Source organism: Manis javanica, chromosome 4 (genome assembly GCF_040802235.1).
Source record: "Manis javanica isolate MJ-LG chromosome 4, MJ_LKY, whole genome shotgun sequence".
Taxonomy (NCBI): domain Eukaryota; kingdom Metazoa; phylum Chordata; class Mammalia; order Pholidota; family Manidae; genus Manis; species Manis javanica.
Genome location: NC_133159.1, coordinates 53833615 through 53977793, shown reverse-complemented (window position 1 = coordinate 53977793; position 144179 = coordinate 53833615). Strand labels below are relative to the sequence as shown.

Sequence of the window (144179 nt, the reverse complement as noted above, 5' to 3'; positions counted from 1 at the left end):
TTTTCTAAGAAGAGTGCCAAATTGTCTTCCAAAGCGGCTGTATCATTTTTGCATTCCCACCAGCAGTGTATGGGAGTTCCTGCTGCTCCACAGCCTCACCAGCATTTGGTATTGGATTTTGGCCATTCTAGGTGTGTAATGGTATCTTGTTTTAATTTGCATTTTCCTGACGATATGTGAACTTTTCAAATGCTTATTTGTCATCTGTATATGTTCTTTGATGAGATGTCCAGTAAGGTATTTGGCCCATTTTTATTTTATCTAGTTGTTTTTTTATTGTTAAGTTTTAAGAATTCTTTGTATACTTTGGATAACAGTCTTTTATCATGTATGTCAGTTACAAATACTTTCTCCCAATCCATGGTCTGTCTTCTCACTCTCTTGATACTGTCTTTTGCAAAACATTTTTTTTTTATTTTAATGAAGTCCAGTTTATCAATGCTTCCTTACGTGGATCATTGTCTTTGGTATTGCACCATGACCAAAATATGTCTTCTTCTGTTATCTTCTAGGAGTTTAATACTTTTGTGTTTTACATTTAGGTCTATGATCCACTTTGAGTTAATTTTTGTAAAGGGTGTAAGGTCTGTGTCTGATTAATTTTTTGCACATTGTTGTCCAATTGTTTCAGCAACATTTCTTAAAGAGACTATCTTTGTTCCATTGTATTGGCTCTGCTCCTTTGTCAAAGATCAGTTGACTGTATTTATAGGGTCTAATTCTGGGCTCTCTATTCTGTTCCAGTGATCACTGTCTTCACTACTCTAGCTTTACAGTAAATATTAAAGTTAGAGAGTATCAGTCCTCCAACTTTGTTCTTCTCCCTCAATATTATGTTGGCTATTCTGGTTTGGTTCAGCTGTTTTACACACAGAATTTAGGTATTAAAAACTGCTCTTTCTTACAAGATAAGGCTTCAGATCAACTGAAAGAGAAAGCAAAGAGAATGAGAGGGTTGAGAGGAGGAGGGTGATAGATTTGATAAGCATATTATGAAGAGCCAATTTGGCCTTAATGCATTAGTTGCCTTCCTTGCCCTCTTAACAGAGACCTAATAATGATTTTCCATTTATTCCCACAAACACTTTCTCAATTTCATGGTTTATAGCTAAGAGATAATGTGAGCACATTTTTCTCTTTGGCATGCACAATTGGGTTAGGGCATCCCTTTTTATTTCTGTCTCCATCCTGAACAGTAACAACCAATACTTATTTCACTGGGCTGGAGACCATCACATTCATTATTAATGAATGTGTCATTTTCTCCTTTGGATATAAGATGGCATGATTGGAGTGTTTCTATTTCCAAAAAGTATCCTTAGAAACCATTTGCCTACAGAAAAATACACTTGAGTTGCAAATTAAAGAGTTTGGATAAGGGTCATTCTGGAGGGTTTAGCTGAACTCTAATACCACGTGCCCTATATTAATTACACATAATTGATATCTGCTACTGTAGGAGGGAAACACAAAAAAAAAAAACAGACCAACTTTCCCTGGTTCAATAAAAAAGGGAATAAGGCAGAATTATTGCCACTAGTAGATGAATTATTGGGAACAGACATTTATTCACAATCTAGAAAATTTAATTGAAATCTCACTCAAAATATATACTTTACTTGTCCTTATAAAAAAAGAAGCTTCTTTTACCCAGTCTTCTTGCCTTAGGTATTTTAGAGATTCTCTGCTGCACAGAACCATAAAATTAACAGGTGATCAGTAATATTCATTGAAAAGAAGATTAGTTTTGTTCTATGCATTAGCCCTAAGCTATATTTTTCTCATATACCCATCTGTATTTAATGTTGGGTAGCTGAACCTTTTTTCTTCTTTTGACATTTACCTCACTTCTGTATCACATAAATCCTCTTCTAATTACTGTCTTCTTTTTAAATGTTCATTATTCATATCTGTTACAGAAAAATTAGATAATACAACTGGGAAAAAGGGGTGAATCACTCAAAATTCTACTACTCTGTGATAACCACTGTTGAAATGTTGGTTCTTCCTGACTGTATATTTTATACATAAATATCTCATTTTTAAAACAAACAATGGACATCGACTCTACATATTCCTGTGCCTGTTTTATTTGAACATTTTCTGTATTGATAAATATCCATTTTTTAAAGAATTCCATAAAATTCTATCATATGTATGCATGACAATTGATTTAGTAAAATCTTTATTATAGCGCATTAATTAAGATGGCTTCACTTTTAAAAGTATCTTTGAAAAAATATCATTTCATGTATTTTTATTCAGTAAGATTGATCTCTAGAGAGAATTACTGGGCTGAAGAGTAACTTTTAAAGCTGTTGATGTATTTTGTCAAATTATTCTGCAAAAAGGCTATAACAGTTACACTTCCATCTGGATTATCTAAAAGTACCTACTTAGCCAACCCTCCATGCCAGTAATTTACGTACTTGTGCTAATTTCCCTCTGAAGAGCATCTTTTTATTACCAAATGCTTGATATGGGTTTTAAAAGACTAAGGAAGGAAAATCAATATCATTTTTGAGAATCCTGACAGGATTATTAGTTGTTCCTCATTTACTGAAACCATGGTGTAGCCCCACCTCAAGTTTCTAATTCATATTAATATAAATCCATACTCTCTAATTATTCTCATAGTTAAATTAAATGTATTAAGATTGTTTGTTTTCAGCAAAACCACTATTAAACCTCAGAATTTATTCAAGATCCTGCAGCCATCAGTCTAAAAAACTTTTAACTAAATCCCCAAGGCTGAATATTGGCATCTTTTCCCAGTGGTTTAATGAAATAAGTAACAGAGAAAATAGGCTTAAATTGAGCTGCCAGTTTAAGAGTTGGGACTTCTGTCACCTTCTGACTGAGATTTGACCCAGCTATTTTTTTTTCCACTTCTAATTGCTTCTATAGAGGTGATTCTTCTCTAATAGTCTTCAAAATATGGATATTACTGGACATTTTTCTTCAAGTGAATCCCTAGCTCCTTGACATAATAAAAGAAACAAAGAAAATTCTGTGGGCTTTTCTGTTCCCAGTTGTGACTTTTAAAAATTAATAGGATGTTAAAATGAGGTCTTTTTTATTTCAGTTTTGACTAATGTGGTATATAGCAGAAATCAAATTGCAGGACAGCCTACAAAAGGGTTGAGAGAGGACATAGAAATGGAAGGGTTTGTAAAGAGATTTCTTTGGAGAGAGCATGGCCTTGTGTCATGCCCCAACCTATTCCACCCAAAATGAGAGCAAGGTTTATCTGAGTCACCTCAAGCTTACTGAGGGGTCATCTGCTGGCTTCTTCGAGAGCTTTACATTGTTCTGTAAAGTTGAAAAACACTAAGGAATATTGCCTTCACCTCATGAGGGAAAGACAGAGTGGCCTGCAGATAATGGTTCACCGCAGTGAGCCCACTCTCCCAGACTGTCAGAGCAAGAGACTAGTGCCTGCTCCTTGCGATCCTGAGATGAGCCAGGCAGGAGAGAAGGCCAGCCCGGAGCCATATTAAGAGGAGTATCCAGGAGGGTGAAGAACTTCTAAGAATCTGCTGGAGAAACAGCAGGAAAATTGGGGCTTGGGTGTGCTATGGTGGGGTTGGGTGGTGATTCAAAGGTAAAAATAAGCATTGCCTGCACCAAGGAATCGGTACTGAGAAGCCACAGAAGCACTCATCACAGTGAGTCCACCTGCAACGCCAAGACCATAAAGCCATCTGGTCAAGGTCAGAAATAGCAGCTAGCTCACTGGGGAGGACATGAACAGACAGCAGCTTCCCTGGAAGCCAGTGACTCACCTACTGGAAGTCTAACCTTCCAATTAATAGATAAAAGAAAATCAACATCTTGAGATGGACATTTTAAACTTATGAATCCTGAAAGACTTGAAACAAAAATAATTGTCTACTGGGGACTGACAGGCAGTTTTATCCAATTCCCTCCCTGAATAAAATATTTAACAACAGCAGACTTACTGATAGCTAACATATACACAGGTCTTCCTATGTGTCAGGTACTATTTTGAATGTTGTGCCAATTTTAACCTCATCACAATCCCAAGAGGCAAGCATTATTTTTATCCCCAATTTACATATGAGGAGTCTGAGGCACCAAGTTTAACTTGTTTGACAAAGTCACACAGCTTGTAAGTAGCAGAGGCAGAATTACATATTTAGCAATCTGATTCCAGAGCCCATCAAACACAAAAGTCCATCCAGAGCACAAATAACTGAAACTCTTATGGAGAGAGGAGAAGGGGAAAAGCCTCTAGAACCTTGAAGAACCTCTAGAACCAGGGATACCCTCCTCCCCAACAGGTAACATGACAATACCACCAATTTCCTGGGGCCTTACCAGCTAGTGATTATTAATCTGGGGGATGGGGGGCGGCAAAGATCATGTTTCCCAAACTGAAGTGTAGACTTTGAGGTAAAGACAATTAATGTCGTGTATGCAGGACCATCATACACATCAGTGGGTGATGATGTGAATTTAAGGGAATTTAAGGGAAGAAAATAATTCTTATTTGAATTACTTTGGATACATACTCAGGAGTGGGATTGCTGGATCATATGATAGTACTGTTTTTAATTTTTCAAGGAACCTCCATATTGTTTTGCATAGCAGCTGTGCCAGCAGTGCACAAAGGTTCTAAATTCTCCACATCCTTGCCAACACTTATATTTTTTTAAATAACAGCCATCCTAACAGGTGTGAGGAGATGCCTCATTGTGTTGGGTTTGCATTTCCCTGCATTTGTGAAGGTACCATCGCATTTTGAGCGATGGTACCTTCTCATGCACTGACGGGCCATTTGTATGCCGCACTGCTGTGTTCATTGCAGCATTATCCATAACAGCCAAGATAAGGAAAAGAAACTAAATGTGTATCCACAGATGAATGGATAAAGAAAATGTGGTGTAAACACAATGGAATATTATTCAACCTTAAAAACAAAGGAAATCCTGTCACGTACAATATCCTGTTGGTAGGGTTGACTGTGTAGGATACTAAGTGCTAAGTGAAATAAGCCAGTCACAGAAGGACAAATGTTGCATGTCACCTGGGGTACCTGTAATAGTCAACTCATGGAAGCAGAGTGGAGTGGTTGTTGCCAGGGGCTAGAGTGTAGGGAAATGGGGAGTTTTTGTTCAGTGGGCACAGTTTCACTTACACAAGATGAGTAAGGTCTAGAGATCTGCTACCCTACATAGTGCCTATAGTTAACAGTAATGAAGTGTGCACTTAAGCATGTATTAAGATGGTAGATCTCATGTTAAGTGTCCTTACTATGAAACATGGGGATGGACACAAGAGGAATACTTTGAAGGAGGTGGATGTGTTTATTCCCTTGATTGTGGTGATGGTGTCACAGGCATAGTTTGTGTTTTAGTGAAATATGCCTCATGTTTCCCATATTTTCTATTACTACCTAGGAGTTAATATTGACTGAGGTAATAAAAGGAGGTCAACAATTACTATCTACTATACCAACAATGTCATGGTAGATTACATTATCTTGTAGAATACTCAATTAAGAGGTAATTGCCTTTATTTCCATTTGGCAACTTTTAATAATAACTTACATCTGTTTAGCACTTCCCCTAGGCTACACACTATTTTAATTTTTAAATTAATTCAATGACTACTGCAATAACTTCATGAATTATTATTTATCCCATTTAACAGATGGGAAAACTGGAGCACTAAGAGGTTAAAATAACTTCCCCAAGATTTTGACACTAAGAAGTGGCAGAGTGGACATTTAACCTAGGCAGTCTGTGGCAAAGCCCATTTAAATGTTTAGCCACTACACTACCTCACAGTGAAGTAAACTAGGATTTTAGGTACAATGGACTGAATGCTCCCCTGCCCCACCAAATTCATTAGTTGAAACCTATTGTCCAAGGTGATGGTATTAGGTGGAAGGGTCTCCAGGAGTTGCTTAGGTCATGAGGTGGAGCCCTCATGAGGAGAATTAGTGCTGATATAAAAGAGATCCTCCAGAGTTCTCCAGCCTCTTCTTCCATGTGAAGTTACAGCAAAAAGACAACTGTTTAGGAATAGGGTTCTCACAAGACACCAAATTTACCTTCACCTTGATCTTGGACTTCCCAGTCACCAGAACTATGAAAAATACATTTCTGTTCTTTATAAGCCACCCAGTTTGTGGCATTTTAGTACAGCAGCCATAATGGAGTAAGAGACAGGTTGTTTAAGTGACAGACCTAAAAATCCTACTGAAAGACAAAGATTAGATTCAAAAATCTGATCTTGTGGACCTGCATGCTTTCTTGCACCCCTCTGTTCCTGATCCAAACTAGGTGTCACCCACCTGACTCCCTCCAAAATGAACATACAGCTTTACCCCTAGCTTTACCTCTATTTGGGACTTCTATTTCATTATCTTCAGCCTTGCAAGAACTCACCTACTGTACATGTATGAGTCAGAAATACTAGTAGAATTTAATTAAAAACCCCTACTGTTCTTAGTTTTAAATACAAGAGCAAGTTTGTTGACTTTCTGGAAAGGAATACCCAGGAGCAAAATTTCAGTTCCAGTTTTAATCAGCACCTACCTAGCCAACTTTCAGAGCTTTAGTTTTGACACCTTCTGCTGATCAGCGGTTATTTCTTCTGATGGCTATTTTAGACTGACTTGGCTGTTGGACTGATGATCCTGCCAGTCTCTCGTCATCATATTATTGGCTCAACTTTTCCTTCAAATATCAGCTTGAATCCACCTCCTTTGTGAGAAGTCTCAGTGATTTCTTCTTTGAAGTGCTATATGGCTTTGTCCATACCTCTTAGCTGGTATCTTGTATAAGCTATCTTGAATCAGAACATCATCTATTATTTTGTACTCAAAGCTTGTCTTATCAAGATTGAGATCAAGGACCTTGTCTTGTTCCTCTTCATATCACATGTAGTCACATACCTTCAATTGTAGAACTAGTTCCGAAAGAATGGAATCCAGAATTAGGTGGAATGGCATCATGGGACCTAGCTACATCGCAGGATCCAAAAGATGGCCAAGACTCTCCCTCACAATGCCCAAAGGGAACAGATGATATTCAAAATATTGAATGGTTAGAATGGACTCCCAACCAATCATAATGAACACCAGCTGCTAAAACTTATCAGTATGTAATGCTGAATATGCTTCCTGCCTAAAGGGACACTAGTTATGGCACACTACTTAAGGAGATGAGCTCTGAATTAGATGAACTGAAACAAATCGTGTTGCTCTTTAGGGAAATTTTCTTTGACTAGTTGTTTCCATCTCTTTATCTTTAAAAATTGTATAGTAATAGCTCTTTCTCCATAGGGTTGTTATGAAGATTAAATACACTAGAATAGCCAGTGCATTTAGAATTATGCCAAGCACATAGATGCTTAGTAACTATTGGTATTACTGTTAATTTCTCAGAGCTACAGGGTCCAGTCTGTACATGTAGCACAATAGGCTGTACCAGGCAGAGGTGAAACTTCCAGTCAGACTGTCTGTAGTGGTCCATTGATTGACCACTGTTGAAGCAAAACCCCTGCCAGCCAGTGAAAGAGGGGCATACCCCGAGGGATAGGAATGAGGCTGGGAGGTCTGATCATAGACGCATCTCACTTTGACATACAGCAGGTGATGGGGTTATAGCAGCTGGGGTTATTTACTCCAGAATCCACCCACTGGTGAGGCTGCTACATGGGGCAAAGTCTTCTAACACAAGCTGAGGACTGGGTAGGTTTCTGATCTACAGGCTCATGGTCATCGGTGTTGATGGCCAAGCAAAGCTGGAAAAACAAGAATCTTCCTGACTTTCCTACAAAGTTTGGGTGCTTTGTACCCATCAAGAAGATAGCATTGATGATGATAATGAAAGAATCATTTATTTACACATCCCATTAAAACATTTTCTTGAGGGCTCAGTATGACTAAGGCACTGTGCTTTATTATAGGAATTCAATAGAGAACAAGCAGGCATGGTCTAGCAGGTCCAGATGAATTCTATATTATATTACAAATTTATCATCCTTAAAAACTTGTATTGACAACCTAGAAAGGTGAATGTTCTGTGCTTGGACAGGGAGTTGCTAGCTTCCACAAATTAGTTTGGCTGGTATCCTAGAAAACAGCATCAGAAATATTTAGGTTATAAATTTTACAATCTGATCCCAAGGTAGCATCTAACATTCTAACACTTCCAAATTCAAATCACAACAGAGGGGTTTTTTTTTAATTAAAATTCAAAAAACTCTTACTCTCTAAGAATGCTCGTAATGTAGGACAGATGTGATGTGAAAAGTATGAATAGAAATATCCATGTTAGCACATTTCATTTTTTCCCTTAGAAAGATAACTACATACTGACTCCTTTCTTTTCTCCAGGGTGAGTGCCATAAGGGCTTAGAGAATAAACATGCTGTGCCCCAGTAGAGAAAAGCTTTGTTCTTCTCTTAGGCTTTTCTCTGTCCTTTTTCTTTGGGTGAGAAATCATGCTTTTTAATAATGTGGTGGAGGAGGGAGGGTATGCTCTGCCTCTCTAGATTCTAGCTTTACAGAATGGAGCCAGAGGGGTCAGAGACAAAGCAGGCGAAGGACTGCAGAGCTCCAGGCCAGCCTTGCCTTCAAGAGCCAGCTCAGCAACCACCATTTCAATTTCATGAAATTGAATTTGCCCAGTGACAGATGTTTTGGAAATACCACATCCACACTGCTGAACACACACAACACACACGTGCTTTTGCTCTTCACCCTTTTAATGATCAGAAGGTGAAATACACAGACGTAAGTGAATTTTTTTTTCTTCCCCTGGGCCTGTAACAAGCTGGTCATCTCTCTCACTTGAAGGAGTAAATGCCATCATTTTCATAGCATCAGGTAGCAAATGGCTTCCCAGGAGGTATGTGTAGCTCAGTTTCAAACACAGCTGGTATTAGGTTCAAGAAGATGAAACTGAGAAAAAGAGTTTTATTTCTAGCTTTAATCAGTTTGCTCTGTGCAGCACCTAGGTCAACAGGCAGCCTGCATTCTGAACTTGCCTTTTCTCCCACTTGAAAGAAAACGGAAGGTGGTAATGAGAAGGAAGGCAGCCCGCAGATGGTCTGTACCTGGCCATTCTGGAACTGTCGCTTCCCTTTATTACCTGCCCAGCACACACAAGGTTTGGTTTTTCTAATCCTACCTCTGTAAGCTTCCCTAGACTTGAGCCCTGGCAACAGATGTGCTAAAAGTTTAAAAATCCATTCTATGCAGCACAGTGACCTGAGTAAAAATCATTGCTCCAGAAATATGATCATAAGGATGGAGAACATGAAAACACTGAAGCTCACAATATCCCAGTGGTTTTCATACATCCAACACGTACTTGAGTATGAAATATCTATTGAATGATTACTGTGGGACAAACAGTGATGGTCTTCACAAACTTAAGTGAAAAAATGGTCATAACCTCTGTCCCATGGAGCTTACATTTGAATGGGCGAGACAGAAAATGAATCAGATGAGTGTAATCTTGCAACATGATCAGTGCTAATAAGAAGTTCAGGTGCTATATGGGGGAATTTTGGAGGAATTTAATCTAGATTTGAGGTCTGGGAGGTCTTTTTCTGAGCAAGGACAATTGACCTGAGATCTAAAGGATGAAGAGGAATTACTGAGGGTGGAGAATGGAGGAAAGAGGAAGTACCTTTCCAGCAGAGAAAGCAACGGGGGCAAATTCCTGTGCAGGGAAGCAACACCTTGAGCACTGAAGGCAGGCCAGAGTGGCCGAACCGCTGAGGGCCACAGGGGGCAGGGTTTACAACAGGGTTTGTATCCCAGTCAGGATTTGAGATTCCATCCTAGGGGCAATGGAAAACCAGCGCAGATTACTTGATGAGGGTTTGCATTTCAGTGTGCTCTCTCTGGTTGCTGCAGTGAGAATACATTAGAGGCAGTCAATAATGGTGGTGGTGGCTTGGGCTAATAATGTCAGTAGAGATGGAAAAAAAGCAAATAGCACCTAGATATATTTAAGAAGTAATTGGTATATTATTTTGGTTATTCACGACTCAAATAAGATCATCATTTTTTACTCATTAATTCATTGAACATTTCTTAAATGCTTGTTATGTGCTAGACCGTGAAAGAATAAGTACAATTAATAAGGATACAGTTCTAATTGGAAAACATTGCCAGGGTCCTTTTAGCAAAGCAGTTAAGAGAGTAGGCTTTGGAGTCAGATGGACTGGTTTGAATTCTGACCATGCTTCTTACCAGCTCTGTCACCTAGGACAAATCAAAGACTCTGAGCCACTTTTATAATTGGGCATAAATTGTACCTACTTCATAGGGTCATCTTGAGGATAAAATAGATGATGCATATCAAATGAATAATAATATAAGTGCATTTAGAAGGCTTTTAGTAAATGGTAGCTATTTTCCTGGTTCATCAAACAATTGTAATATTAAAGATATATCAAAATTGGCTTATTTGCAAATGCAAATGCAAGGATATATGGTTGTAAGGTGAGTACCTGGAGAGTCTTTTCTAGCTAGTGGCACGAATTCATAAGTTAGCCACCACGTTACAAGTTATGCTCTATCTCACACATCCTGTCCTGGATGTGTAAACTGGTACAGAAGACACTTGCAACTTATTTATGTTACATAAATATCTCCTTCTGCATCCTCTATAAACACCATGCTCAAGACTCACCCATGTCTGTTACTGCTGAAAATAATATTATTGCTTGTTCATTCAAAGGTAGCTATAAACCAGTTTACAAACTAAAACCAGTATATTACTTTGACCTGAAAAACCTTGCTATTGTGGTATTCCTATCATAAATAAAACCCTAGAGAAATGATCAGCACTTTTATGTATGATTGCTAGTGACCCTGAGCAAGTCTATCATCTGATTCAGCAATAAGTGGATTTGCACTGATGACCAGCTGGCTCAAGTCAATTCATTCTGTGTTTTGAGCAAGGAATAACTGAAGAAGATAAAGTTACTTTGGAATATCTTCCTCTATCAACCCTGATTTCATTCAGAGTTTTTTGGAGACATTTGTGAATATCAAATGACCTTTAAAATTTCAGGATAAATAATACATTTTTGAAAACTGTTTGAAAATCCTTGGGGCAGTGAGACTGCCTACACTTGTAGGAAGATTCATCAGGTGAAGAATCCATCAGAAATCTAAAGTGAAATAAACATTCCAACTGGTAAAAACCCATGTACAAAATCTTTCGAAGGGAACATTTATTATGCAAATTCCATATTATGTAACTGTTTTCTGTACCCTTATTTTAATGACTGATCTTGGAGTTAGTATGGTTTGAAATGGGACCTAAGAAGCAGACCACACATTTCTTTTTTTAACATCGATCTTACAAAAGATAAGGATTCTACTCACAAAGACACACTTGCAGCCATCACCCAGCTGCGTACACAGTGGCTCTCAGACTGTTCTCAGAGGTGTCTCGGGGCTGCGGTGGGGCTGGGGGAGGTAAGAATTCCCCCAAATGAGTGCAGCTGCCTCCATCCCTGCCTCATCTGTCAGGACAAAATGTCACTTGATGAAAAGAAGTCTGCTGCTTTTTAAAAAAAAGTTTGAAAATCACTCAATTCAGATTTCTGCTGAACAAAGGGCAGTGGGCTGCCAGGTGCGTGGCCTCCAAGCCCCAACATGGCTTCTCTCCTCTGTACAGCCACCCCCTGTTCTACCCCTCGTCCTTCCTCTTCGTTTCTTACCCTGCTCTTACCGCTTTCTCCGCCTCCTCCCCCTTCCTCCCACTTCTCTATCGTAATAAAACAGTCGTTCAGTACTTAATAGCACTGGTGAGTTCTGTTGACGATTTTATATATTCAATAAAAACTTACCTCTGAAGACGTCTAGAGCTGGATTTAGTCCCTGTTTGTCCTCAGCAGCTCAGGGCGCAGAAGACACCGGAGTGCATGGAGGCAAGCCAGCAGCGGCCGCGGGCTGTGGTGGGGGCACGCGCGGGGAGAGGACAGGTCAGTGAGGAAGCCACAGCACGGGTTCCAGAGTCAGACCGCCCGGGTCCGTAACACTCCCACCCAGCTCTTCACTAGCTGTGTGACCTTGGCAAGTTGCTAATCTCAGAGCTGTAGTTACATTTAAAAAAAAAAGAGAGAGGGGAGGAGGGACAACAGGCCCAAAATGGAGTAACTCATGCTAAGCCCATGTCACTGAATTGAGACTTAATACCTAACTTAATTACAGTTTCAGTCTCTCCCGGGAATGGAATCTTAAACCAGTCATTTTGGAATTAACTTTGGAGCACTAGTGAGTTGATTTGCCCATTAGACCCCTGCTTCCTCCAGGAAGATGTCTTTGCCTGAAACAACCCACTCTTTGCCCTTTCTCCTCTGCCTATAAAAGTCTTTAATTTTGCATAGCACCTTTCTGTTTGCTAGATGGGATTCTGCCCAATTCATGAATTGTTGAATAGACCCAGTAAGATCTTTCAAATTGACTCAGTTGAATTTTTTTTAACAGTTACTTTATCTATAAAATGGAGATGGTATTATTCTCTATTTCATTTGACTGTGGGGAAAATTGAGTGAGTTAATACATGCAAAAAGCTTAAAACAGTGCTTATTAACCTGTGGTTAGGGTTTAGTGAGTGCGTGTTTATGTATTTTAAGTGTACAATGTTTTAAATGCAGGGGGGCCTGAGCAAAGTAAAGAACTCTAGGAATCAGTGATTTTAAGCTGAGTTTTTAATAATGAACAGAACATTGTCTTCAAAAGACAAAGAGGGGGAAGTGATATTCAACAAGTAGAACAGCATTCCAAAGATCCTAAAGGGAGAGAAAGCATCACTCACCTGGTACTAGTAATACAGTAACACCTAGTCATAAAACTTACAAACACAAGCAAGGACAAAGAAATATAACTCAAATTTTCCTTTAATTCCGTCATCCAGGAACAATCACTAAACAATTTGCCTGTTTCCTCTCGACCCCGTAAAGCCCAGTTTTTAAAGCAATGAGCTCATAAAAAACAAAATGCCTCAAAGCCTACTTCTTTTTCTAATTAGAAATCCATTATGAATATTTCTGTATGTCATTATTCTTCTACATTTTTAATAGCTACATAGCCTTCCATGTCAAATGTTATAAATAGCATGCTTGTTATATTTTTTAGCATATTTTATTTCCTGTGAGTAAGTTCCTTGAATTGGAATTGTCAAATCAAGGAGTATGCTCATTTTAAGGCTTTTGATATTTATGTATGATCAAGATACCCCTTAGAAATATTGCTGGGTACCATTTTTGGTCATGATAACAAAGGCACTTGCTGGAGGGCATACATCTGGCCAAGAGAAAGAAAATTTTATGGGTGAGGCTGGAGTGCACACACAGTGGGACACAGCAATCAATCCCATGTCCAAAGGAAAAGCTAAGACAAAAGCCAGGACGCAAGGAAAATGGCACAAATGTTTTGCAGCACTCCTGGTCATGTATTTCTCTCAGAAAAAGATGTTCCTTCTTTTTTGGTGAATTAATTTGCATCACCCCCTGTCCATTCCCATCAGTGACTACAGGACCATCAACCTTATTCCTTTTCACTTCTCACTACCACTGAGAGCATGTGATAAAAGTAAATTTCCGTCTTTGCTATAGGGCAGGTCTTGGAGCTGAATCAGTTTGGCTTTTTCAATAAAAAGTACTTTTGCATTACAAGGTAAATATTGAGTGAAGACTACATTGAAAGTTGGGTTGGTGAAGAATCTACTATGGGCCAGCAGTTTGCCTACCTGCATCAGTTAATCCCCCAGCTACTGTCCAGGTCATTATCATAATCACCATTTTTTTAAAAGGTGAAATTGGAACTCTGAGAGGTTAAGTGACTGAAGTGGTCCCACTGTGAGTGAGTGAGTGGCAAAGCAGGGGCTTCACCCACATTCTGCTGGGTTCCAAGACCTTATCCTATTTCCACTGCCTCCAGAAATGGAGATGCCCCAAATGTCAATTCCACAGAAGCTCATTCCAACAGATACTTCAGGCACTTTCAGTCTTTCCCACTGTTCCTTGGGATAACTAGGCAACCTGAACTGATGTGTTAAACACTTGGATTAAAATACAGAGAGCTGAGGGAGAAGAGGTCTCATGCCTTGGAAAAGTCAGGGGACCTAAGCAGGAAGGAATCTGGCATGCATGGGGTGTTCTACAAACACACTGCATTTTTGATTTACAATTTTTTGTTAAGTGAGGCATTAAAAGGTACAGTCTGTTTTCAGAGGCTGCTTTACCCTTTTCTTTCTCCATTATAGCACCAGATAGCCACCTGCTGGGCAGATGAAACCAAAATACCACTGTGAGAGTGGGATGCAGGTCTTTGTTTTAAGGCTCCTGGTTAGATCCTGTGCAGAACTTCAAAACATTCTTAGCCAAGAGAGTTTGTTTGTATTAGAAACCCAGAGCTAAATGGACCTCTGTGAGTGTATGAAGTGGGAGGAGAGGTGGGGGTCAAATTAGGAGGGATGAGAAGGAGATTCGCTTCATGACTCAGTTCCCGTGGGGGTGAGCGGTCTGCTCCAGGTTGACTGATGCCAGTGGCTGGAGTGCTGTGTTGAACTCTGACTTTAAAACTCCATTCTTAGGACCTCATCTTGTGAATCTACTTTCTTGAGAAATAAAAAAGGAGCCTAGAAAAGAGGAGACAAGTAGCCAGGTCTACTCAGAGATTGAAAGTTGGCGAAACTCCAGGATGGAGTAAAATTCTTACTCTGAGCCCTATGTGAGGGGAATTAATGTTTTGATTCCTGGGGGATTCGAATGCAATGTACAGTGGCTCCAGAGAAGAAATGGGGCCCTCAGAGCAGTTGTGTCATAGGGGACAATTTTCTAGTCTTTAAAGGCCCTAAACTCTCTTACTTTTGAAGACCCCACCGTTCAAACATCAAGCACATCAAGATGTACCCACATTCCATGTTACATTTAATGTATAAATAGTATGTTTCAGTTCAGTAGTAGATCAACTGTTTTCTATGGCAGGCACTTAATTAAACATTTCAGTTTTGAAGTTTTCTTTATGTATTTTGAAGCCAGTATGCTTTGTTCCTGAAGCCCAGGGCAACTTACCCAGCTGTAGAGCTCCGGGCTTTAGGGTTGTGCTGGAACATTTGTTGTCTTCTTATAAATTGGAAAAAGGCACCTCCTTGTAAGCAAATAAATTTTTTAAATGTTTGTCTTCCTGGGTTAAATTCAGGGCCTTTCTACTTCCAACTAGGATTAAGGAGGTGGTAGAAGGTAGATGGAGGGGGTTCAGAGCTAAGAAGCTGCCTTCCTAAGGCCGAGGAGGACTGCCATTGGGTCTGAGGTTCTAGTGGGGTGAAGATGAAGGCTTAGGATGGGGGCACCTGGGTGCCTGCTGTGGATAAAACTGCAATATTTCAATATCCAAGAAATGAAAGCAACCGAAGTGTCCATCAGTAGATGAATGGATAAAGATGTGGTACATATACACAATGGAATATTATTCGGCCATAAGAAGAAAACAAATCCTACCATTTGCAGCAACATGGATGGATCTAGAGGATATTATGCTCAGTGAAATAAGCCAGGTGGAGAAAGACAAGTACCAAATGATTTCACTCATATGTGGAGTATAAGAACAAAGAAAAAACTGAAGGAACAAAACAGCAGCAGAATCACAGAACCCAAGAATGAACTAACAGTTACCAAAGGGAAAGGGACTGGGAAGAATGGGTGGAAAGGGAGGGATAAGGGGGAAAACAGGGCATTACAATTAGCACACATAGTGTGGGGGGGAGCACTGGGAAGGCAGTACAAGACAGAGAAGACAAGTAGTGACTCTATAGCATCTTACTACGCTGATGGACAGTGGCTGTAATGGGGTATGTGGTGGGGACTTGATAATGGAGGGAGTCTAGTAACCATAATGTTGCTAATGTAACTGTACATTAATGATACCAAAATTTTTAAAAATTGCAATATTTCCAGAATCTCTTGCCTGGCTTTAGTGCATCTCCATATTAATAGGTAATTACAGGGCACGGGAGGGCTTATCTGGACCGGAGAGGTTGGGTGGAGCTCCTCTTCTTCTGCAGCCAGGTGGAGAAATAGGCAGGATGACAGCTTGTAAGAAATAAATGGGTGTCTCCCACTTTATTTCTCCCTTTGACTGATTTTGGTTTCAAAGGCATTTTGCCCCGAGATTCCCGCCCCCCCCCCCCCCCCCCGAGTCACACTCCCCAGCAGGAATTGCCCCTCTTCATCAGAGGTCAGTCCCACAAAAAGATATTCAGGGCAGCCCAACTTCTCAGTCCAATCCCCACTTCCGAATTAATAGTCTTTAGTCATTGTCTTTTCCAGCTTTGAACAAAAATTAAGGTTGAAATCACTAAGGCTAAACTTTGCACAAGGTATTCACTTGAAAAATCCATGGGTCTGGGGTCAAAGGCAAGTCATTTGTCATCTTCACCATAGGTAGTGAAAGCTTAGAAACTGTAACACCAGGGGATAAAGTGTATTCCCCAGCCAGGTGGCAAAATAAACCTGTGAAGCCAAAATCAGTCAAGGGGACAAAGTAAAGTGGGAGAAACCCGTTTACTGCTTACACGAAGCCTGGCTCTGTTTGTTCTCCGACCGCCTCTCCCGCTTCCCTGTTTCTCTTCCCGGTTTCTCTCCCTGTCCAGGCTGAACTCAGGGCAGAACAGCCTCTCCCCGCCCCTTGCAAACACTTACTGATATGAAGATGGATTAAGGCAAGGTGAGAGATTCTGGATATAGTGCAATTTTACCCACAGGAGCCAATAAAATTCACTAAAAAGACAGGCCAGGGGAGCTAAAGATGAAGACTCTCCCTAATCTAAAAATGACATATAATAGGAAACAGAACTTTAGAATGAATGCAAGTTAGGCAGTGACAGACACTTTCTAGGTATCAAAGAGAGTGTCACAGAGGCTTCAAGTGTAAATACCTTCAGGGGCCAGGCCCTCAAGGTTAATGTTGCAAGTGGCCAGTTGTAAAACAGCTGGATGTGTGGAGCGTGAGGCACACAGAGTGTGTGTGCCCAATGTTCAAATGCAAAAAAGAAAATGAATGAACATTTTCTTTCCCTAAATTTTTCACTGAGCGAATTAGGGAAGAGGGAGGGTGCTGTCTCTTCTGTCCTCTTGTATATATTCAGCAAACATATTTTAGCTTAGTGAAAAGATTTAAGAATTCATATTAGAAAACACAAGTTTTTAGAATGAATTATTTACCCAAAGGTTTAGATTAGAAACTGTACTACAGCTGGAGCAACTGAGAAACTTGTATAGTTACAGAACTGACTTACAAATCAAAGCTCTAGAGATGGAGAGATCTCTGAAATACAAGGATTTGTTGAGCCATTAGAGAGGCTAGCCAGAATAAGGACTGAGCCCTGGGACAGGAAGTTTCTGCTTCCCCAGCAGCAAGGCCAGTAAACAGAAACAACTTGTCTGCCAGACTCAAGAAACAGGGGATACTTCTGAGGGGTCTCAGGGAAAGAAGTTGTTTAAATTCACATTAGCTACAGATAAGGAAGGTAGGCTAACACGAAGTGGGCAAGTCTGGGGATAGGTGGTCAGTCCAGAGGGAAGGCTTGTGGACTGGTCATTGATGATGATCAGACATTGGTCCCGTGCAAGGGGGATGTGGAGATGCCGGGGACCTTCTTGGAGCTTGTTGAAATGACTTCGTCTGGGAACATGGAATTTCTGGTCAGATACGGCCTGCAGCTATTGACTGATCACCTTCCCTTCTCTCTCCCTCATTCTCTGGCCCTTATGTCACTTAGTTTAGGACATTTCAGAATTTTTTCTTATCATGAGTATCCAACACTTTTTTTCATTTGATGAATACCCAAATAGTAAATGAGTAAAGTGGTAGGAAATTTGGAATTGCAACAACTTCAACATGTCATTCAATTAAAGTTATGTTTGCTACTTTTTAAAACTCTTTAGTGTGGAATTTTTCAAGCATTCAAAGAGCAGAGAGAATAGTATAATGGAACCTCAGATGCCTAGCACTCTCAACCAATACCAACATTGTTGCCATTATTATTTCATCAATAACTACCCCCCAACACAAGCACACATTTTTCTTTTGCTCAACTATGTTAAAGCAAATCCTAGATTTTGTATTATTTCACTATAAATATTTCACTATATATGGCTGACAGATGAGGCCTTTTCTTTAACATAACCGCAATACCACTGTAACACCCAATACATTTTTTTCAATTCCTTAACATCCTGTAACTCCCAGCCTATGTTTGATTTTCTCCGATAATCTAAAAATATTTGTTTGATAATTGAAGGTCCACATACTGAACTTTATAAGTAAGTTTCTTAAGTCCCTTTTGATATATAACAATTCTTCCTCTTTCTCTGTGCTCATACTATTTATCTGTTGAAGAAAATGAACCATTTATTTTGTAGAATTGCCCACATTCTGGATTTGGCTAATTGCATCTTTATTGTATCATTTGACATCTTCCTCTACGCTCTGTAATTCTTGGTTACTTGAGGTTAAATCTAGAGCAGAAGTCAGCAAACTGTAGCCTTTGGGCCAGCTGCCTGTTGTGGTAAATAACATTTTTTTGAAACATAGCCATGCTCATTTATTTAAGTATTATCTATGACTGCTACGGTGGCACAATTAAATAGTTATGACAGAGACCATATTGCCTGTAAAGCTCAACATATTTACTATCTGGCCCTTCAAGAAAAATGTTGCCAAATCCTAATCTAGAGGCTTGAACAAATTCAAGGAATTCTCAGAGTTCCAAACGTACTCTTCCACGCTCCACTTCATTGTGTAGCAGTAATACTAACACTTCCAGTAATCAAGGTTCAAGATGTCAACCAGTAGCATGACTCCTTTATTTACGGGTCCTGTGCCTGAGAGGTCCAGAGAGACCCAGTGGCTGTCACAGCTTCCTTTTCAGAAAATGGCGAGGCTGCCCTGGAGGAGGCATTCCCACTCCTTCGGGAAACGGGACCTCTAACACAGCAGAACTTAAGACTGTGAGGTCAGACAGCAGACATACCCCACGTGAGTCACTGGAAATGATAAGGCCAAATCTACTTTCATCTATTGCTTCCTGGATCCATCTAATTCAGCTATCGAGGGCACGGCACTGATTAGCCATTGATTCATTTAGCACATCCTGGGTGATGGCGCCCCAGGTGAATGGTGCTATCCCAAGGCTAGTGTTTTCGTTAAGCCTTCTAAAGCTCATTCTAGTCCTTGGGACACCTGCTTCTTAGTGCTAGAGTAATAGCATGATTAATGAATCATGTGGTTATGTGCCCAGTGCTGCACATTCTTGTTAGTAATTTGGTCCCTTAGTCTGAAGCAATATTATAACAGGTATCATAGGTTATGAATTCCAGCTCTCAGATGCTGGCGCTGACAGACACAGCAGGCAGCACAGCCAAATCCTTACTTGGAGCAACTATTGATTCCTGTAAAGACAAGTTTCTCCCTACTCATTTTAGAGTGTCCAGTGCCAACAGTTCACCAGGTGGATGGCTGGTGAGGGCAAGGGCAGCCCACAGAGCCCCAAGCTCAGAAGGCCCCACATTTGTTTTGATGCTCTGCTGCCTTGGAATTCTTAATAATTTCTGAACATGGGGTCCTAGATTCTCACTTTGCCTGGGCCTTGAAAATTCTGTAGTCATTTCTGTAGCTAGTCCTGGAGAGAAGTCCATGCACTTGGCTCCTAGACTATCACCTCTTTCTGCAAAAAAATGGCCAGAACATTCACGGTTCCATTGCACAAGCACCAACATAGCTGAAGATAGAAGCTAGCTCGGCATCCACAAGGTTGAGTCATTCCATCCTCCTGCAAGCTCCAGGCCTCCTCTGGCCAGAGTTGTCACCTGGACAAGAGCCAGTCATGCTTCTTTGTCAACAGAGAGCCCTCTAGTGTCCAAGCTCACCTTCCTTCCACGGTGATCTCTGCTGCCAGAGGATTTTAGCTGAGGCTATATCAGTTCATCAAGGAGTTTCTAATAACTTTGAAATTCAACAAGAAAGAGGCCAAGTTCATTCCTTTATTTCCCAGGAAGCTCAGCGACTCCTACTGACCTCCTCCCTGAAGCCCACTCAGGTGACTTCTGAGATGCAGCCATTGCCAAGTTTCAAAAATTCCTATAATGCCTTCCCTTGAGACAATGGGTCCAAGCTTGCCTAACAGACTTCTGGAGGACCTTGGGACAGCTGATACTCAGACCACTGAGGGGGGAGAAGTCAGCAGAGGCCTGGATTATCAAGGGATTTGAAAAACATCTGGTGAAAGATTTGGTGTAGCTGGTTCCCTGTTGCTAAAGGGGTTGCCACCCAGCTGCTGCTGGCAACCCAAGAGCATGGATGGGCTGGGGCCAACTGTCTGCGACTCCAGAGAAACACAGACAAGCACAGGAGAACAGGAAGGGAACCCACTTCTCCTTCTTTCACTCTCCAGCCATTTTTATTGCCTCTCATTAGCAAAACCTAACAGAAAAGCAGCTGGCAAAGGAGCCTGAGAAATGCATTTTGCAAAGTCCTGGGCCCAGCATCACAGATCATGTATGAGAAGTGGGCTTGTTGCTGAGATATAACAGAGTTTTTAAAAACCAGCCCACATGGCACATAAGACCCTGGGTCTGTGTCCACAAAACAATATAGCTTGAGCTGTGAAGTCCACCTTTACCATTTACCAGCTGTGCAAACACGAGCAAGTTACATTCACAAACTTCTATTTCCTCTTCTAGAAAATGAGAATTCAATAGTACATGTCTCCTATTGTACTACATATATGATCCTGAAAAATCACATGTTCCACAAAATCACACACTAAAAAGAAAAGGACCAGAGGGAAAAATTAGATTGGGCTGATCTTCAAAAACTGTTAAGCGTTATAACCAGAACACTAATAAAAAAAAATTGATAGCTTGAATTTCAAGAGATAACACAGATGATCCAGGCAGGCTACTCAACATAGTTGAAGGCTGCTTCAGGAGATATTTTAAAAGCAAAAAATAAATGAGTTGGGAATGGCATCATGTAAGAGCTAAGAAGATGCAGACAGAAGAACTCTGAGCAGCAAGGCTGCAGTGAATGTCGACAGGGAGTGACGTGTACAGGCCACGAGCCAGGAGCCTGCACAAGGCTGGGCTCTCTAGAGAGGGCGCCCCTGAGCAGGCTCTCATTTCTAGTTTTCTTAAAATAGAGTAGAAAGGGCCTCAGTCTCAACCATAGTTGAGCTGAGGGCTTTCTCATTTCCTGCTAAAAGTTCTCATTTTTCTCCCACTCTTCCAACTGCCCTTGCCCATGAAAAACTGTGTTTGTACCAACCCAAATTCATTATACTGAAATCATTTCATTTTCCAATCATGTATGAGTCAACTGGTGTTATAGAAACACCCATTGTAGCAGAACAGTCTATACCAATGTCACACAGTTTTGTGGGAGGTGAACAGGGAGGCCCGTGCAGCGCTGAGCAGAATACAGGACACCTAGGAACACACTGAGGTTAGTCCTGTTGTTCTTATGCCCCTGCAGCCTCTACAACTACAACTGCTTTCTCACATGCAACCTAAGCTCAAGCCATTCTAAGCAACCTGTAGTGGAGCCTGCCATGTATTTCACAATTTCACACATGTGCATGGCCGTTGCTGCTACCTAAAATGTGCACTGACCCCCCAGCCCCATCCACATCCCAATCAACTGACTAATTGCCATTCCCTCCTGCCCTTCACCTAAGGAAGCCTTCTCTGGTATTCTTCTGCCTAGACTCCTAGAGAGCTCTGGGCGTCCCTCTCTAGGGTGTATGCTATGCTGTTGGCTGTCTCTCCAATAAGACTGAGAGCTGCTGGTAGGCAAGCACTGTGTCTCACTCATCTCTATAAACCCAGCATCAATTATAGTGCCTGGAAAATAATTGTTACAGTGGCTGCTTACTAGGTTACAAGGAGAGGAGTATTAGACAACAAGCCTGGTATTGGATTATGGAGGGGCTTGGATGCCCATCTTTGGAATTCAGATTTTATCTGGTCAATGCTGACTTTCTTGTGAATGTTACTGATAGGACAGTCACATGGATGAAAGCAGCGTCTCTAAGTCAGATGGGCTGGACCAGGGCCAACTGGGAGTAGGAAACCTCCTAGGAAACTATGGGTGAGCAGAGGCAATGAGATGGAGCAGGGACACTGCAGTGGGAAGGAGAAAAGATAGAGACGTCCTGGAGACAGAATCTTCAGGACTGGACACTTGTTTAGATGGGGAGAAAAGTAGAAAGTAGCTCCCAGCTTTTATGCTTTGGTTTCTGGAAGGACGATGGTCCTGTTTTCAGAAAGCAGAGGAGGAAAACAAAGAGTTTATTGGGTATAGGAAGGAGCTGAATTTGATTTCTCTCAAGTAGTGTTTCATTTGCTAATGGGGATATTTAAGATTGTGAGATCTTAGCTCCTCTCAGCTCTGTTAGTCTATATAGGTCAAGAATTCTAAACTTTGGTATTCACAATCCTCTCTGATGGCAAAAAAAAAAGTCTCTGTCGTCTCTTACCTCTCTCCTTTGACTTAATATAGGCATACTTCAGAGATATGGTGCGTTTGGTTCCAGACCACAGCAATAAAGCAAGTATCACAATAAAGCAAGTCAAATTTATATTTTGGATTCCCAGTGCATATAAAAGCTACATTTACACTGTACTATAATCTATTAAGTGTGCAACGACCACATCTAAAAAAATGTACAAAATACTTTATTGCTAAAAATGCTAATCATCTTCTATGAGCTTTTAGCAAGTTGTAATCACTGATCACAGATCAGCATAACAAATATAACAATGAAAAAGTTGAAAATATTACAACAATTACCAAAATATGACAGAGACACAAAGTGAACAATTGCTGTTGGAAAAATGGTGCCAATAGATTTGCTCGAGAAGGAGTTGCCACAAACCTTCCATTTGTAAAAAAAATGCCATGTCTGCAAAATGCAATAAAGCACAAAGTGCTATGAAAAAAGGTATACCTGTACTCTGCAAATAATGTCTGTTTCTAGCCACTTGCTGTGATCATTTCTTGTAGCAATGAAAAAGAGGTGGCAGTGAGGATGGAACAAATACCATGAGTGGGAGGGCTAGGGACAGAGTGACAGGAGATCATGAGTGAAGCAGGAATGAAAACAGGTGGGGACACAAGGCCAGTACCAGGTATCTGGACTCCAGTGCCATCAGCGTGCCATCCCACCCAAGCCAGCGATGACATCAGAAAAGCTGAACAACTCTGTCCACTGTCTTCAAACTGCAGGTGTGCAGGAGTCGCACTAACAAAATAGTTGCCCTTCTCTATTCTGCTTTCCTCTCTCCTGCCTGGGAGACCTATATCTATCGTGCCCACAACAGAAAGGTCCCAGGTACACAGGTTTCTGATTAAGAAACACTTTATCTTCAAAGTCAAAAAAATAATCACACCAGTAATAAATGCTCACTTAGAGTTAAAGTGCAGTAATGGAAAACAATAATCTCATCACCTTCAGAAACTGTTAATATTCGGCTTCCTGTCAGAAATTTTATATTCTTTGCATATGTGTGAACATATATAGTAACATATTATTTCTTAATAATTTTCCCGGGTTTCAGGTGGAAAATTAATGGACAGTCTTCTAAAGTCGTAATGGATGGTCCCAGCCCTGCTGCACCATTTGGAGTCTGAGTCCTCTGCTGACCTCAACAGTCCACCCAACTGAAGCCCTGCCGTAATCAGGCAAGCTGCCTGCAGACTCTGGAGTGGGGAGCATGACCCCAAATGAGGAAGCTCTCTCCTGCATAAGCCTGTGGACAGATGTTTTTTTAGTCATGGGAGTCCTGGATACCAGCAAGAAAATCTCAAATCCTAGGACTATCGCAGGCTCTAAGTGTATTCCAATAGGAGGACTCCAGGGCCTGGGCACTTCCTGGGGGAGTCTTTGGTTAAGGGAGAGGAAGAAAGAACTCTCATTTAGAAAATGCCCACTGTGCACCAGTCAGATACTGCTGGGCCTCCATATGAACCTCCTTACACCTTCAGGGGACTCAGGGGACAGGCCTCTGCCTGCATCCTTGATAGCCGTAACTCAGACCTTAGGGCAGAGGTCCTTCACAGAACTTTTCAGAGACATCTAAAAATAACAGAGATAAGCCAAGGGTCTTAAAACAAGCTCCTTGAGAACTGTGGGTGACCTTGTCGTCACTATGCAGGACGAGGCAGGCAAAGATAAGAGAGAGCACGGACCAGGTGTGAAATTTCCTTCTGCCTTCCCATAGATGACCAGCAGGTGGCAGCAGCGCACAACACAAATCAGGAGGACTGGTGACAGACTCTGGGAGACAGGAGTTGGAACCAACGTCTTTTTTTTTTTTGATTGCTTGATTTTTTTTTTTTCACTTCATGAAGAGCCTAATGATTTCTACCCCAATTGACCAACCTATGATTATTTCCCAACTCCTTGGATATTTGGAGTCAAGGAATCCTCAGTCTTCATCCACTGCTACTGCAGTCTTCACACTCCAAGTTAGGATATCTTTCCTATGACAAGCATGCTGTTTGACAAGCTGGTTTTGACATATATATGCCTTTAGGTCTGGACTCCTTTCCTTTACTCTGCCTCTTACTAGTTCTGAGTTGTTGCAAAAGTTACTGAGCCCCTATTCTCTCACTGGGGATAATAACCATTATGAGGATTAAAATGAGAACACAGAGTTAAATCACAAGCACGACACTAGCCTCATGGAAATCCTCAGTAACTGCCAGCTATCTTATCCCTCCCAAGACACATAATGGTGAAGTGAATAAAGAGATTACCTTTCACAGGGAGGAGTGTCATTTCAAACAGTATAAAAGAGGTAGAGAGAATAACTCTCAAGACAGAAGTTTCCTCATTATTTTTAAGTCTCATGTGCAATGCAAGCAATGTCAACTCCTCTTTATCCTGAATATCTCACTTAATTTTGTTCAATTATAGTCCATTAAAATTTACCAAAGATCTACTAGGTATCAGGCACTATCATAGACACTGGAGGTGCAAATGTAAGTAAAACATTTGATTTCTTCACATTCTTTTGAAGATTTTGTGTCTATGTTTATGTCTAGTTTTCTTTCTTATAATGTCTTTGTCTGGGTTTGCTATGGGGTACTTTTAGCCTCAAAAAATCAGTTGGAAATTATTTTCTCCTCTTTTCTAATTCTGGAAGACACTGGAGAATTGGTATTATTTCTTCCTTTAAAGCTTTGTAAAATTTACCAGTGGAAACATCTGGCCTACAGTTTTCTTTAGGGGCAGATTTTTAACAACAAATTCAATTTCTTTAATAGATACAGAATTAGGTTAATGAGTTCTTTTTGACTAAGCTTTAGTAGTTTGTGCCTTTCAATGAATTGGTCAAATTTATGCAAGCTGCCCTCTCCAAATTTTGATTGAGTTACATCACTCTGAGCTATTGAGCAGAGAGCACAAGGGGCAGAAAATAACAGAAAAAAACTGACTTTGAAAAGCACCTGGTTTATGATGTGATGAGGAGCCTAATAATGCTGAGATTATGGCTAAGCTTCTGAAAATTCAATATGCATTTATTTTGGGAAAAAATGATGGCTTTACTCTGTTTCAGGTACCATGCCAGGTATCAAGAATGTAGAATTGAACAAATAATTCCATGCCCCTTTGAAGTTTGTAAGTTTGTATTGTAGTGAAATATATGGACAATAAAAATGTAAGTAAAGTATTAACATAACTTTAGTTAGGAAATGGTTTATTTTAAAAAGAAAAAGAATGACTTGAAAAGGCACAACTTTAGCTAGTTTAGGCTTTGACGGTCTCTCTGAGGTGAGGCAATCAGTTTGAGGCCAGTGACCCCAGCAGACAAGAAAAACTTTAAGTTGACAAGTGTAAGTGAGAACCAGCTGTCATGTTGATAGTCTGACTCTACTACATTCTTATCCAGGTTAATTATTTTGACCCTTTGACAAGGATTTTGATGGGTGCTCCTTATTTGGGGGTTTCTTTAGCTTCCTTCTCTTTTAAGGAGGAGCAGGAAATACTAGTGTAGCCCATTTTAACACTTATACATTACTGCCATGTTGAAAGAAATGTAACTTTTTTATTTCTACAGATACACCAGTAAACTTACCTAAAAGATGTCTCTGCTTCTTTGCTGTGGAGAGAAGACCAAAAAAATATTTCTGCCTTTCCTTGTCCATTCTGCTCTTCTCCACACTTCTCTTTGCCTCAGGGGACTAACCCGTATGGGCTGCATCAAGATGGCTCCATGCCCTTTCTTTGGTTGGGCTTGAGGACTTGAAGCTCTGGGAGAAAACTGGTGTCTTGCCAATGGGTTTGAGTCCTGGCAACTTCACTATGGATTCAATGTGACTGAAGAAATGATAGTAGAACATTCTTGGGGTGAAAGGGTCATACCCAACTTTATTTCCATGGGGCAAGTCATCACTAAAATCCCATCCACTCACAGCAAGTCTGCATGCAGCAAGCTAGTCTCTGCCTCTGGGCCTCTCTCCTCGGTGTTGCCACCATTCCAGCCTCTACTCTGCTCTCCTGCAGCCTTGAAGCCATGTCACCGTGTCGCCCAGAGCACTGGGTGGAGCTCTTTATATAGAGTCAATAGCGATGTATTGCCCACACGTGTGTAGTGAGCTAGCCAACCACGGCCATGTGAGAATCCTGGCACAGGAGCCTTCACTTTCTCCACACTCCACCCCTCCAGGATTCTCTCCTCTCAATCTCTGTGCACTCAATCCTCTGCAATGGTCCCTGTGCAAGAAAGCTGGAGCATTGTAACCAAATTCCATAACAACAACATAGGCTACAGTATACAAATAACAAAAATTACAACAAATTATAATACCCCTCAAACCTGAGGAGATCCATTGCATCCTGACTGTATTCAAACCAGTTCTAACAAATTACAATAACCCTCAAGCCTGAGGAGACCCATTGCCACCAAGTGGTCATCCTGGCTATATTCAAACCAGTTCTACTCAAAGGAGTTAACCAAAAGGACCATGGGTGGGCCTTACAATTCCCACCTTCTCCAGCCTCTCCAGCAAAAAGTCTTGCAGACACACAGACCGATCTTGTTGCTTTATCTCTGCCCTCTGCTTCGTCCTCAGCAGCCGGAACCGCCACTCCAGTCCCAATCGCTGCCACAGCTCCAGTCATCCAATTTCCCTCTGCCTGCTCCTGCCTTTTCAAACCAACCCGCATCTGGGTCCTCATGACCTTTAAATTCCTCCTTCGAGAAGCGGACCGTATTTCCTTTCGTGCTTGAGCCTGAGGATAGAAGCAGAGACTGCAGTGCTCCATGACCAGAGGAGGGGCTGCACCTCTCCTGAAAGGACCCGCGGTTGCCGAGTCCTTCTGGCTTTCCACCAGCTCTCAACCAGGTGGGGTCTCAACCAAGGAGGGGCCGATGCCTCCGGCACCGGCAGGGCCTCTGCCGCCACCTGTTCAACCTCAGCTCCTCCATTTCTGGGGCGGATGGCTCCCCTACGTCCTTCACCTGCCCCAGGGCACCCAGCAGCCTGCACCCCCACAGTGCTGCTTCTCGGGCCTCTGTTCCTTCTCGGACCTTTACTATTTCCACAGCACTTCACACTGATGCCATTTCAGTCAGCAACAAATTTTCTTTCTCTTGGGGTGCACCCCAGTCCTCCATGCCTTCACAGTACCACATGTCCACAGGGGACACTCGTCCCCTGTCCATAGGTGCAGCCTGCTGAAACACTTTTCCACGAGGGCAGCCTGTTCTTTTTCCTTGGTCACCAATGAACCCTGCCAACTGTCAACAATTGTCTTGCTAATGGATTTCAGCCCTGGGCAAGTTCACTGTGGATTCAGTGTGACCAAAGAAATGACAGTAGAAGTTTTTGGGGTGAAAGGGTTATACCCAACTTTATTCCCACGGTGGCAGGTCAATCACAAAATCCCGTTCATTCAGAGCAAGTCTGCATGCAGCAAGCCAGTCTCTGCCTCTGGGCCTCTGTCCTCAGCACTGCCACCACTCCAGCCTCTGCTCTGCTCTCCTGCAGCCTTGCAGCCCTGCCACCATGTCACCCAGAGCACTGGGCGGGCTCTTTACATACAGTCAATAGCAACATATTGCCCACACGTGTGCAGTGAGCTAGCCAACCAGGGCCAGGTGAGAATCCTGGCCACAGAACTTTTCATTTTATCCCCAACTGGAAAGACAGAAAGGGCGGGATCTGGAGGTCTCATTCCCTTGGCTGTCTTCCCACGAGGAGCTGAAAGGCCTCCAGCTTTCTTTGCCCCCAAGCAAAGCTTACTGAGCCTCCCACAGTGGCTGACTCTTTCTCTCATTATGTTCTCTGGTGGAAGCTCCATCCCCTCATCTTTCAGGGTCTAGGGATGGTAAGAGTTTAGCTGTTACTTTCCTGACATCTTTTTGAAAACAGAGCACAAAGTCTTAGAGAAATAGGCAAGTTGGACTGGAACTATTATGAGCAACCTGTTCAGCTGTCTCCTATCATGCCCTCCTCAGAGGATGAGAGGGTAGGCCCTCCACTAGGCAAGAAATGTCTTTGTGAAAGGGCTCCTGCATCTTTGAAGAGCTCTGTGCTGACTGTCCTCTGTGCTGAGGCTGGAAATGTCTGTGCAGTATGATGCAATGGAATTGGGTTCTTGACTTCAGTAGGAAAAATAGGAGAGTGGTGCATTGGAGGCCAGGTGATGGGTAGTGGTGTGGTGGAGGCCAGGTGATGGCACTCAGCAATCAGCAATAAGGTAGCACAACTGGCATTGAAAGCCGCAGGTCAGGAGGTTAATCAGAGTGGTTAAAAGTGGCCTTAATCAAAAGAGGAAAGATTAAGCCAGGAAAATAAAGAACAAAAGAATGAAAATTAAAGCATGACAATCTACAACCTGTTCATTTTATCTGGGGGGAACCCTATCTGTATTTTATGCAGTTATCTACTTGGTTTGAAAGTCTTGGGTGGGAGCTGTCACTTTCTAGGAGACCATCAGTTTCTAAAATATCCCTAAGAATCTCTAGCTTGAGATCTGGTAGGTCTAAGAGCACAACTGTAGCTGTCAGGTCTTTAATGGTGGCAGTTCCCTCTGCGATTGTCCTTAGGGGGAAACAGCTGCAGGGGCTTCACTGGCCCTTACTCACCTTAACAGGGCTCACTCCTTAGATAAGAGAACAAATTTGGTGATTCTGACAATTACAAAAAAGTCTGTTCCCACTATATAATCTGGGACAGGGAAAAGAAGCACAAGCTAAATCTGAGGGGCTCAGGCCAAGATTCCATCTATCACTGATCTCTAAAAACTTTAACCTGTAAAGAGGTGTGTTTCTGATCTCTGGGAATCAGGGTAAATTCATAGGCAGCATCTAATAGCCCCTGGAAGATCTAAGTATTTCTCTGTTAATTTGGTAAACAGCTGCAGTTGCTCTCAGGTGAGGGTTTTTGGTTCTGTAAGCTGACTTAGTTCTAGGAATTTGGGGAGAAGCTGTGAATTTCTACTACGGTCCTCGTGTCTTCTCAGCAAACTCCAAATTTTTCTTCCTGTATATGTCAAGCCACCCCTTACTAGGCTGCCCCATCTATTATTTCATTTCTAGAGACTCTGTGAGCAATTATTCCTCACCACAGATTCCTGTAGTTAAAGCAATCTGGCAATTGTGTCCCTCGTTAGCATGTATATGTCCCTGAAGAGGAGAGAATGTTCCGTGGTTGAAGTCTGAGGGTGAGCCCAGTCATGGGCAGGAACATGAGAAAAATATCTGAGGGTTATTAAAGACACCCACTGTCTTGCCAATGGGTTTCAGCCCCTGGGCAAGTTTGCTATGGATTCAATGTGACCAAAGAAAATGACAGCAAAACATTCTTGGGTGAAAGGGTCATACCCAACTTTATTCTCACAGTGGCAGGTCAGTCACTAAGTGGCTGGTCCCATTCACTCAGAGAGAGTCTGCATGCAGCAGGACAGTCTCTGCCTCTGGGCCCCTCTGTCCTCGGCACTGCCACCACTCCAGCCTCTCCTTTGCTCTCTTGCAGCCTTGCAGCCCTGCCACCGTGTCATGCCCAGAACATTGGGTGGAGCTTTTTATATAGAGTCAACAGCCATGTATTGCCCACAGGTGTGCAGTGAGCTAGTCAACCACGGCCAGGTGAGAATCCTGGCAACAGGAACTCTCATTTTATCCACATTCACCATTTGATTTTGTTGATTTTGAGGGAAAGCTTGTGAATTTGTGGTAAGGATTAAGGTTTACATTTTGTGGCTGTATCAGTAAAAAATGTGCAAGATTATCCTATAATATGTAGAGAAATTTCTCCTTGTGAGATAGTCAACATTTTTGTTATTGTTTCATAGAGTCAGTTAACTCACATGCTTACTAATGGATTTGATGAAGAATGTATCTAGCATTTCACTCTATCTTTCTGGATTCCATTTCTTTCTTAACAATATCATTTGGTGGTTCTTTCAGGGAAGGTCCATCAGTGGCCAGCTCTAGGTACACTATTATTTTCTCTTATGCCTTCACACATATTATTCTGCTCTGAGTTTCACTCTTTTGAGAAGTCTAGAGTTTAATTTTTCCTTTGTTGAGTGTCATTTTTTCTCTGGTTTCTTGTAATACCTTTTCTTTGTAGTTTGGAAGATTCATCTTATCTCTGGGTATGGATTTAGTTTTATTCACAATTTGAGCTTGTGATCTGTGTGTGGTAAGATTCATGTTTTTCATTAATTCTGAGCCATTATTTCAGAAAACTCTTTTGAATAGTAACTCCCCCCACCCCCACCATCCTCTTCATTCTCTCTTCCTAGAGTTCCTGTTAGACACATTCACCTTTTCTCTCCACCTCTATATCTTTCATAGATTCTTTTTCTTTCTATGCAGCATTCTGAGGAAATTCACGAGCTTCATCTCCTTCACTAAATTTGTCTTTGAATGTTTTTTTTGCCATTGAATTTTGCATTGCTTTTTAAATTGTAGAGACTGTTGTTGTTTTAATTTCTACAAGCTATGCTTGATTCTTTTTAGAATCTGCATCTTTGATTGGTAGTAATGATTTTCTATGTCACTTTCTTATTTATTTTCCATCTTTAGTTATTAAAAATATGTTAATGTTAAAGTTCTTATGTATCTCATCTGTTTTTAGTTGGGTCTGATGACTTTTTCTCATAGTGTATAGTTCATTCTTTTGATTATGAATTTCTCTTTTGTAGAAGTCATCTGTGGGAATCAAGAGTAGCTCGGCTGAAGGCATGGCCCTGTACAGAGATTGAACAGTTGCTCTGCTATGCACTGAGATTTATCAATGATAGTCCCTTTTAATTTCAATGACACTGTATTTTATTTCTACAAGTTGTATTTGTATCTTTTTCAGATCTGTCTGATCTTTGTTAATATCTTTTTTATCTCACATATTTTGTTCTTTTGTTTCTTCAATTAAGTTATTCTTACCTATTTTAGAGTCTATATCTGATCATTCCAATTTCTTAAATTTTTGAAGGGGATAATTCTGATGTTCTTCTCTCCCCTATTCTTGGAAGGTTGTATCATGTGTTTCATAATTTTGGACTGCAAATTCATGTTTAGCTAATTTTAATCTACATGAATTCTGTGGAGTCTGGATTGAAGATCTGATCCCCTCGAGCAGTTTCAAATTTGCTTTCGGCAAAAGCTTAAGGATATTATATCACAGGACCACATTTATATTAACATTTTAACTTGTTGGTTCTACACCTTGCAAATAGCATAAATTTATTTCCCAAACTTGTGCCAAGAGAGGACTCTGGTGATGAATTCTCAAGGAAGATTTTTTTTCTCATTCAAATCCCTGGACAAAATAGATAAGGTTGCTACATTATTCCTCTTTGCTAAGAACAAAATTTTATCTAATATTTTCATGGAGGATGGAGCCCTTCAACTAACGTGATCTTAGTTCTAAGTCCCTGTCTTATAAAGGCGTAAGTTCTCATTTGCTAAAGATACGGTTTCATTTTTGGTGAGACCATCTAAGCATAGGATTCTTATCATAATTAATTAGCATTTCTAGTTTTTTTAATAAGAAAAACTTTCAACTTATTTGACTCACCATAATGCTGGTAAAGGAGACTTCCTCCTCTGTTACTTAGAATATAACTAATAAATCTCTGAGCTATGGCTCTTTGCACACAACACTTATCACCACCAACAAAAGCAGGGCTCTTTCAAAGGAAGTTCTGGCCTTCTGGACTATTGTTTTGGACAAGTCTGAAAACAAATTTTATTTGGAAAGTCAAAGCTGAAAATAGTAGCCTTTTTGTTTGGGGTATATTCATCTTCCCCATTCCCTGGACTAATAAACTTTAGCCCATGATTTAGTTTTAATAAGAACACATCTGTGGAATTAGGAAATCAGGAAATAACTCAGGAGAGAAAGTACATCAAGTGATATTTCACAATGTATTAGCCACTAAAGCTTATCTTTTCCAGTATCTTCTTTTTAGAATCTATTTCTCTTTCAACATGTTATTATGAAAATTTCAAACACACAAAGTTAAAAGAACAATACCACAAATCTACACCTAGATTCAATAATTGCTTACATTTTCCTATATTTTAAAATGATACGTATGCATAAGGATATATTATATATAGATTGAACCATTTAAAAGTAAGTTGTAGAGATTTGGACACTTCATCTCTAAAACTTCAACATAAATCACCTTAGAAATGAAGACATTTATCTACATAAACTAAGAATGTTGAATAATTCCCAAAGCATTATTATACCTAAGAATGTTGACAATAATTCCCAAATATCATCTTGTCAATTTATAAATGTCCAAAAGTATGTATCATAGTTTTCCCTCAACTTAAACAGAGTTTTAAATAAAGAGAAGCCCCTGTTGCTACTGGATGTCTTTAGTGTGGCAAAGCTTTAGAAGAAGGGGGTGGCTAGTTCATTGTCTGACTTGAAAAAGGACATAGTCTAAATAGGTATTCTGCGGTATATTTTCCAATATTCTGGGAATTTTGGAGCTGCAAGAGTCATTTTAGCAAACTTAATTTTTCAGATCTAATATAAATCTCCCAAACTCAAGAAAATTTTATATGCTGGAATCTCCTACTTTCAATTTTAGTTGGTTCCAACTGCAAATTCTTTCATCTTTGTGAAATTGACATTACTATGCAAAATGAATAGTTATACTTCTAACTTAGGCTTTGAAAAACTACCGGTGATAGTCACTTTAAGACTGAGGGCCTTAGGCACTAAGGCCCTCTTCAATTTCCTAGCCATGATTCCGGAGCACCCACCTATCTAGCTAACACTTGTGGAAGCCACACTGTACAAGTAAGTTCATCTAGAGAGCCAGTGCACATCCTAGCTATATTAAAGAGACAACATAAAACCACAAAAACACCACCTTGTCCTGATTCAAATCAAGCCATTCAAAGCTAAATTTTAGCTTTGGCTAATATTTTGCCATTACTACAAAGCCAATGGCTACATTTTTGGATTTGTACATTCCTTGGCATATGCCACCCAATGGTTAAGATGTTACTCCTTAACTGGATAAGATTTCAAAAGTAATGATCATAGTTTGTTAGTTGCCTTAAAAAGGATTGACTTCATGTCTGTAAGGGATTTAGAAAACAAATTTCCTCATATGTCCTGTTTTAGAATCATTTTCTTCTGGCTTTAGGTGTATCTATTTCTGTTGACATGAAGGGTGATATACAGACCTGAATCTCTTTCCAGGTGCTACTCAACAGGAATCTCTTCCTTCCAGACCTGACTTTTCCCTCTAAAGTTTTTCTCTCTTCCATGCTATATGACCCACAGCCATAACATCTCTATTAACCCCCTTATTCTCCAGCACTCTTGGCCTCCACATTTGGCTGAGCTTGTGAATCCAGCTGTAAATCTCACTGGGAGCAGCTTCTCTGCCCAGTCCTCATGACCAGAATGTGCAGAGCAGATAACCTTGTACCAGACAATGATGGGCACATGTTGCTAAAGTTGCTGAAAGGGACATTTAGGGAATTCAAGGCAATCAATTCGCTACAAGGACTTTAATGGGTCAGTTGCCCTGGAGAAAATAATTAGCATGTCTCACTTCAAGTGCCCTCTACTGCAGATCAAACACTTCCCAGCTCAGAAAGAATAGCCACCTTCTGTGCCCTTCTCATCCACTTCACCAAGATTTCATTTCCTTTCAGCATTTTCCTATTTAAATGGCCTCATTTGTTAGAAAGGAATCATCCCTTCCTCTGATGTTTTGATGACATTAAGAAATGCAAAGGATGAGATAATGATATATGCAGCTGGTATGAAGGCTTTAGAGCACAAGGCACTCAAGGTGACCTTCAACCTTAAGGTCCTTCCCCTGATCCCACCTCAGGGAAGAGGTAACAGGCAATTCCATAGTGATGGACAATGATTTATCAGTGGGCACAGGACAGGGTGGCATGCATGGATTGTATAATAGTAGTGCTAGAAATCATTGAAGCCTATTAAGCTCCCTTCCTCTGTTATCAAGACTGGAATACAGAAAAGAGCTTGAATCTACACGTACTCAGAAACATAGACGACAAGAGGGGCAGCCTGAGTGGGTTTGGGACAAATAATGAAATTAGTGTCCCTTGAGCTGCCTCAGTCTCAGACAGACTTGCATTTCCAGTCCCAATTCCAGTCTAGACTGGAAGCAGTCAGCTAGCTAGGGGGCTGCTTGTGGATCATGGCTGAGAAATGGGAAGAAGCACCAGACTCAGAGCCCAGGCTGTCGGCCCTAAGGTAACTCAGGATGGAACTCTAAGTATTCACATTCATTTTGTGAAATATCATCAGCTGGGCAAAGATTAAAGATTTATCACTCAGTTGGAACCAACTAAAGTAGTAAGTAGGGAAGATTCTGGCATACAAAGATTTATTGAGCTTGGGAGATTTACATGGGTCTGAAATAGTAAGGTTGGTAAAATGACTCTTTTGCAGCTTCATTTTTTCCCAGGATATCAGGAAACATGCCACAGAAGATTTACCTGACTAAGGTTGTTTCCTTAAGATAAACCATTATTTCCTCAAATTGTCATAAATATTCTTTGATATCAAAAGAGTTTATCCCATTCAGAGATATATGCCACCTTAAAGCAATAAGACTGGTTTAAGACTGAAAAAGTATTAACTGAACATATCTATATACATAAGGCAGAAGGTGGGGATTCTGCTTTAAACAGGGGGTAATATTCAATATTCTCAAACAAATAGACATCCCATTGCAAAACACTTAATGTTGGACAAAATGTTAATGAAATCATCAAGGTCAAAAAACTTGGCCAGGGAGTTGAAACTGGAAAGGTAGGAAAATCGAAATTCAGATACTAAATTTAACAAATAAAAATATAGAACAGTCCGTTAAATTTGAATTTCAGGTGAAAAAATACATATTACATGGGACATACTTGTATTAAAAAGTGATCCATTGTTTATCTAAATTCAAATATAACTGGGTGAACCTGTACTTTATCTGACAATCCTATTCCAGGGCCAAATGGTTACTACTCATGTGGTGCTGGGAAACAAGGTTTAGTATTTGCAGACAGTGGGAGATAAACCTGAGAGCTACACACAAAACTAGGATCCTCTTTCTGTCCAAAGGAACCAATATGGAAATTAGTCTGTCTCTCCCACAACTCTGGGTAGAGAAAAAAATATGTAGCCCTAATAAGTCTCCTTATTGAAAACATGGGACTGGAATTCAAATTTGTTGCAGCAGGGTAGGTAAAAAAACTATAAACTTAGAAATTTAAGTTCTGAAAGATTGGGAGTACACCTGATGCCAGGTAGAAGAATATGGAAATCCATTCTGAAGGAAACATCCTTAACTCATATCTCTTAGAGTTTTCAAAAAATTAAGTTCAGCCAAACATGATTCCATAATTTTAAAAATATACAAGTGTAAATAAGCCACTATGAGTTGGAGTTGGTAGAAATAACCATTGATTTAGATGACCCAGGGCTTCAAGCATTGGCACTATCAGCTACCAAATATGATGACTACTAATAACCTTGTTAAAAATAGACATTGAGGTATTTTTTTTAATAAGCATGGAACAAGATATAATACAAATGACTAGAAGATTTGAAAGAGAATCCCTCAAATTAAAAAAAGACATCATTGAAATTTCCACTTCAACAGATATTTGATATGATAAGGCTTGGTTTCTCTTAACACAAAGACCCACCAATAACTCAATGCCTTAAAGGAGACTAAAATTTATTTTCCTCTCATGTAACAGTCTCAGGGTTCTAGGTAAACACTGAATTCTACTTCATATGGCCATTCAGGGATACCTCATGCTGCTCCTCTATTCTCTAGACACTTATTTTCATCTACATTTTGAGAAGTGGGTTGTTGTGGGTTCCGGCTAGCCAGAATGGAAAAGAGAGGATGGAGGAGGCATGGCGAGGCCTTACATTTCCATCCCGGAAGTGGTCTACAGCTTTCCCGCTCACATTATATTGACAAGAATTCAGATCCAAGTGTGGCCCTTGGTGATCCCTCCTCTCACTCGTCCCCAACCCGACCTCAGGCAAACACTGACCTACTTTCTGTAACCACAGATAACTTCACGTTTTCCAGAATTTTAAATAAATAAGTAAAATTATATAGTATATACTCTTTTTCTTTTTTGGTCTTTTTTCACTCAGTAAAATTATGTTGAGATTCATCCATGTGGCTGTGTATGTTACAAAGAGCACTGATGTACAAATCTTTGAATGGACATGTGCTTTCATTTCTCCAGGTGAAATGGTTGGATCACAGGTGAGGCGTATGTATAACATTTTAAGAGTGTTAAAGCGGCACTGGGGTGGTGGGGGAGTTGATAATGTGGGTGAATGTTGAAACCACAATGTTGCTCATGTGAAACCTTCATAAGATAGTATGTCGACAATACCTTAATTTTAAAAAAAAAGAATGTTAAAGCAAAATTGCATGTTAAAAACCCTACTTAAGTGTTGGCAGGCCCCGTGACTTGCTTTTAATCAATAGAATACGGCAGAGGCAAATGGAATTTTTAGAGGGTATTAAGTTTTCTAATCAGTGGATTTCAAATTATTCAAAAGGCAGATTATCCTGGATGGGCCTTCCTGGTCAACAGAGCCCCATGCACTAGAATCCAGGGGTGAGCAGCGCAGAGCAGCAAAATATCCCCACTCCCCTTGTTGCCTGAAGAAACAAGCTGCCATGCATTCCACAGCTGTGAGGAAATAAATTCTGCTAACCACTATCGAAGAGGATCTTGAACCTCAGATGAGACCTGCAACCCAGTTAACACCTTGATTGCAGCTTTGTAAGACCCTGAGTGCAGGATCCGGCTAAGCCATTCAAAGACTGCTGACCTATGGAAACTATAAGATAATACAGCATGTGTTGTTTTAAGCTACTACATTTATGATGACTTATACACAGCAATAAAAAATTAATACAGAGACCCTTAACCAAATAACTAATTCTAAATAAACTGTAAAAATAAATAAAATATATAATCTTAGGGTAGGTTAAAATTTCTTAAATAGGACTCATAAAATGCTAACCATAGAGAAAAAATAATTTACTCTATATTACAATTATGTGTTTCTGCTCATCAAAAGATTTCATTAAGAAGGTAGAAAGGCAAGCCACAGAGTGGTAAAAGATGTTTGCAATTCATATATCTGGCAAGAACTCATACCTAGACTATATAAAGAATTTTTACAAATCAATTGAAAACAAAAACAACCAAGTAGAAAAAATAAGCAAAAGACTTAATAGAGTACTTTTAAAAACTGCTATTTGAACTACCAAAACATGTATGAAAAGATGCTTCATCTCATTTCTCATCAGAGAAATGCAACACAATGGTCTACCTTATCATTACATGTCTACCCAGATGCCTAAAATAAACAATTGCCATAATCTAGTGAGATATGGAAGCCTGGACTAGAACAGCCATAGAAGGTATTGAACACTGGATAGGTTTAGAAGATGCTCAGGAGAAAGAAGAAGTAGGATGTGGGAATATATTGGGTGTGATACATAAGAGACATTGTGGATAAAATGAAGGTTCCTGTGGCCAGGATTCTCAACTGGCCCTGGTTGGCTAGCTCACTGCACACATGTGGACAATATATTGCTATTGATTCTATATAAGAGCTCCGCCCAGTGCGCTGGGCAACACAGTGGCATGGCTGCAGGGCTGCAGGAGAGCAGAGCAGAGGCTGAAGTGGTAGCATCGCCGAGGAGAGAGGCCCAGAGGATGGCTGTGTGGGCAGAGAGGCCCAGAGGCAGAGACTGGGTTGCTGCATGCAGACTCACTCTGAGTGGATGGGATTCTAGTGATTGACCTGCCACCGTGGAAATAAAGTTGGGTATAACCCTTTCACCCTAAGAAAGTTCTACTGTCATTTCTTTGGTCACATTGAATCCATAGTGAATTTGCCCAGGGCTGAAACCCATTGGCAAAACAGACAAGGTAGAGTCTAAGTCCCTGGCCAACTGCTGTATCTTTAATGGCAAAGTTTAAAGACCCTGCATCAGGAAGCTGGACATCTGGCTACCTTGGGGAGTTAAGTGAAGTATGGCACAGTTTCACTAAAAAACATTTACCCATTACAGATTCAAAATTTCCCTGACGACCTTCCCATGAAATTACAGCACCTTGAAATACGAGGATTTGAGACTATACACAAAATATTTACTAAAGAGATTTTCGTAAAGACAGGCCATCAGCATTCATTTCATGTACTCCTATGTCTTGTTTTACATGTATATGTGTAAATATACATATATATCTTTAAAATATACATATGTACTTACATAGAGATAGATATATTTCTCTCCATCACTTGTTCCTGCAGGTTATCAATACAGTCTGTGAAACTGCAAGCAGTTCACCTGTCCATAGGTGGACTCCACCTACATCAAGCTGCTGATAGTTCCCATCAGTTTTATCTGCGGGAAGCTCCTTTCCCAGAGGCTTAACTCTGAATTGTGGCTGCAGCTCATTTACTGCATGGGGCCCTCCTTCAAAGCCTGTTAAGTGCAGCTGCAGGAGAGCTTTTGAAATTAAAATCAGCACCACAGAAGAACGCAGAGTGTGGTGTCGAGAAGAAAAAAATCAACTGGGAGTGAAAAGTGCTCCCTAGGTCAGCACCTGTTTTGTTTTTACTGTTAAGATTTTATTTCTTCTTATGTATAATTTTTAAAACATTTTCATATCTCTCTGTTCTGTTTGAAATTTTTCCTGTGTGTATTTGTTCTATCTACACTGCAAAACTAAAAGGCAAGAAAGAGAACATAGCTGAATGTTGGCTCAAATAGTGTTCAAAACTCAAATTGCTAGAAACCTAAGGAACAAAATAAATGTCCACATCCCTGTGAATGAAGATTCTTTCAGGAACTAAAGAATTAAAGGCAAGACTTCTTGGTGTTTAAAATGAGTAATTTTTCATCACTAGTGGCTACGACAGCAATATATTGATTAGGTACCAGAGAAGGTAACAGTAAAGAGAGGTTCTTGAAATGTTTTCAGATCCCCTCCAAGGCATTATATTTGTAAGATTTTGACCATACAAAGGCTAACAATGGGTAAACATTTTATATTAACTATTTACATAAACTACAAGGATAACTTCTTTATATTTTCAAATCTTCGCTGCAAATAGTAATTATACAATGGCTAAAATAATCCAGAAATAAGTTAAAATTTTATTTGAACTTCCATTTTTAAAATTCTCACATTGCTTATGATTCATAATGTTAAAAAAAAAAGAAAATAGTCACAGTCATAATTTCATTTCTTTATGACTTTAGGGACATTAAGGAGAAATAGGATAATTACATTTTATAGAACAATTAGTGATGCATATCTCAACACTTAGCTTTATAACATTAATTAACATACTAATTGTGACTCAAGAGAAAGTGCTAATGGCATGCCAACTCCTTAATGACAAGTTTCAAAGGTACAATATCTACAGTGTAAGTATTTCGCTACAAAATTAAATATCTTCTAAATTCTTCTCCATTCCAGGATTTTTGAATGAATATTTAAAATATCCTATCAAAAATCCTCACAAAATTTAATTTAATGCTGTGTATGGCTAACAATGGGTACACATCTTAAGCATAATTTAAAAATAGACATCTGCAGCAGCTTTCCAAAATAAATATTGATAAATTTTGTATAAAAATAATTTATTCCATATAAAACCCATGGAAACTATCTCTTGATGCTCAAATACATGTAGCAATATCTTAGTTCTACAGAGCTTTGTATTCTAAGTTGCTCCTCTAACATCCTGATTAGGTGTGTGAGTTCTCCACTGTTTTTAAACTCATTGCTCAAGAGGAATACAACTACTAACTTACCTAGTTTCCTTTATAAATAGTCCTTTATACTTTTTTTGGTAACTATGTTTAAATTTTTTTTTCTCCAATGCAGCTTCTTTTAATAATATTAGAGTGGGCAATTTAAATTTTGTCTTTTAAAATTTGAGAATGTGTTTTCTCAACAACGAATACTTTAGAAGAGTTTGTAACATTAAAATGACCATTGACAGATGAAAGTAGAACACATTTCTTTTAAAACCTACAGGAAATAATTTAGAGAGAGGTCTTTCCATCCATGCCTACACGACATATGGTTTCAGTAAGTCTTGATCCACTTAGCACATGGTCCATGAATCCCAGGGGAGCCCCAGGGCCACAAGCTCTCATAGCCCGATCTGTGTGCTGTACCAGCCAAGGTAGCTGTGGGATCTGGTGTGCATTTGTGAAGTTTACCCTCCCTCAGCTTTTAGTAGTTAAGATGGATATTCCTAAGGGAATATGGTCACATGTTTCATGTTTGGAAAGAGGGAGTTGGTTTCTTGGAAAGGGATGAGAAGAAGTAAAAGAATGTCATGCTTTGGGTCATAAAACCTTATTCTAGTCTCAGGAATACCCATTGGCTCAGGACTTGTCATCTAAGTCCTTTTACTACTTGAGATTAGGTTGAAAAATAAAAGAATGTCTGTTCCTACTCCTCTTGTCAGCAGGCAGGCAGCCCATCTCTGAACGGGAACATGGAGGGCCAACTGGCGACCCCTCCTCTTACTGATTTTTCTTCATCTTTGTTCTTGGGGGTGTTAACCTAGGAAACCCATGATCTCATTAACCCTAACAAATGATTTGTTGTCAAATAATCTGTTTAAACTTGAAATCATAACTCCAATTATTAATTTCTGTTTCTTTTCATGAAGTTCAGAGTTAGGGAGACAGAATAGTAGCTTGTGTTGCAATTTCAGTCCTTTAAATGAAATACTCAACCTTCCACATTTACCCTAAATTTAACAGTCCAAACTCATATTTCAGCTCCTCTTTCCCTTAACATTTTTTTATAGAATCTGTGGGAAGAAATGGAGACTATCTAACCATGCTGATACACAAAGCATTCTAAATTTTTTCCTAAATTTTTATGAAAATCCACTATCTAATGGCAGTTAATTTTCATAAAGACCCAATATTACATAGTAATATATATAGTGAAATAAACTTTCAAAAGGGAAAATCAGAGCCCTGGCACACTGACAATAAATACGATCTAAGTCTGTATATACCAATAGGTCGAGCTGCACTGTTTCAGCCCTCTCCATGAAACAAAAGTCCTTTGAAATTTCAAATTTCTGAAATGTTTTTGTTTGTTTTTGAAAGAGAAGCTGCACCGTGATGCTATCAATGATCTCAGGTTAATGTTCTGTCCCTTAATTCCTTTAACTCAGGCCTGTAGCACACAATGGTCCTGGGACTTCTGAATTCACTATGGCATGTACAAATAGCAGGGTGAAACCTTGGGCCAGTAGGAAAGAAAACGTCAGGTTTTTTTGTCCCTATTGTTCTGGGTCCCAGACCACAGGAGAATGTTGTGCCTTGGTGGACATGCTCAGTGTTTGTTATTATCTACAAAGTGAGGCAAAATGTAATTTTCTCTCTGTTCTAAACTATACCCTCAAATGTCTATATTCTATGAGCAGTATTAAAAATAATGGTTAATTTTACCAAAATGTCTATACATGCAATATTCATTTCTGAATCTGTAAACCACTTAAAAGTTGCTGAAAAATTTTTTTCTCAATTTATTTTTGCAGAGAACTAAGGCTTTCATACCACACTAATTGCTCAGTGAGTTGATACGGTCCTCTGCCTTTCTCCTAAGTCATCAGTTGGATACATGAGATCCTGAGCTATCTCAACAATACTTATGACTTCAGACAGCTTTATTGATTTCTAATTGGCAAATGATCATGAAGTGTGAAAAAATATCAATTGGAGTCTGAGATCTTTGTCATTGTTTACAACTGCTCATTTCTTATGGCCACACTGGAATAGAGATAGGGTGTAGGGCTTTATTTAGGGCTAATAGTAAAATTTGTAGAATCTTTTCTCAGTCTAAGTATGAAGCTGGTGATGTTTAGTAAACCACAGGCTATTTCTGAGGACTAAAATATTTATTTTGAAGACACTGATGATTTTGACATTTTTACTTATTGCCATTGAACATCTATCTCTGCAGATTTCTTAGTTTGTATATGCCATCTTTGAGTTTTCTTGCTATACATAGCAAAGCTGAAATACTCATTAAAGTCTTTAAAGGCAAAGACAACATCTGTGTAATTATCACTTAATTTTCAACGGCCATTATATTTCTACCTAATAAATATTATTTAAGTCAGTTTTTTTATGGATGGCAATATAACTTATAGGTTAAAAAAGTAATCACTAGCATTAAAAAGATCTGAGTTTAAATCTAGATTCTGTTCCCATCATCCACTAACTGTGACACTGAGCAAATTACACAATTACTTAATCTTTAAAAGGGGCATAATAGCAGTACATGTCTCATACAATTATTTTAATAATTGAGTTAAAGAATGGAAAGTACTACTCAGTGGTTGGTTTATATAAAGCATGCTCAGTACGTGAGAAAAAAACAATGTAGATGCAAATTGGAATGGGGAAGACAACAGTTACAGGATGATATAAAGTAATATTTTGTGAAGAAAATGACCATTTTAACATCTTTTGTAGAGAAGAGTTAAGACAGACATTATGTTTTCAAAAGTGCTTGCGTCATCATCAAAATAATGGTTGCAGGTATTGCCATTCGAATAGGTGATTTCAATCTATGGCACGTATCTTAGATTTGATGCATAAAGATAGGCTTACTTCTCAGTCTTCACAAGTATATTCTCTAAACCAGGACTAAATCCTCTATTTACTGCAACTCTTGGTGGGAGTACCTACACAAAGTGAGTGCTCAAGGCAAGTTTGTCAAATTAAAATGTCTTCAAGTCACAGTGTCTAGCAGCACAAAATACAAATACACTACATACTTTAAAAATGTACAAGGATGCCTATTAGGTGTGTGTGTGTAAATTGGTGCAAACTCAAGGTAAAACAACCACACCCTTGAAACATCAGTTATGTATTTCACAAGTATTAGTTTGAAGTCTTTCAGACATAGGTGTAATTCAGAGGATTAGCTCTTTCTATGCAGGTCTAATGTTCACAAAAGATACTTGTTGGGCTTGTTTCTAGAAACAAGCCATCGGAGACCTTCTCAGTGTAGCTTCTTAACAGAATCATCAAAGAGTCAATCTGCATTTCTTGAAGATTTTCTTTTTTTTTTGGTCTAATCACTGGGTGAGGACAGATACTGTTGATTGTGGAACAAATCATTTTCAAATTTGATTCTCACAGTGTTCTTTTCCCTCCCCAATCCACAACTATAGTGGAATATGTTGCACTTCACATGATTCATTATAACATAAACTGAGGTGTTTCTTGAATGAAATCAGACAGTAAGGTCACACAGCTTGTTTTCCATTATCTTCTGAGTCTGAGTACAGCAAGTCTGAAATTGAGGCACATAGGATACAAAAGTCTTCTGACCAGGAGTTCCTAAATTGAAATTATTTTCTACAAGGTGTGAGCAACTGTCCTGGAGGATTCTGACATCAGTGAACAGACAGTGGGGTGGGAAGGGGCACAACACTCCTGACTCATCCGTCAAAAATACACCACTCTCTTTTTTTTTTATTGAGGTGACCCCTAAATAATAAACAGATCTTTTGTCATTATTTTCTTCAGGGAAATTTCCTTCAAGTTTCAAAAATTCACCCAATCCTTCTGAGAATGGAAGGTGTGGTGAAATTATAGTGGGATGCTGATCTGACAATATTACAAATGCTTGGGTTTCTATCTTTTCTATCTCCCATGAGCTAGTAGTAGAGGAAGAATCCCTCCATAGAGAGTTTTTTCGAGAGAAGCATTTGCTGACTGAGCAATTTATAAGCCCTTGTTTCTCATCAATTTCACTTGATTTAGAGTTGCTGAACAGGGTGGCATATTTAACAGAGGACTGTCTCCTGCTTTCCTCCACACAGGTTGTCTCAGCGGGCTCAGCCTCAGAGAAGTTAGCACTGTTACGTTGGTCACTAAAACAAACAGAACCCTTTTCAAGATCTGGACTTGTCAAAAGGAGAGAGACCATAGTTGCTGGCAGCATGTCATCTTTATTTTTCCATGATGTATCAACACTGATATCTTCTAAAATGGTTTCAGGCTCCAAAAGAAGAGGGCCAAATGTCACTGATCCTGTAGGCTTGGTAAAAAGATGCTCAAACGTTTCTGGCTAAAAGAAAAGATACATTTTAATGCTCAGTTGTGTTATTATTATTAAGTTTAGCTTCAATATGACATAATTGCAGAAATGGGAGTATGAAAGGTTAATATTAAAGGGCATAAGTCAACCACAAATGAATCAGTTTTGGACTGAAGCAGGTATATCAAAAATCATAAGGGAAAGGCTGTATAACAGAGCGTTTAAAAAGTGGGATGAGACGATGTAAGTTTGAGTCCCTCTATTTCTATGAACATGGGCAAGTGCATTAACCTCTCTGCCTTTATATTTATTGATCTGTAAAAATGTCTTTAATACTTACATCATGGCACTGTGGCAAGGAATAAATTAGATAGAGTCTGGAAGTTCTTAATTCTCAATAAAGACTCGTTATTGTAATTAGAAAGTGCAATCTTCTGAAGAATTTCTAATACTGCAAATTAGATATCCACAAATTGAAATTTTTAATGTCAAACTGAAATAAAATCCAAGTAGCAAACCCAAAGATAGCTACTCTATGACATACGATATGATATGAAGGCAAAATATTTGTGACTGATTGTTAAGACCTTAACTGGCCTTACATCATACTGAATATCTGTTTAAGACTATCAGAAAATAAGAGCTAAGGATACCTATTTGTTGAAGACAATGAAGGTGAAAGAGATGGCCACAGACTTTTTAATTACTGTTCCTCATAAATAACCTGATATAAAAATACATACGATGGGACATGTGGAATGAAGACCAAGACCCAAAACATATACACATCAAATTTTTTATAAGAATGGTGGTTACATCACAACAAAAAAATCCTGCTAAGCAACAAGCCAAGAATCTGTGTACAAAAAGTTCAACTTACACAATGTAAACACATTGAAAAATAAATGCAAAATAAAGAATACTGTGGACACATCACATTGAAAATGAACACAACTGAAGGAAATGCATTCAATTTGTGTATCATACATATCATTGAACTTTTGAAATTAAAAATTTTTAAACTAATAGAATGAATTCATATTTATTGCCTGAAATAACAATATACCCAACTACTCTTCTTCATGGCAAATATATTCCATACAAAAACACAGTTCATTTGGCACAGTTTTGAATTCTTAAATGAAATATATTGGTGATTATAGTCATAAAAGAATACTACACCAAACACTGAATATAATAATAAAGACTTATATAGATACTAAAATACTGCATAAAGACAAATACCATCTTAATGTAACGTTTTCTGTTATTCTATGAACATAATATATGAAAAGAAAACTGTTCCTTTGCCTACTTTCTTTCTGATAAAATCTGTAATTAGATTTATGATTTCTTTCAAATACTTGTTTGTTCATTGTTTTTCTTAATAGTACTAAAAATGTATTGAATTTCTTAAAATTAAACTTAGAAATTAAAATTACCAAATAAAGGGATTATGTGTATCAATATAAAAACAAAAAATACAAACACCCCACAGCATGCCAACTCACATATGTTCTTCAAATGACATATTTGACATACTTCATGCCCTCTAAAACTTCATAATTGGCAACCAATTATTGATACCAAATAATTTACAAGTCTTCAGATTCATTCAAATAGAACATTTTACTGATAATGAGAAATTACATACTCATAAATTATTGAAGTATATTTTATCAATGGGTCAACAAACCTCTATTAAAAGTATGTTCATTAAAAAAATAATTTCAATCATATATGCATCTACTTTTTTGAGACTTTAGAACAGCCTGGGAATATATTAAATATGTATTTAGCTAGAAGGAATTAAAGAATATCTTTTCATAATTTCACACTTAGATTTTATATTCTAATGATATCTATTAAAAGCAAAAACAGGGAGAAAATGACTCATTTTTTCTGATTTTTAGTGGTTTTTTTTTACATTCAAATAAAACTATGAATGAAACCCAAATGTAGGTGATCCACATAAAGCCTACATTTGACTATTATTTGGGCTCATCAAACAAAGGCTTTGGTTTATTTTGAATGTGAGCAACATAGTACACCTAGTATGCTAAATTCATAGACAGAGCAGGAGGTCTTCTTCTAGGGAGAAAAGTCCTATTCGCACCATGAACTATTTTTAGAGCTCCAAAGAGTCTTCCTTTTTGCATCACTGCCCACTTCCCTGCCTGCCAGAACCTGGATGGTTCCATGTAAATAAATTAACTTTAAGCAAGAATTTCACAAGGAGGCTATTGTATTTTCTGATCCGGTCAGTGTGACCTGGATATGTCAGGTCATCCTGATATGAATTGTAACTTTAATGGCCTGTGACCAGCACAGACTGTGACTTCTAGCTTTCTTCGAACTGAAATGGAAGTTAGGACCTAAGCCATTTTCAAGGCTACTGAAAATGGCAGTTCCCAGATTGACCACAGTTAGATCTACATAAAAGCTATGAGACATTCAAAAGAACACCCAAATGAATCAGTTCATAGGCTGAAGTGTCTATAAAAATATATAAAATTGAAAGTTTTGGACATAAAAATATAAACTCATGCTTTTGCTGAATTCTGTAATTAAAGTCACTGTATTTTCAAAGCTAAGTGTCAGAAGTTGCATTTTTTACCTAGTTTACATTGTCTACCATGTATTTGATGATATCTAATAGATAACCGGTAAGGGCAACAGTCATAATTTTTAATGTTCCATGCCCAGACAAATGATAAGGCAAAAGCCAGATTATCATGAATATCACTTTTTAAACTTTGAATGACCTGAAATATAATCTTACATCGAAACTGAATTGCACTCAGACCTGTATCCTCACGCCAAATTTACTCATCTATTTTAAATTCTTTATTTATGATCCACCATAGTTTAGTTCTCAATAGTTCAACCAAAATTTCTTTTAGATTTTCTCCCCTTCTTCAAAATGTGAAATCTTCTAATACTCTATAGAATGTTTGGGAGTTGGTACACTGGGCTCATCTGCAGTGGTCATGATTAGACTTCAAAGAATGTCCGTTCTCTGTTTAGATAAAATAAAACAGAATAAGAAAGCAAAATAAAAAAAAATCACTCAGAAAGCAACAAATAAAAGATTTCCAAAACATTTTCTGTCAAGCATGGGTTCTGGACTATAAATTCTTGTGTTGTGTTACCATAATACATTTTTTAGGAAAAGGTAAAATGCTGAACTAAGGTAGCCTCTTCACTTTATTAATTCATGTCTTAATATCCACATTTAGGATAGTCTTAATGACCCCAGAAAAGGGAAAACTATAGGGGAATAATAGACTAAATAAAAGGAGAGAACTAGAAAAAATAAAAACTGGCTGGGGGAATATCACAGTAATTAGTAGAGAGCTTTAAACAAGAGGGAGTAAAAAACTAGAGCAGTTAAAACAAATATTAAAAACTTAAGGGTGCTGTCAGTGTGGAGGCTGGAAAGGGGGAAAAAAAACTTAAGAGAAAGAAGATCTGAAATCGCAAACAATAGAAGGATAGAATCATTATCATCATTTCTTAATCTAAAAAAAATCCAAGAAATCATCTGGTCTACATCTCTCCCTTTCTCTAGACAAAGCAATTGAGGTTTAAAGCTACACAGTAATTAGAATAGGGTGAGGATACTTAGATTTTTTTTTCCAGTCCAGTAATCTTTCTATAACATAATGGAAGATAGAAAGATATCCCAAACACAAACAGGCAGGAGAACATGTTCTTTATTTAGTTTTTTCTACTCTCTGTGATAGTTTGAGCCAATTCATTCATTCTCCCTTCTGGTTCCTTATAGTCAAAGGACATATATATAAATATGAAGAACAAGAAAATAAACAACACTGTAGTCATATTTTAGGGTAGTGAAATATACATTTATAAGCCTAGTAATGTACACTCCTAGACAGAACTTCTAACTCAGAACTGCACCAGCTCTTTCATTCTTCTGCAAGGTCCATTCTAGCAATTTCAGGGATGCTCAGCCTCAGATCTGTAAGTATTATGTCCTGGGAGTCTGAGGGATGTTGAACTCCAGGAAGGCCTGGAGGCAGGTGAGGAATCTAGGAACTTTTTTTTGTTTCCACACCCAAACTCAGCTTTTGTTCTCAAAAACAACTAAGGAAATATCTGAGGTGGAATGGAGCAGCCATGGTGGGTGGGGGGTGGTTTGTGTGTGGCATTCGTGTCTATGAGTACATCTACCCTCATTGAGCCAGAGCCTGGGCAACAACCCCTGCCTCTGTGCCCTGGGCTCCCAGTGAGCCTGTCTACTATTTCACTCTTAAACATGAAAGGGGGAAACAAAGGATTCTAGATATCTGGGGAAACTCTGAGATTTAAAAAAAAAAAAAAAAGACCAAGACAAACTAGAGGAAAACAGGACCTGAACAAAAACAGAAAATCCAGGGAATAGAAGAGAATTTTTAAAACAAAAACAAACACTGATCCTCTAATTGGCATTTCCAGTAAGATTTAAGAAAATATTGCATGCCCAAAACCAGAACAAAATACTCTGCAAAAGAATACGCTGGAAACTTACAAATAAAATAGTAAATAAAAATTCAATAGAAGTACTGAAAGAAGAGGGCATAGCAAGGTCTCAACTGTAAAACAAAAAGACAAAGAAACAGAACAAATTAAAGAGATAAGAAATACAGAAGATCTATGCAGAGGGCCCAACATCTAACAAATACAGATTCTAGAAAGAACCAAAGAAACAAGAGAGAGGAAATTATCAAAGAAATAATGTAATTACTTACAGCTGAGAGGAGACATGGAATTGAAAGTGTTTTCAAATGATAAACACGTTAAATGAAAAACAACCACTGTAACATATCACTGAAGTTTTAGAACTTCAAAAATAAGGAGAATATTTTAAAAGTGAGAAAATTCCAAGTAACCAATGAGGAGTAAAAATCAGAATGACATCTGACTTCTCAGAAACAGTATTATGCGCTAGATGATAAGGAAGGAATTGTCTCGAAGTTGTATTTGCAAGGCTTGTTCAACCTAGAAATTGAGACTCCATCCAACTATCAATCAAGGCAAAATAACAAGAATTTCAGGCTTGCAGAGACTCTGCCTTAGCACACAGCATTTCTTAGGAAGTTATTTAAGGATGAAGTTAATAAAAAAAAAGAGGAAGAAAAGGAATCTAGGAAACAGTATCCCTAGAAACCATTAAGGGGATATTCAAAGCAATGGCTTGTAAACACTTTTAGAAAAATCCTAATCCAGATTGAAGTAGGAAGATAGAGGTTTTCATGGACAGAGTAGATTGGAAAAACACCTCCAAGTGAAGAAGCCTACATAAAAGCAGCACACAGAGGTTAAAGAGATTTTAAAGAAGAGATAAGGAGCTCTAGTAAAAACAAAACAACAAAAATAAAGAACAACTAAAAATGAAGCCAACTAAAATTTGGCACAATTTTGATCAACAGGTGGAATGGTTCTAATATCTTTTTTAAAAAACATTAACCTGTGACATCAGCACTGCCAGAAGATGTAATCACAATATATTACTTGTTCTGCAAGGAACGATATTTACATACTCATAGCAAAGTAAATGCAGTTTGTTGATTTGCTTTTTTTTTAAATGACCCATAGACAAATTATAGCACAGAACACGTAATCAACCCTGACTTAAGTAAAAGTGTAAAGTTACAGAGATTGGAAAGTGGAGGGAGAAATAGAAGGAGGGTAAGATGCTAATGTCTTTATTTCGTTAAAAAAGAAAAATGGGGAGAGGATCTCTAAGAATAGTCTATTTGATAGAATAAGAATGGACTTTAAGATTTACTGAGCTTGCAGGGTGATTACTGAAGTATTGAAGAAAGTGGGTAGCATGGGAAGGAGAAGGGGGTGTAAGTATTGTAAGTATATGTACGAGTAAATCCTCATTATAGCCAAAAACCAATAGACAGTGTCTACATTCCACATATCATAGTGACATAAGCACATTATTTTTAGAAATACAAAGGTGACCTGCCAGAAAATTTAAAGCAAACCAGGTTAAAGTAATGGTATTTGGAGAGCAAGACTAAGGGTAAAGAGAGGTGCGGGAGGACATTATACTCTCAATAAATGTTCATGCATACTAATCATGCACACTGGTTATGTGGTAATGTAAAAACTCTTTTTTAAAAATGGGACATATCAGAGCATATACCCCTAGAGAAAAAGAGACCTATACTAACATGCTTTCCACAACATTGTTTGTAATAAATACAAAAAAGTTTTCAAACAACTTAAATATCCATCAGTAGGGGAAAGGACACATGAATTGTGGTACAGAGAATACTACCGAGACCAGGCCAAATGAGAGAACTACATGAATTATATCAACATGGTAATACCTCAAAAAACAGTGCTGAGGAAAAAATTAACTTTTTTGAATGATATGGAAGGTATATTAATAGTAACCAAAAGTATTACTGTTCATTGCAGGTGTAGGAAAGCATGAAAGCACAAGCTAGACAAATATATACTATATTTTTGAAAGTGGGTGCCAGAGGGGGGAAGGGAGGGCCCAACACTGGTTAGGGGAACAGGCAGACAAATTCACCGGTAGTTTCTATTAATTAAAAAATATGAAGCAAATACGAGAACATCTTAAGATACTGTTAGTACATAGCTATTTTTACATTATTCCATTTTATGTTTTTATATTGCCTTAAAAATAATTTTAAATGGTAAAAGGAAGTGGAATATACAAAAGAAAATCAGGGGAAAATTATAAGGGAGAATTATTTTTAATTGCATGAGGTATCAGCCTATTATTAGCAATGTCTGACATACTGTAATTTTAAAGAAATGTTTTGCCTTGACTTTTTTCTTTAGAAGGATCTCAAAATACTGGCTTTTAAAAACATCTTTGATTTGTATGCTTACAGGCTTAGTGTGGATTTAGATTTATTATAAACCAAAGGGAAGGAGAATGATGGCTTAAAAAGTGGAAGGGATTAATTTTAGAAATCAGGTTGGATGTGTAGGAATTATAGGTATAGATTACTTTCATAAAAACCAGTGTTCAAAATAATCTGAATGTGGAGAACAAATTAGGGGAAATACTTTATATAAAAAATTATTGCTTCCTTTCAAAAAACACTGGTAATTGATTTGTTTTTAAAAACAATGAGCTCCCATGGTTTCCTTTGCAATACATTGTGGGGCTTTTTGCTTGTTTATTTGTGTCCTTTCATTTTAGTATTGGATAAACCACATTTTGCTTATCTACTCATCATTTTATGGATATTTGAGTTTTTCCATGTTTTGGCTATAATGAATAATGCTGCTATGAATATTCATGTACAAGTTTCTCAGTGGATATACGATTTCATTTCTATTGCCTATATATCTAGCAATTATTATAAAACTATATACCCAGGCATTGTTGGATCATACGGTAATTCTATGTTTAACTGCTGAACAACTGCCAGACTATTTTCCAAAGGGGCTCTACCATTTTACATTTCCACTGGCAGTGTATGAGTTCCAGTTTCTCCACATTCTCATCGATACTTATTGTCTCTTTGATTATAGCCATCCTAGCTAGTATAAAGTAGTATCTTGCATTTCCCTAATGGCTAATGATGTTGCACATATATACGTTTGTGCTTATTGACCATTTGTATATCTTTGGAGAAATCTCTATTTAGATCCTTTGCCCATTTTTTTATTGTGTTAAACTATACACAAGATAAATTTACTATTTCAACTACTATTAAGTGTAGAATTTAGTGTTGTTAAGTACACCACGTAATATAGTGTTTATATGGAATTGATGGCAAGGGTATCAGCTTGAGTCCAGTGGAACCGGGTTTAAACAATGTTTTACATATACAGGCTGGATGACCAAGACAAACTACTGAGCCTCAGTTGTGTCATCTGAAAATGGAAGGCTATTAGGCCCATGAGAGAATTGAGTAAAATAACATGAATATGAAAGCAAAGAGCAGATAGTAAATTTGCCTTATCCTCTTTGGAAAGATAACATGATTTATATGGTATTATTATTCCCTAAAAAAGTGTATTTGTTTAATTAGGAAATTAAGGCAGAAAGTGAGATATTTTTAAAAGTTATTGAATTTTAGAAGATTAGACTTTTGTCATTAGTAAAATCTTTGATATTATCTTCTTAACTTTTCCAATATCCCTATTACACTCCAAAAACTGATTTATTCTTAATTGTGTTATCTGTGTACCTATTAAGCCTTTAAGCATCTTGAGGTCTAGTTACGCTTAAAGAATATCTTGTAAGATTGTAAAATCAAGTATTCATAGAGGTAAAAAAAAATAAATCAGTCTTACAAATAAGGGTATTACATACACCCTCATACAACCACCATAAGTATCTTAAGAATTCCTCACACTTTGAGTATAAAAACAAAGCAAAACTGAAGGAACAAAACCTCAGCAGACTCACAGACTCCAAGAAGGGACCAGCAGTTACCAAATGGGAAGGGTGGGGGAGGGAGGAAGGGGAGGGAGGGAGAAGGGCATTAAGGGGCATTATAATTAGCACACACAACACAGGTAGGTCACGGGGAAGGCAGTACAGCACGGAGAAGGCAAGTAATGACTCTACAACATCAACGCTCACAGACAGTGACTGCAATGTGGGGGGTGGGGGTAAGACTTGATAATACGGGTTAATGTTGAACCCCTGTGCTGTGAATGTGAAACCATCATAAGATTGTATAACAATGATACTTGAATAATAAAAAAAAGTCTGTCAGATGCTCTTCTTCAGAAAACATACATGAGACAGAAGACTTGTGTGTAAACCACAAATATTCCCTGACTCAGTTTACAACACCAAGAGGTTCCTTTGTGTCAGGCATTTTCAGGAAAGGGGAAAGATCATTTGGTGCAGGTTCAGACTGCATTTTGCTAGGTGAGCCCGGTGGTTTCAGAGCCTAATATGCTGAAGACAGTTTAAGCTTCTCTTAAAGAGAGTAAAATGGTTATTCCCTGCATTAATATATACTTATGTAGTAAAGCCTTTAAAATTTTATTTAGATAGTTATTTAGATTTTCTTGACAAAAAAAAATTCATATTTAAGAAAAATAACCTCGTTACTATTTGCCTTTTAATCTCCCTATTTTCAGTTTGTGAATCTGCTAATGTCCTTGCTGCCATGGGGCTTGGAATCGCAGATGGTGCTGCCCGGGCTCTCCGTCTCCACCCAAAATCTCACTATGAGATTTTGAATGGCTCATCTTCCAGATCTTAGCTCAGCTGTCACTTTCCTGTCTTCACCTCCTCACCCCATTCTGCACGCTAAGCTCAGCGCGCTGCTCCCTCTCTGGGCCTAGAAGAAGGACCTGGAGAAAGGTCTTTATTGTTGTGGAGGGGTTTGTAGAGGTGAAAGGAATTGCAAAGGCTCGTTAAAGGCCCAGCGAGTCACTGAGTACAAACGAAAAGAGACTGTTCTGTATTTTGTAGCTAAAAGGAATCCACTGAAGACTTTTAACAGTGACTAATGATAAAGACACAATTATTGAGGCAGCATAACTTCCATATGACTATTGTTTAAAACATTGTGTAGATATTTTGACATGAAAGCTGAATTCCATTTTCTTAATATGATGGGTGGAAAAAAACAAATTTGCTTCATGGGAAATAATGAGAATTAATATAACATTCATTAAACTAAAGTCTTCTGAGAAATTCTGTTATAGATGTAAGTACAAATAACTTTATTATAGTTGACTGTTTCATAAAGTATTTTGGCTTGAAAGGATTACTGCATAAACGTAAGCTTTTTAATGAGTGCATTTTTTTCAGATTGCAGGTTTGAGTATAGGATTATTTATATAGCTTTTATTGATTCAAATAATTATGGATATAGTCATAGGATTAAAAATATTGATTCCAGCCTTTGACTAAGAAAATTAATTTATACCTAAAAAGTATATCCAAAATATCCTTTCTGTATCAGATTTGACCATAATATTCTAATATTTATTTTTGTTATACACTGTGACACAGAAGAAAGATATGTATATTATTAACTCTCATATGGTAAAATACCTAGTGGTTTCAAATTCCTAAATCTTGCTTTTCTTGAAAATATGTAATAGATTGAACAGACTCATATTAAAATGAATTGAATAAAGAAAGATTTAAACCTTTGAAGTTCTAGAAGGCATAAAGCATCTAAAATGCAATCTCATATATTTCAGGCTAAAAAAAATTGAAAAGGAGACCTTCTGAAAATTAAGTCCTTGGGCCCAGGAACAATTCTTGGGGTTTGGAACATCTTCCCAAAACAGCTTTTTCATTCTACAAAGTACAAACAAGGCATTAGAATTAGAGGAAAACATTCACTTTAAAAGTGCTATTAATGACTGAATGCACAAACTAGAAAATTATGTACCAGACCAGCATTGCCTCAGTAGGTCAGATTCATTTTTCACATGCTATTCCATAAAGATTTCTACTAATGTTCTGTCTAGACCAAAGTTAACAATCACTATGATAATTAAAAATAGCCAGTATTTATTGAAAGCTGTGTGCCAGACACTGTGCTAAACACTCTGCATAGGTTTTTCTCAGAGAATATCAAATATTAAAAATTGCCATCAACAGAGTTTCAGAAACAATTCCACGTGATACGGCTCCATCAGCTCACTTGGCTGCAAGATAAATTCAGATTCTAAAATCACCTCTCCCTCTTTTTTGCTAGAAGGCAAAAGTTTCTGTAGAGATTTGGCATGTGGGAAATAACCTTATTGGTCTGGACCACAAGAAATTCAAGGCCATTTGCCAAACCAGACACACTGGAGCCACACAGGGCTGGTCTTTGCAGAGCACTTACTGATCATAAGTGAACTGACTGCTCCACGTGAATATTTACCCCTAAAAGTCCTCATACACATTGCCCAGCTCTAAAGCCATTTGCCTCCTTCAAGAACACACTACCTAGGATTTCCTGATATAAGTTTGTTATTTCCTGAATGTACATATGTAAAAAAACTAATTTTTTCCATGAGTTTTATGGTGGTCTAGCAAAACTGTATGTGATTTCCTGAAAACAGCCCTTTTCTTTCTATGCCACCTTAATTGTATACTGAATACACATAAAAATAGAATACTATAATGCTTCTGATTTCAGTTTTTAAACAAAGTTTAAATATACTCAAGGGCTTTTTGCCATAAAGATTCTCAACACCAAGTACAATACCTTTGGTGTGATATTAACAACGTTCCAAGCAATAAGATTGAAGAAGAAATAATTATTGGCACAATTACATATAGACCTGCATCATTCTGGTGTTTTTCAATATCATCTGAAAAAGAAATAAAATTCACACAATTCCAAAACTTGAGAAAGTAATAATCTAACTGTAATAAAAATTACAAGACACTTTTTTCTGATTGCATCATAAGTCCATATTACCTTTAAAGACACAAAAGTATGAAAGATGAAAATAAAAATATGGTTATCACATTAATAAAATAATTTTGTTTGAAATTATGTGTATTGTAATTTAGCAAAATATTTTTTCAAAATTAGTTATTTGCCCATTCTCTCCCTCTGATCACCTTTAAGTTATATGAGTCAAAGCACCAATTAAAGTTGTTATGATGAATCTTTGTCTCAGCATCTGCTTCTGGAGAAGCCAACCTAAAACACCTGCTGATCTCTTGTTCACCCCAGGCACACTGGCCTCCTTGCTGTTCTCAAATTACAGAGCATGCTGAACTCTTAGGGGCCTTTGCACTTGCTATCCCTTTGCTGAAATGCTCTTCCTTGGTATTTGCAGGGCTCTACTCAGATACCATTTGCACAGGGAAAAAGACCAATTCTGGCCATCTTAACTAAAGCACCACATTTTAACTCTAGCCTTTTATCTTTTATTTTGCTTCATGGAACTTATTTCTATCTGCTCATATATTACATGTGATTTGTTGATTGTCTGTCATGCCTATTAGAATACTGGAGTTCAAGCTCCATAAGGGCAGAGACTGAGGATCACCAATCAGCCTCTAGAGCTTAGAACAGTGCTTAATATATATTTCTCAAGCAATACGTGAACACATTTTTATAAGTATTTGAATTCTAAAATCAGGCAAAATATTTCTCTATTGAAACTTCATTATATAGGGTTGCTTGGATTGGAAAGCAACTTGAAAAGTAGTAACAAGATCAAAATGTTGAAACTCCAAGTATGGTAAGATGAATCATAAATATAAGAAGCCCCGAACTTACTTCTATAACTATCTCTCTGGTTTTATTTTTTGAGGAAAAAAATGTTCCTTTAGAAAACTGATTAAAATCTGAAGGCTCATAAACATATGCCCCCAGATATATTGTTGGGGCATGTGCATTTATATGAATTATACAGAAAATGTTTTCCAATTATTCTTTATGATGATGTGTTTTATTGTATAGCTGTATATTTCTCCTTATTTTCTTTCCATCAACTCATCCCACTTGAGACTAAAAATTTTTACTTACCAATATAAGAATATGATACATGCTTGATTATTCTCCTTAGTACCACCATGGAACCATATACCCTGACCACAGTCACTGCCTGGCACATTCACATAAGACTCGGAAATCTTCCATAATTCACTCAGAGAATAATCACATGGCAACATAACTGCTAAATAAATGGAAAACCACATATCTGTGTAAAAAAAAAATCAAAAGTAAAAATTTTACCTGGGGTAAGACTATTAATTATCTTCGGTTTCCCCACTCCTTCCGTAAATATTGGATAAAGACTGAACTGATACTTCTCAATGGGGATGAAATGATCTAAGAAGAAAAATATATTAAAGAGTCATTCCTATTTAATTAATGAGTGGAATCTATGTAAAAAAAAATTTTAGGTGAATTTTGTGTATCTCCAAACATAGAAAATTAGTTGCTATTTATGGATTAAAACTGATGAAGGGAATTTTAAAAACAACTTAAGCACTCCAAATTCTCCTAGTAATCACTATATTTTCCAAATAAATTTTTAAAATATTACTCAGAGACAGAAGACTGCAATTTTTCAAAGTCATGTTCCCAGTAATAGCCAATTTGTTCAAGTTCAGGGTATCTGAGTTGTTTCATTTCTCTTTCCAGGACAACATGCTCTACCTCTTCTCCCATCTCCCCAAACCTAGCAATACTCCCTTTTTGTAGGAATTTAGCTACTTAGTTCACCCATTCAAGGCAGTTTTGAGACTAAAGTCTTGTGAAATTCTATGCAATGAAGATGGAGGTGGGGACCAGGAGCCCCCACATATCCACAAATCCATGATGAACACCTCTATAGCAAATGAATATATAATTAATCTATCATTTTTACAAATGTTAACAATATATAAATGTTATTCCACAAAAGATAAATCTCTTTGAAGTCTAAGTTCTACATTACCATGCTTTAAAGAAAAGCACAGCAAGTAACAACCTGGACAACAGTGGTAACGAACTGAACTTAGTGCTCCATCAATAATGTGTTTCTGTTTACCCTGATGCTTAAATTCTAGGGTCTTTCTTTACTGGAATATAGTTGAAATACACTGTTTTTCTTTATTGGAATATAGTTGAAATACAATATTATTTTGGTTTCAGAAGTACAACATAATGATTCAATAATCATATGCATTACTAAATGCTCACCATGGTAACTATAGTTACCCTGTTACCATACAAAAACATTAGAGCATTATTGATTATATTCTCTATGCTGTACTTCCTAGGGTCTTTAAGATGATATTGTATAATAGGACCATGACCATGGAAATACTCAGCTCTTCTATTTAACCTTACGCAGACTTGGAGACGCTGTGCTTTGCACTCACATCATGTACTTTAATCACTTCCTAAGGTAACTGGTCTACCTTTGGGAGAGTATGCTGCTATGTCACCAGGTCCTAGATCCCCAGACTTGCAGCCTGGCACACTCCCACCCATTGCTAGTGGCATTGTAAGTGGTACACTGTTTGGGAAAATAACATGGCAGTAGCTATCAAAAGTAGATATTTAAGATATCATATTAAAAAATAGTTTGAAAAAAGTTAAAGGTGGAAGCAACATTAATGTTCTCAAATAAATGGTTTAAGTAGATTCAGAATAAACTGCAATATCATCATGAAAAATAATTGTGCAAAGAATTGAGGAGAAAATAGAAACATGCTTTGTGATATATCAAAGAAACAAATCAGAAGAAAAGTGGTAGATATGATATGATTACTATTATAAAATATTTAAGTGAAAAAGAATCAAATGAAATATAATTAAATGTATGATGAAGTGATAGAATTATATGTAGTAAGATGGCAGCATCATCTATATTTTTGAAGTGTTCATAACTGGCTATAGTATCTGAATTAATAATCCAGACTGTCATACCAATCCACAAGAGACACTTACTAAGTACAGAAACTTACCATGGATATAATACTTCTTAACAGATGAAGGGATTCTAAGCCATTTAATTTCATTGTCCTCATTAAGAATTTTCCACTCAATTATAAAATACATCAGATTGTAATCACTGGGTGATAGTATCCAGGAAAGAATCACACAACTGCTGTTTAAAGGATAAGTACTGAGTGACTGCACGATATTTACTGAGAGGGAAAAGAAGGAAATTTATTTTTACATTCAAAATAATGAAAGTCTCCTAATACCCTTGAGACACACATAACTGACTGGAGAAAGGCAGAAGAAAGAGAAGGCAGACATTTATGCCAATAAATACACTACATGTCAATTAGTTTTATACCACAGTCATATAAGCAGAAAGATGTGGTAATATATGATATTGAGGAAAAATAAGATTCCATCTAAACTCTAAAAAAGGGATTTGGGGATAAATTTTAAAAATTTGTTTTCCACTGGAATAGTGCACAAGCCTATTAATCATCCTCTAATCCCCTCCAAACTCTCCTCTCCTGCTGATGGGGTTGTGCTTTGAAATCACAGGTAGGATCATTTTAACATGCTCTGCACAGTGTCTCATTTAAAGGTCTCCAGTGGATTTCCACATGTGAGGATAAAATTCCTAGCATGCCTACAAGGCCCTGAGGGCCAGGACTCAGCCTACTTCTAGGCCTTGGCAGGGTTTTCTGCCCCGGGTCGTCCTTCCCATCCTCTCCTGTGCCATTAGGGCTACCAGTCAGTATTTCTCTCTCGGGAGCCAATCCACCTCTCCCAGCCTTCTGGGAAAGTTTAATTCCTATAGCACTTCCTCAAAGAAAGCTTCTCTGACCCTCAATATCAGGTCAGGTTCCTATTTTATTTTCTTTTTAAAAAAATCATATTCTTTTCCTGGGAACAATTGTCTCAGTTTGTAAATAGGCATTAATTTATATGATTATTTGATTAATATCTGCCTCATCTATTGGACTCTGAATGCTGAAAGCATTACAGTTGCTTTCATGTTGGAATTCCCACAACCTAGCACCGTACAGCATTTCAATAAATATTTCTAGAGCATATTGACCAAAAATAATTTTGGTGAAAAACATTGTACAGCTGCTGTGGAACTTACAAAAAGCTCATCCCATACATACAAAAGTAATTATAATATAAAGCAGAACATAAAATACCTACAGAAAAGTAGAAAACACCCTGAAATTTAAAGAAAGGATGTAACATCTCTAATTGAGGCAAAAAGCAAAGGCTTCATGAAGGGGATTGGTAGAGGTACAGGAAATTTAAATTTTCCATTAAAAAATTATACTTTAAATATATAATCTAGATCAGAAGCTCCTACTGAAAGTGCTTCTCAGTTCTCTGATTAATCAAATATATCAAAATTAATGAAAAAGCATTCTTCATTTGTATTAAATAAAGTACAGGTTAATTTTCAAGTCTAAGCAATTACTTGCATCCATATATGTCATACTATTACATATACATGTAATACATATAACACACATGTAGACATGTTCTAATATATTATATAAGCATACATATATACATTTTATAAATATGTGTGTGTATATCTTTATATATATATATATATACTCAAATGGTCCAAAACATTTTATTTTTTGATATACTAGAATATTCTCATTTATTATAGTGCCATTTCAACAGGTTCTATCACATGAAAACCCAAAGACCATATTACAATCATCAGGCTACAGTCATTTTGTTATTTTTCAGACAAAGAAGAGATAAAGGGTGAAAGAGCCTATCAGATACAGAGAATCTGAGGCTCCTTAGAAGATCGTTTAGAATGGGAGAAGACTGTAAAGATCAAACCTTAGAAGGGGAACAGGTTTACTACCCTGCACCCTTTCTTACCTTTGCTCACAGGCCATGAGAACGTCAGATTAAAATTTGCATGAGAAGTACCAACTGAATTGACAGCCAGGACTGTAACAGAATGGGCTTGCTCTGTCCATAGGAAAGTGAATCTAGTGCGATTTCCCACATCTTCTGACCATGTTCCATTGTGGGAAGTATGGTGTTTTACCACATATTTTCTCACACTGCACAATGAGTCATTTTTCATCAGAGGCTGTAGTAAACATAAAAATTGACTTATTTAGGGGCTACAGTGTTTTTTATGCCAGCTGAGCTCATGGAACTCTTAGTATACATTCCCACTGAGAGGCAGGGATCAGACCAGAGCAAGCACTGCCTATTTCAGGGCTGAGAGGTGGGGAAGCGGGGAAGGACAGCGCTTGCCTCTGACCACCAGATCAGTGAAGGTGTCTGGGTGGGTAGGCTGATTCTGTAAAATAACAGCAAGAAAGAACTGAAAAGATATTAATCATCACTTAAATTAATCATCACTTAAATTAAGCTTTGTCATTTATTTTCCCTACCTCTGACATGCCGCTCCTTCAAGTAGCTGAGGCTATCAGAATGGTATATATGTCACCCCAGAATTTCTTCCCTATAGTTTAAAAAATTCTATCAGGTCACTGATGATTCCAATGTAAAGTGCATATCTAGTCCAATTCTATTCTTCCATTCTACAGAGTGTAACAATATACCCACTTCCCCCATCATCTTCACCTATTTCAAGCAAGCTTAAGTGCTGCCAATCCCTCATAAACCCAAAGAAAGCTTGACTGTATACAACAGACTAGAACAGGGCTTCTCAATTTTTTTTTCTTGTCATTGAGATTCCTCTAAGTCAAAAACAGAAAAAAATAAACAAGAACAAATACACATGTATCCCTGCAGGGTTTGGAATAATCTGGGTAGGGGATAAGTAAGATTTTAGCAGCTGCCGCAAGAAAGAAATGTCCAAAAAGTCATACAAATTTTGCATTTTGTTTTTTAAAAAATGCATATCAGTTTTCACATACATAAATATTCATTTTTGTAACCATCAACTAAAAATGATGATAAACTTCCTCACTTTTTGATACCACCAAGTCTCTCCAGGCTCACCTTGTGTGTTTCCTGTCCCAGTCAGTTTTTCCAGATGCCCTAGTTCCTTTTATTGGAGATGGTGTTAGAAACAAATCTGGGTATACTCCTTCCTACTGGAGTGCTGTTACTTCCAGGCCCTCTCAGTTTACAAATTAAGGGAATATATGTGTGTATGGTATCCCCTGTGAATACACATATCTACAAATATTTCTAAGTGAATCCATCTGTATCCATATTAAACTAAGCATGAATTCAGACTGATGTCTCCAGTTCTAATCCATTGCCACATTGGCCATTTTGGTCTTCTCCCTGTAACTTATCTGCAATTAGTCCAACAGTGAGAAACCTAGATCTCACCACCCACCAATCATTTCTTCAACTGTTCAATTCCAGTTTATGTGAACAGTGGTATGAGAACTGTTAACCCTACCCCATGAAAAATTACTTTATCAACTAGAACAGAGTATTTATATACAGGTTAGTTTGCCTTTAGTTTAAAGAATCCACTTTTACAAAATTACTTAGGCCTGTACCTTTCTCTCCCACCTCCTGCAGCAAGGTTGTTTCACACAGTGGTAAATTAGATTCTCTTGTTGCAGTCTGAAGTCCATCCTGGGATCCTCCAACCTCCTAAATGATTTATTTTTAATTTTCATACATTAAAGTTTGCTTGCTATGAACTTCTATGAGTTTTGGCAAATGCATAGCATTATGTACTTACCATGACAATTATACAGAATAATTTTACCACCATAAAAATCCCCTGTGCTTCACCTAGTCAAACATTTCCCCATCAGCCAAACCCCTAGAAATCACTGATCTATCATCTCTTTAATTATGCCTTTTCTAGAATGTCATATGGATGGAATCATAATGAAGCTCATTCAGTCATGCTTCTAGCACTTCGCAACATGCAATTAAAATTCATCCCTGTCTCTTTGTGGCTTTACAGCAAATTCCTTTTCAATCACTAAATAATATTATATTGTATGGAAGTACACAGTTTGTTTATCCATTCATCTAAAGAAGAATACTTTGGTTGTTCCAGTTTTTGGTCATTACAAATAAAGCTGTTATGAACATTCATGCACAAATTTTTATGTAGACACAAGTCTTCCAATCAGTTGGGTAAACACCTAATAGTGTAATGTGGGATCATATGGTAAAACCATGTTTAACTTCATAGGAAACCACCAAACTGTCTTCCAATGTGGTTGTCCCATTTTGCAGTCCCACCAGCAAAGAATAAAAGTTCTTATTGTTTCTTTATTGCCATTAATTTGTTGTCAGCTTTTTGGATTTTAACCATTCTTTTAAGTGTATAGTGGTATCTCATTCTTGTTTTAATTTATAATTCCATGATGATAAATAGTGTTTGCTATTAACTGATTATCTATATCTTCCCCAAATTCTCACCAAAAAATACTCACTTGGGATAGAAATCAATTTACTGGGGAGAGAGACTGCTTTGAATATTGCTAGACTGAATATCCACTGTTCATGGAAATATCCATTGTTTATTGTTTATATGACATCGTACAAAGAATAATCTCTTGTTACAGATGCCCTCAAGGTATGTGGGGAAGGTTATGTTTACTTTGTTTGGGATTAAGTGTAAATAAAATTTTTGGACTTGAAGGAACAAAGTTTCACCTAGTCCAATCCTACATTTACACAGATGAGGAAACTGAGGCTAAAAGTCTAAGTGACTTTGTCAAAACAGTACTAACATAACTATAATATGTAAAGCTGAGAACAGAATCAGTTCCTAACTGCATGCCAGTGCACCCTCCCTTTACTATGCATCTCAGGTCTCTGCAATCACATCTCAAAACTGAAATGAATATGGGACTGCAGAGTCTAAGAGTGACAGGATTGTGAACACTGAAGTAAATCTTTTAAGAGTATAAAAGTCAAATTTAAGGATAACATAAAAAGCAGGAGTACCTTCCAAAGTAAAGTGACATTTCTCTCTTTTTTCATGATGTCTTCATTAATTATTCTCCAAAATTCAGGTCCTCTGACAGGAACTGCAAATCAACAAGAAGCCCAAGTTGTACACATGTTCTTGGAAGGACTGTTTTTCAGTCATATTTGAAACACACACTTTTGCATTTTTCTGAAACATTTATAAAATCTCGACAGACCTTTAATATCCAGGACAACTGTGTAGGCTGGAGTACTCCAATTACTCCAGTATCCCATCCCATCTAGCCTCTTGCAGCGCACCTGAACGGCATAGACAGCACATAGGTCTGGCACAGGCAGACTGGTAGATTTTGATTTTGAATCATACACCTCATACATCTGTGAAATAAGTCAAATCATTAGGATGATCATTACTAACACCTATGTAACTAAGGGGCCATAAAGTATATTTCATTTTAACCTCAATTCCATTCCAAAATTAATAGAGAACTAACTTTTCTGGCTTTGGAAACACTCATATTAGATCAAGAGCTTCTTAAAGTTAAGGACTGACTTAGTCATCTTGTTATTTCCTCTTCATGACAAGATTTAGACTGGCTCACTTGCAACCTCACTTCCCAATCACTCTCTTAACCCTGTTACTTATTTCTGTCCACTAACCCTCTATTCACAAAGACTTGAGAATTTCAATCTAGTGGCTAATTAAGGCCTGCTGTAGAGAATCTCTGATAATCTCCTCAACAAGCAGGTAAACGGTCACATCCCTTTCAGTTGAAATCTTTGTGATGGAATGACATAATCAGAGCTCCTGATATTTCTAGGTCTTTGCCGGCAGAAAACTGATGCAGAAAGTCATCATATGCACACTTGCCACTATGGGTGCAATTCTGGCTGTTTGATAGAAGCAACTTTTCCAAAATGCACTCCATTGAACAAACACGTACTAAAGAATATTATTAACTATTAGAGGAGAAACCATTTGTTGATAAAATGAGTTCTAGAAACATAGGATAAAATAAAGTCATAAATGTTTCTTGAATCCAGGACCTCTCTAAACCTAATATGTAATACAGTGCTATTCTATACTAGGAACATACAGTGCAGGGATTCCTCAGCGTATTTAGCCATATGAATTTATTTCAAAGGAACTTTTTATGGGACCAGTGTCCTGTAAAACTCACGTTTGGAAATTATGGATTACAGGAGATTTCATCCCTTGGGTTAAAACCTAGATCAAGTATTTAACAAAAATAGCTACAGAATACACTAAGATGTACGTTTATGCAATAAAATAAATCTTATGCAAGAAAATTCTTAAGCAGTTACAAGAAATAACATTTAGTGAGACAAGCTGAAGAAATTTCTAGGTACAAAGTACCTTCCATTGTACTTCTTTTCCACTTAAACCATAGCGAATCTGGAACTGAAGATTATTCTCTGGGAAGACAGGTTTTTCCCAAGATATCTTCAATAATCCAATGTTTACAGTAATTTCTGCTTTCACACTGGATGGAGGCAGTGGTTTCACTAGAAATATTTAAGACAGTATTACATAATAGTCATTTAAACAGCAATAATCTTTAAAAACATTATTACAATGTTACAATCTTTCTTATTTTGTATTTATAAAACAATATGTCTCCAAACTATCTCATTCATTATCTTGTTTGATCCCCTACAATATTATGTAAAGTGCAAGAAAGGGATTATTTCCATTTTGTAAATAGAGAGGTTGATGGAAAAAAAGTAATGCTTTGTTGCTCAGCAAGTTAACAGTAACACCTGATTAGAAATTGAGTGATTAGCTCTGCATGCCAAAGATAGCATAATGATCACATGATAAATATCAATAGCAAACTCTGTTCTACATAGAGCTTTTAATAAAAGCCAAAAAAAAATTTTTTTAAATCATGAACCTCCTTCATTTTCTACATGTGTAAATTTCAAACTTTTCTCCTACTATTACTAAGTATTTCAAAGTCAAGGTCAGAGACAGTCTAGCTGCTTGAAGTCTTGGTTTTCAATAACCTGAAGAAAACAGTCTTCTAACGGACAGAAATAGAAGCAAAGATTACCAGAAAGGCAAGGGTTTTTGTTTCTTTTTTGTTCTTTTTTTTTTAAGCAAAATACTATACATGAACTCAACATACTTGGGAACTGTAAGTCACAAAAAGCACAAGCACAGCAGTGTGAGCCACTGAAGCTCCAGACGTCATCAGCAATACTCCTTTAGACTAATGGCGAATAAAATGCCTAAACTTATTCATTACTATACAGTTTCTCCTGCTTATCCAGTTCTTCATATACCAAGAAGGCATTCTTCAACCAGTAAGATGACATATCTTTCATCTCTTGAAAAAATACACTAACTTCTCCTCAGGAAAGGAAGTATGAATGTTCTGGAGATTTTAAGACTTTAAACCTGTGATTGTACTTGATTGAATCATATGGATACCATATGGATATAGCCCATGACTACCTAGTTTGCAGAAAGGATACTTTCAAGTCCAATAGTTTATGTGACCTCTACAATACCCACCCTGGAGAGGCGGGAGGAGCAGTCCGCATTTTGCGGATGACAAAACAGCCACAGAGCTTATATGACTAGCACGAGTTTTACAAAGCTAATAATATGAGAAGACGGCATTTGCTTCCCATAAGTTGAAACTCCACATTGTTTTCTAATACATTTTAAGTAGATAAAATGATCACAGCTGAAGGGATTCATGGTGCATTCGTTACATATTACATGTACGGGAGTATCTGTGCACGTTTGTTGTTCGGTGGGTAGGATGGTTCTTGCTATCCTAGGATATTTAGTTCCAAAGAAGTACTGCTTGGAGTAAAATCAATTAAAATGTAACCAAAATAAACAGTGGTGTTGGGAAGCGGGGATCAATTGAGACTTTATATTAATTAAGAAACCTAAATATTATGACAAGTTTATCCTATATTTAACGAAATGCAGATTTTAACTCAGATGTGTACAGATTTGAAAATATAATCATCAAATTTTGACTTTTGGCATAATTTCCCAAAAAAATAGCATATAGCCCCAAAAGATATTCTTTCACCTCTGCTACACAATCATAAATGGTCATTTCTCAAAGATTTCACAGTGATTCTGGAGGAATATATCATACTTTCCAAGGTTTCTCCTAATCTTTGAAATCAAAATATCTCTTAAAAAGGGAGTTTAAAATATCATGGATATCATGATTGTCTATTTTCCCTTCCTCATTTTAGTTATCTGAATCCTTCTGCTCCCTGTAAACAGACTAACAAATTAAAGCCTTGGATTATGACTACTCGTATTATGAAAACCATTAAGGTACCCAAACTAACCTCTAAATTAAAAACACCAAATGTTTTCATAAGTACATTAGGAGAAATACATAAGGTAGTAAATTGTTTACAATAATATTACTACTAAATTTCATTTCCAATAACCAATATAATTCATAGAATTATAAATTGAAAATATTCCTATATCCAACAAAAGGGATGCTATAAGTAATTTAAAATAAATTCAAAATTGTAAAACTTTTTAAGGCTGATTGTCTCCTCAATTCCACTGTAAACAGGAAGAAAAATTTCTTGTTTAAATCTAGCATGATTAGGAGATGATAAAATACAAGTTACCCTGAATCAACCTAAATCCAAATCTGCTAATAAAAATGAAGACACACACAGTTTGGCGTACCCACGGAATCAGGGACGACACATGTTGGTGGAGAGTCAAGTGAACCCAAAGAGTGATTGATTCTAATCCACATTGTATAGCCGGATAATAGAAAGATTGGCTGAAATATGCATTCATAAGAACCATCTCTCTGCAAGTGGCAATCTTTAGGTTCAGATATGGGATGAACAGCTGGAACATCAGAACAGTAAAGGCTGCTCCTTAAGAGAAATGAAAACAGTCAATAATCAACACTGATGAAAGCAGTAAGATATTTGAGAACTCTGCTTTGTGGTTTAAAAGAGACAATTTTTTTCTCCATCTAAAAATAGATGTTCTTATTGGAAAGGCATTTTAAATTCCCTGCCATTACACAATCTTGTGTCATTCCACAAAAATAGTGGGATGCAAATAAAATAAATGACATTGCTCTAAAAAAGGAGATAAGCATCCAATTAGAGATAGAAACTACAACACTTTGAAAGCTAAGCTAACAGTATATCTAGGCAACACAATTTTAAAAGTATAGACCACAGTAATTATGGGGCATTCCAGAGATAGGAAGGAAAGGAAATTTCTTATACTTTAAAGAACAATTAAATTCTACAACAAAGTGAAGACATAATTGATAGTAAACTTTAACTTAAATTGTGTCCTAACATTTTATGTTCAAAGCAATATAATAATACCAATTCTTGACTTGTATATGAATCATAAACATATCACAGAGAAAATTAAGAAAATTTTTTGTAACTGCATCATAATTAACACTCCACCTCAGAAAATTTAAGTGGTATTTAAGTGGTTAAAGAATTAGTTATTGTTTCCATAGGATGGAGTAAGAAGGTTACAAGAAAAATTCTGTATTCTTATGTCTCTAATTTTCATTTTAGTGACATGTTTTCTTTTCTATTTCCTCAAAATTACAACCATGTGCATGTGTGTGTATGGGTGTCTGTGAATGAGTGGTGGTGGCCAGAAGAAAATGAGAATGAGGGTTGAGGAGTCATCTGCAGGTAAAAAGTAAGAATTGGGACCTTGTATAGAAGCACAGTAATCAGGCCCTTGGAATCCAAAGGTAAGTACCATTGTCATCATGAGCCGCAACCATTTTTCGAATATTTGTCAGGAGACATTACATCACTTAATTATACTTAAGTGAAATATCTCATTAATTCTCACAGAAACTCTATGTTCCTATTCTCTCCATTTTACAGACAAGGAAATTGAGGCTTAGGTTAAAATACACTCCCAAGTACATACAGCTAAAGTAATGGTTCTGTAAATATTTTTAATAAGATAAATGAGGCACACAGCTTATGTAGTATTTGTTCACAAATACCTTTTCAAGTTTGAAAATGCCATGGAGAGAAAGTAAAGACAGATTATAAGAGTAAAATGGCATATCACGAACGTTATACTGATTTAAAAATATTTCTGGTAAGATGAAGGCACTTGTTATTCCCATAAGATAAATGCAGAAATTACCCCATTTTTTTCTAATGTTACATAATAATAGACTAGTAGCATTTAGGAATGGAATTCAGATCACAGCATTTGAGGAAGGGATTTGTTTTTCAAGTAGGAATTTTAGATTTTTAAGAATAAATGAACATAAGTTATACAAAAGAAAGTCCTCAATACAAATACAAATTGTATTTGGTGTTTAAGAGCAGTATACATACTTGAAAACTACTATGGGGTATTACAAAAATAAAGATGTATCTACCTTCTCCTAATAAAGAATGCTATTATTTTAGATAAAACTCTTTGTAGAGAGAAGGTGAATACTATGGGGAGATGATGTCTTGAATTCTTTCTAAAACAGGGAAGGATAAAAATAAACAAGCACAAATTATTACACTTTACTCCTTACTTAACAGTTCTTTCTTAAATAATCTTACCTACTTCTAAAAGCCATTCATATTATCTCTTAAAATCTTTGTGCCACTGCCTCTGACATTTTTCAAGGCATTAATATTTAGCAAATATTAGGCTTCTATAATCCTCAGTATTCTTCTGTACTCAACTCTCTAAATCAAATTAAAATGTAAAGAAACCAACTTTTCTTAGATTTCATTCAACAGTCAATACAATTATGGAGAATTAATTATCAGAAAAATATTTAGAGGAGAAACAAGTTACCATTTTTTAACCTCAAGTGTGAATTTTTTTAAAAATCACCAATTTAGTTAGCCCCTCAAATAATTCCTAATTAACTACATTCTACCTTCCTCTTTCAGAAAGAAAATCTACAAGACTGTTATGATGATATTTCTATAGGAAATTTTATCTCACCATATACAGAGGGAAAAAAAACAGCAAATAATCATACATACCTATGATACCTCAACTGCAGAGAACTTCCCACAAGTGCTTGGATTGCATTAGTTGCCCATCTGCAAGTCATTTTAGTTAAGTACCCATCAGTTTCACATGATATATTGATATTGACATCTATTTAAAACACATTAAAATATTAATATAAAGCAAAAACATCAATAAAAACTTAATGAAAATAATATTTTCTCACACCCTCAAAAGGACTCTAATAAAGGGTCCATAGTAAAACATATATCTTGTAAAAGGAAATGAAGGAAACCTGAGTATTCTTACCAATCACATATAATTCAGCATAGCGATGATGGCATTCATGCTCATTGCAGCAGTACACTGCATCATAGGTGAACTTCCCTCGAGGCTTGGTTGCATTCAAATTGGGAAAAGTAACTTTGCTAACATGATCACCCACAGCATTATACTGGCTTTGAGGAATTTTCTCAGCTAAATTCATCCACCAAACAATCTTTTTTGAGGAGACAATCTTGTTTTCATTTTTATAGATGCAATGAAAAGAAACGTTAGACCCAACACTTGTCAGAATTTTAGGTGGAAAGTATATGACATCTGTAATGAGGGAAGGAAGACAGGATATCAGATGAAGGCAGAAAACACCATGTAAGCAATTTACACTATGTAAAAAAGATTCACGATGCATTCAGGATCACACTGAATGAATGAATCAATCAATCAATGAGCGAATGAATCAATGAATGAAAGAAATGAGAGTCCTAAGGAACTACATAACTGTAATTGCCTGTTCCTGTACAGTTCTTAATGTCCTAACATCCCCATTCTCAAATGACTTGAACTTCTATAAATGTCTTCAGTATTTTCTAAACATAAAGATTTATTCATTATAAAACATATTTTAGTGAGACTGTCCCTTGCAACCAATCAGCAGAAAAATGATGAAAATGAAATATAGTTCTAATTCCATAATGACATGTTTTCCATCCCATCACACTGTAAGACTCAGTGAAGCTCAAATTCTTAAATCAAATTACTATTAGACAAAATCCCAAAGGATAAATGGTGGTTACTTTGTCTTGTTTGGATATATGAAAATTTCAAATAAGCCAGTAAGGTAGAGAAGTAAGCTTTAAATAAGAAAACTAAGTAGGAGTGTAAAATCAATGATGCATCAATATACAAAGCAGGAAAAGCTATAAATATTGGTCTGTAATATCATTTTAAGTTCTTTAATGCCACTATCCTGTGGTTGAGGACAAAGGAGATCAATTCTTTCTAAAATATTATTTGTAATGCCTATACACAATTCCATATTACTTTTTACTATTGTTGAAAATACAGTTAGCCTAAATTTTTAATGAAAAAGAGAATTAAAGTAAATGACTGTTTACATAGGAAAAAATTATTTCTGCCATGGTACATTGTAAGGACAGCATATTTCAGCTTTACAATTTAAGGTAAGCCATTTTCTGCAATAGACTATGAATGCTGTTTTACATATCATCTGGATTACCCCCAAAACAAAAACCAAAACACTTTATTGGTTTACATTATTTAAGTATTTTTTGTAATAGCATGCTAAATTCGAATGTCTTTTTATTTACAATCTATACAAAACATTTGTATTTTATGTATCTACAATAAAACATAAGAAGGAAAAAACTGAGTAGCAAATTACTTCTGTAAATTTAATATTTAATTTGTAAAATAAGAAAACAATAATGATTTTCTTCTCATGATCAAGTAGCAATATCTTCCCAGAATCTATATTAATAAATTTTATTAAAAGAAGAAACTCTATTGATAAATATTAGTGAATTACTCAAAAGAACATAAATCATGAATCAAAACATTTTCCTTCATTAGAGCTCCAGAAAACAGATATTTTAGTTCTTGGCGATTACCTATTTTTCTTTCAGTGGAAAATATTTTCTCACATCCATTATAAGAACTACCAAGTATGAAATGTAGAAATTATCTAACATCTGTTTCTCCTCTTCTTCAGCAGTAACAAGAATTCAGTTAAGAATTCAGCACTTCTAAAGTTGCTCTTAACATGTACCATAACCTAATTGTAATATTCTTAGACCATAAATTCTGGCAAGGTCCTGAATTTTCCTCTAAAAGACCAAGATCTCACAAAAGCAATAAAGAACCTAGCTGATTTATTTCAAAAGAATTTGTAAGAATACCTTGAACAGGAATAGTCAATGCTTCATTAACAGTGCAGCTGGTAGGGACAGCTTTAATGTATCAAAGAACAAAAAGCAGTAGCTAAAAAGGTACCGATAGTTAGCATTCTGTTTGCTATAACAGCAATACATCAGAGTTAACCTCTGTTCAAAAAAAAATAACCAGAAAAAAATTCAGAGTGTTTGGACATGGTAAGGCAGGTGTGCTAATTCATTTGCAATAAATTAATACCTCAGTCTTATAGCATGTTTCTGTTTAGTAGATGCCATATAGTGCCTACCACTGAACAATGGAGGAGAATATGATAATATTAAATGCCCAGATTTAGAGGAGAAGGATTTGAATCCTTTTTGAGAATAGGAAGTTCTCAAGTTTGGAGAAATGTATTTTGTTGTCACACACTGTTCGGGAAACAAGGCTCAAGTGTGGTAAGTGCTGTGGAGTGTAGAAATTGCTGCAGAGGTAATTCAGCAAAACTAAACTTAAAAAACCTAAGCAACACTGAAGCTTCATTTACTAGGAACCATGAAGCAAATGAGGTGTTCCACTAAAATACTCTGTGTAATTAAGCTTACGGCTTATTATTTTTGAGGACCAATTTTTAGTGCTCCCAGAAACCTTGCATAATTATACATTATTAACTTACTCTCCTTATTGAGGGTTACAAACACGAATTTGGAATTAGACTGTCAGCCCTCCAACTTTCTAATTGTGTCAACTTTTACAAGTTACTTACCCTCTCTACATCTCAATTTCTTTGTCTATAGAAGAGGAATAACAGTATCTATATCTCATAAGGTTGTTGAAAGGATAAAATGATCATATATGTAAAGCACTTAGAAAAGTACCCAAAACACACCCTATAACTGTCACTATTACTATTAGGGAATGATGAACCTAACTATCCCTTTTAATTGTATCAGTACACATCACTGTATCATTACAGTCCATGATCTGTAACAGAGAAATGTGCTTGGAAGCTGCCGAGTGGGTAAGCTTTTCTCCCCACTCCTGTATCCCCAGTCTACTTTCCATCTGGTAGATTTGTCTTTCCTTTAATGATCCCCTGGTACCACTCAGTGGCATCTCAGCTACCCAAGCTTGCTACACTAGAAAGCTTAGCTTCACACTCATAGCTCAGTCAACAAATTCTGCCTTTTGCAACTGTCTCTATTCATTCTTCACTTATTTTCAGATTTTTCTGTTTGGGATGCCTAAATTCACTAGAGGAACATGCCTGTGTTGAACAAATAAAAGACTAGCTGTTAATGAAAATATTGTTAGATATTGTGTAAGCAAATAAATTGGCAAAGTTTCTTTTCAACAAAGTATCTTTATTACTTTTATGTACACAAAACACTAAATATCTGCGTGTGAGAGGGCATATATATGTGTATGTGCTTTACAGTATATATTAATAAATCTGATTATGGTATATGTGAAAACATAAAAATATGATATAACACATTAAGAAACCAAGTAAATTTAATCCTACAGGTATGAACTAGGAAAGTAATAGAGGTATAAAAGGGGTTAGTATAAGGTAAAATAAAAATAAAACTATGTCCATCCACAGGTCTAAAAAAAAAATCCAAAACAAAATCTACATGAAATGTTATCACAAATAACTATTGTAGTACACTCAATCAAAATGTCCCTCTTAATCCAAATGAATATATAACACTGCTAAGAATCATTATTCAGGAATGTATAAATATATAACTTGAATATTAGCAAACTTTAAAAAAAAATAAAGATTCTTTTACAATTTGCCTCTTCTTCAGGGAGGGTAGGCTTTCAGATCTAAGTAAAGAAATGAAATGGTAATGAATAAAGCCATGTTCTTGTGGAAGAGAAACATTTCAACAGATGGTTACATAAGGCAACAAATCACAGGCCACTCAGCTGGGAGTGGGGGCTGCTTCCCTCCTCCACCACTCGCTTCACCTCACCCCTCACATAAGAACCTCTACAGGACAGTCCTTGAAATATGGTGTTGTTCATTCATTCCTCTCTAGATTGTTCTGAACTGGTCAGTAGGCCTACTAATCAATGATATATAATTGAAGATTAAAATGTTAACCTTAGAAAAGGTTAGAAAAACCTTAGGAAAAGAAAAAATTCCAAAAGCTCATTTGTCAGCATCCTATTACAGGCAGTGTGATGTTCAACAATTATTTGAGGAATTGACATGAGACATTCACATCTTCTAAATCTGTTCACACCAGGTCACTGACATTCTCGGTGAAAATTAATTCCTCCCATTGCCTCCCACTTTGTTTAGCTCTCCTCACAATCTTACCTGTGAGAACTACAAGAATTAGCTATGTATCTTGTCAATCTCTCACCTTCCATTGGCATTGAAATTCTGAATACTGACATCATGGATTTATGAAGTAGATAGTATCGACTACCTACTGAGTGCTCACTAAGGCCAAGCACTGCAGCAAGCACTTTGTGTGCCTTATTTCATCCAATGCACATAAAAACACTCCTATTTTACAGATAAGGAAATTGAGGCATAGAAAGGTTAAGAAACTTTCCAAGTAAGTGGTGGGGCCAGGATTTTATAAATTTCTGTCAGTGCTCTTAAACCACTAATGCTACTTACATTTTTAACTCATCAGTGCATTTTGAATCATAAGTAACCAATACATAAACTTACTTAGTTAAATGTGTTGACTATCTTCTTAGTGTTTTACATGGTACTTCTATCTCCATAAATCTATAATCAACCTGAGTTTGAGTAGAAATAATTCTGCTCATTTTGACAGGTCAGACAACTAGGCAAAGGATCATGAAGTGTCTTTCTCTCATCACAATCAAGCATGTGACCAGGTAGGACTATTTAAGGCCCATATGTAAACAGTGTATATCAACTTCACGAGGAAGTTGTGAATACACTACAATTTCTCTGATATTAAAGATTAATTAAAACTATTAAAATTGAAACTGAAAACCCTCAAAAGCATGCACCTGGAGTGAAAAGAATTATTCTTTTATAATATGCACTAGTCAAATAAAATTTTAACATTTGAAATTTATGTCCAATAAATATGTCTGATTTTCTAATGGAAATTAAAGAAACATGAATACAGGTAGTTTTGAATTTGTAAATTTGGAACTTTTGTATTAATTCTATCTTTTGAATAAGAGTAATTCAGCAAGACACTGCTATGGACAGACATAAATCTGGGAGACTGTATACAAGTTTTTGTTAACAAGTTAACTTGTTCAAAATGTAAGTAAAAAGTTAATATTGTGTTCCTCCTTTTTGGTTTATTACCAGAAAATGTAAGATGCTTCGACCATGTCAAAGACAAATTCAGGAAGCACATTCCCCTCTCAATTCAAAACCTACCTTGTGTGGTAAAGATAAGGGGGCTGCTCCAGTCGCTCCAGATCCCTGGGCCATCTAGTCTCTTGCCTCTCACCTGAACCTCATATGAAGACCCAGGAAGCACCCGGTCTACTAGCAGAGATGTAGCTGAGACAATCTCATCAGTCTGTTAAATATTATTTGAAAACATCAGAGCATCAAGTCGATGTAGAACCTTTACCAAAATTGATCACAAGGAGGTCTCAACAAATTTCAAAGAATTAAAATCTTACCAATAGTTACCTGGCCACAGTGGAATTAAGCAACTGCTAGCTAAGAATTGCTTAGTGAATAAATTCAGTTTCACAATGACATCAGAGCTACTGACTCCAAAGCTACTTGGTGTCTAAACTATTGGTCTCTCTGACCTCTTTATCTATGGAGTGCCATAGAATAAAAATAATGAAAAGCATTAAGAATCCCTTAAACAATATCAGACCATCCATACCTAAAATCCTCCATTTTACAGATGAGAAAGCTGAAGCCCAGAGAAGGCTTAACTCTGCTTTTTTCTTATATGATACTAGGATTCCCATTCTGCTCTTTGCGAAAATAAGGTCTTTAAAAAAATTTAGCCCATACCTAAAAAGATAGGTTTTTACCTCTAAATCATAACAATTAGTTTCACAAAATAGTGTCTCAGCCCTTGCACGGCCGCCAGGCTCTTTACATCTCCTCCCTGAGCCTCTTTGATTCACCTGCCCTCACTCATTCATTCTGCTGGCCTCCAGCTTCCCGTCCAGCGTAGAGCCTATGAATGGCTATTTTCTCTACTGGAAACCCAATTCCCCCAGATACCTATTTCACCATCTCTTTCAAATCCTTGCTCATATGTCACCTTCTCAGTGAAATCGTCCCCATCTCGTCTTATTATTACAACCCACCACTGACCAGCCACACTGCCAAGCTCCCTGCCCTGGCTGCTATCCCAGTGTGCCCTGATGCCAAGCACAATAGCTCTTAGTGCCTAGTCGGTGCTCAGTCAGTGCCTACTGAAAGGATGAAAAATGGATTTTGACACACTTTACAGTACAACTGCATGCACTGCATATAAACAAATACATTGAACAATTTTTTTAAAAGGATGAAATGTAAAATCAGGAACTAGAGAAGGTCTGTAGGTGAAAAAATTAAATTATGAATTCAAGTTTCTGTAACTGGACTTTCTGTAGCCATTTAACTGTGTGTGAATGAGAGGAGAGGGAGAAATGGGGGGGTGTGGTAAGAGAGAGAGAGAGAGAGAGAGAGAGAGAGAGAAACTTGTTTGGAAGGGGAATTTTTCTCTGGTACTAAATTTAGGGAGGAATTTGTCATGCGCGCCCATGTTGCCAGGCAGCTGCATCTGGGGAGATCTCTCCCTACTCACTGGGTGAAGCACAAGGAGAAAACCTCAACCTGGACGGGAGAGGGTTCTTGACTCTGAACAAGAAAGAATTCTCGAGCAGGTCAGAAGAGTGTAGGTAAAGATGGAATTCATTAAAGCAAGAGCAGCAGGGAATGGCAGCTGCTGCGCAGGCAGCAGCGAACAGTAAGTGCAGAGGGCAAGTTCACGACCTAGGACAGATTCCATGCCAACTCCTGAAACCAGGGTCACCTGGCATCCTGTGTCCACTTGGATCAGCACAGCATGGGGACTAGCCCCCACCACCCCAGGATTTGAGGGAGCCACAGAGCACAGGATGGAGTGAGATTATGTTCTCAGAACTTCCCAAAGAAAGGAGATGTTCAGGCAGGCTACTAAGAGCAGATCACACAGTGGCAGCTCCGCCCAGGTCACCCAGGCGACAGAAACAAGCAGGCCCAAATCTGAGCTCTCAGCAGCCCCTTCCTACTTATCAGGAGTAAAACAGAGACAGAGAAGAAGACTTGGAAATAAAATGAAATCGCAGAGACAAACGACAATACTTTGAGCAGTGAGAAAGCTTTATCTGAAAGTACACACTTAAAGACAGGAAAGTGTGGGTGTCCTCAGAGAGGAGGCATGCTGAAAGTCTGGAGATTCTATCTCTTAAAGCTTTCAAGAGTGGAGCAAAGGGCAGAGAGGGCCTTGTTGGGTGTAGGCTTGACTTGTGGTCTCAAGGTGCTTCTATCTCACTGGTGAGAGACACCATGTCTCCTTTCCTTTCTTACCAGTCCTCCAGCTAATTCTGCTAAATAAACCCAACACCAGGTATTTATTTATCCTATTCTTCTCCAAGATGGTGGTTACTCTTCAGCAGTGGGGACATATCAACTCAGACTGGCTGCCCTGCCTTAAGGTAGGCTGTTGAGCTATTGTCTGATATCAGAGAATAGGTTAGGAATCCTCTCAACTCTCTGCATTTTAAAATGGAATCTTAGCCTTAAGATGGGTTTCCTCCTGTTCTTACTAAACTGTTTATATCTCATCAGTTTTCATCATAGGAAGGAAAAGTTCATCATGATGCTTGTCCCATGTCCCTGCCCCACCTCACCAATATATACCATAGATCCATATATGAGAGATATTGTGTAAAATCAAACCATTTTTCTAAGAGCACATACAGAAATGCAAAAGTACTATTCATGTGGCCATTTTCCATGTTGCTATTAAATGAAAGCCAGAGGTGTGACATTAAATACCTGATTTGCTCTAGAAGGAGCACGTCCATTTGGCATGGAGAGGGCATTTTCTGAGGGATTTGGTGGGGCTCTCAGCTTACTCTAGTTGCTTCTTAACGTTTCACTTTATTTATGAAAATATACTTACCTTTCTCGTATTAACTGTAGAATTTTCTGAATATTTCACTTGATATTGAAGTTGAAATGGTACCAATGTTGGGCTGGACCAAGAAATCTTTAGATTACCAGTGTCTGTGATTTCCATATGCAAGCCTAATGGTGGATCAGGCTTCACTTAAGAAAAAAAGAGAACACTTTTAAGTTAAGCCATGTTTGTGATAGTCACAAAGTGAATTTTTAGCATATCCTATTCTTTCAACTACTTAAAAGGTAACTTTATTCAAAGGCCAATTACAGAACAAAAATATTGGGTTTACTCCTTGTACCTTACCATAGCAATCCACGGATCTTCATTTCCTTCTCCCTAAGTGGTAGAAACTATAAATCAGTAAATGAGGTTATTCTGATAAATGCAAATTCCTGCTGTAAAAAGCCTGCTTAACTTTATTTAACCTAGCATTTCCCAAATTTAATTGAAGCCTCCCACACACATACACACCCACTGCTTCAGTGGGTAAGAAGGAAAAAAACATTTTGTGGGGCACTGCTTGGAAAATGCATACAAATTATGCATGCAAAACTTCACATAACTTTGCATGCAAATATGCATACAAATTTCAATAAATATATAAATTTTGAAATACAACAATCCAGACATATCTACTCAACCCACAACATGCATATTTTACATGCAGTGCACACAGCATTAGCAGGCCCTGGCTTGTCACCAGAAATGGGGATGGAATTTCTCAGCCTACTTGAGTGTTTAACTTGGTAAATGATTTCTGAGTTCATATGTATACCCATGTGTTTATGTACATATATGCAATTGTATACATAAATATGTGGAGATGTGTATCTATGTGTGTGTGTGTGTGTAGTTTTAAACATACAACAAAACCTTTAAAGTATTTGCAGAAATGTAAACATCTTACAGTAAAGGATTGATTGAATAAATAATGGTTTATCCCTACAAGGGAAATCTATACAGCCATTAAAAATCATATTGGAGAAGAATGTTAAAAATATTTAATATTGTTAGTTTAGTTTATTAAACAAGCATCTATACTTGAATTCCTGATTTGTTAAAATTAAAAGTAACAAATAAAAGGATATGTATAAATATGTATTAAAAATAGAAAAAATGCCAAAATTATAGAAAATAGGTAATGCATTTTTCTTCTTTGTGTCTATGTTTTCAAAACTTTAACTGTTAACAGGAATTAGTCATGTACATAGAAATAATTATTGTATTGAAACATACACTGATTTGAATTTTACTTTCAAAAGAAATAAATTTCACATTCTATATTTTCAGGAATTTGGACATAGGTTTTCTAATTTTCTTGAGTCAATATTAATGGAGATTTTACTTTATATGACATATTACAAATCTCAGTTACTTTCAAGCAGAGACAGATAAACACTAAAGTCTAAAAACAACAGGTGAAATTCAGAGTTCTCATAACCAAAAAGAAAAAAGACACCAAACAAAAGTGAAATCATAAAATTATAACCTACTGTACATTTCCTACCTGCATACATAAATGTCTTATTATTAGAAATCTAAAAAACACTCTTTCCCTGGAACACCTACGTTCCAAGTCCTAGATATATTCCCATTTCCTGCTACTTTCAGAGCAATATTCCTCAGAAGAATTGGCATTGTTCCCTCTCTCCACTTTGCCTCCCATTTTTCTAATCAACCCACTCTGATCATGTATTCTTCCTTGTCAATCCACTAAAACTTCTTTTACCATTGTCACTATGTGTTCCAAATCCAATGTCAACTGTCTGATTCATTTTACACTACCTCTGAGCAGCATTCCACACAGTTATTCACTCTGTGAGCTCACACTGAATTCTAAGTAGATATTCAATTATACAATGCTAGAGCCTCTCAAATATACATCTCCCCTGAATTCTAACCTCATATATCCAATTGGCTACTTACATCTCTCTTGGGTTTAAAATAAGCATCCCAAACATAATGTGTCACACATCTAATCTTCCCCAAACTCCCCTACCTCAGTAGTTGGTACCACTATTCAGTGGCATGTTCAGGTCCACGGCTGAGGATTATATTTGATTCTTCTCTATCCTTCACACTCCACACCTAATCCACTAGAAAGTTCAGTCAACACCATCTCCCAAATAGATTCCAAATCTGATCATTTCTTTACTTCTCCACTGCTACAACCTTAAGGCAACTGGACAATTCCAATAGCCTCCTATCTGAGCCCTCTGCTTCCACTCCTGCAACTATCCTCCCCTCTTGCCCATGAATTTCCTTCTCTACATGCAGAGTAAATTTTAAACACACACACACACACACACCTGACCATATCATTCTACCATTCAAAAATTTTCATTACAATTAGAATAAAATCCAAACTTTGTGACCCTGGCCTATTGTATGTCCTGGACCCAGTTAACTGTATGATCACATCTGAATATTCTCCTACCTCATTCACTCAAAGCCTAAGGGCCTTCTCTTGGTTCCTCCAATTTACAAGCTCAATCCATCTCAGGGATTTTATGAGTGCTTTTCTTCCTCTTAGGTCACCTTTTGCTCTGGATTTTTGCATGGCTCTCCCTTGTTCATTCAGCTCACATGCTATCTCCTGATGTCTTCTTTGACCTCCATAGCTGAAATAATAGCCCCCACATGTGACACTCTCCATTTCACTATCTGTTGTATTTCTATTAAGGCATTTACAATTTTTGGGCATTATCATATATGCCCAAATATAAGGAAAGATTTTTTTCCCTGAAATAAGGCAAAATTATTTTTAAGGGTCTTATAAAGTCTATCACACACCTTCTCTTAACTACTGTATTTTTAAAAACAATTCAATGCTGGCTAAAAATGCTTCCAAAAATCATCTGACATAACTAGTTTTTTAAAAAAAGATTTTATATTATTTTTCCTGTGGTATAACTGAATTGCTTGAATTCACTATACTATGTTGTGGAAATCACAAAATATATCCCCAGAGAACAAATTATTTGAAAGTCCTATTATTAAAATATGATGTCATATGTAGCTTCAAAGAGTACTATATCCCCAGTAACTCAGAAAGAAGTGAAGGTGAAGTGTGTGAAAAATTACATCTGATATCTGGAAAAATGGCTCTACTAACATCAAAAACAATAATGCATGTAAAGAGTTTGTATATAATTGTTTTAGAAATTATAAGTGGAAAATAGTAACACTGTTAAATTATGTATCATTTATAATCTATAATTTAATGTACATACACAAAATTGAGTTAGTAAATTATTTATTATGTATTATTCACATTGGTAATTATATATTCATGCTGATTAAAAGAAACTTTGGGAATCTTCACACTAAAAATATGGGCATTGTATATTATTGAGTTTTTCTTATAATCAGATTTGTACAGCAAATTGGTTAATTGTTTACCTCTTTATTGTTTCTTTCTACCCATTATTGTTTGTCCCTGCTCTACTAGGCAGGAACTTTGTCTCATTCACCACCGCTTACCCAGTCCTAGATCAGTGGCTGACATAATGAGCCTCTAAGAAATATTTGCTGGAAGGATAACTGAGGTAAAAAACAAGCTCCTAATTATTTTCAGAAAAAGCTATTTGAGATCCAGGATTTAAAGAAGTGAAACTGTTTTCAAGGAAGAATTTAAGTTATAATTACAGAGGTATCTCTACTACTATTCAGTCATTCCAGAGACTGCTCTTAATCTGCCCAGTACTACCATCCTTACAGCACTGGTCAAAGCAATATAACAACTGAAGAATTTTGTAAGCAATTTTGAACCTGTTTGTGTGACCCATGTTTAGATCTATTATCTTTTCTAGGTACAACTTACCAACAGTTATGGGCTGAACCGACATCAGAGGTGACTGAAAATTTATTCCACCAGATGTGATTTTCAAATACATAAAGAGCGTACAGCTGAGCTTGGCTGTTGGCACAGGCACCTGGCATTCACAACATTCACGAGCACTGCAGCTGCACTGAGCAACATGGAAACGGCCTTCCCGGGAGACCAAAGGCGACTCTTCCAGCACGTCAGGTCTATATGACAAAAGGAGAGCTAAGTATCAACATACACCTGAAGCGCTGGTATATTTAAAGTGTATGACACAAAATCCAACTTAAGATACACCCTTCCGGACTCCCAGCTGAAAAGGCCACTTTGGAAAAACGGTACATTACATAAGAGAAACAAAGGTAAGGGTTAAAGCAGGTTAGCCATCAGAAATAGTATAAGCAAGAAGAGAGTGAAGCAACAGTGAATACTGAAAGGACAGAAAACTTGTGATCCTAAAACCATACACCTGATAAAAACGTCTTTCAAAATAAACATAAAATAAAATGTTTTTTCAGACATACCAAAACAGAAGTCATCACCGCAAGTCCTGCATTATAAAAAGTGCTTAAAATCCTTCAGGCAAAAAGAAAACGATAGCAGATGAAGTCTGATTCCACATAAAGAAATGAAATTGAACTAAAAGGGTAAATATTTATTGACTGTTTAAAGCAAAAATAAAAACCATGGGATGTGGGGTTTATAACATGGGTAGGAAAAAATATGACATTAGCACCAACCTTGGGGAGGGGGAGATATGTAAGTATCAACATGTAAGTATAATGTTTTTGTACTATACATGAAGTGGTCTAATATCACTAAGAGGTATAATATACAGTTAGACAATAATAAGTTAAGGACCTATATTATAAACCCTAAAATGACCACTAACATAATAAAAGAAGTTACAGATAATAAACTAGAATATTAGTGTAAAGATCAACAAATAGATTAATGAAACAAAATAGAGATCAATACCTATACGGACAACCAATTTTCTACAAAGGTACAAAAACAATTCAATGGAGAGAGGGTAATCTTTTCAATAAACTGTACTGGGACAATGGGCTAGTTATATGCCAAAAGAAAAGTAAAATTTCAATCCATATTTCACACCAGAGTCAACAATTAATTTAAAATTGGGTCATCAATCCAAATGTAAAACCTAAAGCTTTGAAACTTCTAGAAAAGATTATGGGAAAAAATTTTTGTGACTGGGTTAGGTAAGAATTTCTTATTGCAACACCAAAAACATGTGATTCATAAAAGAACAAATCAATAAAATTAATTTTTATCAATATTGAAAACTTCTGTTCTTCAAAAGATACTAGGAAACATAAGAAAAATGCAAAAGTAGACTGAGAGAATATATTTGCCAATTGTCTATTTGATAAAGGACTTGTATCCAGAAGATACAAAGAACTCTTAAAATTCAAAAATAAAACAAACATTCCAATTTAAAAAATAGGCAAAGATTTCAACAGTCACTTCTCCAAAGGAGATATAAGAATAAAAATAAGCATGTGAAAAGAAGCCCAACATCACTAGTAATTCAGAAAACACAAATTGAAACCACAATGAGATACCACTATCCACATATTAGAATGTCTAAAATTAAAAAGATTAATAATACCAACAAGTATTAATGAGGATATGGAAAAATTGGAATATACTACTGGTGGTAATATAAAATGATAAGCTTTGGAAAATAGTTTGACAATTTCTTAAGTTGTTAAACATACACCTAACATACGATTTACACATTTGACTTCTAGGTATTCATCCAAGAGAAATGAAAGCATATGTCCTAACAGAGATCTGTACACAAAGAAGTACAAAGATGTAGTAGCTTTATACGTAATAGCCAAAAACTATATAAGCAACTCAAATGTCTATCAACAGGTAATGGATAAACTGGTTATGGTATAATCCATATAATGGAATGCTACTTGGCAAAGAAAATGAATGAACTACCAGTGAATATACACACAGCATTAATGAATCTGAAAATAATCATGCTAAGTTTAAGTGTGACAAAAGTACTGTCTGATTAGATTCACATAAAATTCTAGATAATGCAAAGTAACCTACATTGACAGAAAGCAGATCCATCATTGCCTGGGAGCAGTGCAGGACAGAGGGTATGGTAGTAGGTACTGAAGGCAGGGACACGTGGAATGACAAAGCACAGGAAGGAATTTTGTGATTAATGATACATTCATTTTCTTTATCTTTATTATGGTGATGACTTTACGAGTGGTTTCATATATCAAAATTTATCAAGTTTACACTTTAAATATGTATATTTTATTGTATATTAATTATATCTCAATAAAGCTGTTTGCAAAAAAAAAAAAAACAGAAACCTAGGGAAAAAATTTTAAGCAATACTTTTCCTATCACTCTAAACCTACAATTAATGGGTTAACTTTAAAAATGATTATAATTAGCTCCAGTAGTGTTACCTAAATCTAGGCATAAAGAATAATAGCATACAAAAAGATACAGAGAGTTGTTATTTCTGATTTATAAGCGCTGCTCTTTAAAAATCTGCCTAGTTCCCTGGAGAGTCTAACTAAGCCTTGGTATACATGAGAAGACTTTAGGGTGGAGGTTATGCTTCATATTCCTCTGTCTTATTTGAGGTACCCTCAGTTTTTCCATAAACACCTGTTGCCTTCTATCCAAATCACTCTGTTTTTTAAAGAACTTGAGAACAGGAAGACAGTATTAATATTTAGGCATGATTGCTGCCCTCAGAAATCTTGTGGTACATTCAGAGAAAAAAATTAAGTGGTAAACACACTAATTAAAAATTCAGTGTAGAGATAGTATTGCTTTAGCACCTATGCTAACTAGCATATATATCAGCATTCAAATAGAAATACAACATTGGAAAAAATGGATCCTAATCTTTCCATACACACACCAGTAGATTTAAATTTTGATTTATGATAGATTTCCAAGTTTCTTGACATAGACTTTAATATTACTTTAGTTCTAAAAAAAAAAATCAATCAGAAGAACATTTACAGACATTTTAATACGGAAAGAAGTCTACTGGGTGTTGTGTAAGAGATATTATTGTAGGAAGCACCCTAGATTAACATGAGACCTAAAATTAAGTTTTTCTCTGTGCTTGTGAGCCATAAAACCATAGAAAGTAAGTTCATTTTTGTAAGCCTTAGTTTACAGAGGAAAACAGAGACAATACTTATACCATCTATCTTTACAAGATGTAACTATCAAAGACAATTACATAATGTGCTTTTGAAAAATGTTAAAGTGCTACACACTCATAAAGTGCCATTTTGAATCAGAGATAGAATGACTTAGCATTTTCAATTTTATCTAAATCTTTAAACAAAGTCAGTAAAGTGTGATTTTTAAAAATATCATGCCATACCTTTTATGCATTTTTCAAATATTAAAGTGAAAGATTTTATCAAAAACGTATAGAACAAATTGAATAAATTGTGGTATTTTATGTCAAAAACATGCTTGTGGCATATTATGCTTTGACTGAAAAAACTCCCAAATTTAGAAGCAAAAATAGAACACATATTCTCCATCAATATTTGTTAAAGGATAGGGAAGTCCAGTGATATTCTTTTTTTAAATCAAAAGTTAGAATTACACTGTCTTACTTGAGATAGACTTGCCAGTGCCTTCCTTTTCTAAATACAGGGGATGTTTGTACAACAGGGCTGACCAATTAACCTGTGGTTTATCATTTCTCTGTTGTGTCTTTGATTTTATCAATCTCACAGTATATTTTCATAATAATGTCTATTTATATTGACTATATATTGTATGGACAGATGATGGCAATTACTAAATTTTTTTTAAAACAAAGCATCTTCATTCAGAAATTTCCCAAACCACCCAACAGATAATCCCATCATGAAACTTTAAGAATCAATCTGAAACTAATTTTCAAATGTTCTAAACAGGGGTGAGAATGACAGTCCACAGGCCAAACACCTGTTTTTATACAGTCTGTGAGCTAATGACTTCTTAAATTTTCACATGGCTCTTAAAAAAGAAAAAGAAAAGAGGATTATTGTTCCATAATACAAGGAAATTACATGAAATTCAAATTTTGGTGTCCTTAAACATAATCATGCTCATTCAGTTAAGTTTTAACTATGGCTACAAGGTTGTGGCAAGACACTATGACCCACCAAGTCTTAAATATTTACTATCTGGCCCTTTAAGAAAAAATATTCAATCCCAGGTTTGGCCAAAAGTCATTTTGTACTCCCTGCTGATGGGTGAAGGACACACAGAGAGAGAAACTACATTAAATGTAACATCAAATTTCATTGTATAACATATTTACAATTTATACAAAACACCTTAAGGATCACCATCTAATTAAATTTTTCAAACCAACTGATGAGGGAGCTAATATCACCTTCTTTATAAGTAAGAAACTGGGGCTCAGGGAGAATGTAGACCTGGAACTCATCTAAAGTCATGTGCTTCTGAGTTCAGTGCTCATTTCATTACACCCAAGATGCCTTTCTATAACAAGATAAATTTCACTATTATCATTGTCATTTTATTTAGGGAATTAATAGAGACATTAGTGGCCACAACTACAGAATAATTATAATCTAAATCATGTTACTATTTCCATAAATCAGAATATTATAGAATTATTTCAACTTATTTTTTTCCTTGAGGAAAACATCAGCTATTTCTCATATTTATGAGACCAGTTTTACCATGTTTGTTTTAAATCTGGAATACACCAGCCTTGTTATTTACCAAAATCAGCATAAGAGCTTCTTTTACCCTCCAAAAGACTTTAAAAATTTTAAGTGTTTATGAATATCAAGTGATAGTCTGAACTTTTTATAACTTTTAAGTATAAGGTTGAAAATGATGATCAACTTTTAAAATAAGAGACATATTGACTTATAATAAGCAAACTTAAAAATTTCTGAAATTCTTGAAACATACACACAAATTCAGTGCCACTATTTATTTAATCTCTCTATATGTAAGTATATTTTACTTGAAAGTGAAAATAGTAAAAAAAAAAAATTTGCCAAATGAATTTTAAATTTGGTTTCTTTGTAAATCACACAATTTGGGTGATTTTTCTACTCAGAAGTTAAGATATGCAAGTATTTAGTACTGAAATTTCATTTTTACCAGCCATATGGTTTATAGAAAGCATATTCTGTCCTTTGACCTTCAGTCAAATTGTTTGTACCAAAAAGTCTTTTCTATGAATATATTAAAACTTCACTAAATTATTACAGAAATAACAACAAATGGGTGCCACCCAAGTTCCTGGTTGTAACATAAACTGAGAGCAAAACATGGAGAGAAACCAATAAACAGGAACTGGAAAATTTAGTATTGGCGTCGTATATAGTTTAATCAAGTAATTTATTTCAAATCTCAGACTGGTGATCTGTGCAAATGTTACCCAAAAAATCTGCTTCACCAATCTCAAATAATTTTAAAGACAAGATTAGTGTTCCAGACTAGCGTCTCATTATAAAAATCACCTGGAACCTAGTTAAAAAATAGATTCCTAGATCCTCCATGGAGAATTCAGTAAGTCTGGGGCTAAGGAATCTGTTGCTAGTAAGTGTCATAAATGAGTGGTTCCAAAATGTGGTTCCCAAACAAGCAGCATCAGCATCATCTGGAGCCTGCAGATTGCTAGGGCCACCCCAGAACTGGTGAGTCAGGTCCTGGTAAATTTATATTTTTATATATCTCTGTAAAAATGTATATTAAAAGCATGTGTTCTAGATAAATCTTATCAAGGTCACAGTTTAAGAAGCATTTGGTAAAACACAAAGTACTTTTCAGATGTAAGATATAACCAAAGAAATGGTAAACCCACAAAGGTGAGCATAAGGAAGAAAAAAGGAGGGGAATAAATGGAATACAAACAGAAACAAATGGACCTTAATATATATCAAGTTAACAATGTAACCACATTGGGCAGAGGGAGAGCGGATGGCCTAATTACTTTGGAACATAGTATTTTGACTATGTAAAAGGCAAAATGATTCTAAACAGTATTGTACTCTAGTAAGAATGTTTATTTTCCACAGTGTTTGGGTTAGCAATTCCAAATGTATTCTGGGAGTGAGCAAATAGGTGGTATAGTATGGGAAAGGGAAGCCAGGTTTCTCACCTGCTGCATAAAGGAGACAAAAAAAGAAAAAGAGCCTAACACTGTGGCCTGCACACACTAAATGTTTCTTGATTGAATAGCACTATTCCTTAAATGTCCCAATTAACTTAGAGCAATTTGCTTACTTTTCAAATAATTAATTTTTCTTCTCTAAAAATATTGGTTCTTTTTATACTGCCAATTTCTTTCTTCATTATATTAATGTTTTCCTTAATATCATTGAATATGTGCAGCATATTAATAATATCTGTCTTTATCTGCTAATTCTATCATCTTTGTCATTTCTGGGTCTGTTTCTATAGATTGATTTTTCTTTTTGTCCTGGTTAGAGGTTACATTTCATGCTCCTTCATATATGTAGTACTTTTTACTGAATGCCAGACATCGTTTTACATTTTTGAGGATTGCATTGTACTGTTTTCCTTTAAAGAATGCTGGATTTTGTCCTGGCAGTTAAGTTACTTGGGTACCAGTTTGAACCTTTTAAACTTCTCTCAGAGATACTATGGAGTAGCCTTGACCCTAATTTGGCCCCACTTTTAAAGTGTGAATATTACAGGACTTCTGTTGAATGTCACTGATATTCAACAAGGTCTGTACAATCTGCTTGGTGGAAACTTTATTCTTGGCCCTGTGTGACTTCTGAAGATTATTTAACTTTCAGCTGTTGGTAATTGTTCTCTTCCTAGAACTTTCTCTTACCCAGCTGTTGGGAGCCGGGGCTATGTCCCTTCCCCCACGTCTGAACGCAGCATGGGAAAGCACAAGCTTGAGAGCAACCGGTGCAGTCCTTGGAAGTTATCTGCTCACAAAAACATATCTTGTCCTTGAAGATGAGCCAAGACTCCTCACTCTGAAAATAGGGAGACCTTGAGGATGTGTGAAAACACCTCCCCGCTGGCGCCACCTAAGGTCCAATTATCTCCTGACCCACCCCTTACTTGCTACTTGTATAAATTGAGCCTGTAAACAATAAACTTCGCCAGCTTGATCAGACATCCTGTCTTGCTGGTCATTCTTTGTGTCTCTTGCTTGTCTCATTTCTGCAGGCGTCTCCGGCACACTCCACGTTCGTCCCGCGGGCCGGGACACCCAGCCTCATGAGCAGATCGGTACTCAGCCAAAGAGTCAAGGGAAGCCCAATGCTGATTTCTGCATACTTCCCTGATTGAAGCACTCTGCCCCATGAATTCAAGCCACTTATGCTCTTAACTCCTATGTGTCTCCTATACTCTTTATTCCTTTAGTTCCCCAGCCCTAAGCCATGTTCTTGAAATTGCCTCCAGTCCAGAAAGACTGAGTAATATAGGATTCATTTTGTTTCCTTCTCTCAGGAATCAGAGTTCTATTCTGCTTTTGTCCAATATTAGAAAATGGATGTTTCCTACATTTTATCAAGGTTTCTAGTTGTTTATGGCAGAAGAGTAACACTAGACCCTGTTCTTCCCTCATGGCAAGAGCCACTTTTGCTGACTTTCTATATTAACATCTGAAGATATAATGTATTCATACAGTTCAAAACTTGGTTTTCTTTAGAAAGCGTAATGAAATGGGGTGTTTATCTAATGGAAATGTGTGATCAAAAAACTCCATATTTTAAATGGTAGTTACTACAGCCTATCTACCGACTGAGAGAAAAACATGATGCAGGAAAGGGGATAATCCAAGGAACAAACTCCTTGAGGAGGCAACTGTAGATGGGACTCAAAATACATTACAAATGGTTCACTTTACACTGGAACACAAAGAATTCATGCATAATTAAAGAAGAGAGGAAACTGCATAGGCACCTGCATGAGCAGGCTGGTAGGTTTGGTGAACAAAGCAATCATAAGGGAACTGCCCCCTGCTCCCATTTCCCGCAGGAAAATCAACAGCAAGGTCATCAGCGAATCTATCTGGCTCTCCTTTAGGGAAACCATCTGCAGTGTTATAGGGTGCACTACAGAGAAATCTACCTGACAGGGAGCTGAAGGAGGCCTCCAGTCATAGCCAGGGAGGAACTGAGGCCTTCTGTCCAATGGCCCAAAATTTGGAAGCCCAAGGGGTGAGCTTGGAAACAGATCCTCCTGAAGTTGAACCTTAAATTAACTACAGTCCTAGGTAACGTCTCCCTTAGAACCTCGTGAAAGCCTGGGACAGATGTCCCTGGTAAAGCTGTGACTGGATTCCTGACCCACAGAAACTGAAGAGAAGATATATGACTGTTGTTTTAGGCCACTAAATTTGGGGTAATTTATTATATAGCATAGATTACCAAGGCAGATATTGGTGCCTGAAAGTGGGGTGCTGCCATAATAAATATCTAAAAACAGGGGAGTGGCCTTGGGACCAGATGATATGCAGAAGCTGGAAGGATTCGGAGGAGCATGACAGAGAAAGCCTAAGTTGCCTTGAACAGACTAATAGAAGAAATCTAAATTTTGAGGACATTGCCTCTATAGAACACAGAAGGAAGTAAGGAACATGTTATTAGAAACTGGAGGAAAGGGGATCTTTTTTATGTAACAGCAGAAGCTAAGTAACACATCTGCAGTTACGTGCACAATACAGAATGGGCCTGCTGAACTGGGTGATCTGCTTCAGATTTGCACACAAGTGTTCAAGGTGCCTCTTGGTGCAAAAGGGAGAGAGAGTCACTGAGGAAGGGCTGTTAACCAAAAGGAACCAGGACTTCAGAGTTGTGGATGCCCATCCTCTCCAGACAGCATAATTAAGAAATAGGTTCTAAGCAAAGATCAAAGTGAAGGCAGAAAGACCTCATCTCTATGAGATACATGGACTTTTATGTAAAGGACTGACCCTCAATAAGATTCACAGGAAGCCATATGGCCTCGTGAGAGAATCGTGGTAGCAGAAATACTGCTAGCTTAGACTAAAGAGCACGAAATGAAACAAAGCCACTGGACTCCCAAAGTTGTGCGAACCAGAAACAAGCTGAGAAAACCACTCAGCTATAGAGACGTGCAACCTTCACAAGAAAAGGGAGGCTAACTCAAAGGGTAAAAACAAGTGCCCAGAAGGCAGAGCCAAGAAACATAGAGAATTATACCTGAGGGTGAGGTAATAGAGAAAATAAGCCTAACATGAGGGGCATTGAGAGAGGTCAAAGAGCAGGATCCTTGACACCAACATTATAAAAAGGGCTTCCTTTTCAGAATTGGTATAATCTAGAATACGTCCAAGAAACTGGTTACATAGAAGGGGCTCAAAAAAAAAAACAAGAACAATGAAAGTAAAGCATTCAAGGACCTGAAGATCATCCATGTGGATGCTCAAGTCACCAGCAATGCTGACAGGAGTAACAGTGAAGAATCAAAGTAAACTAGGTGTTCTCCAAACTCCCTGGATGGCCCTTGCTTATTCATCCACCTTGGTTTTTCATCATTCCGCAGCTTTCCAAACCAACCACACTTAACTTTTTGAGTCCTCAAATGTCTGTATGTGACTATGGGGTTTTGCAAATGCCTTTCACTCTATTTGGTTCATTCTTCTCTGTTCCCAGTAATCTAGGCAGATAATTCCTGTATATGTTTCCACAAGTCCCTGTACTTATTACATCACATTTTAAATGTTGTTGTTATGTTCTTGGTTTTTATTCTTAGCTACAGCAGGGCAGAGCTGAGTCTGAGTTGTTTAACATTGTTCCCCATACTCACCTTGCTGGCTGATGTATACAGTAGGAACCTCATAAAGGAAGAAGAGGATTTCCTGGTCAGGTCTAAGATAAAATGTCTAAAGCAGTTCCAAAAGCACATTTCTACGTCATCTCTCCTTCAAATTCTCTGAAAAACATTATTATCTAAGCTCAAACAGTGCTTTCCCTTCAAGAACATATTTATAGGACCTTAAGTCCTTTATGGACATTAGGTTTTAGTTCCTTTTAAAAATATACTTATTTACACATAGAAGCTTTTGAAAACTATACTCATGAATTTTCTAATGTTCAGAGAAGGTGATTTTGATTAAAAACCTCTCTATAGTAACCACTGGCTTGGATGTCTCTTCCATGGCAGCCTCACTTGTTAGAAGAGCCAGGGCCTCCTCCTGATCTGAAGGGTCTTATTTAGATTACTTGGAGGTATGTTGCCCAAAGAGGCACACGGAATTAGAATTCAAGGCAGAAATAGCATATGATGAATTGATCAAATGGACATCTTAACCAAAGCATACAAAAGAGAGAACAAAAAATAATGTGGAAAAAAAACCACAAGAGAATGTTTCTCAAATTGCACTGTTGTTCTAATACTTTTAGAAACTCAACTCAAAGTAAAAGTAGATCAAAAGAGTCTCCTAAATTCGTTGTATCAGCAAATTGAAAACCTAGTTAATGTTCCATAATTTTCTCATTTTTCTAGGCCTATCATTTAGATGACTACTTCCAAATCAGCTGACTAAAGTGAAGTTAAAATGCTCAGCTATAGCTAAGCTACTATGCAATTCTGTAATGCTGATTTTTTTCTTATATCCTTTTTCAGAAAATGCAGACCTCAAGATGTAACTATAGTCTATACATAATAAAATATAAATCATTTCATATAGTCACAGGGCCTTAAAACTGAGCACATTGTCCTAGTCTACTGATAATATTTGAAATTCTCTCAGATAGGCACTCAGTGAGTTTTGATCACCATCCAAAATATTTAGGTCATCACAGGAATGTACTGCATGGCAAAGGAATTCTCTCTGAGCTAAAATCTATTTTGCTCAATAAAGCAGGAAACTTTCTGCTCCAAACCTCAAATAAATCTTCATCCACCACAGTGTTTCCTTTTTTCTCTTTTTTCTCTTAGCACTGAAAAGTTGAGGTGAACTCTCTTCATTTTAAGACCAACCCTCAACCTCTTCTTTTTCTGGGACTTGCCTTTTCAACTATTCACTCTCTGTCATGTATATTCAATGGGTCCCCTTCTACCATACCTTCAATTTCGCTTTCCCTGCTGGGTTATTTTCTGTAGACTAGAAACAAGCTCATTCTTTCCCATCTTTTAAATGTCCACTCTTGGCTGTGAATTACCCATCACTCCTCCATTTTCCCCATGTTACAACCTCAGCTAGGCTTCTTGGGCCTCTAGGGATGTATAGCTCAGTCATTTATGCTGCAAACATTACTACTCAACTCAGCTGTCTCCTTCTGCAGGAAACCTTCGTTCCTCTCTTTTCTCACCAGCTGCACTAGATACCCACATCTAAGGTCCCACAACAATCTTGTGCTCCTGCAGCTTCCTGTGCCTTCCAAATATACATCAGTAACCACTAAAATTGATGCCCTGTACGTATCTGTCCCAACCGTTAGCCTGTGAGCACCTCAAGGACAGAGATCATAACTATGCTACTTTTTTTATATCTTTGTGCCTTTCTTTTAAAAAATTGTTTTGTTTTATTGTGTTAAAACATTCATACCATAAAATTTACCATGTAAAGTGTACAGTTCAGTGACATTAAGTACATTCACATCGTTGGGGAACCATCATCACCACCCCTTTGGAACTCTTTTCGTCTTTCCGATCTGAAACCCTGTATACATTTAAACAAGGACTCCCCGATACCCCCACCCCTAGTTCCTGGCGGTCACCATTCTGCGTTCTGACTCTCTACATGGGCAGTTTCTAACACATCACCCCACAAGATTCCTTAACAGTATCTCTCCATAACTACAGAACTGAAGAAGGTGATTCTCTTTCTCTGCAAGCACCAAACCAAAGAAAAAATTAGAAAGAATTTTAAAGAGTTAAAATTCACATAGGAATGATATGTATTGCCACTGGAGTTGTTAGAAAATTTGAATGGTATTAGAATTACAAGTGTACAGATATTTAAAACCACCATCCTGGCTGTCTACCTAGCACAGATAAATATTAAGAACCTATATTTTTAAAATAGTAACAAGTTCAAACATGAGAAAAAAAAACCTATGTGAAAAAGAAATATAAAATAAGTTTTTTCCCCTTGTCCACTAAAATATCTAAGACCCCTGAAATGAGTTCATACTTCTTTCAGAATATATGCCCATCCATATTGTCAACGTCTTGCTACTGCTATGTGAATCAACAGGAGAAAAGAAGCAACAAATGAAGAATGTTGTATTAAAAAATACATAAACTGCCTCCTAGAAATGTACAATAGCTATAAAAGGAAATGTATGGATAGGAGAGATTTCATAATCCACTTCTGTATAGGGAAGCACTTACATTTCAAAAAAAAATTACATTGTATCAATGCCCAAATTAATTTATTTGGTACTTACAGAACATATAAAAGATGGACCTTAAGGTCATCATTCTTGGAAGGATTCTTAAATAATGACTCCACATAACAGATGAATAATTTCAAGTCCTCTTTCATCCAGCACTGTATGTTCCAGTTTGCACCTGAATTAAAAACAAACTGTATCAAATCTGAAAAACATTCTGGACAACTCAATGAAAGAGAAGAGCTAAATTAAATTTACCAGTGTTCTGATACAACTTCCACTGCCCATTCTGAGAGGAAAAGAACAGGCTCTAACCAGTGGTATGTGTCTGCCCAAGGACTTTAGATCCTTCGGCCTTCAGTTTCCTTTTTTGTAAAGTAAGAAAATCAAATTCAATTATTGTTTCTCAAACTCTTTTTTATCTTTGGCCATTTAAGTAGGACGAAAGACCTAAAAGCTCACCTTGCTCAGTTCATGCTCACTTCCCAAGAGAAAAAAGAACATTAAATATCAAGGTACAAGCAAACGTGGAGCAGCGTTTATGCGTGTGCTTGAGCAATAAAGGCACAGTGACTCACATCTGAACTGTGATGCATATCTTATGTTCTTGCTATTGTAATGTTATAGGCCCCAAATACAGCTGATGCAAGTATATTTAACTGCACACTGAAAAGCTCACTTGATAATGATAAATTATTGGTGATTTGTAATTTAGAAGGCAGAACAGCAGCAATTGAAAATCATGACTAATTTAAGATACTGAAAGTATCTTAAACGCAACACTAACATATTCCCCAAACCTGAAGAACCTTTAGCGAGTAGGGACTTTGCAACATTTGAGGCCTATGAAGTAAGCAGCCTGTTTGGCAGAATAATAAATTGAAATCCTCAGTAACCACCACTTAACCTAGTAATTTTAGTTACAAAAACTTAAATTCACTTAGAAGTAATTATTCACTTTTATTTACATGTAAAATTTAAATCTACAGCATCATAATCATTCCTCTTAATACCTGAGGAAAGTGCTAACATTTTTTCATCATTTCAAGACTCATCACAAGTACCCCGACTTTTAATTTCATTCTTAGTATATTTAATAATCCCCGAAAAGGCTGAGTTAGGTTCCCTGACAAATTTAAAAAGTGCCTCACTTAAAATTAAGTTAATTGGCTATAGACTCAATTGAGAACACTGGGAATTACTACTACTTATTTTAAAATTCTGATTTTACTGCTTATAATTCCTAAACTGATCTAAACAAACTGGAGGGTTTCTTCCATCTGAACAGTGCTGCTCAACCAGGGGCAATCTGGCATTCGGAGGACATCTGGCAAAAGTCTGGGGACATGTTTTAATTTTCACAAGTGGGAAGGAAGTGCTCCTGGCATCTAGTGGGAAGAAGCCAGCGGTACAGGTAAACATCCTGCAAAGACCAGAGAGCCCCCAACCCAAGAATCATATGGCCCAAAATGTCAGTACTGTTGAAGTTGAGAAATTGTGATTAACCCAACACAGGATGCTACACTTACATATAAATTTTTGTATCTTAGGTCTCTTTTTGTTGCCAAGTCAACTGACTCTGCTCTATTGGCCTTTCCAGAAGGCTTAGAAATAATTTTGCTGTTTAGATTTCCAGATCAAACTTGCTAACTACACTAGCTACACTTAGTAAGCATTACACTTTAACAATAAAAACCCCTGATTTCAAATATTCATTGGTTAGAGATTCCCTTGCTTGAACAATTATTAGTACTCATTAATGCTTTCAAATGTAACTAATTCAACAGTTGAATATTTTGAATATTTTATCTTCATAACAAAATAAGATGTGTTTTTTCCATTTTAAAGCAAATTTAGAAAAATATAAGAAATGTATAGGTAAAAAGAATTGCCTCATTACTTTTTTTTAGTATACATGCTACCAAAGTGAGCACTTCATTTTTATTTTATTATTATGCAATATAAAATAATTTGGGGATTATTAGTTTGATCACATGATGAATTTTAATTTTATTACTAATACAATATGATAATATGTGTACCTCAACATCATAAAGACCATATATGACAAACACCCACAGCCAACATTATACTTAACAGCAAGAAGCTGAAAGCTTTTCCTTAAAGATCCGGAACAAAACAAGGATGCCCATTCTCCCCACTTCTATTCAACATAGTTCTGGAGGTCCGAGCCACAGTAATCAGACAACACAAAGAAGTAAAAGGCATCCGGATTGGCAAGGAAGAAGTTAAATTGTCCCTGTTTGCAGATGACATGATACTGTATATCAAAAACCCTAAAGAATACACTCCAAAACTACTAGATCTGATATATGAATTCAGCAAAGTTGCAGGATACAAAATTAATATGCAAAAATCTGTTGCATTCCTATACACTAATGATGAACTAGCAGAAACAGAAATCAAGAAAACAATTCCATTCACAATTGCATCAAAAAAGAATAAAATACCTAGAAATAAACCTAACCAAGGAAGAGAAAGACTATACTCTGAAAACTACAAGACACGCATGAGAGAAATTTAAAAAGATACCAATAAATGGAAACACATCCCATGCTCATGGATAGGAAGAATTAATATTGTCAAAATGGCCATCCTGCCTAAAGCAATCTACAGATTCAACACAATCCCTATCAAAATACCAACAGCATTCTTCAATGAACTAAAGCAAATAGTTCTAAAATTCATATGAAACCACAAAAGACCCCAAATAGCCAAAGCAATCCTGACAAGGAAGAATAAAGCAGGGGAGATTACACGCCCAGACTTCAAGCTCTACTACAAAGCCACACAATAATCAAAGACAATTTGGTACTGGCACAAGAACAGACCCATAGACCAACGGAAAAGACTAGAGAGCCCAGATATAAACCCCAGCCTCTTCAACAACTGGTGTTGGCAAAACTGGACAGCTACATGCAAGAGAATGAAATTGGATTATTGTCTAACCCCATACACAAAAGTAAACTCAAAATGCATCAAAGACCTGAATGTAAGTCATGAAAACATAAAACTTTTAGAAGACAACATAGACAAAAATCTCTTGAATATAAACATGAGCAACTTTTTCCTGAATATATCTCCTCAGGCAAGGGAAACAAAATAAAAAATGAACAAATGGGACTACATCATGCAAAAAACTTTTGTACAGCAAAGGACACCATCAACAGAACAAAAAGGCATCCTACAGTATGGGAGAATATATTTGCAAACGACATATCCAACAAGGGGTTAACATCCAAAATATATAAAGAAATCACATGCCTCAACACCCAAAAAGCAAATAACCCTATTAAAATATGAACAGAAACTTCTTCAAGGAAGAAATTCAGATGGCCAACAGGCACATGAAAAGATGCTCCACATTGCTAAAATCAGGGAAATGCAAATTAAAACCATAATGAGATATCACCTCACACCAGTTAGGATGGCCAACATAGAAAAGACTGGGAATAACAAACGCTGGTGAGGATGCAGAGAAAGGGGAATCTTACTACACTGCTGGTGGGAATGTAAACTAGTTCAAACATTGTGGAAAGCAGTATGGAGGTTCCTCAAAAAACTAAAAATAGAAATACCATTTGACTCAGGAATTCCACTCCTAGGAATTTACCCTAAGAATGCAGGATCTCCTTTTTAAAAAGACATATGCACCTCTATGTTTATTGCAGCACTATTTACAATAACCAAGAAATGCAAGCAACCTAAGTGTCCATCAGTAGATGAATGGATAAAGAAGATGTGGTACATATACACAATGGAATATTATTCAGCCATAAGAAGAAAACAAATCCTACCATTTGCAACATGGATGGAGCTAGAGGGTATTATGTTCAGTGAAATAAGCCAGGCGGAAAAAGACAAGTATCAAATGATCTCACTCATCTGTGGAGTATAAGAACAAAGAAAAAACTGAAGGAACAAAACAGCAACAGACTCAAAGAACCCAAGAATGGACTAACAGTTACCAAAGGGAAAGGGACAGAGGAGGGTGGGTGGGAAGGGAGAGAGAAGGGGAATAAGGGACATTATGATTAGCATATATAACATGGAGGCGGGGCATGGGGAAGGCAGTAGAGCAAAGAGAAGACAAGTAGTGACTCTATAGCATCTTACTACGCTGAAAGACAGTGACTGTAATGGGGTATGTGGTGGAGAGTTGATAATGGGGGGAATCTAGTAACCACAATATTGCTCATGTGATTTTATATTAATGATACCAAAATTTTAAAAATGGGGGAAGAAAAGAAACAATAATATGTGTTAAGAATACCATCCATAAAACATCTACTTCATACAGGTTTCAGAGAATGAAAACATTTTGTTCAATACAGTTAAATAACAGCTGATCCTTGGAACATTAAAATACTTACCTATTTGTTGAAAAACTAAAGAACTTACTGTTGAAACAAATGCCTTCCCTTCAATGTTGTCTGCATGTACAGAGCAGTTTTGATCTTCCTCACTCCAAAAGCAACAGTAGAAAGTTGTTTTAGATTGTAAGTTAGAAAAGTAGGTGTCACTTGAATTAAATTTAGCTTCAACAACTGCCTCATAATATCCATTCGGGTGGGAAGTGTTCTTTGAGATTCCAGCAGGCAGCAGGAAATCATAGGTTGTATTTGGTGGCATGCAAGACAACTTAAATCTCCAGGGAGTAACTGGATATGCCAACTTAAATGCAGTTATCACATAAATAAATTCTGTTAGGATATTAAAAAAACACATTGAAAAAAAATTATTTTGACTAGGACATAAATAGGAAGTATCTAAGATTAAACCATGTAGTGCTTGATGATAATTATTTAACCTTCCAAGTGCTCATTCAGGGCCTAAGGCATAGGTGTATGCTTCCCTTGTACAATGTGTTATTCTCAAAAGGGCACATTTACTTATAGAGATAACCTGACTCTCTAGTACCCCTTTCTGGAAACTCATGCTTCATTTTTCTCACTAATCTAACATGTTACATTTACATTTTAATAAAAGAAAGTTATACCTAAATTTTCATTTTCCTCTTCTAAAAAAATTATTCTAATGAACTTCCAGATAAAGGAGGACTATCTGGAAGTGCAATTATATAAACAAATATTAAAGCACTATGTTCATATTAACCAAAATGTTAATATTGCTCCTATGAGTATTTCCAGAAAGGGTTTGCCTTCGACATCAGGTCAGCTGGATGATCTCCCAAATCTGCCCGTGATCTTCCAGATATATGACATCATATAAGACACATCCTTAAAACACTCTCCAAGAACTGATGCACAATGACAGGCTGGTTTTTAAAAAATAATCACTTTTTAAGCATAAAAAAATTAAGAATAATTATATAATTCTATACCTATAAAAGTTCCCAAACTGATAGTTTTCTTAGTAAGTAATTGTTTGAAAATAAATAACATTAATTCTCAATAATCTTTGATCAGTTACTTAAATAATCCAGCATCTGTGCTGCCTCATATACAAACTAATGCAGAATGAGAATTCTGAAAATTTTGAATGCATTTGTATGGAATGAGAATTTCTGAAGGACTGGATTAAATGTAAAAATCTAAGAAAACAAATTTTTTAAAATATCAATTCACAAAAGTTTTGTTTTAAATTACAAAAGTAATACATACGAACTATTCAAACAATACATGGTACTGAGTGTTAGCAGTTTGATTTCTAAACTTTCCTATAAATATAAAAATGTATCATAAGCAAAAGTTAAGGCTGCCCAGTTCATGAGTTACTTAATAAAGTCAATTAGATCTTCAAACATTCTCAGTTGAATTTTGTTTTTTAACAAAGTGTTTGAAATTAAAGTCAGACTATCTTTACCAAAACCATTTTATCTGGCAACCATTACTTGTGTGTGGACTAGTTTTGAGCATCTCCTTGGCTACTCCAACCTAAATGTGCTCTTAAGAGCTCCTTTACAAGTCTTCCTTGTTGTACATACTGTTCCGATTACAGATTTCAAAAAAACCATACCACAAGGGATGATCAAAAAAGTGATAACATACTCATTCTCTCTTATATTCTCTGTTCTTTATTGTACTCTACTCAAATATTTTACATTGGCTTTCCAAAAGGTTTGTGGTTTGACCAAATTTTGTGAATAAGAAATGCTCCTGGGATATTGTTACCATGATAAGATATGCCCTCAAATGAAAATTCTATATTCCTTACTGTTTAGGTTTCATTTAGAGAGAAAGAAATGTCATTTACAAAGGAAGCATGTAACACAATAGAATCATCTTTTAATTAAACTGATTTGATAATTGCTATGTGTATGACATTTATTATTACATTTTAAGTTTCAAATGCTTCTTTGAGGATTTTATGCTAATTTCAGTTCAGCCAACTAAATCCTTCAGGTGCAGTTAGAAAATATAATGCTTTTAATTGGTACCAATAAATACTATTACCAAGTAAACTGCTCCTTGATACAGAGAATTAAAATTTTGACTATCATCTGATATACATACATTTATAATTTATAATGCTACATTTGCTAAATAAAATTAAAATATTGAACTGTCACTACATCTTGCTTCTAAGTATGTATAAGTGTGTTAGTGTGTACTTATAAATTTTTTGTACTGTAAAATAAAACAAGGTTAAAAAGCAAATGATGGGCAGGGAGAAAAAATTTTCAAAACGATACATTTTTAGGGCTTGTATAATGAATGCTATATGTCAATTTGTCTAGGTCCACAGGGTGCTCAGACATTTAGCCAAACATTATTTTGGGTGTGTCTGTGAGGATGTTTCTGGATGAACTTGACATCTGAATCAGCAGACTGAGTGAAGCAGATTGTCCTCCCTAATGTGAGTGGGCCTCATATACTCGGAGATCTAAGTAGAACAAAAAAGTTGAGTTAGTGAGAACTCCTACTGCTTGACTGACAGGAGTCTTTTCCTTCCTTCGGACTCAAACCAAAACATCAGGTCTTCTTGGGTCTCAAGCCTACCAGTGTTTAAACTGGAACTTATACCATCAGTTCTCCTAGTTTCCAGTTTGCCATTGCAGATCTTGGGACTCCTCAGCCTCCATAATTGTGTGAACCAATTTCTTATAATAAATGCCCTTCTATATATACATAAATTTTATTGGTTTCTGTTTCTCTGGAGAAACCTAATACAAGGCTAAATAATTATTACAGTTTAGAAATTTCTAAAAATCATCTAACACCAGTAAAATCCAACAACAAAATGGTCAAAGTATATGAATTAGAAAATCACATAATATAAATGGTCAGTAAACAGTGCTCAACCTTACAAATAAAAAAATAAGTAAAACTGAAATGAGATACCATATTTTGTGTATCTGATAGGGCAAGAAGGTAAAAGAATGATAATATGCATCTTTGGCAGAAATGCAATGGAACGGCACTCAAAAATTCTGTTAGGGCTTCAAATTGCACAAAGCTTTGTCGAAAAGAGTTTACAGAATTTATTAAACCAAAAATGTGCATTCTAATCAACACAGAATTTACTCTTTACAAGTCAATCTACAGATATATTCTCCCGAATTACAAAGATGCACAAATATGGATTTCAAAGCACTATTATTTTTTACAGAAAAAGGAATGTCTATCAATATAGAATAGGCCAAATAAATCAATAATTTAAGGTACATTCATACAGTTCATTGCCATTGCAACCATTAAATAAATAAGTACATCAGTAAATACTGATGACAAAAAAAGTTGTCATGATAAATTGAAAAGCTATTAAATGAAAAAAGAAAAATGCAGAACAATATGTATAGACTAATTCTATCTTTGTAACTTTAGATATGAATTGTGTGTGTATATATGTGTTTAATCGTTCTTGAAAGGTACTATAGGAGTTTCCAGGAGGTTGGGAATGGTTTTCATTTTCACTCTATTTTCAAATGGTTAAGAAGGGTTTTCATATTCACATTTATGCTTTTGTTTATATTGCATTTTTAATTATGAGCGTGAGAATTCCTAACTGGAAACAGAAAATTCTGTTGGCCAATGAAGGAATAATATCTCTAAGGGCAAAATCTCTACCTTATATACAAACATTTAAAAAGCAAATAACTTACCCCAATGTAACAAAGCTATACAGAATTTTTGACAAATCATCTTACTTCAGAAAAATCCACCTGAAAAAAGTAAGTCAAAAATAAATACACACACGCACAAAACCGAACATATATACAAGATGCCTGTGGAAAACAGAAAAGGAAAAGGATTACAAATAAGTCTTTACATTTTAATCTTTTATAATACTCTGGATCAATATTAGAGAAGTGTCTCAGATTAAAGTATAGTTATAAGTTATGGATTTATTCCTGTGCACAATCTTATATAGTGAAAATATAAGCCACATATTCATATATGGCATAATCAAAATATTTTCTATGTTTTCAATGTTTCTTTATGCCATGACGAACCAGGACATGATGAAATTGAATTTTTAAGTAAACAAAAGTGCTCAAAATGTTCATTAAATATATAGTCAATCTAACATTATTAATATCAGTTATTTTTCATGAACAGTTCTTAAATTTCTTTTTTTCTAAAGTCTTTATCTTTACTATGATACTACAAAGTCAAACTGCTATAGGATAGGTAATGACTGCATATTTATTTCCAATAAAGAGGAGGAAGTTTTCGATTATGCTTTTGAAAACCCACCGTTCTTTTGCAGATGAGTTAATTTACACATTGGAGAATTATCCGAGTACTTCAAGGGAAGTTTGATGGCTTACTGTATCCAAATAATAGGATGACTTCAGAAATTAACTTTCCCATGAATTCTACTCAATTTGAAATACATCATTAATAAGATTATTATGCATATGTCATGAATTACAATGGCAGTATAGTTTTAAAGATTTGGTTTAGATTTCTAATGAAACACTAAAGGCTTTTGTTCAAGTCTTTTTTATTATCTCAAATTTGGGATTCAGTTCACTACACACAAGGTGATCTGAAAAAGCCCTGAATGACGTATCAGGAGTCCTGGATGCCAATCTAATCAGCTGTAGGACTTGGGACTTCAAACACACTAGACCTCAGGTTCCTCATCCACAAACCAGACTGATAGGTGGTCTCTGCAATCCCTTCTAGACCTGTCTAGATGCTGAGAGATTTTATTTTAAATAGAAGTCACAGCTTTACTAGGGAATATTATAAAATATTAAGTGAGAAACATGTCTCATAAGTCATATCTGAGAATCAGTACCATGTGATAAGTAAACAGAAAAATGTATGTGTTTATTTCACAACTTAATAATTCTTGGTAAGGAAATGGATGAGTGTAGTCTTTTGCCATCTGCTAAATTTTTTTTTCAGGCTATCAGTTCTTCATCTGGATTTTGTTTCTTTATATGCTGACATCACAATGTTTTTTAGGATTTCTAAAAATCGGGCCAGAGTTTGGGATTCTCATTATATAATCATATGAAATGTATGTAAATTCCTCCCAGTTTTTTAAACTACCTGTTTCTGATACAAAATTTTCACATAAAATAAACCCAAGGACAAGTTTCATAATTGGGATGTGTCATAGATACAACAGATCACTAGACTAAATGTCTCAAGTGAACTGACTAGTGACTAGTAATTCAGTCCAGCAATTGGTTTGACTCACTTTTAACTCAACTGATCCACTGAGTTAAAAAACCAAATAGATCAGCTGTTTTTCCTTACATAAGATAATCACTCTTTTATGTATTATTCCATGCAAAAACCAAGCTATATTTTAGTTTGAATTCTTGCGGTCAGGGTTTGCTCTTATATAACAAGGAAACAATCATAGGTATGCAAGGGGCCTAGATGAAACCTTGAAGAGAGTGTGAAAGGTTGTACCTTATACAGATTCAAAGAGAAATATTTTATGCACCCTTAATTGTACCAGAAAGGAACATAAGGAGGTTTACAAAAGCACAGATAATACAGAATAAAGTGACAGAAATTTTTAAACTCTAAAAAAAAAAAAAAAATCAAGCAGAGGGATAACCAATGGTAAGGTAAAGACCAAAATAAGTCTAATGTACAACATCCCATGAATTTGAATTCATTCCTAAGGATAAGCTATTAATTTGCTTTGGTCATATTGTTCAGTTATAAATTCAGAGTACTTAAAAGGAAACCACCAATTTAGGGGAAATGTACAAATAATCCTAACACTAAGAACAGAAAGAAATTTTGCTGGACTAACTTCATAAAATAACAGGTAGCATCCTCACAAACATGCTAATAATACCAGAGTTTCAGGGAAATTTCAAAATTCGGTAATTTCTCATCCCGTCCACTGCCAATACCCTGTTCTAAGCCACCAGTACCTATTCCCTGGATGATCAGAAGAGCCTCCTAAATCTTCCGGCTGTCCCGCTGGCTCCCCAGTTCAGTCAGTCCTCAGTGTGGCAGCCAGAATGGTCTTACTGACACATAGTCAGACCATTTGTCTCTTTCCCAAAGCACCTTTTCACCCAGAGTAAAAGTCTAAGTCCTGCCCAGAGCTATAGGGCCCGGGATCTCTACAGCCTCTCCGACCGCACGGCTGGCTGCTCTTCCCTTTGCTCCGGTCACGTTCTCAGAGGAGCCTTCCCCAACCAGCCCACCTACAGTTGAATACCTTCTCTGCCCTGACATGTCATGTCTGCTGCCATGCTTAATTCTTTTATCCTTATTACTTAACACTATTTAACATGAATATGATTTGGTTTTTTGTTTGTTTACTGTCTAACTCTCCCCAACTAGAATGTAAACATTTAGACCACGAGATATTTTGACTATTTCCTTTTCATCATTACACCCTTCACGCACAGAAGCTTACCTCTCACTTGGTAGGTGCCCCACATGTATTAACTGAATGAATGAGTCAATGAATGAATGGCAAAATATGACTGTTTCTTGAAATACTCTTCAAAATAGGCTGATGGCATCACATCGAGACAAATCAAACAAAAGCAGTCTTTAAAAGAGGCATTCTGATATTATTCAGATACAGCTACTTGAGGATTTGGTTTACTACCATTTCTGGATATGGACCTTGTTGCAAATTTGGTGAGAAGAATGTACTGACTGTACTAATTGCACATATACCCCATTAGGGTTATAATTAGGGGTTAACAAATTATCTGAAATTTATCCAGATGAAGAATTCCTGATGTAGACAATGGCATGCACATTCCTCAGGTAATCTTCCATGAGTATAGCTGTGTGAATACAGCCATTGATAGACACCAAACTGTAAAGGATTTGAGATAATATGGCCTAACCTGAGAATGTACATTGATACAGCCACTATGGAAAATAGTATGGAGGTTTCTCAAAAAAACTAAAATAGAAGTACCATACAATCCAGAAATTCCACTTCTGGGAATTTACTTGAAGAAAACAAAATCACTAAATCAAAAAGACATATGCACTACTATGTTTATTGCAGCATTATTTACAATAGTCAGGATATGGAAACAACCTAAGAGTCCATCAATAGATGAATGGATGAAGAAGATGTGATACATATGTACAATAGAATATTTACTCACCATAAAACAAGAAAGAAATCTTGCCATTTGTGATAATATGGAAGGCCCTAGAAGGTACTACGCTAAGTGAAATAGGTCAAAAAAAGACAAATACCATATGATTTCACTTATATGTAAAATCTAAAAAACAAAACAGAAATAGACTCATTAACATAGACCATGGACTGTTGTTAATACAGGGGAAAGGGACGGGAGAATGGATGAAACAGGTGAAGGGATAAAATGATACAAGTAACGAGAATATATTCATAAATGACAGATCCAATAAAGTGTTGACATCCAAAATATATAAAGAGCTCACACACCTCAACAAACAAAAAGCAAATAATCCAATTAAAAAATGGGCAGAGGAGCTGAACAGACTGTTCTCCAAAGAAGAAATTCAGATGGTCAACAGACACATGAAAAGACACTCCACATCGCTTGTCATCAGAGAAATGCAATTAAAACCACAATGAGATATCACCTCACACCAGTAAGGATCGCCACCATCCAAAAGACAAAAATAACAAATATTGGTGAGGTTGAGGAAAAAGGGGAACCCTCCTACACTGCTGGTGGGAATGTAAATTAGTTCAACCATCGTGGAAAGCAGTATGGAGGTTCCTCAAAATGCTCAAAATAAACTTACCATTTGATCCAGGAATTCCACTCCTAGGAATTTACCCTAAGAATGCAGCAGCCCAGTTTGAAAAAGACAGATGCACCCCTATGTTTATCACAGCACTATTTACAATAGCCAAGAAATGGAAGCAACCTAAGTGTCCATCTATAGATGAATGGATAAAGAAGATGTGGTACATATACACAATGGAATATTATTCAGCCATAAGAAGTAAACAAATCCTACCATTTGCAGCAACATGGATGGAGCTAGAGGGTATTATGCTCAGTGAAATAAGCCAGGCTGAGAAAGACAAGTATCAAATGATTTCACTCATATGTGGAGTATAAGAACAAAGAAAAACTGAAGGAACAAAACAGCAGCAGAATCACAGAACCCAAGAATGGACTAACAGTTACCAAAGGGAAAGGGACTGGGCAGGAAGGGTGGGAAGGGAGGGATAAAGGGTGGGGAAAAGAAAGGGGCCCTTACGATTAGCATGTATAATATGGGTGGGGGGCATAGGGAGGGATGTGCAACACAGAGACGACAAGTAGTGATTTTACAGCATCTTACTATGCTGATGGACAGTGACTGTAATGGGGTTTGTGGGGGGGGGGATTTGGTGAAGGGGGGAGTCTAGTAACCATAATATTCTTCATGTAATTATAGATTAATGATAATAAAATGAATTTAAAAAAAGAGAGAGCAGAACCAGAAATTCAAACAAACAAACAAAAAAATGATACAAGTAAGTCACAGGAAGGGAACTACAGCATAGGGAATATAGCCAATAATACTGTAATATCTTGGTGTAATGACAGATAGTAACTACATTCACCATGGTGAGCATTTAGTACTGTGTATAATTGTCAAATCATTGTTGTACATCTGAAACCAATGTAATATTGTATATCAATTATATTCTAATAAAACAATACTGCCTAATATTCCCCTGGAATGTAGTCATTCTATATTGACAGTAAAAAAGTAATTGTCTTATTTGAAATCCTTATAAAGTATACAAAGACTTACCCATAGTCTGATCTAAATGATGCATCCATAGTACCTGAATGTGCAGGCAATAAATTCAATTTGCATAATACAGAAAACACAGTAAGTATATTAAACATATCACTAACTCTTTAGCTATTACTATAAACTTTAAATAAAAGAAAAAACAAAATCTATTTTTTACTGAATTATCATATTATGGGTGTTCAGAAGAAAACCAGACTATCTAACCTCATTAAGACTAATTAAGCCATAGGATTCTTTGTGGAATATTTTTGGTACCACTCTATGAAATAGAACAGTCTCAATTAGTGTTTAAATAAGTGATTGGGCAAAAAAGAAATTACAGCTTGTTCCAATGATCTCAAAGTCTCTAGGTTTGTAGAAAAGTTTATGAGTAACAGAAGCAATTCTGACAATTCTGTTGCCTTCATGAATAAACTCAGTGAGTCCCATCTGCCACTAATTTTTGCTTTTACTTTCTGCTATAGAAGCACCCATCTATCTTTCATTTAAAAACAACATTTAAGCATTTTATTTAAATATAAATGAAAAACACTATTTCTTCAAGTGTCAAAATTTTTTTAAATAAATATAGTCTCGTCTATTTCTAGCAACCTTGTCATTTTCAGCATGTTTACTTTTATTTGTTCATTTAGGAGAGAAACTGGTTATCTTATTCCCATCAAGCAGCTGTTAAAGACTTAAATTATTTTTAAAATTCAAAAAAAAAATCTCCTCTCATCCTGATATGTGTCACTTTGAAAATACTTTACATGAAAGTACTTTCCATGTACTTTAATTCCTGATAAGACTAAAATTGTATTATCTTCTTGCCAATTAATTCCTTGAAAATGCAGAGGGTTAAGCTGTGATTCATAGATGTAGGTGCCATAAGGTCCACAAAGATAAGTCAAAATAGACATCTTAGCTACAAAACAATTTAAAAATTTGTACACCCATTTAAATATTAGCTGAATATTTGGTAAAATGTAAGTCACCAAAGTAAAATAAATTAATAAGAAGCCATCATTTACTTTAAGAAGTAACATCATTTTATGATTTCTTTATATGTCAAGTATTATAACAACAATATGAATAAAGTGCCATGGGACTTCAGATTCAGGATGGCAAACGGAACAAATAAGTTGATCTCCTCTTCCTCTTGAGATGCTTTTAGAATTACAGTAAAGTAAATCATATCAACCTACTAGAACAGAGAGGAAAAGGGACCAACAGCAAAAGAGAAATTTAAATAAATTTCTGGAAGATGAAGCACTGACTAATAAAGAAGAATGATGGGAGTAAATATCTAGGCTATTTGGAGAAAGAGCTGTCATCAGTGAGGAAACAAACTTGCTTGGCAAAACCCTGGGGTTGTTCTGGTAAGGGGCAGAAGGGTGAGGTGGGGCTAAGAGAAGAGGATATTTTGGTGTATGTAATATAGACTTCTTTATCCTCTTATAAACAACTTACAGCAGCCAAATCTAGCTCCCTATAATTATCAGACAAAAACAGCTCTGGCTAGTTTAAGTAGAAAAGTAATTCATTAACGATTATTAGGTACCCCCAGAACCTCAGTAAGGGCCAGAGAACCTGGCAAATAAAGTACACAGCCAAGAACCACATCCAAATGCCATGTAGATTGCTCTAGAAGAGACAGCCCCACCACCAAACCAAGACGCTGCATGTTGTGACTGAAACCCCAATGGCTACTACCTCTGAATTCCCCTGAGCTCATCTGCTCTTTCCTGTCTCATACTTCTGACCTAAAACTTAACACAAATGCCTCTTACTGATGGAGCCTAGTTCACGGTCTACATGTAGGCAGCAGGGAAATTTTGAGAAAATATGGATTTATAAAGTGGGGAATTCCCCAAACACAGACAAAGTATTCAAAGATGTCAAATGACTGAAGAGAATAAAAAATTGTCTTATACACTCTTATATGTTTACATAGGAAAAAAGTACAAGTTATTTAAGGAGAACTTGGATTTTCAGTATAGACTTGGAACCAACATGGTAAAGATCTTACATATTCTGACATTTAGGGGGATAGCCCATCATAAACGGCACTCCCCACTCAAGTCCCTAAAATGAAGACTATCTGCTCAGATGTACAAAATTCACATTCTTCCCATTTTTTTTCACTCTCTAGTCATGCTGAATGGAGACATGAACTAAGACATGAAGGAAATCTTCAACAAAATGAAAAAAATTTTTAGTAAGAAATCAAGAATAGAAGAAAACCTACCACAGGGGACACAAAAATCAGAGAAGAAAAAACAGCTTTAACAAATGTTACTGAGTATTCTCAGAGATATTTCTGAAGATATTGCATCCACAGATTCAAAGATTATTCTGACAAAGAAGTAATCAGAGAAGGAGAGAAAGAAAGAGTTTTGGAAAACTATAAGCATAGTTGAAAAAGTTTTTCAATGTATCAGGAAACATACTTGCATAATTAATTCCTTCCCAAAGGAGGGAAAAAAATCAACAAAGAAAAGTGTCTTAAATAAAGGTTAAGAGATCCATATCCAACCAATATTATTTCCAAAAAAAAGAGAATAAAGAGGAAATGATCCATGAAATAATATAAGAAAACTTCCCAGAGCTAATAAGAGACTAAAGTCTTCAAACTGGAAAAAAAAAAATTCTACCAAGCTCTAAAAAGAGGAATAAAAAAAACAATCCATTCCTAAACAAATCATTAAGAATTTGCAGAAAAGCAGAGAAGAGAAGATAGGAAGGTTCCAGAGAAGAAAAAATAAATTCACTGAAGGAATGAAAAAGAGAATGAAAATAAATGTATCATACCAAAACAATGAAGCTACAAGACAATCTCAGTAACAGCCCATGGAAGATAATTTAGTTTCAAATTGTATTAATTAGTCAAGCAACTATCAGAGCACAACAAATATATTTTCAATAATTCAATGAGTTAGAAAAATATTCTATGAATTTTTCTCAGAAGTAACTTTATGCGGTATTGCAGCAAAATGAAGAATAAACCAAGAAAGAGGGATTCAGAATTCAAGAAAGCATGGCTACAACCCATTTGGTGGTTTCACACACTTGAGAATGACCAGTCCACATGGCAGTTGGAGTACAGAAGACCCTGGAAAGGGTATGGCCAGAAGGCAGGTGGGAATGGAAGCAACTAGGCATACAATATGACTCTAAAATGATATGATTCTGAAAAAATTTAAAAATAAAACAATAACACAGAATAGCACATGAGAAAGAAAAAAGAAGCCATAGTTCAAAACTGAAGCCACTAGTCCAAATAAGAATATGAGTTCAGCGGTCTTCAAAAAGAATGAAATTGTTCCCCAAAAATAAAGTAAATGAGTTAAAAACTGAATATTAAGGATATCACGAAGAAGGACCACATATTTTCTCCCAATAAGAAAAGATTAAGTTAATTGGAAAAAGCTTTCCAGGAAGTCCTAAATATGAACTGAAATAAAATATGGCACATATTTGAGCAAAAGCAGGAATTAAAGGATCTGTTTGAGAAAAGGAAGAATCACCTCAGCTTTGATTCCCAGAAACATTCTCCTCTGGGTGGCTGAGGAGTTATCCTGAATGAAATGAAGACCCAGAATACTTTAGTTCTGTAGTTGATAATATCTATAAAGTCATAACAAAATTAATGCTATTTACTGATTTTTCAACTTTTTTTGACTCAACCAACAGACAAAAATGCAAGATATAATTAATTACAATACTAAACTACAATATTATACTAATTTTTATATTATTTATATTAATTATAGTATACTATTAATACTAACATACTATCAGTATTCTCACTGTACAGTTGTCAAAATTTAGGTGGTATAATTATTTAAGAAGGGATAGGGGGAAGGCAAAGGATGAACTATCCCAACCTCATGAAGTAAGGAGTCAAGAGAAACTGTCTATAATGATGGAACAAGAAATAGAGGTAGGAATTACTAATGTAACCAATAAAAAAGCTCAGGAAATTAATGTGGTTACATGTGGAGGAGGGAGAAAAGTCGATGAAATTAGTAAGCTACTTTCTATCATAGTATTTGTTTAAAGTTGATAAGTGAAAAGGAAAATACAGTCAGTATAATCATATTGTTTAGCCGTACAGAACCAGACCCAAAATGGTCCTGTTAGTTGTTCTCAAGGTCAGCACTGGCATAGCGAGGGTAGTAGGGCAGGGGACTACTGTTTTACATTAAGATTGGTTTTTGAAACCATGTGCTTGGATTATTTTCATACAAAATTATTATTTAGTCCTTTAAATAAAGTGTTCTTGGATTTCAGAGAAAATAGCTACAAATAAAGTCATAGAAAGGTTCACAGAAGTGAAATTTTAGTTGAAGTACAAGAAATACAAAGGAAGAGAGTTGTGCTGTATTTCTTCTATTTTAAGATTCACCATATAATAACACCTCTAACATTAGGATCTTTGTTAAAATCAATGTCATCTTAGAATTACCAATAGCCTGGAGGCAGCTGTGATCTACTTGTCATTGGTGGCATAACTGGGACACTTCCCTCACAACAGACTGGACAATTTCAACCCATCAATATTTCAGTCAACAAACTATTGAAAGATAATTTGAGGAAGAAATATGAACCCTGAGTGTTGTCTAAAAACCTGATGTTGACATCTTATGGTAAGATCAATAAAGAGCCAGAACAAAGTTTGTAAAATGGATCAACCTGGAAGAGAACCTCAGAAATGATAGTAAAGTATTTGTCTATGAAGTGCTATATCACAAATATTCTTGATAACTCAGAATATGATATTGTTTGGAAAAACATTGACATCAACAGCAATGAATTGAAAATTGATTTAAAAAACCAGATTCTGAATATGAAAAATAATTCTTCAACCAATTTCTACAATTTATACTTTCTTTATGAGAGTGACATGATTTAAACAAAAATCTTTAAGTAATTCTAAGAGTTTTTAGTAGATATAAATAAAGCAAAAGTCCTAAAGTAAGAGAAGTCATTGTAAAACAGTTAAATAACCAGAGATTTTTCTTTCTTAGCAGTACAAAAAATGGTAGTATATCTTAAAAATCTAAAATGTCTAGATTTTTAAAATTATAATTACCCAGAAAGAGCGGTAATTAGGAGAAATCAGGAAGATTACTTCTTATTTGGGGAAGTCATAACAGATACCACAGAGGAGTGAAGATTTAACTTCCCCTTTGAAGAAAGGAGAGTAATATGAAGCATATTATGAGTATTATAAAAGAGATTTCCACTGAACTTATGGTCACTAAAAACAAAGATTAATAGAATCAATAAGACAATAGGTACTCCTGCGTGGGGACTGATTTGTAAATTTACCAAAGACCAAAAGCAACTGAACCACATGGCTGCTTTCTAGAAAAACAACATTTTTACATCTGTTTGTTCTGTGCAAAACCTTTTCTCCCATAAAGCAAATCTGTGACTAGCAGTGTTATTACAAGATATCAGGTCACTATAGAATAAATAGTTACCTGCTGGGCAAGTCTAACATGATAACTATGCCATAATTCTAAGAGTATATCTTAATAATATAACAGCAACTACTATTATTGGGTGACTATCACTAAATGCCAGTATGTCTTCTCTCTCTGTTTATGTTCACAAACACAACATATGCGTGTGTATGTCTACCTATGTGTTTATAATTTATTTTCTCTTTCATCTCCTACCACTAACCGGTTTGATTCAGGAATTTGTTGGTGCATACAGAAACCTAATTGTTCAATTATCTCATGTTTATAGTTTCTTAATTTTAATAGGTTTAGACATCCAAATAACAGCTGCTAATTAAAGTAAAAAAAAATGAGAAAATATAATTCTGAGAAAAACGAAGTTGTCATACGCCTTCACAAAACAGATATTTGGTAACAGCTGTTCTTAAACATGAGTTCACATTTTTAAAGCCTATTATAATACCATTACAGATGCTCCTGAGAATCTCTGTTTGGCTCAAAGCTTTAACTATTTTCTAGAACAAACATAAAACACATATACATTTCCATAAACTTTATAGAAGTTATTGGCCCAGGACTAGAGCCTCCCTCTCCCTTCCTCTCCCGCCCGCTTCTCTCCCTCAACTCCCTCTCTCCCTCTCTTCTCTGCCCCTTCCCTCCCTTCTGCCTTCTCTCTCTTTTTCTATTCACTATTATACACATATGTATACATGTTTGTAAGTCTATGCTGCTTCTGGATCTTTCCCCACTAATTGGCAAAGACCTTAAAATTAACATCAATACCACCACAATGTCCCTTAAGAGTTTCCAGTTAGTTCATTCTCATTTCTTAGTCCACAGTATATACTCTAGTTGGACTCAAACAAGTCCATAGAGTACCACATTTTTAAAAAATGTTTCTCAAATGCAGGACTTTCTCCTTCAAGATCACCCACAGTCTACCAGGCAATGGCTCCCACAGCTCCCAATAGCTCTGCTTTCTCCTCAGTAAGTCACCATGCCATGTTAAGCAGAGCCACAGCTTCAACCCAGTTAAATGGACCGAAAGATTTCACTGGCCAGGCACATATTCTCCCACAGTAACTGAAAGTTGAGTATCTTCACTTCTGGGGAAACGTTATTTGGTATCATAAAATTGAATATCTGGCAAGAGTCTAGCCTGCTAATTTTATGTAAGAATCAGTGACTTGCTGACTTTCAGTCAATGAGAATCAACATCCACAAAAATTCTCCCATACTGTAGAGTTCCTTTTTGTTCTATTGATGGTGTCTTTTGCTGAACAAAAGCTTTTCAGCTTAATATAGTTTCACTTGTTCATTTTTGCTGTTGTTTTCCTTGCCCAGGGAGATATGTTCAAGAAGAGGTCACTCATGTTTATGTCTAAAAGGTTTTTGCCTATGTTTTTTTCTAAGAGTTTTATGGTTTCATGACTTACATTCAGGTCTTTGATCCATTTTGAATTTACTTTTGCATATGGGGATAGGCAATGGTCCAGTTTCATTCTCCTACATGTAGCTGTCCAGTTTTGCCAGCACCATCTGTTGAAGAGACTGTCATTTCGCCATTGTATGTCCATGGCTCCTTTATCAAATATTAATTGACCATATATGTTTGGGTTAATGTCTGGAGTCTCTAATCTGTTCCACTGGTCTGTGGCTCTGTTCTTGTGCCAATACCAAATTGTCTTGATTACTATGGCTTTGTGGTAGAGCTTGAAGTTGGTGAGTGAGATCCCCCCTACTTTACTCTTCTTTCTCAGGATTGCTTTGGCTATTCAGGGTCTTTGGTGTTTCCATATGAATTTTGGAATTATTTGTTCCAGTTCATTGAAGAATGTTGCTGGTAATTTGATAGAGATTGCATCAAATCTGTATATTGCTTTGGGCAGGATGGCCATTTTGATGATATTAATTCTTCCTGGCCACGAGCATGGGATGAGTTTCCATTTATTAGTGTCCCCTTTAATTTCTCTTAAGAGTGACTTGTAGTTTTCAGGGTATAGGTCTTTCATTTCCTTGGTTAAGTTTATTCCTAGGTATTTTATTCTTTTTGATGCAATTGTGAATGGAATTGTTTTCCTGACTTCTCTTTCTATTGGTTCATTGTTAGTGTATAGGAAAGCTACAGATTTCTGTGTGTTAATTTTCTATCCTGCAGCTTTGCTATATTCTGATATCAGTTCTAGTAGTTTTGGAGTGGAGTCTTTAGGGTTTTTTATGTACAATATCATATCATCTGCAAATAGTGACAGTTTAACTTCTTCTTTACCAATCTGGATTCCTTGTATTTCTTTGTTTTGTCTGATTGCCATGGCTAGGACCTCCAGTACCATGTTAAATAACAGTGGGGAGAGTGGGCATCCCTGTCTAGTTCCCGATCTCAGAGGAAAAGCTTTCAGCTTCACGCTGTTCAGTATAATGTTGGCTGTGGGTTTATCGTATATGGCCTTTATTATGTGGAAGTACTTGCCCACTATTCCCATTTTGCTGAGAGTTTTTATCATGAATGGATGTTGAATTTTGTCAAATGCTTTTTCAGCATCTATGGAGATGATCATGTGGTTTTTGTCTTTCTTTTGTTGATGTGGTGGATGATGTTGATGGATTTTCGAATGTTGTACCATCCTTGCATCCCTGGGATGAATCCCACTTGGTCACGGTGTATGATCCTTTTGATATACTTTTGAATTCGGTTTGCTAATATTTTATTGAGTATTTTTGCATCTACATTCATCAGGGATATTGGTCTGTGATTTTCTTTTTTGGTGGGGACTTTGCCTGGTTTTGGTATTAGGGTGATGTTGGCTTCATAGAATGAGTTTGGGAGTATTCCCTCCTCTTCTATTTTTTGGAACACTTTAAGGAGAATGGGTATTATGTCTTCTCTGTGTGTCTGTTAAAATTCCGAGGTAAATCCGTCCGGCCCGAGGGTTTTGTTCTTGGGTAGTTTTTTGATTACCATTTCAATTTCTTTGCTCGTAATTGGTTTGTCTAACTTTTGTGTTTCTTCCTTGGTCAGTCTTGGAAGGTTGTATTTTTCTAGGAAGTTGTCCATTTCTTCTAGGTTTTCCAGCTTGTTGGCATATAGGTTTTCATAGTAGTCTTTAATAATTCTTTGTATTTCTGTGGAGTCTGTCATGATTTTTCCGTTCTCATTTCTGATTTTGTTGATTTGTGTTGATACTCTTTTTCTCTTAATAAGTTTGGCTAGAGGCTTTCTATTTTGTTTATTTTCTCAAAGAACCAGCTCTTGATTTTATTGATTTTTGCTACTAATTTATTCTTCTCAGTTTTGTTTATTTCTTCTCTGATCTTTATTATGTCCCTCCTTCTGCTGACTTTAGGCCTCATTTGTTCTTCTTTTTCCAGTTTTGATAATTGTGATGTTAGACTATTCATTTGCGATTGTTCTTCCTTCTTCAAGTGTGCCTGGATTCCTATATACTTTCCTCTTAAGACTGCTTTCGCTATGTCCCACAGAAGTTGGGGCTTTGTGTTGTTGTTGTCATTTGTTTCTATATTTTCCTTGATCTCTATTTTAATTTGTTCGTTGATCCATTGATTATTTAGGAGCATGTTGTTAAACCTCCATGTGTTTGTAAGCTTTTTTGTTTTCTTTGTAGAATTTATTTCTAGTTTTATACCTTTGTGGTCTGAAAAATTGGTTGGTAGAATTTCAATCTTTTGGAATTTACTGAGGCTCTTTTTGTGGGCTAGTATGTGGTCAATTCTGGAGAATGTTCCATGTGCACTTGAGAAGAATGTATATCCTGTTGCTTTTGGATTTAGAGTTCTATAGATGTCTATTAGGTCCATCTGTTCTACTGTGTTGTTCAGTGCCTCCATGTCCTTGCTTATTTTCTGCCCGGTGGATCTATCCTTTGGGGTGAGTGGCTTATTGAAGTCTCCTAAAATGAATGCATTGCAGTCTATTTCCCCCTTTAGTTCTGTTAGTATTTGTTTCACATATGCTGGTGCTCCTGTGTTGGGTGCATATATATTAAGAATGGTTATATCCTCTTGTTGGACTGAGCCCTTTATCATTATGTAGTGTCCTTCTTTATCTCTTGTTACTTTCTTTGTTTTGAAGTCTATTTTGTCTGATATTAGTACTGCAACCCCTGCTTTCTTCTCACTGTTGTTTGCCTGAAATATGTTTTTCCATCCCTTGACTTTTAGTCTGTGCATTTCTTTGGGTTCAAGGTGAGTTTCTTGTAAGCAGCATATAGATGGGTCTTGTTTTTTTATCCATTCTATTACTCTGTGTCTTTTGATTGGTGCATTAAGTCCATTTACATTTAGGGTGACTACTGAGAGATATGTACTTATTGCCATTGCAGGCTTTAAATTCGCGGTTACCAAAGGTTCAAGATTAGCCTCTTTAGTATCTTACTGCCTAACTTAGCTCACTTATTGAGCTGTTATATACACCGTCTGGAGATTATTTTCTTCTCTCCCTTCTTATTCCTCCTCCTCCATTCTTCATATGTTGGGTGTTTTGTTCTGTGCTCTTTTTAGGAGTGCTCCCATCTAGAGCAGTCCCTGTAAGATGCCCTGTAGAGGTGGTTTGTGGGAAGCAAATTCCCTCAGCTTTTGCTTGTCTGGGAATTGTTAATTCCCTCCTTCATATTTAAATGATAGTCATGCTGGATACAGTATCCTTGGTTCAAGGCCCTTCTCTTTCATTGCATTAAATATATCATGCCATTCTCTTCTGGCCTGTAAGGTTTCTGTCGAGAAGTCTGATGATAGCCTGATGGGTTTTCCTTTATAGGTGACCTTTTTCTCTCTAGCTGCCTTTAAAACTCTTTCCTTGTCCTTGATCTTTGCCATTTTAATTATTATGTGTCTTGGTGTTGTGCTCCTTGGATCCTTTCTGTTGGGGGTTCTGTGTATTTCTGTGATCTGTTCGATTATTTCCTCCCCCAGTTTGGGTAATTTTTCAGCAATTATTTCTTCAAAGACACTTTCTATCCCTTTTCCTCTCTCTTCTTCTTCTGGTACCCCTATAATGTGGATATTGTTCCTTTTGGATTGGTCACACAGTTCTCTTAATATTGTTTCATTCATGGAGATCCTTTTATCTCTCTGTATGTCAGCTTCTATGCATTCCTGTTCTCTGGTTTCTATTCCATCAATGGCCTCTCACATCTTATCCATTCTGCTTATAAATCCTTCCAGAGTTTGTTTCACTTCTGTAATCTCCCTCCGGATGTCTGTAATCTCCCTCCAGACTTCATCCCTTAGCTCTTGTATATTTCTCTGCATCTCCGTCAGCATGTTTATGATTTTTATTTTGAATTCTTTTTCAGGAAGACTGGTTAGGTCTGTCTCCTTCTCAGGCGTTGTCTCTGTTATCTTGGTCTGCCTGAAATTTTGCTTTTTCATGGCAATAGAGATAGTTTGCAGAGCTGGCATGAGTGATGGCTGGAAGAACTTCCCTTCTTGTTGGTTTGTGGCCTTCCTCGCCTGGGAGAACAGCGACCTCTAGTGGCTTGTGCTGGGCAGCTGCTTGCAGATGGGGCTTCTGATTCTTGTCTGGCCACTATGGAGTTTATCTCCGCTGTTGCTGTGGGTGTGGCCTGGCTCGGGCTGCCCCTTCATGAGGCACTGGGTTCTCGCAGGTGTGGATGTGGTCTGGATGTTGTCCTGTGTCCTCTGGTCTCTATTCTAGGAAAAGTTGTCTTTGTTATGTTTTCATAGATATATGTGGTTTTGGGAGGAGATTTCCACTGCTCTACTCACACCACCATCTTGGCTCCTTGATCAGGAATATATAATAATTTTATATGTGTAAACATATTATAACCTCAAAATAATATGTGTACATTACAATGCAGCTTCAAAATATAGAATACTACAAGAAAAAATACAGAAATCCACCTATATGGTAGAAGATTTTAACACATTCTCCTGAAGAATGTATAAAACAGGCAGACACAAAACACATACATGAGACTTTTGCTTGTCTGGGAATTGTTAATTCCCTCCTTCATATTTAAATGATAGTCATGGTGGATACAGTATCCTTGGTTCAAGGCCCTTCTCTTTCATTGCATTAAATATATCATGCCATTCTCTTCTGGCCTGTAAGGTTTCTGTCGAGAAGTCTGATGATAGCCTGATGGGTTTTCCTTTATAGGTGACCTTTTTCTCTCTAGCTGCCTTTAAAACTCTTTCCTTGTCCTTGATCTTTGCCATTTTAATTATTATGTGTCTTGGTGTTGTCCTCCTTGGATCCTTTCTGTTGGGGGTTCTGTGTATTTCTGTGATCTGTTCAATTATTTCCTCCCCCAGTTTGGGTAATTTTTCAGCAATTATTTCTTCAAAGACACTTTCTATCCCTTTTCCTCTCTCTTCTTCTTCTGGTACCCCTATAATGTGGATATACAACACTAACAAATGGCACTGGGACAACATTAACATATGTGACATTGAACTATGTTCCCCAAAACTGCAGATTATGCATTATTTACATGCACCACTGGACATTTACAAAAACTGACCATGTGCAAGATATAAAATATGTTAAAAATAAAAACAAATGACTAAAATCAGACAGAATGCATTCTCTGACACTGTCTGACTAGAAACACATTTCTAGTCCAGAGACTAGAAAAAGAGGTCAGATCTTCCCAACCCAAATTTATAGTTAATATAACCTTAATACCAAAGCATAACAAGGACAATTTGAAAAAGGAAGAACAGCCAATCTTACCCATGAATACAGACTTTTAAAAATCTTCAGCAAAATATTAGCAGATTTCTTCAATGTAAAAAAAGTTCATATAGCATGTGCAGGACTGTCATAGGGAGGGTAGAGGGCAGAGGAATACATGACTTAATACTTCAAAAATCAGTTAATATAATTCATCCTGTTAATAAATTAAAGGACAAAAGGCATCTAGTTATATCAGCAACTATAAAAAAGCATTTGATAATAGTCGACATCTATTTATGACAAGGAAACTATTTGCAAGCTAGAAATAGAAGGAATTTTTTAAATCTGAAAAGGGTATCTACAAAAACCCAAAATAAACATCACTCTCAATGGTGAAATTATTCCCCCAGTCTGCACTTCAAATCAACATTTTACTTGAAGTGCTAGTCAACCAGTAAGGGAAAGGGGGAAAAGTTTAAGGATTATAAAATATGAAACAAAACTGTCATTATTTATAAATACAAAGAAAGAAAATCCAAAAGTACTTATATACAAGTAGTTTGACTTAATTACAAAATTCAGCAAGGCTGGCGATGAAAAATATAACTACATAAAACCAGTGTTCTAAACACTTTCCACTTATTCTGCGGCCAGTGTTACCCTGATATCAAAACCAGACAAAACTCCAAAAAAAACACAAAAAACTATAGACCCAAATAGATGCAAAAGTTCTAGCAAAAAAAAAAACCCAGCAATGTAAAAAACTGATTACACACTATAACCAAATATGATTTATCTCAGGAATGTAAGTTTGGTTTCAAATATGAAAATCAATGTATCAATCAATGATAAAAATAGAATAAAAGACAATTATCTCAATAGAAAAAGCATTTGACAAACTCCAACACCATTTCATGACAGAAGCATTCAACAAACTAGGAACTAAATAGAACTTCCTCAACTTGTTAACAGCTATATATGAATAATTCATAGCTAACATACATAATGGTGAAAGACTAGATGTTTCCCTGCTAAGATCTCAGAAACAAGACACTCACTTGTCCTTTCTATTCAACATTGTGCTGGAGGTTCTAGCTAGAAAAATTAGGCAAGAAAAAGAATTAAAATGCATTCACATTGGAAAGGAAGAAGTAAAACTGTCTATTCTCAGATGACATGATCATGTATATAGAAAATATTAAGGAATTCACAAAAAATATATTACACCTAATAAATAAGTTCAGCAAGGTTGAAGAAAACAAAATCAATATACAAAAATCACTTGTACTTCTATACACTAGCAAGAACAATCTGAAAATAAAATTCAGAAATAATTTCATCCAGAGAGAGTGGGAAAAAATGGCAAAGTAGGAAGGCAAGGCTGGAACCTCTCCCCACAAACACATCAAGGAAGCAACTACAGCAAATACAATTAACCCTGACAATGTCCAGGAGACATAAGAGCAGATCACCTATACCTAGCAAAGAAGAGAAGACCACAAAGAAATGTGTCAAGTGGCAGTCGTGATTGAGCAGGACCCAAGCCTTTCCTGCATCCAAGCCCACAAGTGGGACAGAGAGGAACAGAGCAGAGAGAGAATAAGTACTCAGGAACTCTGCACACATGGCCCTGGAGATATGCCCTGGGAACACAAGTCCGCATTGCACTGGGCTTTGGTGATTAATAAGGCTGACCACCAGGAAGGGTTGGAGCTTTCTGGGAGGCTGAGACTCCAGCTGCTTGTGGAAGACAGGCATGTACCATTGGTCCAACTGACCCAACACAGAGGCAAGAGTTTGAAGGATTTACCAACAGTGGGAAAGGTGCCAAGGGCTGGCGGTTGGATAGGGCTCTCTCTGCAGGAGAAATGACAGGTGAACGATGTTTCCCTTGCCTTCCCTCAGCCCAACTGTTCTGGTATTCATGGAAGCCAGCGTCAAATGCTCCATCCCCTTCACTGGTGGCTCAGCCCTGAGGTGCTTCCATGTGCACCTGCCCATCCACCTGGCCCACTAGGCCCAGCAGTAGTCAGACTTTGCTGCCTGGAAGGCAGAGAAGGATTTTCTTCCTGGCAGGTGGAGGGAGGCTTTCCTAGCTTTCTCTTGGCCCAAGTGGGGAGGCACGTACAAGAGCCAGCTCAAAACACTCCTTTCTCCTCACTGGTGGCCCAGCCCACAACAATCCCAGCTGAAGCACCAGCTGCAAGGCTCACAGGGCATCTCCCAACAGAGATCAGCCACTGCTGGCAGACACAGAGAAAGGCAGCCTCGCCCACAGCCCGTCAAGAGCAACTGTAGCTACACTGCACAAGAGAACCAGGCACAGGTGAGCAAAGATTCTTGAGCCTCTGTGCATCACAAGATGCCTTCTTCAAAAAGCCCTTACTCAAGGGGGCATAATGGATCTATCTAATACAAATGAAGAAACACAGACACCCAGACAAAATAAGGAGGCAGAGGAATATGTTCCGAACCAAAAAACAGGATAAGACACAAAGAGCTAAATGAAATTGAGATCACCAATCCTCTTGATAAAGATTTCAAAGTAACAGTCATAAATACACTCACTGAACTATGGAAAAGTATTGACAGTTTCAGGGAGGACTTCAACAAAGAGATAGAAGAGTTGAGAAAGAGCCCCTCAGAGCTGAAGAATACAGCAGCTAAAATGAAATACACAATGGAGGGAATGAACAATAGATTGCTGCAGGTAGAGGAGACAATGAATGAAATGGAAATTAGAGGACAGGAAAACAACAAAGCTGAGAAATAGACAGAAAAAAGAATCTCTAGAACTGAGAGGATGCTAAGAGAGCTGTGTGACAACTCCAAACAAAATAATATTTGCATAATAGGGCTACCAGAAGGAAAATAGAAAGACAAAGGAGGAGAAAATCTTTGAAGAAATAATTGCTGAAAACTTCCCCAGTCTGGGGAAGGAAATAGACACCCAGGTCCTGGAAGTACAGAGAGCCCCTGACAAAAAGAAGCCAAGGAAGACAACATCAAGACATATAATAATTAAAATGACAAAGCTTAAGGTTAAAGAGAACGTATTAAAAGCAGCTAGAGAGAGGCAAAAAATTACTTATAAAGGAAACCCCAGCAGGCTGTTAGTGGACTTCTAAGCAGAAACTTTACAGGCCAAGGGGAGTGGCATGAAATATTTAAAGCATCAAAACAGAAGGATCTTCAATCAGAATCCTCTACCCAGCAAGGATATCATTCAGAATTTAAAGAGAGTTTAAAACTTTCCCAGAGGCGGAGCCAAGATGGCGGCATGAGTAGAGCAGTGGAAATCTCCTCCCAAAAACACATAGAGCTATGAAAATATAACAAACAAAACTCTTCCTAAAATAGAGACCAGAGGACACAGGACAACATCCAGACCACATCCACACATGCAAAAACCCAGCACCTTGTGAAGGGGGTAAGATACAAGTCCCGGCCCGGCAGGACCCGAGCGCCCCTCCCCCCGGCTCCCGGCGGGTAGAAAGAAACCGGAGCGGTTTTTTTTTTTTTTTTTGGCGAGTGCTTTTTGGAAGCCTTAAAGGGACAGGGACCCCGTTGCTAGGGAGGCAGGGCAGCAGGACCGGTGGGCGGGTGCCTGAGACCGGCGCCTGAGGATGGAGGAAATCGCGTGCTTTCCCCCTTATTTTTTCTCTTTTTGGCGAGTGCTTTTTGGAAGCCTTAAAGGGACAGGGACCCCGGTGCTAGGGAGGCAGGGCGGCGGGACTGGTGATCGGGTGCCTGGGACCGGTGCCTGAGGACAAAGACTATCCCGTGTTTTTCCCTGTGGGACTGGAGGGCGGGTGCATGAGACCAGCGCCTGAGGACGGAGGAAATTGCGCGTTTTTCCCCTTTTTTTATCTCTTTTTGGCGAGTGCTTTTTGGAAGCCTTAAAGGGACAGGGAGCCTGGTGCTAGGGAGGCAGAGCAGCAGGACCGGTGAGCGGGTGCCTGGGACCGGCACCTGACAACAAAGAATATCGCGTGTTTTTCCCTGCGGAACCGGTGGGAGGGTGCCTGAGACCGGTGCCTGAGGACGGAGGAAATCGCGCGTTTTCCCCCTTTTTTTTTCTCTCTTTTTGGCGAGTGCTTTTTGGAAGCTTAAAGGGACAGGGACCACAGTGCTAGGGAGGCAGAGCAGCAGGACAGGTGAGAGGGTGCCTGGGACCAGCGCCTGAAGACAAAGAATATCGCGCGTTTTTCCCTGCGGGACCGGTGGGCGGGTGCTTTTTGGAAGTCTTGAAGGGACAGGGACCCCGGTGCTAGGGAGGCAGGGCAGCAGAACCAGTGAGCGGGTGGCTGGGACCGGCGCCTGAGGAAAAAAAAAAAAAAATCGCTTGTTTTTACCTTTTTTTTTTTTCTGTTCCCTCTCTCATTGTTGCTGTTGTTGTTTTGGTTTGCAGAGTGCTTTTTGGAAGTCTTAAAGGGGTAGGACAGGACACTTAGACCAGAGGTAGGGAATCTGGGGACCTCTGGGCACTCTAACCGCCTAGGCAACAGGGAGCACAGAGGCCCCTTACGGAGAAAAATAGCCTCCCGGCCACTCCCCCTCCAACGGGGCTCCACCACTTTGAAGGAGCAGCCCCAGCCAGGCCACGCCCACAGCAACAGCAGAGATAAACTCCATAGCAAATGGGCAGGTAGCAGAAGTCCTGTCTGCGCACAGCTGACAAACATAAGCCACAAGAGGTTGCTATTCTCCCAGGAGAGGAAGGCCACAAACCAACAAGAAGGGAAGCTCTTCCAGCGGTCACTCGTACCAGGTCTGCAAACTATCTCTATCACCATGAAAAGGAAAAACTACAGGCAGACAAAGATCACAGAGACAACACCTGAGAAGGAAACAGACCTAACCAGTCCTCCTGAAAAAGAATTCAAAATAAAAATCATGAAAATGCAGACAGAGATGCAGAGAAAAATGCAAGAGCAATGGGATGAAGTCCGGAGGGAGATCACAGATGTCAGGAAGGAGACCACAGAAGTGAAACAATCCCTGGAAGGATTTATAAGCAGAATGGATAAGATGCAAGAGGCCATTGAAGGAATAGAAGCCAGAGAACAGGAACGTATAGAAGCTGACATAGAGAGAGATAAAAGGATCTCCAGGAATGAAACAACACTAAGAGAAATATGTGACCAAGCCAAAAGGAATAATATTCATATTATAGGGATACCAGAAAAAGAAGAAAGAGGAAAAGGGATAGAAAGTCTCTTTGAAGAAATAATTGCTGAAAACTTCCCCAAACTGGGGGAGGAAATAATCGAACAGACCATGGAATTACACAGAACACCCAACAGAAAGGATCCAAGGAGGAAAACACCAAGACACATAGTAATTAAAATGGCAAGGATTAAGGACAAGGAAAGAGTTTTAAAGGCAGCTAGAGAGAAAAAGGTCACCTATAAAGGAAAACCCATCAGGCTAACATCAGACTTCTCAACAGAAACCCTACAGGCCAGAAGAGAATGGCATGATATACTTAATACAATGAAACAGAAGGGCCTTCAACCAAGGATACTGTATCCAGCACAACTATCATTAACATACAATGGCAGGATTAAACAATTCCCAGACAAGCAAAAGCTGAGGGATTTTGCTTCCCACAAACCACCTCTACAGGGCATCCTACAGGGACTGCTCTAGATGGGAGCACTCCTAAAAAGAGCACAGAACAAAACACCCAACATATGAAGAATGGAGGAGGAGGAATAAGAAGGGAGAGAAGAAAATAATCTCCAGACAGTGTATATAACAGCTCAATAAGCGAGCTAAGTTAGGCAGTAATATACTAAAGAAGCTAAACTTGAACCTTTGGTAACCACGAATCTAAAGCCTGCAATGGCAATAAGTACATATCTCTCAATAGCCACCCTAAATGTAAATGGACTTAATGCACCAATCAAAAGACACAGAGTAATAGAATGGATAAAAAAGCAAGACCCATCTATATGCTGTTTACAAGAAACTCACCTTAAACCCAAAGACAAGCATAGACTAAAAGCAAAGGGATAGAAAAACATATTTCAGGCAAACAACAGTGAGAAGAAAGCAGGGGTTGCAGTACTAGTATCAGACAAAATAGGCTTCAAAACAAAGAAAGTAACAAGAGATAAAGAAGGGCACTACATAATGATAAAGGGCTCAGTCCAACAAGAGGATATAACCATTCTTAATATATATGCACCCAACACAGGAGCACCAGCATATGTGAAGCAAATACTAACAGAACTAAAGAAGGAAATAGACTGCAATGCATTCATTCTAGGAGACGTCAATACACCACTAACCCCAAAGGATAGATCCACCGGGCAGAAAATGAGTAAGGACACACAGGCACTGAACAACACACTAGAACAAATGGACCTAATAGACATCTATAGAACTCTACATCCAAAAGCAACAGGATATACATTCCTCTCAAGTGCACATGGAACATCCTCCAGAATAGACCACATACTAGCTCACAAAAAGAGCCTCAGTAAATTCCAAAAAATTGAAATTCTACCAACCAATTTTTCAGACCACAAAGGTATAAAACTAGAAATTCTACAAAGAAAACAAAACAGCTCACAAACACATGGAGGCTTAACAACATGCTACTAAATAATCAATGGATCAATGAACAAATCAAAATAGAGATCAAGGAATATATAGAAACAAATGACAACAACAACACTAAGCCCCAACTTCTGTGGGATGCAGCGAAAGCAGTCTTAAGAGGAAAGTATATAGCAATCCAGGCACACTTGAAGAAGGAAGAACAATCCCAAATGAATTGTCTAACATCACAATTATCAAAACTGGAAAAAGAAGAACAAATGAGGCCTAAAGTCAGCATAAGGAGGGACATAATAAAGATCAGAGAAGAAATAAATAAAATTGAGAAGAATAAAACAATAGCAAAAATCAACGAAACCAAGAGCTGGTTCTTTGAGAGAATAAACAAAATAGATAAGCCTCTAGCCCAACTTATTAAAAGAAAAAGAGAATCAACACAAATCAACATAATCAGAAATGAGAATGGAAAAATCATGACACACTCCACAGAAATACAAAGAATTATTAAAGACTACTATGAAAACCTATATGCCAACAAGCTGGAAAACCTAGAAGAAATGGACAACTTCCTAGAAAAATACAACCTCCCAAGACTGACCAAGGAAGAAACACAAAAGTTAAACAAACCAATTACGAGCAAAGAAATTGAAACGGTAATCAAAAAACTACCCAAGAACAAAACCCCGGGGCCGGACGGATTTACCTCGGAATTTTATCAGACACACAGAGAAGACATAATACCCATTCTCCTTAAAGTGTTCCAAAAAATAGAAGAGGAGGGAATACTCCCAGACTCATTCTATGAAGCCAACATCACCCTAATACCAAAACCAGGCAAAGACCCCACCAAAAAAGAAAATTACAGACCAATCTCCCTGATGAATGTAGATGCAAAAATACTCAATAAAATATTAGCACACAGAATTCAACAGTGTATCAAAAGGATCATACACCATGACCAAGTGGGATTCATCCCAGGGATGCAAGGATGGTACAACATTCGAAAATCCATCAACATCATCCACCACATCAACAAAAAGAAAGACAAAAACCACATGATCATCTCCATAGATGCTGAAAAAGCATTTGACAAAATTCAACATCCATTCATGATAAAAACTCTCAGCAAAATGGGAATAGAGGGCAAGTACCTCAACATAATAAAGGCCATATACGATAAACCCACAGCCAGCATTATACTGAACAGCGAGAAGCTGAAAGCATTTCCTCTGAGATCGGGAACCAGACAGGGATGCCCACTCTCCCCACTGTTATTTAACATAGTACTGGAGGTCCTAGCCATGGCAATCAGACAAAACAAAGAAATACAAGGAATCCAGATTGGTAAAGAAGAAGTTAATCTGTCACTATTTGCAGATGATATGATACTGTACATAAAAAACCCTAAAGACTCCACTCCAAAACTACTAGAACTGATATCGGAATACAGCAAAGTTGCAGGATACAAAATTAACACACAGAAATCTGTAGCTTTCCTATACACGAACAATGAAACAATAGAAAAAGAAATCAGTAAAACAATTCCATTCACCATTACATCAAAAAGAATAAAATACCTAGGAATAAACCTAACCAAAGAAGTGAAAGACTTATACTCTGAAAACTACAAGTCACTCTTAAGAGAAATTAAAGGGGACACTAATAAATGGAAACTCATCCAATGCCCATGGCTAGGAAGAATTAAGATCGTCAAAATGGCCATCCTGCCCAAAGCAATATACAGATTTGATGCAAACCCTCTCAAATTACCACCAACATTCTTCAATGAATTGGAACAAATAATTCCAAAATTCATATGGAAACACCAAAGACCCAGAATAGCCAAAGCAATCCTGAAAAAGAAGAATAAAGTAGGGGGGATCTCACTCCCCAACTTCAAGTTCTACTACAAAGCCATAGTAATCAAGACAATTTGGTACTGGCACAAGAACAGAGCCACAGACCAGTGGAACAGATTAGAGACTCCAGACATTAACCCAAACATATATGGTCAATTAATATTTGATAAAGGAGCCATGGACATACAACGGCAAAATTACAGTCTCTTCAACAGATGGTGCTGGCAAAACTGGACAGCTACATGTAGGAGAATGAAACTGGACCATTGCCTAACCCCATATACAAAGGTAAACTCAAAATGGATCAAAAACCTGCATGTAAGTCATGAAACCATTAAACTCTTGGAAAAAAACATAGGCAAAAACCTCTTAGACATAAACATGAGTGACCTCTTCTTGAACATATCTCCCCGGGCAAGGAAAAGAACAGCAAAAATGAGCAAGTGGGACTACATTAAGCTGAAAAGCTTCTGTAGAGCGAAAGACACCATCAATAGAACAAAAAGGAACAGTATGGGAGAATATATTTGAAAATGACAGATCCGATAAAGGCTTGACGTCCAGAATATATAAAGAGCTCACACGCCTCAACAAACAAAAAACAAATAACCCAATTAAAAAATGGGCAGAGGAACTGAACAGACAGTTCTCTAAAAAAGAAATACAGATGGCCAACAGACACATGAAAAGATGCTCCACATCGCTAATTATCAGAGAAATGCAAATTAAAACTACAATGAGGTATCACCTCACACCAGTAAGGATGGCTGCCATCCAAAAGACAAACAACAACAAATGTTGGCGAGGCTGTGGAGAAAGGGGAACCCTCCTACACTGCTGGTGGGAATGTAAATTAGTTCAACCATTGTGGAAAGCAGTTTGGAGGTTCATCAAAATGCTCAAAACAGACCTACCATTTGACCCAGGAATTCCACTCCTAGGAATTTACCCTAAGAACGCAGCAATCAAGTTTGAGAAAGACAGATGCCCCCCTATGTTTATCGCAGCACTATTTACAATAGCCAAGAATTGGAAGCAACCTAAATGTCCATCGGTAGATGAATGGATAAAGAAGATGTGGTACATATACACAATGGAATACTACTCAGCCATAAGAAGTGGAAAAATCCAACCATTTGCAGCAACATGGATGGAGCTGGAGAGTATTATGCTCAGTGAAATAAGCCAAGCGGAGAAAGAGAAATACCAAATGATTTCACTCATCTGAGCAGTATAAGAACAAAGGAAAAACTGAAGGAACAAAACAGCAGCGGAATTACAGAACCCAAAAATGGACTAACAGGTACCAAAGGGAAAGGAACTGGGGAGGATGGGTGGGCAGGGAGGGATAAGTGGGGGGGAAGAAGAAGGGGGGTATTAAGATTAGCATGCATGGGGGGGAGGGAGAAAGGGGAGGGTGGGCTGCACAACACAGAGCGGACAATTAGGGATTCTACAACATTTTGCTAAGCTGATGGACAGTAACCTTAATGTGGTTGTTAGGGGGGACCTGATATAGGGGAGAGCATAGTAAACATAGTACTCTGCATGTAGGTGTAGATTAAAGATTAAAAAAAAAAAAGAAAGAAAGAAAGAAAGAAAAGGGGGATTACTCCTTGATAGGATAAAACTATTGGTAAATCAAAGATCAATGCATGCTTTAAATAGCCTTAATGTTGATCACTTAAAGGGTGTCAGATGATCAGCTATGGAGGTACTCTTTTCTGATAATATTCCTTTCTCTTAATAAAAAAAAAAAACAAAGCAGTCCCTGTGTGCTGACCTCCAATGAGTTCTGCACAGTGGTATAGAGGGCATGTCAAAGTGTGGGCAAAGGGTCTGTTTGTTTCTATGCAGAAGATCAAGGCCTAGCTTGGCTACCCAGAAAATGAACTAAGATACGATATGAGGAGGAGCTTCCAGCATCAGCACTCTCTGGAGGACTCGTGCCGGGGGATGATCATCAAAAAGCCTCCACGGGGATCCGGGCGATGCTGTGGTCGTGGCTGCATCCACCCCACCGTTTCCTGGACTTGCCATTGGAATGAGGAGGGAGATGTCTAGGCTGTCATGTGCATACAGTGAGACAACGAATTTGACCGGATCTGTACTGTTGGAACTCAACCAGGAGTTGGGAGGGGTGCAAGGTGTAGCACTCCAAAATTTTATGACTATAGACTATCTACGGTTAAAAGGACATATGGGAGGTGAACAGAACCCAGAAATGGGCTGCTTTAATTTGTCTGATTTCTCTCAGACTGTTCAAGTACAGTTGGACAATATCCATCATATCATAGACAAATTTTCACAAATGCCTAGGGTACCTAAATGATTTTCTTGGCTTCACTGGAGATGGATGGTAATTATAGATTTGCTTTGTTTATGTCACCGTATTCCTATTATGTTAATATGTGAGCGCAAGTTAGTTAGTAGTTTAAAACCTATACATGCTTAAGGTACTCTACAAGAAGATATGTCAAAGAAATAATCAATCCTCCCATGTTTTCTTCCATATGCTACCTCTATAGCTTTTCTTCTTCCTTCCTAATTACAACCCTTAAATAGAATTCGTGCCTCATATCGAAGTTACCGAGTATCATAATTCCTCCAGATGGTAAAGATATACCTCGAGACAAGTGCTGGGCATAGAAGCCACAGGGCATAAATCTGCAAAGAAGTAAAAAGCTAACCTTTTCAAACAATATGGCTTCTCTCTCACTTACCAACTTTACATTTCCCTGTATGGCCCCGGAAGATAACTGTTTAGCCAGAGACGGGTAAGATTCCTCAAGGGAGGAACAACCTAAGACAGGCACAGTCTCAGGGGGGCCATCAGGTGAGAAATTGGGGATCAACAGAGGTGAGGCTCAGAACCTCATCCCCCCTGCTTTGAGAGAAATCTTCTGCATCCGTGGATGGTTTATTGCCCTTGTCTGGCTTGGATTAACACATAGTCTACAGGCACACACCTGATCATCTACAATTGCTCTCCTACAACACTAAACTATGTTTTCTACCTTTATCTTGCATCTACCTACCACTTCAGCATTTTATTAAAAATAAAAATAATAATAATAATAAAGGGAGAAATGTGGGATCAACATATAAATCAAGTATAAAAATCAAATGAATATTCATATTTGACCTGATTGTTTATAGTTCATAATGCGTGATCAAAACCGAAAGTTTCTGTGATGAATGCCCTTGCACTGTTCACCATGTAAGAACTTATTCACTATGTAAGAATTCGTTCACCATGTAAGACCTTGTTCGTTATGCTTCAGAAGATTGGAGACTGACGAGAGTTAGGCTTGAGATGGATTAATGATTGTACATTGAGCACTGACCCCCCTATACTGAATTTTATTGTTGTTAACAACCATTTGATCAATAAATATGAGAGATGCCCTCTCAAAAAAAAAGATTAAAAAAAAACAAAAAAACTTTCCCAGGTAAATGAGTTAAGAGACTTTACCACCACTAAACCAGCATTACACGATATGTTAAACAGACTTCTGTAGATGAAAATGTTCTTAAGCCTAAATATTTTTCATCAGTGATAATAAAACCACAGTAAAGGTATAGATCAATTACTTACCAAGCAAGTATGAAGTCTAAAAAAAGTAGTAAAATCAACTATATACAAAATCAGCCAAAGGATACACAAATAACTCAAAATGTGACATCTAATAAATAAAATGTGGAGGAGGAAGAAGTTGAAAAAAGTACTTTCAGACTGTGTTTGAAATAGAGTGACCATACACTTAATGTAGACAGTTATATAGTTAGGAAACTGAACTTTATGGTAACCACAAGCCTAAAGCCTAAAATAGATACACACAAAAAAAATTTTTTTAAGAAATTCAACCACAACACTAATAAACCACCAAATAACAAGAAGAGACTATAAGGAAGAAAGGAACAGAGAGGAACTACAAAAACAGCAAGAAAATTAATAAAATAGAAATAAGTACATACCATCAATAATTACCTTAAATGTAAATAGACTGAATCCACCAAATATGGAGGGTGGCAAAATGGATAAAGAAACAAGACCTATCTATATGCTGACTACAAGAGACTTGTTTCAGACCTAAAGACATACATAAACTGAAAGTGAAGGGGTGGAAAAAGGTATTTCATGCAAATAATAGGGAGAAAAATGCAGGAGTATCAATACATGTATCAGACAAAATAGATTTTGAAACAAAGAAGGACATTACATAATGGTAAAGGGATCAGTCCAACAAGAGAATATAACCATTATAAATACTGATGCACCCAACATAGAGGCACCTAATATGTAAAACAAATACTAACAGAACTAAAGGGATGAACACACTACAACTCAATTATATTGGGAACTTTAACACACAGACCACTTATATCAATGGACAGATCAACCAGACAGGAAATAAATAAGGAAACAGAGGTATTGAACAACACACTAGGTCAGATGGACTTAACAGATAAATACAGAACATTCCACCCAAAGGCAGCAGGATACACATTTCTCTCAAGTGCACATGGAATGTTCTCCAGAACAGATCACATATCAGGTCACAAAAAGGAGACTCAATAAATTCAAAAATATTGAAATAGTATCAAGCATCTTTTCAGGTCACAATGGTATTAAACTAGAAATAAATGTAATGAAGTAAAGAAAAAAACCCACAAACACATGAAGGCTAAACAACATACTTCTAAATAATCAATGGATCAATGAACAAATTAGAGAAGAAATCAAGCAACACATGGAGATAAAAGAAAGCAAAACTCCAACAGTCCAAAGTTTGTGGGATGCCACAAAAGCATTTCTAAGGGGGAAGTACATTGATATACAAGAAATAAAAATGATCCCAAATAAACAGTCTAAACTGACAACTAAAGAAACTGGAAAAATGAAACCGAAGTTAGTTAGTAGAAGGAAGGATATAATAAAGATCAGAGCAGAAATAAACACAACAGAGAAGAATAAAACAATAGACAAATACAAATGAAACCAGAAACTGGTTCTTTGAGAAGATAAATAATAGACAAACCCCTAGCCAGACTTATCAAGAAAAAAAAAGAGAGTACACAAATAAAATCAGAAACAAAAGAAGAGTAGTTATAGCTAACACCACAAAAATAAAAAGAATTATTAGAGAATTCTATGAAAAATTATATGCTACTAAGTCAGATAACCTAGAAGAAATAGAAAAATTCCTGGAAAAGTACAACATTCCAAGACTGACCTAGGAAGAAGCAGAAAATCTGAACAGACCAACTTCCAGTAATTAAATTGAACTAGTAATCAAAAACCTCACAAAAAACAAAAGTCCAGGACCAGATAGCTTCACAGCTGAATTCTATCACACATTAAAAGAAGTCCTAATACCCATCCTTCTTAAAATATTCCAATAAGTAGAAGAGGAAGGAATACTTCCAAACTCATTTTATGAGGCCAGCATTACTCTAAGACCAAAACCAGACAAATACACTATAAAAAAAGATTTATAGACCTATATTCCTGATGAACATAGATGGCAAAACCCTCAACAAAATATTAGCAAATAGAATCCAAAAATACATGAAAAGGATCATCCATCACAACCAAGTGGGATTTATTCTAGGGATGCAAGAATGGTATACTATTTGTAAATCATTCAGTATCATACACCACATTAACAAAAGGATAAAAACCACATGATCATCTCTAAAGAAGCTGAAAAAGCATCTGATGAAATTCAATATCCATTCATGATAAAAACTCTCAACAAAATGGGTATAAAGTGTATGCACCTGAACATAATAAAGGTCAAATACAAAAAACACATAGCTAACATCATATTCAATGGTGAAAAGCTGAAAAATTTTCCTCTGTGATCAAGAACAAGATAAGGATGTACACTCTCACCACTTCTATTCAACACAGTGACAATCAGACAAGATAAAGAGATAAAAGGCATCTAAATTGGTAAGGAGGAAGCCAAACTGTCACTATTTGTGGATGACATGACACTATATATATAGAAAACCCTAAAGACTCCACCAAAAGCTATTAGAATTAATAACTAGATTCAGCAAAGTTGCAGGATACAAAATTAATAACACAGAAATCTGTTGTGTTCCTATATATACTAACAACAAACTGGCAGAAAGAGAAATCTTGAAAACAGTTCAATTTAAAATTGCATCAAAAAGAATACAATACCTAGGAAAAAACTTAACCAAGGAGATAAGAGACCTGTACTCTGAAAACTCTAAGACACTCATGAGAGAAATTAAAGGAGACACCAATAAATGGAAATCTATCCCATGCTCATGGAAAGGAAGAGTTAATATTGGCAAAACGGCCATCCTGCCCAAAGCAATTTAGATTCAATGCAATTCCTAGCAAAATACCAGTAACATTTTTCAATGAACTATAGTAAAGAATCCTAAAACTCATACAGAACCACAAGAGACCCCAAACAGTCAAAGCTATCCTGAAAAAAAAGAACAAAGCTCAGGGATTTTTTTCCCCTGACTTTGAGCTATATTATAAAGCTATAATAATCAAAACAGTATGGTACTGGCATGAGAACAGACCCATAGTTCAATGGAACAGAACAGAATCTAGATATAATCCCATGTGTATATGGTCAATTAATATATGATAAAGGAGCCATGAGTATACAATGGGGAAAAGACAGACTTTTCAACAACTGGTGTTGGAAAACCTGGACTGCTACATATAAGACAATGAAACTGGATGATTGTCTAACTTCATAGACAAAATTAAACTCAAAATAGATTAAGACCTAAATGCAAGACATGAAACCATGAAACTCTTCTTAGAAGAAAACATAAGCAAAAATCCCTTGAACATAAGCATGAGCAATATTTCTCTGGACATACCCAGGCAAAGGAAACAAAAAATGAACAATGGAACTACCTCAAACTCAAAGGCTTCTGTACATCAAAGGACACCATTAACAAAACAAAAAGGCAGCCTACAGTGCAGGAGAATATATTCGTAAATGATTTATCCAGTAAGGGGTTAGCATCCAAAATATATAAAGAAACATATGCCTCAACACCAAAAAAAAACAAACCTAATTAAAAAATGGGCAGAGGACCTGAACAGACATTTCTTCAAAGAAGAAATAAAGATGGCCAAGAGACAAATGAAAGATGCTCCCACATCACTAATCATCAGGGAAGTGCAAATAAAAAATACAATGAGGTATTACTTCACACCAGTTAGAATGGCCTCTAGCCAGATGACCAAAAATAGTAAGTGTTGGCAAGGATGTGGAGAAAAGAGAACCATATTACGCTGTTGGTGGGAATGTAAATCAGTGCAGCCACTATGAAAAACAGTATGGAGGTTCCTCAAAAAAGTAAATATAGAAATATCACATGACCTAGTAACTCCACTTTTAGCAATTTACCAAAGAAAGCAAAACCCCTGATTCAAAAAGATATGCACCCCTATGTTTATTCTCACATTATTTACAATAGCCAAGATATGGAAGCAACCAAAGTATCCATCATAGATGAATGGATAAAAAGAGGGAATATTATTCAGCCATAGAATAGAAAGAAATCCTGCCATTTGCAGCAACATGGATGGACCTCAATAGTGGGTATTATGCTAAGTGAAATAAGTCAGACAGAGAAAGATAAATACTGTATGATTTTCATTTATTTGTGGAATCTAAAACCAAACCAAAACAAAATAAACAAAACAGCAGTAGACTCTTAGAGAATGAGAAGTGACTGGTGACATGCAGGATGGGTTAGGGTGGTGGGTGGGGCAGGTGAAGGGGAAAAAGGGGCACAAAAATGCTCAATCATAATATAATTTGGTAACAGAGATGGTAGTACAGCATGGAGAATATAGCCAATGATTTTATAACATCTTTCCATGTTCACAGATAGTAACTGCACTAGTGGAGGGAAGGAATTAATTATGTGGGTAACAGTTGAACCATTGTGTTTATACTTGAAACCAATATAAGGTTGTATATCATCTATATTTCAATAAAATAATAATAATAATAATTTCATTTCCAATGGCATCAGAAAGAATAAAATACTTAGGAATAAATTCAACAAAAGAAGTGCACTGATTACTATATAAAACATCATTTAAAGAAGTTAAATAATATCCAAATAAATGGAAAAACATCCCATGTTCATGAATTGAAAGAAATTTAATTATATTAGGATGATGATATACCCCAAATTGATCTAAGATTTAACATAATCCCCTCAAAATCCTAGCTTCCTTTTGTGTAGAAATCTAAAATTCATATGGATACACAAAGGACTAGCCAAAATAACATCGAAGAACAGGTACAAAGTTGGAGAACTCATAATTCCAATTTCAAAACTTGCTTCAAAGCTACAGTAATCAAGATAGCGTGGTATATTGATATAAGAGTAGAAATATGGATCCATGGAATAGAGATTCCAGATATATATCCTTAACATTTTGGGCAAACTTATTTTTGAGAAGATGCCTAGACATGGGGAAAGAATTTTTTTTCAACCAGTGTTATTGGGACAAGCAGATATCCACATACAAAAGAATGAAACTGGACTCTTCCTTCACTCCACATATTCAAAGTAAAAAAAAAAAACACAATTAAATGTAAAAACTAAAACTATGAAATTCTTATAAGTAAAACATAGAAGTAAATCTTCGTGACCTTAAATTGAGTAATGGTTTCTTAGCTATGACATGAAAAAATAAGTACAAAAAAAATAGGCAAACTGGACTTTTTTAAATCATAAATTTTGGGGTTTCAAAGGACATCATCAAAAAAGTGAAAACAACTCACAGAATGGGAAAAATATCTAAAAATTTTCATTCTTATAAGGGATTTTTTATCCATATATACAGAACTCTTACAACAATAAAAAAACAAATACTCCCATTAAAAAAAGGCAAAGAACATTTCTCCAAAAAAAGATATACAAGTGGCCAATAGGCACATGAAAAGATGCTCAACATCTTTAATCATCAGGAAATACACATCAAAACCACAATGAAATACCACTTCACACCCATTAGGATGGCTGTAATCAAAAGTACAGATAATAACAAGTGTTACCAAGGATGTGGAGAAATTGGAGCCCTGGTACATTGCTGGTGGGACTGTAAAATGATGAAAGCTGCTTTGGAAAGCTGTTTGGCAAATTTCCAAATGTTAAACATAGTGTTATTGTTTGACTCAGTAAATCCACTGCTAGAGATAAAAATTTATATTCACATAAAAACTTGTATACAAATAGTAGCATTGTTCATGATAACCAAAAAGTGGAAATGACTCAAATGTCCATCAACTAATGAATGAATAAGCAAAAAGCAGTATATCCATATAATGGAATATTATTTGGTCAAAAAGAGACTGAAGTACTGATCCATGCTACAGCATGAATGACTATTGAAGCACTATGCTAAGTGAAAGGGCTCTGCCACTAAAGGCCTCCATGATTTTATTTCTATGAATATCCGGAATAGGCAAACTGATCAGATACAGAAAATAAATCAGTGGTTTCAGGGATGGGAGGAGGGGGAATGGAGAATGACTGCTAATGGGCATGGAGTTTCTTGGGAAAGTGATAAAATTGTTCTGAAATTAGATAGTGGTGATGGCTGCACAAATCTGTTAATGCACTAAAAACCAGTGAACTACATACTATAAAAAGATGAACTTTATAACATGTGAATTATAATCCATTAAGCCGTTATTTGTAAAATACTTCAAAGGTCAAGTTTATTTCTATATGACATTAAGTGACCATGAATATTTTTAAAAGATATGTGTAAAATAATTTTGTAGTTCCTGTGAACAAACCTAATAAGATGTTCAAGAACTCCTAAGGAAAAAATCATAAAATGTTTACATTTCTTATATTAGAGAAAACCTAACCATGTTGAGAGATAATCATGGATTTTAGGACTGAATATGTAAAAGATTTCAATTTCCTTTTAATTGTTTATGGACTCAAAACATTCTCAATACAATCTCCATTAAATTTCTAAAAAAATTTTTAGAACTTGACATGCTGATTCAAAAAATATATATGAAAAGGCAAAGGGCCAAGGGATGCCCTAGCACTCCTGAAAATTGCACAGAGTGGGAGGATTTACTCCTCCACTTACCAAACAGCAAGACTTAATTTAAATCTATAATAATTATGGCAATGTGGTCTGTGCAAAGATACAGAGACCAAAGGAATAATACAGAGCACAGAAACAGACTCACACATATACTGACTTTTGATATTTGAAATGGATAACTAATATATTACTACTCACCAGTATTTCCAGATTTATTTTCCTTTCAGCACAGAAAGGATTAACCCTTTTCCACCTCCTTGAAGTTAGGCATACCAGTGGCTTTTGCTTCTAAAATGTGAGTGACAATAATTCATATCACTTTCAGGTGGAGACATTTAAAGCTAGTTCATTTATTACCCATGCTTTCTCTCCATACTACACTAAGTGGGACTGTCTGGTGCTCCAAACTGTGTGCTACATAATAATGGACATTCTCTTGAATTTCAACCTCTGAGTTATTGAGGACAGTTGGCCTGGAGAGTTGCCTTTATCCATAGGGAACGTTTCATGAATGAGAGGTAAACACTTATTACATTAAGTCAATGAGATTTGGAGATTGTTATTGCAACATAACCTACCCTATATTTACAGATACAAGGCTCAATCTCACAGGTAATTAAAGAAACAAACAATAATGAGATAATAATACATACCTATCAGATGGGCAAAAATTAAGTGTCTTGATATACTAAGTTTTGGCAAAGATGTAGAGCAAGGAAATCAAGAATGTAAATTGATAGAACCATATTGAAAAAAATGTGGCATTATCTAATAAATTGATTATCTGCAAGCCCCGTGCCCTGGTAATTTAACTAGAGAAACCTGTTCACCTGTGCACCAAGATACTCACAGAACAACAATCATAGGTGGTTTATTTATGTAGTGAAAGGAAGAAAGGAAGAAAGGAATGAAAGAAGGGAAGGAGGGAGGAAGGGAAGGAGAAAGGAATGGAAATGATCCAACTATCTGAAGTCAGAATCAGTAAATAATAGAGCTATTATATTCATACAATGAAATAGAGCCAGCAAGGAAAATTAACAACCACTGTCAGCAAGAGCCTTCAATCAACAAAAAATTACTGAGCCCCTCTTATATGCTAGTCCCACTTTCAGGTACTAGGGATACTAGAGTGAGCAAAACAGAAAAAAGTCTGCCCTGGTGATGTTTACATTCTAGTAGAAATTATTCCAGAAAAAAAACAATAAATGAGAAGTCATACAATATTCTAAAAGGTGGTAAGTACTATAGAGAAAAGCAAAGGGGAAAAGAGCGTATTGTAAGGTGAGAAGAAGGGCAATTTTAAATGAAATAATCGGAGTAGGCATCATTGAAGAGGAAACATTTGAACAAAGACTTAAAGGAAGTGAGAATAACAGAGTAAGCATGTGGATATCTGGGCAAAGTACATTCCAGGCAGAGGATGCTCAAGGGCAAAGATAGTCTCTGATACAGTCATATTCGAGTAATAGCAAGGAGACGATGTGGCTGGTACTGAGTGATAAGAATAGTAGGAAATTATCATGCAGGGCCTTGTAAGCAATCCAACTGTGGTTTTTTACTCTGTATGAACTGGAAAGCCACTAGAAATTTTGGAGCAGAAAAGTGACATGATTTGACATACATGGTAAAAAGAGAGCTCTGATTGCAATTTTGAGAATAGATTATAGATGGCAAAGGATAAAAGCAGGGAAACTGGTTTGGAGGCCCTTGCAATAATTCATGTGGGATATGATGGTAGCTCAGACCAGGGTAGCAACCACAGAGGTGATGAGAGTAATTATATACTGGATTTACTTCCAAGGTAGAACAAAAGAGTCTTTCCTGACACATAACATCTGAGGTGTGAGGGGATAGGAGAAATTAGGATGAATCCAAGATTTCAGGCCTGAGCAACTTGAAAGACAGAGATGGGGAAGACTGCAGGTAGAGTGGGCTTAGGCAAGATGAAGATTCCATTTGGAGTATATGGACCGAGATGTCTACTGGACATCCAATGGGAATGGTAAACAGGCAGCTGGATATAGAGATCTGAAGTTTATAGAGAGAAGTCCAGGCTTGAGCTACCATTTTGGAGTCATGAGGATATAGACACAGAGGTTGCAGAAAAAAAAATCAGAGTACATGAAATCATCAAAGAATGTAGATAGAAAATATCACCCAAGAACTAAACCTTAAGGCATTCTAAGCTTAAAACCTTCAAGAAAAGAGGAGACACCATCAAAGGAGACAGAAGGAGCAGCCAGTGAAAGAAGAAAACCAAGGGTGCACGATGCCCTGGAAGTCAATGAGGAAATATTACAGGGAGCAGAGTTGCAAACTGTGGCAATGCTACCAACAGGGGAAGTAAGATCAACACTGATCTCAGTAGTTAATGGATTTAGGAAAGGTGACGTCAGTGGTGCCTGATGGGAGTAGTTTGAGTATTGAAAAAAAACAAAAGATTCACAGCAATGGGTTTAAGACAATGTGAAGAGATAATTTAGAGACAGGGAATAAAGTGTTTACTTCAAAGGGGAGCAAAGAAACACAAATGATGTTAAGCAAATGAATTTATGAAAGAATGCCTCCTATATTCATCTAAAATTTTGTGATCAGGAAAAAGCAAACAAGAGGTTTCTGGGTACTGACAGATGCTCTTACTTGTGTGGTGAATAACAGGGTATTTGCTTTACTTATCTGTTGTAATTATTTGCTACATTATTTATCAACCAGTGCATTTGTTTTATGTACATGTTATAAAGTGCTAAAAAAATTAAAGATTAATAAGATCACGTGTGTGAAAAGACAACATATAATATTGCGATTGAGTCACAAAAGTTTTCAGGTATTTGAGAAGGAATATTCCAAATTGTAAGCAAACCAAATTTGAATTGAAACTCCAAAAGGTTATAGGTACTGGTTCTGACTAGTAGGTGAACATTTGTGCCTTTCTGATTTAATTAAAAGTGGAATTTGTAAATCACTTAAAATCTTAAGAATTAGAACAGACTGTAAGCCCTTGTTCATTTTTAACTCCACAGGACATGTTTTTTTAGTTTGTGCATTTAGTTCTCAATATGTGAAATGTGGTACAGCATCTGCCAAGACAATTCCTTTTTTTTCCTAGGTATTTTTAAGTTTTATTTCCAAAATTCCTAGAGATATTGCACTTCACAAATACAAACAATTTGGTTATATAATAGTGATCTAAGTGTGAAGACATGACTGTTTTTTCTTGGTAAGTTCATTACAAAAGAGGAATTGAACTTCTGCCAAACATGATGGCACTCCCAAGCCATGAATGAACTGGCTGTAGACCTTGAGCAGTCAGACCCATTCACTATTTTCAGCTGTTTGCCGACAAGCAATTAGGAGCCAGGGTGTCTGAGTTCTACTACTTTCTGTTCATTCAACAACTAATTTACATTTTGAGCATCTGTTTCAAAGAGATGATCACCTGCTTCACCAAAGACTATGAGGGAAGACAAAATGCCTGAATCACTGATGACATTTCCAGCCCAAAGGTAAAAAGGCAGTGAAAATAAGTTTAAATGTGTTCATGAAAGCATACTTCACATCCATTCCATGTTCCCAAACTGCACACAAAGCAGATGCTGGGTGGGAACACATTATTTTATTTTAGATCAAAGCCACCAAAAAAGAGCCAGAGACATTTCTAAACCTGTTCTACCTGCTAATGATTAAATCTCAAATAATCTTATATTACAAGGAACAACAAAAGCTATTTTAACATTCTCTTGCCTATTTAAACAAACCAACAGTTGTTTGCTGTTTTTTTTTTATTGAAAGGAAATAAAAGTTTCAATGACACTTTATAGTATACATCTCTTATACAACTTTGTGTGTGTATGTCAATTCTTAATTCTTGATTTATCTATTTAGTTAGCCTCTGCTATTTTCTGGGATTCATTCCAAAACAACTAAAATATATTACTAAAATTGGCATCTCTGCTCTTGAGCTTAATTTCAGTAAGGATCTGAAGTAGTCTGAAACCATTTTTTTAATATTCTGCATACAACTTTACGCTAAAATATAACACTGTTCAAGAGCAGCAATTGATAGAAAAGGTGCGATTTCTGTTCTCCGAAACAATTTCTGTTTCTTCCAAATGTACAGTACTGAAAGCTATGTTTTTGTTGCAAGTTGCAAATATTGCATTAAAGTTGAACATGATTCTTTAGAGTGAGACATGATCTAAATATTTACATGTAAACTACATATATCTGAACTGATTTATAAGTGTCTTTCTCTTTAATGTTTGGTTGGCAAACCCTAAAAGCATAAGTCATAAATGCACATAAATGAAATTACAAAAATCAAGATAGATCTTTTTAATTTCATGAAGTTATGAATCTGGCATAACTATTTTAAAGAGTTAAAGAACTATAAATTTTTGCTCTGGGAAACATCTTGGATATTATTAAAAGGCCCTCAGAATCTTACTCTAACCCTCTAACTTGACAGATGAGGAAAATGAGGCCAAAGGGGTTAAGCTAACCACACTGTCATGGATAATCAATAGCAAATCGTAGCAAAATCCAGGTATTCTGACCCCAACTCCAGAGCTCTGAAAGAATATATTTTTCAATATACTTTAAGACTCATGGAAATAAATATTAACAGAGAATACTGCAGGCAATCCCCCAATATAATGAATTCACTCAGGCTTACAAGAGTCAGTCTCATCTTTGCAAACGCAAGTGGCCCCCACAATCACCAAGTTTTAGATAGCCTCATCACATACCTAGGGGTTCCAAAGTGATTCCTCAGTTGAGTCTTTTTCTCACCTCTACAAATCCCTTTAAATAAGTGCTTTGGTTGGGATTCGGTTTTGTTGGTCTGCTTTATTTTTTAAATTTGCTTGGGGGGAGCAGGAGAGGGTGGACAAGTTTTCTCTTGTCCAAACCAACAACAAATCCTTCCTCCGGGCCCCAAGGCTTACTGGTTGATGTCGCAGTCCCTTCAGTTTCCAAAGTAGTAAGAAGACCTGGAAGAGAAGTTGACCAAGTGGCATTTCCTTCAGGTGGTGCCAGGCAGGTGTGCGCCCAGGCTCAGCGGTCCGCACCCAGCCGTGCGCCCCATACTCCTCGCCCGGGGGGTCTTCCGGATCCCCGACCCCTGAGGGACCAAGAGCCCCCCGCCGCCCTGCCTGCCCCCCATCGGGAACTGGCCGCTCCGGAGGCGCCGCCGGACTCCCTGTCCCCAACTGGCCCGCAGGCTCCGCGGCGGCCACGCGAGCTCCAAAGCTAGGCTCCTCGAGTGTCCAAAAGCGGGAAGAGGTGACAGAAGGGCTGGAGGAGAGAGAAGCGGGTCCCACCTCGATGCCGAGGTCCAGCCCAGGCGGAAGGCAGAGGTGGCGGCGGTGCTGGGGCTCGGGCACCTGCGTCGCTCGCGGTCAGCCGGCCGCGGGGTCTGGGCTGGGGCGGCTGCAAACTCCTCGCCGAAGGTGCGGAGCTGCTCTCGGGCGAGAGGCGGCGGCGGAGTGCGCGGAGGAGGGGCCGCGGGCCAGCGCGTGGGGAGGGGAGAAGGGGGGCAAGAGCGGCGGCCGCCGCGCACAAGCCGCTGCGCTCGGCCCGGGCCCCGGGGAGGGGCGGCGAGGAGCTCGGGGAGCAGGACCCCTGCCCGCCGCGCGGCCGGGAGCGAGGCGAACCTCGCAGGCAGGCGGCGCCGCTACTTCATCCCGCAGTCAGCGGCGGCGCGCCCACCCCGCGCGTGGTTCTCAGGCTCTGGGCTGGGCACCGGCGTTCCCTCTGCTCCTCCCACTTCCAGACTTCGGGCCTCTGCTGCCTCAGGTGTGCAAAATACTGCGGTAAGATTGCAATGATAGGGAGGCGTGAGAACGGAAAGCAAAGTGGAAAAGATCAGAAGCGGTAAGGTAGTGAGCTTCTGTCACCAAGGATGTTTCAATCCAGCATCGAGTCATGTTTGTCAGGG

General features: G+C 37.1%; 1 protein-coding gene across 5 annotated transcripts; it reads right to left on the bottom strand.

Moving 5' to 3' along the window:
• Positions 1 to 42587: 42587 nt before the first annotated feature.
• LEPR (leptin receptor) lies at positions 42588 to 143918 on the bottom strand. Of its 5 annotated transcripts, XM_073234081.1 has the most exons (21): positions 143563 to 143902; positions 142990 to 143232; positions 138443 to 138532; positions 102508 to 102567; positions 98816 to 99145; positions 94476 to 94599; positions 82060 to 82268; positions 78237 to 78382; positions 75491 to 75635; positions 70240 to 70530; positions 69963 to 70080; positions 67645 to 67844; positions 65320 to 65468; positions 64160 to 64319; positions 63960 to 64042; positions 60930 to 61146; positions 59063 to 59245; positions 57342 to 57437; positions 55854 to 55959; positions 54877 to 54952; positions 45455 to 47692 (listed from the first exon to the last, which is right to left on the bottom strand). In XM_073234081.1, the coding sequence occupies exons 4-21, from the start codon at positions 102545 to 102547 to the stop codon at positions 47675 to 47677; spliced, it is 2691 nt and encodes an 896-aa protein (XP_073090182.1). In that variant the 5' UTR covers positions 102548 to 102567; positions 138443 to 138532; positions 142990 to 143232; positions 143563 to 143902; the 3' UTR covers positions 45455 to 47674. The 5 variants fall into 5 exon arrangements, with proteins under 5 accessions (XP_036880272.1, XP_073090182.1, XP_036880271.2 ...); XM_037024377.2 differs by lacking the exons at positions 45455 to 47692; positions 138443 to 138532 and adding an exon at positions 42588 to 44703 and having other exon boundaries at positions 143563 to 143918; XM_037024376.2 differs by lacking the exon at positions 138443 to 138532.
• Positions 143919 to 144179: the final 261 nt, after the last annotated feature.

Coding starts and splice junctions, on each gene's coding strand:
- LEPR (XM_037024377.2), bottom strand. CDS start 102,547: ATGATTTGTCAAAAATTCTGTATAGCTTTGTTACATTGGG. Junction 94,600..98,815: donor TTTAGTTTTTCAACAAATAG/GTAAGTATTTTA, acceptor TTTTTAATTCAG/GTGCAAACTGGAACATACAG. Junction 64,320..65,319: donor GAAAAGAAGTACAATGGAAG/GTACTTTGTACC, acceptor CTTATTTCACAG/ATGTATGAGGTGTATGATTC.